Source organism: Telmatherina bonti (genome assembly GCF_933228915.1).
Source record: "Telmatherina bonti genome assembly, chromosome: 1".
Classification (NCBI taxonomy): Eukaryota; Metazoa; Chordata; class Actinopteri; order Atheriniformes; family Telmatherinidae; genus Telmatherina; species Telmatherina bonti.
This window is the reverse complement of record NC_136619.1, coordinates 13,430,058-13,563,574: the sequence shown is the minus strand read 5'-3', so window position 1 is coordinate 13,563,574 and position 133,517 is coordinate 13,430,058. Positions and strand designations below refer to the sequence as shown.

The window sequence follows — 133,517 nt, the reverse complement described above, 5'->3', positions numbered from 1 at the left end:
CACTGTTTAAGGAGGCAGGAAGGGCTCACAGAGACGAGTATCATAAAAACCATTTAGAACATAACCAGTATCTCTCAAACCATGCACATAATCTGCATGTGTGGGGAAAGGCTGACAGGAAAGTCTTATTAACTCTCCTGTCATGTTCATTTCTGAGGAACAGTGATAATGTTTCTCAGCCAGTTTGACCCAGGGCATGTATATTTTTCCAGTAAGTATCCAGTAATTATCCATTAAGTACCCATTAAAGTTCATAAACCTGAAAAATCTCAATAAGCATTATTTATGTTTCAATTAGAACTCAAATACCAACCATTTCAAATCAATATTTGGCACATTGGTCATGGCTAAAGGAGGATAATTTACTCATTTTTCATAAAAAAAAATACATTAAAACTTTTCTTATGTAAATATGAAATGTCTACGTATAAAATAAAACAGCTTTCCTTGAAGATGATTTTTGATCATTAGGGTTCGAGCTATACAAGCTCGGCTTGTTGTTGTAATGTTTATTCTTCTCATTTTAATTTATATTTGGATTTTCATTTTGACAAGATTTTATCTATGTACTGAGCTGGACATGGCGACAGGACCTGACAGTTCATCATGCTCTCTGCAGAGAGGTTTACTGATGTATTTTCAGGAATAAAGACCATATTACATCATTTGTGGTTGTGAATGTCTTGCTTGGAGGAATTTGGTTCTAAATCAAGATGATAACAAGGTAATAATGGAATACATTTATAAAGCACTTTTTTACAGTACTCTTGAATCCAATATCTATTCTCTCCACATTCACTCTGGTGGTGGAAAAGAAAACAAAACAAAACGAAACAAATGAGAAATAGCTTATTTTGACAGGAAGGTTTAAAAAACTGACTTAATTCTTACAGCTTAATTCTTTTCTCCTACTGTGTCAAACACATTATTATCCTACAATCTAAGCTTTACTGATATCTATTACTGCATGGTGGAATAGTGGTTAGCACTGTGGCCTCACAGCAAGAAGGTCACTGGTTCAATCCTTGGCTGGGGCAAAGTTTGGTCTGTGTGGAGTTTGCATGTTTTCCCCATGTATGCATGGGTTCTCTCCGGGTTCTCTGGCTTCCTCCCACCATCCAGAGACATGCATGTGAGGTTAATTGATTACTCTAAATTGCCCATAGGAGTGAGTGTGAGTCTGAGTGGTTGTTCATCTCTGTGTGGCCCTGCTGTCCAGGGTGTACCCTGCCTTTTGCCCGAGCTGGGTTAGGCTCCAGCTTCCCTGCGACCCTGAATTGTATAAAGCGGTTTAGAAAATGAATGAATGAATCAATATTCTTCTATACAGCGTTTGTTAATTTGTTTATTTTGAAAAAGGTTTTTTTCCCTGTATAATTTTGCATTTTTGCAGTTTTCTTTCTTTTGTTCTGCGAGGGGTTGAGCATCAGCCTCCCTCACTGAGGCAAACATGTTTCTCATGTTGGGACACTGTTTATTGTTTTGTTTAGTTTTGTTTTTTGTGATTTTGTTTTGGGATGAAGATCACGAGCATCTCTCTGACGTCTTGCTGGATGTGGCTTCATAGAGTTTACACTTGGAAGCAGCCTTACAGCCCAAACGGTGGGAAATTGCTGAATAATTACCTGGTTGTGCTGAACCAAGGAGGCAGAGTAGAGAGTTATGGGGGTGAATGATGTTTTTATTAGTTTGTTGTATTTGGATGGATGTTGTGTGTTTTTGTTATGTATTTAGTTTGGTAAGTCACAATGTATGCAGGTATAGATATGATATAAGGGTATATAAGGGTAGTAAATAGTGATTTATGTGCAATTTGTAATATTTTGTCGAATAGTTTAACTTGTAATTTATATAAATACTGTGTGAAAGGGGGGGAAGCGCGTGAGGTTTCAGATGCTCAAAGTCCATCTGTTGTGATGCCTGCTGTTATCCACCCTGCCATTGGTGGAGGTCTGTGAAAAGGAAAACCCAACAAGTAAACAAAAATTCAGAGCTCTAAAAACCAACTTGTGTCATTCATCATGTGTCATACCTGCCATTTACTGCTGATGTTTTCCCTGTTTTGAGTTTTTTTCTAATACCAAAACCCCAACATGGTCGCAATAGTGGTCTCTAAATCTCTTTCAGCAGACACAAAATACATTTATTAGAAAAGGCTGTAACTGAAAAGAGGAGGCCAGACTGGGATTCTTATTGCGCTAAATGTTGGCAGGGTTGAAAGTGTGAAAAAAAAAAAAAAGAAGAGCCGCCAAGAGACACATTCTGTGACAGAATTCACAGCATAAAAATGCGCAGATCAGAAGTGAGAAAGATGAAACACAAATGTTCAGAGAATTGAAACTGAAATAGGTTGTGAAGTTGAGTGTGAAAAAAAAATGGTCTGCAGCTGCCTCCAAAACTGCAATCAGATCAGGAAATGAGAAAAATCCTTACAGTTTGGTGTTGTTTGGACACTGTAATGAAGCAGTTGCTTAAAAAACAGTGTTATATCGTTTTCATGATGCTGGACGAAGACAGCTGAGCCCATCAAAAGACAGAAGAAGCCGTCGTTTAGTCGCTTCTCTGTTTAGTAACGTACGTCTTCCTTGTAAAGACAGTTGTACAGTTTTTGAAGTTTATGAATTATTAAAGAAAGCACTTTTTATTTCCCTTCTGTATCTGGCTCTGCCTCCAGATCCTTCCACTGATCACATGTCACCAAGAAATGCACGACTGTAACCTTTATGTGCCTACAGCACATGCAGCTCTCTGCAACTGAATTTCTGCAATGATGGATGAATAAAGATCTGTCTAATCTAATCTAATGGGAGAGATTAACAGAACTTTAATGGAGAAAGGCCAAGTCAATACTCTGGAATCGATACATGAGTATCAGTCAAAGTATTGGATTTAGTACTTTTATAAATATCAGAAAACACCTGTGTTCATACATAATATGAAATTTTTTTTCACTTCTGAGAGTTTTAGGTAATAAAATTAAGAGCAAAAATCAGCGCTCTTATATTTCTTTTCTGTCATCCGTGTCACATGAACATAGCAGGATGTGATAATGATGATGTGTTTTAATAGTGTCTTTAACACTTTGTTCTTTTAGTTTAACTTATTTAATGTAATTATTTCTATTATCATTAAAGAAAAACATTTTTTATCATTTTATATTTACTCATTGTTATTTCCTATAATCTTACAAGCATTTCTTTCAGTGTTTATGTTCACGGGTTTCATTCATATTTCACATTTTCCTTGCAACAAAATGTTGGGATTCTCTCAGGAAGGCATCCTATAACGATGGAAAAATCGGCATCCATCTTACATCCTGCCTGTAGTTCAGTTAAAGTCAGTCCTGCCTGTTGCTTGGTGTCTTTCCTTCCTCTCTTCCTCAGATGTCATTTTGTGTTCTTTTGGTGAATCAGCCAAAGACAGATGTGATTTCTCGACCTTGGGATGCTGCTGGGTAATGATGGCTGTAGGAAGATACATGAAACATATCACCACATGAGTCTGAAACATATTTTTTAGGTCAGAAAGTTGTACTGAGCTACTGCACAATAGTGCAATTTTACTTTAAAGGGCAGAAAATATATGTGTATATGTGTACTATAAACTACCAGCATCATATTGGGAGTAAATAATGTTTCTATCACATCCCTAATCTGAACAGGTAACAGTCATTTTGTCTGTGCAGGCGAAATCTGGTTTACCACAACACTGTCATTTAACGTCGGTAGGATTTACATATTATTGCATCACTTTGAAGCAACATGCATGAATATTTGCCTCATCAGTGTAAAATTGATCTAAATTCAGAGGATGGAGGGGTGGAAGTGGAATAAGTCCCAAGTTTAAAACTATGCTAATTGTTTCTAGCAACAAAATGGGAAACAAAAGCAACCTGGTTTGCTGTAAAGTCTTTTCTAAACTGGACATCATATGACTGTACAGGGCTCAATACTTGCTTCTGGGAGATCTTAATGTCACACATTTTGGTTTAAGATTTTAGATTTACTCAAGCTGAGGATTGTAAATTTGTAAATGACATCAGAAGCAATTAAGGAATGGATGTATTTATATCTGCTGTGAGCCGTTTGAATTGTTTTCGTGATTAATTAATCCGTGTGTGCGCGTGCAGCTTTGCTTCAGCGTTTTAAAGAAAGATTTTTCTTCCTGTTTCAACATGACACAATTTTGATTAAATGCCTACATGTAGCCATGACCTCCACTTCACCCAACACCTACACCCCATCCATCACTTGCTCTTGTGAATGTAAGCTAATCCCTGCAGCCGGTCTCCACTGACTGGAGGCTCTTACGGTGACATATTCACATGACTGATTTGCAATTAAATATTAGTCTCAAACATGCAATATGTGGGTTTATGGTTGTATTGTGCGCTTTGAAAGGCTGACACTGTGGTCTTCACACCACTTATGCTGTTGATCACATTGTAATTTATTCAGATTTACCTGCAAACTAATGTGTATGTGTGCATTTACACACACGCACTCACAGATATCTGAATCTGACTCTGGAGTTAGCTACTTTTCTGTGCTTAAACAAGAGTTGTTTAATCCACATACTGTGCATTAAGACTGCTTTATTTCCTGCTAAACCTCTGCCAACCTGTTAAAGCCACTTAAAAGAAACGGGCCTACATCAATTGGAGCTTGAATCTTCCATGTATGCACGGACTAGTATTAGCATTGGCATGCTCCACTTCTGTGTATTCAGAAGCATGAACTTGTATTAGTATAAGTAGCTCTGGTGGGTTTAAACCTTGGGAGTGGAGCAGCTTTACTGCCATGCTTGTAGCCGCTGGGCTGCAAAATCGCTACACAGTGAGACAGTCAGTGATATAATCTGTGTGTTGGACAAATAAAAATTGAGATTTTTGCATGTTACATAAGTAAAACAATCATTTAATTAGATGTTTCAGGAAAAGGGGGAGACAGAGGATCATATGTCAGATACATGTTCATATTATGAGCATGTGGCTGGCTGTTGAGCCTGCTCAGGCGCTGTTATCTCTTCTTTCGTTTTGCAGCAACCTCATACTTGATTTTCCACCTCTCCTTCACTGCGTTGCTTTTCTGTCTGCCTCTATAACCTTTCCTTTTTAACCACCCAGCTCCCCGTCCTCACTCCCCCACCACTCCTTCTTTCCCCTCCTTCAGATCCCTGCCATCCTCCCTCCCTCCTTCGCCTTCCTTGCCTGATTTAGACCTCTTGCCTGTGAGGAACATCAGAGCACAATGGGTTAGTGCAGGCAGAGCTTAAGTGGAATGAGAAAACCAGAAAATTCTCTTTCATGAATAGATGCAAACAAACAGCAGTGTGAGGGTGAACCGACTGGAAGAGGTTGTGATAATGCAGACTGGGAAGTAAGAGGAGGGAAGCAGGGAAAAAAAGGCCGTTGAAGTGACCGGAGATGTGATGAAGGTCAGTGAAAAGAGGGCAGTGAGGAGTGACCCAGAGCGATGAAGGATTTTTTTTAATACCAAAAGCCATTTAGACTAAATATTGTTTCCTGACATTTGTGACTTAATAATAATTACTGCGTATAATCCTCTGCTTATGTGTATGCGGAGGTTTTACGAGAAAGTTCTTCATTTCTCTCAAACTTCATAACATTGCTGGAAGATTTAGATGTAGCTTTAAGGGGTTTTCTTCATCCTAATTGTCCTCTGATGAAGTGCTGATAATGTATGCAGAATCTGGGGAACAATCTTACAGATTTTGTGGATATCTTTGTTTGCACTGATGCTAGGGAGTGATCTTTAGCTAGGCGCTGCCTGAAGACTTTGGTATTGATAACATGAGCAGCTGGATTCATGTGGATGTTAGCTTGACATCTGCTACTTAAATCTGTTGCAGCTCCAGTGAATCCCAAATGGCAACTGCACACCTAGACAGCAGCTAGCATCCAACAGTGAGGTATGTGCCCCAAAACATCACAAAAAGTGTTCAGAAACTGCTCGACAAGGTCAGTTATGCAGACTGTGTTGATGCAAACCACATAACAAAGCCAGCAAAAAGACGTATTGAAAGCAGTTACAAACAAGCTAATGTTAGCAAAATACCAGAGGCCATATTGATTCTGGCTCCTAAACTTGTATATAAGGAAGATATACAGCAGGGGTGGCCAACTGCGGTACTCCAGAGTCACAGTCCTGCAAGTGATGGGAGTTTCCCTGCTGCAACACACCTGACTCAAATCAATGTGTAGTTAAAAGGCTTGTGCAGAGTTTGCTGTCAAGCTCTTTACAATTCTGCTAGTTAGGTTTAATGTGTGTCAGGTGTGTTGCAGCAGTGAATTCACAGTTCCAATACTGTGGCTCTTGAGGACCGGACTTGGTCACCCCTCACATTAAGGAACTAGATCAGGAGTGGGCAACGCCGGTCCTTGAGGGCTGCAGTCCGACAAGTGTTGGGAGTTTCCTTGCTGCAACTCAGCTGCTGCAGATCAGTGGGTTATTAGCAGACTAGTGCAGTTGGATGTCAAGCTCTGCAGCAGTTTGCTAATCAAGTCTGATGTGAGTCAGCTGTGTTGCAGCAGGGAAACTCCCAACACTTGTAGGACTGCGGCACTAGAAGACCGGAGTTGGTCACCCCTGACATAAAGGAACTAGATCAAGAGGGTTCTTGTGAAAAAGAGCCAATGCAAAAGTCTGTGTGCATAGATGGACAACCTTTTAGCAGTAGCAGAAAAGAGCAGTGATGTGTGATCATTTACTGTGATTACACTTTTTAGAAATGTTTGCTCTTTGGTGTACCCACTTGTTTAACAGAAACTGAACCAGTAGAGCAGGGTTTTTCAAGCTTTTTTGAGCCAAGGCATACCTTTTTTCACTGAAAACTCACAAGGCATGATGTTTTTTTGTTTTGTTTTTTTTCCCATAATAGCCCATATTGTGCCCATATTATTAATATAAAGTAATCTTGTCAAAGTATCTTAAAAAGAAACAAGATAAACCAGGAAAAAGGAATTTTATTATTATCTTTCACCTGGGCCTCTTTGGATGAACACAGAGCTGCTTTTTAGACCAATCAAGTTAAACTGAATAATTTCTCAGGGCACACCTGATGATCTCTCACGGCACACTAGTGTGCATTGGCACAGTGGTTGAAAAACACTGATCTAGAGGAAAAGAACTGCATGATGTATACAGGACATACTGAAGCGAAGTAGAAATAATAGAAAGAAATAGTTTGAAGTTGTGAGTGACTAAGTCATAAAATCTTTATTATTAACAATAAAATCTTTATTGTATCTAGATAAAGCTATTAGCCATGTAAGTGTGGATCACTTACTACTAGATCTCCAATATTTTCAGCCTAATGATATTGTCAGATATCGACATTAAATTGTGACATTGGAAATGATCAGTATCGGTTTTTACTGTTTTAATGACACAACCTTTACACAATATGCTCAAACTCTTCAGCTATGTCTCCTCTGACTCAACCTGACACAATGTAAGAGATGTCATTCATTGTTTTCCAATTATTTTTATTTATCTGGGACGACTTGCTCCAAAAATATCATTATCAGTTGATGTAGGCATTGCAAATTAAGAGTTGGACAAAATCGGTATATCAGATATCGGTTAAAAAAAAAAATCAAACATCCTGACTTACTATCATTTTACAAAATGAGAGATATTTGGTGAGGAGCAAAGCAGATAAAGCACAGATTCACCATGATAAAAACACAACACATTTAACACAAGAAAAACACATCTGGCCTGATTATTCTCACTCTTCAGTCTGATGGAAATCTGTGTTTGCTGAATGGAGCTGGAACATTTCTTCCTTTAGTAAAGGGCAAAAATCCCAATGTCTGAACATGTTTATCTTATAGCCAGACCCAAACAAGTCATTATTTATACATACAGTTTCGGAGACCTTATGCATCAATTTGTGGTCAAAAAAAAGTCTTTGCTCAAAATCCTGTTCACCACAATCTGGAAGATTAAACGATCATAAGTTTGACATATCACATGGTAAAAAAAAGGTAAATATCCCCCCAAAAATTGTTAATTGTGATGTAACGTTGTTAAGGCACCAAAAATGGACCCTGTACTCAAAAAATAGGACTTTTCTTACCATTTTGTCATAGGTCAGGCTTTAAAGGGCTAAAAGACTTGTAGCTGTAACACCTGCAAGAAAAGGGCTGCGAAATTTCAAAGACAAACTCCCGTTTCTTATAGTTTTATGATCTTTGTTTCTTCTGTCTTTCCAAATGATACACATTGTGTACCTTTAAATTTTAGACCATGAAAATCACATGCAGTCATGCCCATGATTTAATATGGGACTAACATGCCAGCTTTTCATATGAATCAGAAAGACTGCAGAACCTTTTATAATATTATCCTAAAGGATAAAATTACATCTCCTGAAGCCATGACCCAGTCAGGGGTCAATGCTTCTTTCCAGATGCTGCTCCATTGCAACCACCTTGATTCTTAACAACAATAATGTGACTAATCTTGGTGTGGTGGTTTATTTCTAAATATATTCAGCAAAAGGTTCATTACACTGAACAAATGCACAGCAGTGTGCACAGTTCATATTTCTCATGCTGCATCATGGCGCAGCTTCTCTATACATCTTATCATCTTGTTGTGACCCTGAGCTCTGCCTGAAGCCTCAAATTCCATCTGCTTCCAGTGTGTTACACATTTCCAGCTATATTTCTCTTCATCTTGCACTCATCTACTGACAGACTCACAAGCAAATCTCAAAAACATCTTTTAGCATCTTGCAATGGTAGAAGCAGCAGCTAGAGGGACATTGGTGCTCAGAGGAAACTTAAATATTCATCTGGTGCTGAGCATAAATACACCCAGATTGTTCCGTCTCCCCTTACTGACTGCTGTGCCAGCAACATGAGTCTTTTTGTCCTTGTTACATGACCATCCCTCCCCCAACAGCACAATATAACATTATGACAGAAGTAATGACCCCCAGGCTGCAACACCCGACTCCTCTTTCTTGCTCCTGTAGCTTTGCTGTCCCTAAAAACATGACGTCTCCCGGCACGGTCACGTGAAGTTGAGTCACAGCAGAGCTGAGCTTGTTCATACATTCAAAATAAACACAGTCTGTTTACACTATGAGCACCAACTCCCACAATCTGACCTCAAAAAGCCTGCTCTCTGGCTCATAGCAATTCTATCCTGCTTTCCCAAAATGGTTGAATTCAAAGGATGTAAAAAAAAAAAAAAAAAAAAAAGCTCCGCCTGAGAATAAAGTGTCCACCTAAGGATTGAAAGCAATTAAACTAGATTTTTGGGGCATTTTTTTTAGGATGTGTATGATAAAAACAAGCAGTCGATGTCCTCTACAGCCATCTCCGTCTGCCACACTGACCCAGCTCCCACTACAATGTACTCCCTGACTGTGTATTTAGCGTGCAGACTCTCTTCCATCCATTCAGTGGAAGCATGTGAGCGTAGATGTTTAACATGGTCCCAGTGGACACAAATGATCAGAGGACAGCTGAACCACCGCAAACATGAGGCCTAATGGAGTTGTGATGCATTGTAGTGGGGGTGGAAGATGCCTCTGTGAGCAAACATGAGCGTTAAAGCAGCAGAAGCTCATGATTTCACTTATCCTTGTTTATAATGCGCTGAATTTTGACCCCCCAAATATTTTTTTTCTTCTACTGTCAGCAAAAAATGTCAGCATCCTGACATATGCTGCGACGAAGGGCATCCTCTCCCCCTGGTTGGACCTCTCTCATAAACGCACAGCTGACTTCTTGCAGAGCCACTGCACGGCACGCGCTCTGCATCCCTGATGACCTCATCTGATCTCGGCCCTCACACATCGCTGCCTCTGAATTCTAGTCATCCTTAGAGGCCTCGTATCTGTGAACACAATGCACACATGACACACACGGATTTTCAGAGGCTGTGCCGCTCGCCATGTGAGGAGGGAGTATGAGTCAGTGTGTGTCCGTGTGCATGTGGAGGTGGGGCTAATCGTCCTCATCCTGTCACTTCCTCTGTTCCTCTGTCTGCTCAGGTTCTGCGAGGAGCGTTCAGAAAAACAGCAGACTTACAGACCGACTGACAAACGGATCAGTAAGCAACCACTTACATCTATCTGTGCAGACACAGTAGTTCTGCATGTTCCTGCACTTGTTTTTTCTTCCAAATTCCCATTTCTGCCTCTTTATTTTCCTCTTTTAATGGTAAATATGGATGAATTGCTCACACTTAGAAGATGAGAAGAGAAAGTTAAAATAGTTCTGACTGTTTTTTTCCCGCAGGAAACAATCTGATGCAGCTTTACCCTGGGTAGTCGCGAGACCCGGGGCAGGCTCTAAAAGGCCCTGCAGGCCTCTGTGCACTCACAGCAATTACTTTGTGGTAGTTTGTTTAATCATGCTGTAATAAAATGATGAGCATCTTGAGCAGAGAGGACTTGCGCTGAAATCTCAGTTAATAGTTTTAATATTTCATGGGTTATTATTCTTTGTGGAGGATTTCTGTTAATAAATTAGTCTTTTATTAAGTAATGAGTTCAGAGCCAGTTAAGTAACTATAGAGTGGAAGAGGAGGCAGATATTGACACATTGACTCCATAATGTTCAATTTAATGTCACGTTTAAGCTCATTTGTGTGAAAACAAATGAGCGTTTCACCCTGGTGAACACGGCAGAGGTGCTCCTCCTAATTAGATATTACCTCACATGAAAACATGATATGATGATTTTGATGCTGTGTTGTTTTTGCCATCCATAACATCAACTATATTGTCATTAAAAAGTATGCTTCTTTTTTCAGTTCTCCAAAAAAAAAAACACAGCTGTTTTTCTGCGTGTAATCTTGTCTAAAAACATGAACTGAATTACATGCAACTAACCTGGGATGGGCAGTGGTCCAGATCCATCAGGTATATCATTAAGAGGTAAATGTGCAGTGACTATGATTAATTTTTTCTTTTAAAAAGTTTAGAAATAAACCTGCCAAAATCATAGTTATCAGTTAGTTTACAAACAAAACCCAAACTTAGTATTTGTTAGAAAACTGTTTCAAATTTCAAACATTTTCCTGTTATGTTTATTATTAACTTATATCTCAACCATTTGTTAAAAAAATGTATTCAGATTATTTTGATCCAAAACAGTTATTATTAACAATAACAATTTTTTTTTTAGTGTGACTGTTAAAGAGTCAATGTAAAAATATTTAAACTAAAATTATGCAGGTTTTTAAACCTAAATACTTACTCAAACTCCCAAAAAGTAAAATGACTGAAACATTGTGGGACAAATTTCTTGTATATCACTCTATAAATGTGCAAAATGTGCATCTTCCACCATCCTCTGTTAGTGTTTGTTACAAAGTCGTCAAATGTAGTGCAAATTTCTTGCTATTACTTCCTACCAAGCGGCAACCTCCAGCGGTTCAAAGTGAAGCCTATGCAGAAGTGCATAAAACTGCGGTTCCCCCTTCATCCACTAGGAGCTCCAAAACAGAGCAAATCCCCACAGACTCCCATGTTAAAAAGACCAACTTCACAGCAGAAATAAACATGTTTACTGCCCGGTACAAAAATCCATTTTTAGTTTATAGGTCAGGTTTACCTTCATGACAACTGTGGGGGGAGTGAATTTTTTTCTAACTCCCCCGTTTAAAAGTAATTTAATCTCAAAATTCGGCATATTTAGGGGAGTGTCCTTTTTATTTACAGGTACCCAATCTCTGACTTCAAGTTAGAAGAACTTAGAACAACCTCGGTTTTTAGCCAGTTAACAACGTGACTTAGCTTTAGCCCGCTTACCCCCGTTAGCTGGTTAGTTCCTGTTATCTCATCTCTGGGTTAGCTCGGGAAGCTCTAGCTACAGAAAGCTCGGAATTCACTTGATGTCAATCATCACAGCCCCCTCTCTCAGCTCCACCTCTTTTCCCATATTTGTATTTTCCAGGCTGCTCAGAGCAAACCACTGAGGTTTTCACAATGATACTATAAAGTCTCAATCTTGCAAAAACAAAACAAATCTGAACGAAAAGGGTGATTTTGTTTGATTTTCTGATTTTATTGCCAAAGAGCACATTGATTTCAGGAAAATAAAACAGACTGGATATCTCTATTTTAACATGTGAGCCAGGTTACTCGCCCACTACAACACAAAGAGGAGTTATATAATACCCTGCCAGCTCATATGCTCTACTGAATCAAGCCCACACCCCAAAGGCAAACTCATCATCTTCATCCCGCTGGAGCGCGAACGTCTCCTCCTTTCCTTCCTCCATGTTAGAACTTTGCTCACCCAATTCAATTAACTCTGGCTCAATCAGAGCGTCTCTGCACGTGTCACGGCTTGAAGGTGAAGGTAAAGTTAGCTCCCAAAGTGGGCTGTTGATATGAGAAGTCAGGGCTAAATGATAGAGCCGTCAAACCTTCTAGAAGGCTGGACAGAGGATGTAGGATTTATGCGACTGGCTGCATGAAGACACCATGGGTCTTAGCAAAGTGATCATGGCCTCAGTGCCATATGACTCAGACTGCAGCACAAAGGCCGCAGAGATACCCCCCCCCCCCCAGCACATCCGTCACCGCTTGTCACACCATGTGACCTGTCACAGTCTAACACTCGCATACCTGGCTGATACATCACAGCATGCACATGAATTATAAAAACATAGCGACAAAGAAGACACTTTGTCTAAATTAGCTGCAACAACGTTACGAAAGCATGCTTCAAAGAGGAATAAAAAAAAATTTAAAAAAAGCTTGCCACTGAGGAGCTTTTTGATCAAACAGGTGCTACTACAAAGTCACTTTGATCACTTTGCTTAACTTACAGTCCAACATTTCAGTGCTGACTTCAGGAGCAGCACATCTTCTAAAACCCATCGTGCATGCACTCAGTCCCAGTAGCGCCGTAGGAATCTGACGTGGCGGCATCTCCTCTGTCAGATGGTTCTGATGGACCAGAGAGATGGAGGGCAGACTGCTTGGAGGCTCAGAGCTGCTGCATAAAAATGTGATTGACAGCGTTGTTTTCACAGCCTGTCTTGTCACATGTTATTCAAGATGATGGAAGACCGGAGACCTTTCTAATCCTCATTCCTTTTATCCTACTTCTTGCCGTTGCCACATCTAATATCGCAATCTCTTTGAGAAAGAGTTAAAAAGATCATTTCTTAGTCGCCACGTGAGCCAGTCATGACACGGCTGCCCACGCATGTGTTGGGGGGCTGAGTAATTCAGCTCGGTCTGAGGCGGGACGCGAGCCGTTAAAGACAGATCTCATCACAGTGGGGAAATGTTAAAACTAAACACATTGCTAATGAAGATCTAATACCAGCTCAACTGTAGTCAGTCTGGTGAGACACCATTCAGAACTGGGCTGAAATCTTGCATTGATTCAAACCGTCTGGAGGCTTACACAGAATTGAACTCTTCAGGATGGATAATACTGGAGTAAAGCGGCCGCTGGAACATGATACTGGTGACATAAATGTGGCCTCAGGCTGTTAGAACCGCAAATCTGTTTGCTATTCTTACATAAGACTTATCAGAGGACCGATGTCATCTTTGCTTTGTTATGAACTGCAGTTATACATAAAATGTTACACTTTTCAACCAATAGTACTGGAGCAGAGCTGCTCAATAGAAACCAATTTCTGGCACGATACTGATGATAAATTAAAATTCTAATTGAGATCTTCCTATTTCAGCTTTAATGTCTTAGATTTCAAACTTTTAATTAAATAAACTGAGTTTTGCCCTCTTACATTCCCCAAAGAAGATGCATCCACATGGCACAGTTTTTAAAAAAAACAGACTGTCCAGAAGGTAAACATAGAGACATGATTTACAAGAGCACATAAAACTGAATGGTGGCAATCTAGCCCCCTTCTCCAACTGAGGGTCAGGGGAAGCTGGAGCCTATTCCAGCAATCGTTAGGCACAGGTCACCAGTCCATCACAAGGCCAGAACAGATAGATACACAACCATTCACACTCATCCCTAGGGACAATCTTGAGCAAGCAAACTGAACATGCATGTGTTTGGATGGTGGGAAGAAGCCGGAGTACCCGGAGAGAACTCACGCATACACAGGGAGAACATGCAAACTCCACATAGAAAGGCCACTGTTCAAACCTCTGATAAATAATAATAATAATAAAATTATTGTTGTTATTATTAATAATAATAATAATAATAATAATAATAATAATAATAATAATAATAATAATAATGCTGTACAGCTTTCAGTAAATTTATGTTATGACAGTGCTGTTTTTGTCTAGCTGTGTCCCTTATTAACTAGTTGTGACCACTTTTTTTTCTTCTGTGGAATCAGAGATCAACTATATAGTAACATTAAAAAATGTAGAAAGTTCAGCATATAAACAGCTACAGTACCTGTACAGTCTTGGTTTCCATTATCATATTAACAATGTCAGCCAAACAAACAATCTAAAGCTACAGCTTGTTATCCCATAAACATCACGCCCAAATACTCTGAAAATCTTCTCCCAACTTGCCGTTTTCCTAAGAGTCTGCTTTCACTGCTCAAGAACTGTGTATGTGGGCAAAAAACTGGAAATGCACAGAAAAAGGTGTGAACACGACCACAAAATCCCACAATTTTGAGACATGGAAATGAACTAAAGCTATGCAAGAAAAGAAGAGAATTCAACAACTTATAATAATTTCAGATTGCACAGTAATGAACTGGTTAAAATGAAATAACTCATATTAAACTAGTGGATTAACGAATATTAAATTTTCAATCTTGTGCTAATTCTATAGAAACAGATATTTTCTCAAATAAACAATGTTAATGGAACAATATGTTCCATCCAGTCTTAATGGATTAACATCTTATTTGGTTACATTTAATCAGGATGCAAATAAGACTTTCACAAAATGCTGCTAATTAATCACAAGTAATGTCTGCGGTCCCAAAATAGAGAAGACAACTTTATTCCTGCGATCCAACCAGACAGATGATGTGCAGAAACATAAGCAAACACAGGTAAAAGAGGAAAGAGGTGGGGCTGGCTTACTATGATGACCAACAATTATAAATAGATGTTTCCAATGATCACGTCATCATGAGTTTCCCACAAAACCTCCTTTAATAATGTACATGTCCAGTATGAGGCCCAGCAACCAGTACAGGAGCACACCATCAGTCCTAAGCCACAGAGGTAGTGATCCATTAAATTGAGAGCACAAAGACTCATTTAAAGGGTCAAATAATGCGCCGATAACTGTCCTGTTAGACCTAAACAGGACAAAAGGAGCAGCAGAGTCATCTGTATTAATGTGAACTCACTTCCCTAAGCAAAATTAGACAAAAAAAAGCTTAATATTGTCTTGTTATTAGCAGTCATGGAGAACAAGGGTGCTCGCTAACAGCTTGCTTTGCTGCGGCTATGTGATTATACATGTCTGCTCACATGTGAGTTGCCACGATGCATCAACTTAATTAATGTGAATGTGCTGGGAGCAGCCCGGAGTCATTCCTGCCCACGGTAGAGATGCTGTTACATCACTCTCACTGAAAACAGCAAAACACAGGAACACACACACAGTTCCTGACTGCGTAAATCTGGAATAATGTCTTCCGTGTAATATGTAAAGCAGTCCTGCATTCTTTTGTTGCACTTGGAGCGCCGTCTTTGTAAATGTGAAGCTGCAGCTGCTGAGCCACACACTGACTTCTGGCTGCGTTCATTAGCTGCTGTGTTTCTGGGAGGATCTGGCAAGCGGCACTGAACAAGGCTTTCAGCCCTCATCTGTGTCTCCTCTCCCCGACCTCCTTGCCTGGCTGCTGGATTGAAGCTCAGCCGGTGTGTGTATGTGGTCATCCCCATGGATGCTTGGGGGGGTGGGGTAACATGGATGGAGGTCTGGGAGCTTACAAAGCCAGCAGCTCCTTCTTAAAAACGTTTCTTGTGATTATAATCCAATGGAGAGCAATCTATAGTTGCCTACATGTTACCTTTTTCTTAAAAGCAAACATTTTCCTTTCCTTTTACCCAACTAAGAACATTTTTCTTCTTGTTGCTGCAGGAGTGTGTTGATGTCTTTGAGTAACCCAAGCTGACCTCAGTGAGGTATGTCCGCATACAGTTGTTACAAGCCTTTGACTGTACGGCTTTATCTGTCTCTGAGGCATTTGTGAACCTTAACATTAGTTGCGGTTGGCTGCAGATCCTCATGTGTCACAACAGTTTATTCTCTGTCCTCGCTCGCTATGTCGCCTAAACAAAGCCTGGGTGATTTGCTAGGAAGGAAACCCCAAAAGACAGAATATTAGTTTTCTTTTTCTGAGACAGAAAATGTTCAGACGGTCTCTCCTTTTTAGTTTATCATTATTTCCTTAAAACATCCACACTGTGTATGTCAGTAGAATCCATGTAAGTGTCTGTAGCTACAGTAAAATCCTGCATATGTATTGGATTTTTATGATTACTTATCTTTTTTTTTTATGGCTTTTACACAGAAAGATGTTGGGTTAAGTTTGCCAATGTGCTTTCAGTGTTAATAGTTAACAAATACATCCTCATCATCATCATCATCAGGCAGCTTGCCATCCAGCCCACTACTCTTCTGAAGAAGAAAAGATAAAATGAGAGCAAACTCCTACTCCTGAATTACAATAAATATCAGACAGTAACTCTGACGCACATTGCAAGGATTCATCAGACCTCACATCATCTGCCAGAGACCAGGCTGTCAGGACGGGAAGAGGAGAGTCTTTCAAGCTGAACCAACAAACTTTGCACACTAGCATCTCCAAATGGCAACGAGCCTTCTGCGAGAACTATTTGAACTTCAATTCCTGTGAGGTGGTGACTGTAAACTCAGCTCGGTGGTGTTTACTGGCTCAGACGGCATGCTGGGATGGTAATAGGTCCAATTTTAGAAGCTCTGCTGTCTCACTTTTTTGTTGCTGGAGTATAATGTCTCATGCTTAGTCAGTGTTGATGTGACAGCTGGTTTAGATGTCGTAAAAAAAAAGACTGACACCAGCATTTCCTGAAATAACGACAAGAATACACACCTAGAGAAAATACACACGATGCAGGATGCAAACTTACTGTTTTTTTGCACATTTTGTACAACTATGAGAATAACTTGAGGGAGAAACTTCATCTGTTTCGTTTTATTACAATGGATTCTCATCTTAGGGGCCACAAGGGCCTTCACACAGCCCTAATCTGGATTTGTGTTGGCATTGCCCCACCTCCGGCTAGCTAACAGCCTGGGGCAGAAGGAGGTGAAATGTCAGGAGCAAAATGCTGATTCACGCTGACAAGCAGTGCAGAAAACATGTTCTCTACGACTCATGGAACCTTGATATTTCACAAAGTCAAATGAACATGTCAGCCAACACTGCAGGGCAACTATTGGGTTATTTAAAGAGGAGGTGCTGTGAGTGGGCTGCTGTTGGAGGAACTGTTTACAAGCAGCTCAGCCAAAATGGCTGCACCTCTGCTGTGGTTGTTATCCTCCTCCTCCAGTCTGCCTCAGACTGTGAGAGTCTCACTGTGAGACACAATGAGGATGTGATTCAAAAGGCTGCGCAGCCTGGGTCACATTAAGTCTGTCATTGAATCACTGCTGCGCTTGCACCAGCTGTAACTGGTGTCGGACCAGTTCCTGTGTCTTATCGAACTAGCAGTGAACCTCCCGAAACTCCAGAGGCAAAAGCCTGAGCTTTGATTAGCAGCAGGATGTCAGACCTTCATTAAAGCTGGGGAAGGTAATCTTGCTCAGAGACACATTTTTTACTCTGGGTGAACTGGTTCCTTGTCCTGATAGTAGTCTGTACGTTTTGTAACCATGAACAATAAGAAATATAGTCAGACCCCCCAGTTTACTGTAAATCTCTAAAAACTCTGACCAATCAAAATGTTCGGACTTGTTCATTTCTTCTATTTTGTAAGCTTTTTCTCCCAGCTCCCCTCCTCCCCCTCCAGCAGCGCTTGAGATAAAAAAAACTTTTATAGCAGCAGGTTTTTAAGGTGATATTTAGTTTTTGTGCAGTTCTAGGTGTGATGGAAATGCAGGTTTTCAGCATGGGAGGGGGCACACGCCACAGGGGTCTGAAGCCAGATGCAGCTGGCAGGCTCGTCTTTCTTGCCAAAAATGTGTAAATTAAACAAAAACAGCAAGAATGTAATAATACATGTATGTTAGAAATATAGCTTTAATAACATTCAGGGATTTTTAAAAAAAATAGTATTTTGTATCAAAGAAGCCAACTTTCTCAAAACACATATTAAGTGTAAAGAAACATTCATTTTTATTACCTCATTGCCAATGTGGGAAATTGTTTTGGTTATTTAATGTCAAAATACTCTAAAAGGAATCACTATTTTTCTTCCAAGAGGAGGCATTTTTATTTATTTATTTATCAGTTTTTCATTTTAGAATAAAATTACACAAGTGAAGTGAGGCCTATTCTTAAATGTATGATCAAAAGTTAAAAACTAAGTACAAACATGTTGTTACTTATGTTTACAGTGGCAGCGCCTGCATCTCTTTTTATCATTTTTTATCATTGAAGGCTGGTCCATTCTTTAAAGAAAATTTGTTCCATTTCCTTCAGACTGGATAGGTTATGCTGGTTTTAGTTTTGACATAGTCTCAGTTAGATTGATGTAATAGCTTTGACAGGACCATTGGACCAGCCTTCAATGAGCAGAACTGGACCTCATGGGCTACAGTCCTGCAGTTTTTAGACATTTCCCTTCTCCAACAAGTCTAATAAAATAGCTTTTCTCAACAGCTTGTTGTCATGTGCTGACCCGTCAGTCTGACTCAGGTGTGCTGAGGAAGGCCACATTCAGAACCTGTAGGACATCCGCCCTCGAGGAGCATCTTTGGACGCTCATGGATCAGATACTTTCAGATACTGAAGTGTTGCTTTACGAGTCAGCACAGACTCACTGTCCTTCTGGAAGGGGAATCTCTGTCATGGTCTCAAGTCTCTTAAAGATTTAAGATTAGAATAAATAAATAATAATAATTAAGATGATAAAAAAAAAAAAAAAAAAAGTTTCCCTCAACAATTTTGGCCCCAATCTGTCACTTCTACAGTTGTGAAAAACTTTCCACAACTTCGGGACTACTAAAAGCATGCCTTCTCACCGGTTTTTTGTCCAGCTTTACTGCAACTGAAAGCAGCCATTTAGCGTGGCTATGAAAGCAACAGAAATCACGTAAACATACATTTCCACCAGGGGAGGAGAATCGATGTAACCCGACTAACGACGTGATGCAGTTTGCAGTATTTATGAAATCACCTCCTGTTTTCTCCTGAGTGCAAACTCCAGGAAGTCCTGGAGTTTGACATGTTTTCATCTGTGTTTTTGAGGCTTTTTATACACGGTGGCTCCTGTTATTGCAATAGGTTGGAGAAAAATGTGACAAATGTTCAGTGTTAGTTGGGAGTAATTCTGACACACCTTTAAGGTCCTTGACTTCATATCAACCCTAAATCATCAATGATGGCAGAAAGTTTTTTCTTTGTCTTCAGTTTGCTTTAAACAAAACTTCTGGCAACTTCTCTCAATCAGATTGTCGTTAATTTAGTTTTCTTTAGCTCAGTTTCACATCATGTTCTGTTCAGGTGTCAGTAATTGTTTACATTGGTTGCTCTGTGTGTAAATTATTTTTCCAAAAAAAAAACAAAAAACAAAAAAACACTCTCCACAGCCTGATGCTGCCACCACTGTGCTTCATTGTTTGTGTGTAAGATAGCAGTTTCCTAAAACTTCTGTTTTCTTCAGCATGTCTTTTGGTGAACTTTCAGTTGTTTGTTTTTTTCATTTTGAGAAAACAGATTTTATGATGCACTGTTACGTTCAGCTTCTTCTTTTTTTTCTTTTTTTTTTTTTGTCGTTGTTGGTTTGTACAACCCAACCTGCATTTACTTTGTATTTTATATGTTTTGTTCTTAACCTGTTTGAAGAGCTCCTTAGTCACAGTATTATTTACTTGGTGGTGCCTCTTTTTGCAGATATATTATAGAAGATATGACAAAGGAACATTGAGAACAAAGGGACTTTAGATAGAAAATGTTCATTTTCAGCAGCAGGAGGCTTGATCATTTAATCTAAGGAATACATTTTGAACTAAACTTCAGTGCTTAGTTTAACGTAGCAATCGTCATGGAAACAGGGTAAACCAGACAGATTTGACGGCCATCTCCTGCCAGGAAACTGTCAATTCAATTCAACTTTATTTATATAGCGTCAAATCACGGCAATGCCATCTCAAGACGCTTTACAGACAGAGGGGAAACATAATGAAAGCCAATTCACAACAGCCTATATAAGGAAACCAACAGATTGAGTTGAGTCCAACTCAATCTCCCATCCTGAGCAAGCACACTGGCAACAGCGGGAAGGAAAAAACTCCCTTTTAACAGGAAGGAAACCTCCGGCAGAACCCGGCTCAGGACAGGCAGCCATCTGCCTCTGCTGTGTGGGGGGAAGAGGACAGAAAGACAACAGACAACAGGAACTGCTACTCCCGGCCAGGGAGACCTGCTGAGACAGGAGACATACATGTTAATGATGCAACACTGTTATTGGGGGGGGGGATAAAAGAGAGAGAAAAAGAGAAAAAGAAAGAAGCTCAGTGTATCAGGAAATGTCCCTCAGCAGTCTAAACCTATAGCAGCATAACTAAGGGATGCTAACCATCCCTAGCTATAGGACTTATCAAAAAGATAAGTCTTCAGCCTAGTCTTAAAGGTGGGGAGGGTGTCTGCTTCCCTAACACTAACTGGGAGCTTATTCCATAAGAGAGGGGCCTGATAACCAAAGGCTCTGCCACCTGCTCGGCTCTTTGAGACTCTAGGAACCACAGGTAAGCCTGCAGTCTGCGAACGAAGTACTCTGCTTGGTATATAAGGAACAATGAGGTCTTTGATATATAGTGGTGCCTGGTTGTGGAGGGCTTTATATGTAAGGAGAAGGATTTTAAATTCTATTCTAGATTCAACAGGCAGCCAATGAAGAGAGGCTAAAACTGGAGAAATATGATCTCTCCTGCTGGTTCTGGTCAGGACTCTGGCTGCAGAATTCTGGATCAGCTGAAGGCTTTTCAGGGCATATTTAGGACAGCCCAGTAATAGAGAGTTACAGTAATCTAGTCTCGAAGTACCTAAAGCATGAACCAGTTTTTCTGCATCACTCTGAGACAGAATGTCCCTAATTTTGGCTATATTACGTAAATGAAAGAAGGATGTCAATGGATGTCTTGACTTTTTAATAGAGTTTGGCTGACAAGAACAACTGCAAACACTTGTGATGACCAAAACACTGCAGTTTGAGCCGAGCATGACCAACAGAAATCAGATTAATTTCCCTAAAATACCTTCCTTTTCCTTCGTCCACATAGATTAAAAAGAGAAAAGACCTCCACCACCTATAATAGAAACCAAATACCAAAAATATCAACAATATTAGATATCGGAGACAGTCTTTCTGACTGAGTCTGTTGAGACTTTTTCATTTTTTTTAAATCAACACAGAAAAATAAAAGTATTAGCACGCATACTGAAATTATGAAAAGTCGGGGTGAAAGTCTTATGACAACAGCCTTGTTGTGCCTGCATCTTTCCTCCTCCAGCAGACGTCCTGACGACGCTCTCAGACATCTGAGATCACACTGCCTTCTGTTCTTCACTGCATGATCTGTCGTTGGCAGTGCTCATCAGAAGCTCTGTTTCCGAGGTCATGCCTCCTGCGGTCACACATGAAAAATGCACTGAGCCGACATTCCTGAAGCCTCGACGCAGCAAAGCGACACTGCAGAGACGTATGTCAACGTGAACGCAGCAGATTCGAACCGTGATGTCACACTGACTCACTACAATCCCTCACTAAAGCACAATATCACCATGTGTGGTAGTTAATGTTTTTAATTGCTTCATCTTTGTCATCTTTGGTTTCTTTTTATTTTGTTTAATTTAGATCAAGTAGAGGGAAAAGAAATGAAATTACTCAGTCATGGAGAAAAAATGGATTCATGAAGCACAATGATAAAATCAGTGTCATTACTTTGATGCCGCTCCTCTGGGTTTCATGACAGATTGAAATCTTTGAGGTGTAAACTTCATTAATGGAAAACAATCTTCCTCATCAATCAGGTTCCAGTTTTCTCACATAGCAGAGGACAGATCAGCTTTTCAGGATGGAGCCTGGTCATGGACCATTTCTCTTCTAAATCCCACCATAAAATTTTAATTGCACTGAGGTCTGGACTGTTTGCTGACCATGTCATGACCTAATAGTTCTGTCCCAAAGAAATATTTTAACACCCTTAATCTTTGGTGAGACGTATTGCTGAAAAATTATTCCTTCATCTTTAAAAGCAATTGATTGATGGACTGAGAAAGTTTCCATGTCGAGGTAGTGATTGCTACTTTATAAAGGGACATTGCATGAGAATTTGATGGTTACCGGCCAAAATCAATGTCTGCATTTATATTTGTGTTATCTTTAGTGTGTAGTGATTGACACTAATAATAGGACACATTCTTGGAAGCAAAAGATTTTGCATGTGTTCATACATGCTAAGCTAAGCTAGTAGCAAAGCGCCATGACAGTCTGCCATCTTTAAACTACAGCTGCCGTAAAGGGACATGGTAAAAACAGCTGATAGTCAATCAATCATCAATACTTTATTTGTAGAGCACTTTCACATACCTCAAAGTAACCAAAGTGCTGTACAGGTAAAATAAAATAAATCAACATTAAAAGCATTAAAATAAAGACAACAAAAGAGTTAAAAAGAGATAAAATAAGACAGAAAAGACCCAGTGGTCCTGCTCTCCGACATAAAAAGATGAGTTTTCAAAAGAGATTTAAAACTACTTAAAGTCCCAGCAGACCTCACTGAAAGAGGGAGACTGTTCCAGAGTTTGGGGCTGCTGCAGAAAAGGACCTGTCTCCACGAGTCACATCTTCGGGACTACTAAAAGCATGCCTTCTCACCGGTTTTTTGTCCAGCTTTACTGCAACTGAAAGCAGCCATTTAGCGTGGCTATGAAAGCAACAGAAATCACGTAAACATACATTTCCACCAGGGGAGGAGAATTGATGTAACCCGACTAACGACGTGATGCAGTTTGCAGTATTTATGAAATCACCTCCTGTTTTCTCCTGAGTGCAAACTCCAGGAAGTCCTGGAGTTTGACATGTTTTCATCTGTGTTTTTGAGGCTTTTTATACATGGTGGCTCCTGTTATTGCAATAGGTTGGAGAAAAATGTGACAGAAGTTCAGTGTTAGTTGGGAGTAATTCTGACACACTTTTAAGGTCCTTGACTTCATATCAACCCTAAATCATCAATGATGGCAGAAAGTTTTTTCTTTGTCTTCAGTTTGCTTTAAACAAAACTTCTGGCAACTTCTCTCAATCAGATTGTCATTAATTTAGTTTTCTTTAGCTCAGTTTCACATCATGTTCTGTTCAGGTGTCAGTAATTGTTTACATTGGTTGCTCTGTGTGTAAATCCCATTTTATTCATCATCATTTATTTATTATAAATTACTCTTAAACAGACTTTGAAAACTCATAAACTAACTATTTATTTTGTTGAGCATTTTCTATTTTGATGCAATACTGGCTTCACTTCTTCACAATGCTTATTTCTAACTTAACTGAAACTGAAATTACATAAATAATATACGTTCATGACTATAAGTGCTGTATGTTTAATCTTGGTCCCAAAAGATAGATGAGGTTTGTGAGATACTACAAAAGTCTCATTTGGATATGCAAAACTGTGTCAGGGAAAATTCTCCCAGAACAAAGTAGAAAATGTAACATTTTTTCTTAAAAGAACCACATTAGTTTCAGTGAAAAGCAGAGGATAGCAGCCAGATTCATTGATTAATAATTAAAGTTGGATAAAGTACTGAAGAAGTTCTTTATCAATGAAGAAGCAGCTTAAAAAATGACGACGTTTAAAAGTTTCATGTAAAGAATTTCTCAGAAACCAGCTGATTTTGAGAACTGTCATCTTAGTCATGAGAAGGAGAGAGACAACCTCCAAATTCACCTTAGAAACACCACACAGATTCAGAAAAGAGTGAACCACAAGATAATATATAACAAAAGAGGGAGTTTTTCACTATAACCTCCTTCTTCCTCATGGAAACCACCAGGAGCTTCATGATTCATTTCAAAGACAGAGTCATCGGAGAAAAAGGTCGAGTTTTTTGAGGAGGAATAAAACATTTTACTAAAAAACAAACAAAAAAAGCAAGACATGGTTTATGATGTGATCATTTTCTTTGCCATCATTTGGCTGCTAACTCGAGACGAGACAGACATGTTTGTAGTCAGTCTCTGCTTTCATGGCACCATGTCAGTATTGTTTGCTTAAAGTAAAGACATTAGCAGAATAAAGTTTGTCTTACATTTCCATATAATAACTATTTGTGTTTTTGTTTGGATGCTGCTTGATTAAGCCAAGTTCCTCCAGGGGATTTTGGTGTGCTACATTAGGATTGGTGCAAATTTAGGCCCATGTTTCTTGTCAACCCGGAAGATTTTTTTTTTTAATTTAATAGACAATCTAATGAGCACATCACAGGTGCAATGACCTTCACATCTCATGATAATCTTCATGCATGCAACATCCAACGCAGAGGGAAACAACAACTCATCACTCCTGTTTGAACTCGGTCAGATGATAACTGCAGGAAAAAAATGTGTTGCATGAAGCAAACTCAGCAAAGTGGTCAACGTGGGAAGACAAAGGCGCCAGTGAAATGTCCACACAGAAACATTTCTGTCACTGAAGCCACAGGCATATTAAAAGCACCCAGTTGGCCTGATAATGTCAATATCATTTCTGTCATGTAAAACGCCCGCTTCCTGTCACTGAAGCAGGCTGAGACTGAAGAACTCCCACTGGATGTGCCTGAGCAGTGTAAATGCACCCCTCACAACCAGTAATTCCACACTTCCTCCCCTGCAGTCTGCTGCCTCACAGACAAGTGCCTTTGATATAACAGGTGCACATTTGGGGACTTACACTTGCTTAAATTTAGCAGCCAGATAGATGTTTATTCTACCCACCAACAGCCCCACTGAAAGCCCTGATTTTAAAATACTCTTAATGCCCAGTAATCCACGCACAGACGCAGCACACAGGCTGGTGGCTTCAAGAAATCTGCCATCATGTGACAGAATAACAGCATCCCAAGGAGACCTGAAGTATCACCCCACCTCTCCAGCTCACCCTCATTCTGTCACACGTGTAAATTCGTCAGGTCCCGCTTGATGTGTGAGGCAGAAGAAGAGAGGAGGAGGAGGGAGGCTCGCACACGCAAACTCCACAACAACACGCGTAGCCCGGAGCGTCGTCCTCGGACTGGTGTTGGTGTAATCAGATTAATTCAGGAGCTAATTAGTTTCTGGAAGAGTTCAGCCCGGCTGCTGTCAGTTGCAACGGATCCATAACTTATCGAAAGCTGATTAACACATCAATCCTCCTGCTTGTGCCTCTTAAGAGCGCAGAGCTGCGCGCTTGTCAGGATTACTTAAGTGTGAAAGGAACTCTGAGGCATCCAGATGTGGGAGCAGTGCGTGTCACCACAAGCTCCTGTCAAGTTGGGCTTTACATTTGAGAATATTTTGGAGAAAAGAAAAAAAAAAACCCCCAGAAAAGTCAATAAAAATGTACACAGGATGCAACCATGATGTGGAGACGCATGAGTCGTGACAGCAGCTGCTCTCTCACAACAAGTCATTTGTAAATGCAGCTGCCTCCAACCTCTGACCTTTGCATTGTAATGTGAAATGTCTCATGTCTGCTGGAGAGAGCTCTGCTTTCATCAAAGCTCAGCTTTGCAGCAGCCATGCAACATACAAAGTAACTAAACCATCAAATTACCCACTTGTCTGAAGAGCTGCAGTATTTGCCAATAAGCTAAGGAGACAAATGGATTCAGGTTTGAGGAAGAAGGGAGGAAGAGGTGGGAGGGACCTCTGCAACAGGCCCGTCTCGTGCAGCCTTTGCATCGTTGTAAATGGGAGCTGGCGTGATAGGTCCTGACAGTGGCAGAGCTTTAGCCAAGAGCATGAACTGCGTTGCTTATGTAACAAGCCCATTGTTACCGCCCTGTCACTGCCATTAAAATTCATGGGATTCACATGAAATTAGGGCTCAAACAACTGTTTGGTGCAACAGCGGCAGAGGATGCAGGCAGAGCAGATGAGATTCAAATGAGCTTAAAGTAGAAGCACAAGAGTCACATGAACCCTGGAGGATTGCTGTTCCCTTCCAGAGGATGAAACTGCTGATGCAATTCATGCTGCTTCACACCTTTAATGCTGCGCCGACAGTCCCTCACCTTTTTCAGCACTCCTTCTATGACATTTCATCACAGGAATATCTATAGATGCAGCCATGAGGGGGCTTGTATTGTAAGTTTATCTTGTGATCCTCATCACAGGATTCATGAGTGCTAAATATATCTAAGGTCCACAATCTCTTCAGGTCCTTTGAGAGGCTATGAACTCAGTAGGATTTTGTAGAAAATGATGGAAAAGCCCAGAGAACACAGGTTTGAAAGGAAATTAGGAAAAATATTCTCTTTCTAATTAAACCTGTAACATTTATTTTCTAGCTTGCTGACTTGGTTTGACAACAGAAAGCTGATTTTAAGTTGACAACCACCTCAGAGCAGGATCAAGTGGAGGTTTGAGCCTGGAGAGATTTTAGTCTGAGTGAGCAATAAAAAACTTTGATAAAAGACTGAAATGAATGTAAAAGAAGCAAAACAAAGTTGAGCAGTGGTAGGTGGAATAATTAATAGTTTAAATAGTATTATTTAGACATTTTGAGATTTGTAGCCTGCAGCAAAGACACATCATTTGTTCCTATTTCTTTAGTTGCTTATATAACAAATGCCAAAGAAAACAGTTTGGAAGACAAACTATTGATTCATGTTGATTCCCAAAGAGCTTAGAGACGTTACTCATCTTGTCTCAGAGTGGTGTGCAGTTTCCTTTAAAGTGGATGAAAAGAGAAGAAACAGTTAACATAAAAAAAAAAAAAAAAAAAATAAAAAAAAAAAACCACAGCAGAATAACTGGATCTGAAAATGATCCAGAAAAACTATCCAGAAAGACCAGATCCAGGACCTGAGAGGTTAATCTGGACCTTTAGTGGATGCATCTACCATTCCCTGAAACCACATGAGAAACGGTCTCCATGGGAAATTTGGTTGTGAAGCAGCCATAGTTAAAGAAAGGCTGTCATCCACAAATAACGCCACCTTTATGAAATTCCAGTTAATCCAGTCTGGTTTCCGCTCTGCTCACAGTACGCAAGCGGCTCAGAGGAGTCACAACTGACCTCTTACTCCTTAACTGGTCCGGAGTTGGTTCCAGTCGGATCTCACTGACAGAACAGAGCACACCTCCTTAGAAACATGAAATCAGGTTCATGTGGGGTCCCTCAGGGGTCTGTCTTTTGTCCCATCCGCTTCACCATCTACCTCCTTCCTCTTGGCCAAATCAGCTGGTGTAGTATTACAATCCATTGCTATGATCATGACAAAACCCCATCTGCAGCTTCACCTTTTCAAACTCCTAATGACTCCCATCTGTCTGGAAGAGAGGAAAGCATGGATGTTGCAACAGTTCCTCCAGCTAAAAACGGAAAACATCATGGTCGGCAGCACCTCCAGACATCATCCATAACCACCTTCCTTCTGAATCCCACATTAAACACCTGCGTAAAATCTTCCTCCTCCCTAAAGCTGAAAGGCTGGTTCACACCTTTGTCTCTTTAAGTCTGGACTTCTGCAGCACTTTTCAGCAGGATCTCTAGCGAGACATCCAAAGCTCTGCAACCAGAATCCTGATGACAGAACAGTAATATTCTCCACTCCCTTCACATCTCTATCAGGACTAAATATAAGCTTGTCCTTTAACTCACCAGTAGAAACTTTCCTCTACACTGTACAGAACCTCTCATCCCACAAATCACAATCCACTCCTCAGTCAAGCCACCTCTTCCTTCACAGGACAAAGCTGAGCACCATGGGAGACATTTCCTTCTGCAACATGGCCTCACATCAGACGACATGGCCTTCCTGACCTTGAAACAATCCAGATAAAAAATAAAAAAAAAAGACTGAAGACATTTCTTTTTAGCAAAATCATTGATTTCATACAGGTGTGGTTTTAAGCCGTTTTACTCACCATAAATATACTCGAAATTTATTTTATTCTTTTAAGCTTGTTTATTCTTATTTTATCAAATAATATTTAGTTTTTTACGCATTTCTAGCGTAACACTGATCTTTTTTTTTTTTTTAGTTTGTGTTGTATAAAATGTATTATTAATTTGCCAAATAACACGAGAACTGGTCTGATAAGCAATAATTCCCAGACAGAACCCAGATTTCTTCCTTAAAGCCTCGTGGAACCATCTGGAAATCAGAAAGTGGAACAAAACGCTGCCAACATCCGAGGAAGAACTGGAAAATCTTTCAAGAAGCCAGGAGAACTATGTCTGAAGACTACTTAAAGAAAAGATGCTTGAGAAGATTCAGACTGTGCTGCAGAAATATGGTGTTAATGTTAAATACTGACTTACAGTAAATCACTGCAAATATTCCACAAGTTTAACTCAAAACCTTTGCACTGTGCTGAACATCATTTAAAAGAAGGAAATCTTTGATGTACCACTATTCAATCTATAGTTTGTGCTGCAGTTCAATGTCAGAAGGAAAAACATCGGGATGCACCGATCCACTTTTTGGGAGCTCCAATCCAATACAGATATCTGAAATATGAATATCTGCCGATATTTGCCGATACCAGATCTGTTTATGTGAACATCATTGTGACTATGGTTATAATTGCTGTCACAACTGTGTAAGATTTAATCAGGCTGTAATAAATGACCCATCCTTTCTGAAGTTACCTCACCAATACAAATATAATAACATAACAGATCTAACTATTTGAACAAGTTTTATTCTGATTTGGCACATTTTACCTGGATACAACTATAAATGTGTGATTTTGAAACAAAGATCTAACTTCTAGTGGAACCCAAATTGTCCCTTTTTAACATTCAAGGCATTTTTTTCTTTTAAAACATGTCCGAAGCACGTCATCAAACATCTGCGCCAGCTTGAAAAGTGTGGTATCAGGTATCGGCTGTGGTATCGGTACACTTTTATTAATACCAAGTACACATGCTTGGTATTGAGCCGATATCGGTATCGGTGCATCTCTAGATAAAAAAAACTTAATATAAACACTCACAGGTGGGAGGTGCTTGTTTTATACATCATGGCTTGTCATGTCACACACACCCTCACTGTGCTTTACATTCATGCAGAGTTGGATATAATGATGCAGGTGTTCCCAGACTGTTCAGATGGAATGATTTATTCATAATCATGATAGCATAATAAAACAATTAACATTGAAAGCACTGACAGTTGAACCCAAGGCCTCTCACACACAGCATGCACCACCCTGACCCCGCAGTTCAGAGACACCCAACATCTTGAAGGCCAAGAAACTCCTGGCTTCTCAAAGTCCTCTTCTTCTGCTCCGTTCTGTCCCAGTCAGCTTTTTCCTTGTTTCGGTTTTTTTTTTTCCTTTTTTTGTAATCCTTTAAATATATTTTGATATAAAAACAAGCTCACATATGATGAATCAACCATGTTTGTGAACTGCCTCTCCCCCCCATTTTCTCCTATTATAATCCCCCACCACCACCATACCGCCCCCACCCCCACGCCGCTCTTTTGGGCTGTGAACATTAAAACCTGATCACATATACCCTCCCTTCCTGTTCATGTGCTCTTCGTGGACACTTGGAATGGGGAAAAAGAACAAAAACAAACAAAAAATCTGGTGTGGAGATGATGGAGGTGGGGGAGACAGTTGTCATAACAGTAAAAAAAAAAAAGAAAAAAAAAAAAAAAGAAAATTAACTCCCTGAAAAGAAAAAAAAAAAAAGCAATAAAAAAATACCTTTTTAAGAAAAAAGAAGTAATAAAAATGAAACCTCAGCAGTCCGATTAAACGAGGAGTTGGAGGGAAGTCTGGCGCTCTGTAGACTAGAGGCACTTTGGCACAGAGCGAAGGCCCCACACCTGACAACACGGCCGAGGAAGGGGGGGCGGTGGGGAGGAGTGAAGGAAGGATGGAATGACGGTGCTGAAAGGCATGCAGAGCCACAGTGTGATGTGGGGATCCAGGAATGATTAAAAAAAAAGAGGGGTGGGGTGAAGAAATAAGAGCACCTGACAAACGTGGAGGAAAAGGCCAGCCCCCCTCCAGTTAATGCCATGTTTCAGGAGGAGGAGGAGGAGGAGGAGGAGGAGGAGGAGGGGCAGACAGAAGAAAGAGGGATCATCAAGGTGGAGGAAGAAGAGCAGCTTGCACCAAGTGATGGTGAGAAAGGGAGGAGAGGGAGGGAGGGAGGAGCAGTGGCCCGTCCAGAGTAGAGGAAGTTCTACATCACAAACAGAAAAACAGTCCTAGTGTGGAGGACGGCTGGTGGACGTCTGGGGAGGGGGGGGGGGGGGCACATTATGGCAGTCCCACAAGTCAACAGTCTGGCCAAGGAGGAAGGTGCGCTGCTCCCTCTTCTCCTCCTTCTAGTATCCATCTGTGCTGAGGCTGCGTAATGCCCCTCTCCTCCTCCTCCCCTCACATCTGCACCTCCTCTTCACAGGTAGAGCTCCTTGGCTCTGATATGCTGCAGCTTCTCCCTCAGCATGCGGAAGGAGGGCCGCATCACGGGGTCCAGGGTCCAGCACTGCTTCATCAGGTCGTACACCACGGGCGGGCAGCCGTCTGGGGCGTCCATCTTGTACCCCTTCTCTACCCGCGGCACCACATCTTTCAGAGGCTGGGAGACACACGGAGCGACATTTAGAGCCGTTTTCCTCAACAAATCATGGGACAAGTCAAAGGTTACTCTTCACAACAATAAATAACCAAACATGGAAATAAAAATAAGGTGAAAAAATTAATAATTATTCATTTCATCACCTGCTCCAGCAGGAATAGGTACAAACCAGTAGAGCTCTGAGGGAACTAGACATTTCATCACAGACACTGAAGCCTGCCATCTGCTGGTGCGAGCCAGAAAAACTACTCACAATTCTAGGGTAAGGCACGCGGCCAAAGGAGTAAATCTCCCAAAGTAAGATGCCGTAACTCCACACGTCCGACTTGGTGGAAAACCGCTGTTGAGACAAAAAGGAAACATGTCAAACAGCGAGTTAGTATCAAGCTCATCCGACCAAACCGAGTCTGGTTCTGATCCCATTTTCAGCAGCTGAAATGAGCAGAAGCAGCTGACACAGATACCAGCCGTTCCACAGTGTGACGGTGCAGCTGCTGCCTGAAGCCGAAAAAAAAAAAAAAAAATTAACTTCAGAAAGTTGCATCTCATGTGGAAAGCCGGTGGAAATTCAAATTCAGCGTGCAGCGGGAGTGTGGGGCTGCAAATGTTAAAAGCAAATGTAGGGCAGCAAGTTTTTCTTTCAGAACCTTGTACATGTCAGGATTAGAAGCAACATGAAGATGAGACTCCAAACTGCAATTCTCAGGAAGATGAAGGGAAATAAGAAGTCGGGCTCCTCTCACCTTCTCTCTTAGTGCTTCAGGGGAGGTCCACTTGACGGGCAGCTTGGCGGTGTCCTGTATGGAGGAGGCCTCTTTGGTGAGGCCGAAGTCGCTGACCTTGGCGATGTTGTCGTCAGACACCAACACGTTACGAGCTGCCAGATCTCTGTGGACAAAGTTGTTGGCCTCCAGGTACTCCATGGCTTCACACACATCCCTGACGGGAGAAATGAGATGATGAAGGAGGAGAGGATGAGTAAGCTCACAACTGAGCTGCTTTATGTGTTAACGACATATTATCAGCTGTTAACAGAGAAAACTGACAGTGCTGGTGCCAGAAAAGGTCGCTCAGAGGGGACAAAAAAAGCAACAAATTAACAGCCTCGTCTGTTTCTTTTACTTGTTTTATGTCATGCAGGAAAAAAAAAAAATCACTATTCGCTTGCACTTCTCTAAAACTTAAAGCGTCAAGTGTTGCACAGTTCTCCCAGAAAATGAAACGCGAACTGAATATTCATGCTCATACTAGTCAAATTAATTCATCACGTGTTTGACAGCAGCAGGAGTGTAATTACTGTATCAGCAGAAACACATCCCAACATTACAACTATTTACTTGCAGATAAAGAAGCTATTTATGAAAGAAACAACCCGAACAATGTTTGTTTCCAGCCGAGCAGCTGGATTTGAACTCCTGACAGGTAAAGCAGGAGTTCCTGATTGTTCCGCTTTAACGTCAACTTGAGAAGCGAGACGTCAGGACTCACAGCGAGAACTTGAGTAAGCAGTCCCCACCGAGAACGGTACGTCCTCTGGAGCGCAGGTAGTCCACTAGGCTGCCCTGGAAACACAAACAGATGACTACGTGGGATTTTTTTCAACATTTTTAATGCTTACATGCTTCCAACTTAAAACACGATGAGTTCGCACGTCCCTCCACAACTGTTCACGCAAACCGAGCCAATCCTTGTAAAGTCTGCATGTGCTTGTAATTTTGTCTCATTGTCACAACTTTGACTATCCTCAAGTTTTGTTTCTGGTTATTAATGTATCGCATGTGCTGACTGCAAATGCAGCAGGCATGACACTTCCCCCAGTATTCAGGAAGGGATCTACTGGTTCTACTGGTTGACCTGAGGTCAACCAGCAGTCTAATAAATCCTCCGAGCCTAACGCTACTTTCAATTCAATTCAACTTTATTTATATAGCGTCAAATCATGGCAATGCCATCCCAAGACGCTTTACAGACAGGAAAAAAAAAACATAATGAAAGCCAATTCATAATAACCTATATAAGGAAACCAACAGATTGAGTTGGATAAACTTTCCCAGTGTTGATCATGAAAGTGGAGGGAAACAAAGTTGTACGGGTGCAACGCTGTGGTGGAAGAAAAGCAACAGATGTTAACTGACAAACATTTACTGAAACATCTCCAGAGAAAATCTGAAATGTGACAAAAGATGAGACAAATCACAGCAATGAGATCCAGATCGGTTCTGTGTCCTTATAGAAAGATATAATTGTTGCCATCTGTTTGAACACTAAATTCAAGAGCATCCTGCTAGACATGGAAAAACTCTTCTAGAGTGTTTATATCAGTAAGGAATGATGGAATTTAATGAATTATATCTGAAATAAAATTAAGTGGAAAAAAAATACTGAAAACCCCGGCAGCTTTCCACAGAAGTGGCTGCAAAATCACAAAATCCTGGATGCATGACAGAAAGAAATGGTGCAGCTTTAATGCGCTTTAAAGTCAAGTGTCTGTAATGCGGACAATCTTTAACTGAGGAAAAAACGTGAGCACATACTGACGTAAACTAAACCGCATGTCCGGAACATGCTAGTTATACACATTACTCTGAAGCAAGCTTTTATGTGTCCTGTGAGGGACTGGCGACCTTTCCAGGGTGTAAGGCTCCAGCTACACCGACACCCTTGATAAGATTAAGCAGTTCGGATGATGACTGATTGAATTAGGCATTTATGTTGAGATTTTCTATGTTAAACTTATAAACTGAAATAAATCGGCTAGAAGAACTGTCCACATAAAAAATACAAGGATGGAAAGATCCTGTTTAAATGGATGGATTGATAACGGAGTTTGCATCATGTGACAACGATAAAAAATGAATGATTAATGAGATCGCTGGCAGAGGGATGCGTGGGACTGACCTTTGCCATGTACTCTGTGACAATGTAGAGACTGCCCCTCTCCTCGACAATTACGCCTAGCAACTGGACCAGGTTGTTGTGCCTCAGTTGCCTGTGCGAACACACAGAGAAGTCAGTATGCAGAAAATATTCTGGACTCTCCTCGGCTCCTTCAAACTCAAAACGGCTCCAGAACACAGACAACAGGATGATCTTACGTCATGACGGACGCCTCGGCGATGAAAGCCTGCGCTGTCGCATCATTTTTGATGCACTTGACGGCCACCTTGGTCCCTCTGTAGTCTCCCACCATCACATCTGAAGCAGGCAAAGTTTTAGGTTATGAAACATCTTCCAAGGAAGTCGGATTACAGTACGAACCAGTTTCTTACCTCCAAACTCCCCTTTGCCGATAGTCTGGAGGAGTTTCAGCTCCTTTCTGTTCAAGGCCCAACCACCTTCCAAGAGGAGACGCAGGTGTGTTTAGAAAGGTGTGACAAATCCGAACCGCTGGCGACTTATTCAGAAAGCTGACTCAAATATTCACTTTAATGACATTTCACTTTGTGTCAAAGTAGGAGTTCCACTTTTAGAGCGAGGAATGTTTCATTTCTCATTTTGCAGTCAGGTCAGAGGGGAACATGAAGAGTGATAAAAACCGACCAGGAGGAAGAGGAAGAGGAAGATCCGGACTGACCTTGAGTGCTGGTGAAGCCCAGCAGTTGTTTCTACACATAAACGGATTAATCATCCGCTGCTGACTAACACTATTAGCCCGGTGATGATAGCACAACCTTAAAGGAGAAGTAGGCTTTGTTTACACACTGTGTGTGTGTGTGTGTGTGTGTCAGTGCACAAATGCCCCTGTGTTGCAGAGTCCCTGTAGAGCAGCGTAATGAGCTCAGTGTGCCCTTACTCCTGGAGAACTCGTCCTGCGCCGCCACCGTCCCCTCCATCAGCTTGGGTTTAATCAGCCTGGTACAAAGGCCATCGGCGTCTTTGGTGTAGTGCTGCAGAGAGGGTTTGGAAGAATTAAACACTTTATTACAACAACAAATATTCCTGGTTCACTTTAGCATCAAAAGTTTCAGTCTTTTAACATGTGAAAGTGGAGTTTCTACACTAACACACCATCCTGTGTTAGCTGAGTGATCAGGGGCTGATATTCACAAATGAATCCAGTCTGGCGAATCTCTGTTTGAAATGCAAAACAAAAGCACGGCTGTGGTTTCCAGCAACACTGCAGAAGAACATGAAGGTGTCGAAGAAAAGATTGTAGTAATATTTGATGTGAGGAGGCTCCTTTCAAAGAGTTTTAGCCATTATCAACATGCATCAGTGTTGGAGGCGGAGGTTTGTCTTGAGGGATAGTAAAATCCATGCCTCATTTCCATATAAAAAGATGGAATAGATGTGGGGGGGTGGGCGGGGGGGAACAACGAGGAGAAGCGCAGCTTTTTACCCTGAGGAGGATCGGCACAAGTTTTTCTACTGAAGTTTATGAGCTGCTTCACTCTTCTAAGGAGGGGAGTGTCTGGTGGACACGCTGTGTTTGTAACATTAATGTAATGCAAACATGGAAAAAACACACATCTACTGTGACTGTAGCTCTTTTCTTTTTTTTTTTTTTTTTTTATTAATATGTGAAGATACGCTAGAAGAATCAACAACTTTGAATTAACCTGAACAGATTGTACAAACTAAATATGTTCATCATCAGAAAGTGACCTAAACCATCTGCAGCACAGACAGTGTTCACATCACACAGGAGCATCTGAAAGTGGAGTGAGTCCCCTGTTGGGAGGTGTAAAGCTGTGGGAACCAGCAACAAAAGAGTGTGTGGGTGGGGAAAAAAAAAAAAAAAAGAGGTCAGTGCATCCGACTAACTAAAGAAATCAAGCATCTGCTCATTGGGAAATCAGACTACGTGTTATTATTGCAAATCCAGGTTAAGAAATAAATTTAGCTTCTCTTCCTTCAAAGAAGGAACTTTGCAGGCTTTATGACAAATCAATGTTCCTCTGGAAAAGAGGAAGCTCCCTCACTACACACCACTTTACATTGGCACACACTGCATGTTACCACTGCAACCACCAGGGGGCAGCATTGTGCAGGAAGCATGTGCTCTCGCTGAATAATTCAGCAGTCAGATGAACAGAATGTGGAGCTACACATTAAACAGCCAGCTCATACACACAAATGCATGCATCCAGATCACATTCTGATAAGTCTAAAGCATTTGTCAGTGCATATGTGGTGACGGTCTTTTTAATGAAGGACATTACGGTGATACTGCTTGTATAAGAAGTGGCAATCATTTCTTTTTAGTTAAACACATGCAAATGTATTTTGCTACACAAGTAAGTAAAGATAGTCCGATATGTAATAAACACAAAGGGCTGCAATCAACATAGAAAAAAATATAAAATGAGTGCTAAACAGACAACCTTCCATTGTGCAGTTACATCACATGTAGCCATCCTCAGTTTTATCACAGGCAGAACATCAGAGTGGGTGTGACGGCTGCCAGAAAGCAAGCCTGCAACTGTCAGTAACAGTATGAGTATGCATGATGAGTATATGCCATGTGTGCATGCATATGTGGCACACCTAAAATAGGGTGACCACATTTGTGATTTTTATTTGTAAACTGTGTGATTTATTTTGACTGAAGTATTTTTTTTATGTGAAAATGGGGGGGGGGGGGTGGAACGCTTCTTTTCTCTCGTTGCGCTGGGAGCGATAAAAGGGACGGACGCTTCCGGTGCTATTCAGACGTGATCTGAGAGAGAGAGCACAAGATGCGCCGTGGTCTTACTTCCCTCTTTCACCTGCTTAAATACAGGTCAGTAAAACATGTAGCAACCATCTGTAATTTTGATACGGAACCTGGAGTTATTCTGGTGGATTCTAATGTATTTAATGTGGTTTAACATCGTTTTGTCATACGTAAAACCAACTTTTGAGTAAGTTCTCACGAGTGGCCGCCATTTTGTGCCGCCCGCGCCATAGTTACACGAGTGAGACAGCCGTTTGGTGGATTTTAACGACTCCAGTTTACATAAAATAATTGTTACAGCCTGTGTTTAGGCATCTTGAATGGAAAATAGCCATATGTTTATGCTATTATACCAAGGTTATTCTGAAAGTTTTGAAGGAATATTGAACTTGTAATGTTTTGGGAAAAATGTTTAATTGATTGACATAAATGTGCAACATTGTTCATTTCAGTGGTCTGTATATTTACAGCGAAGAGATGTTTTATTTTGCTTGATGCTGAGCGAAATTACACATTTTATTTTGTGGTGCTAATCCAGTGAAAGACTGTTATATAAAATTGTTACTTTATGTACCAGAATTATTTTGTGAATACATGACAATGCAGATGTGTGTATCTTAAGAACTGTCCATGGAGAATAGTGTGAAACAGTGAATCTGTCTAAAGGGATTTTAGGAACAGAGCTAGTGATATCTTTGAGTTGAGTTCAAACAAGCTGAAATGAAAATGCTGATGTTTGTGAAACATGTTTAATAAAGCACAAGATGCGCCGTGGTCTTACTTCCCTCTTTCACCTGCTTAAATACAGGAAACATCTCTGTTACTGTGGTCTTCAGCCCTGAGACCCGTAACAGATTTTGGGGGCTCGTCCGGGATCAGCGCCACCTACTGGTTTGGAGCTGATCCACTGATGACAACTGGGACCGAGATTGATGCTGGTCGAGAGTGGTGAGCGGAGGTGGAACCATCTGCGAGCTGAGTGACGTCATCGTGAGGAGCAATAGAAGTTGTTGCCATGTCTGAAGATGGGAGGAAATCCCTGGTGTGGGACATCAGGAAAAGCCTGCTCACCTTGTCAGCGAAAGAACTCTTCACGATTGCCAAAGATGTGGGTCCAGCTGCAGGACAGGATCAACCTGAACTTCATGAAGGAGATCAGGAGGGTTGTTTCGACTACATCAGCTCGTTCATGTACAGTAAGCATTTAATGGAGTCAGAGGACAATGGTATGGTAAATTACTAATCTTAAAGGACAATATTGATGCGGTTGTCAAGAATAGAGATGTCACCCCTGTGTCTGATGACAGAGCTAATTTAGAACCACGTATTGTTGAAAACCCCAACCGAACAACGCACGCATCAAACGACACAGGTGATGCCGTTATTAGTCCACCTGGGACTGCCCAAGTAACCAATACGCATGACACAGCATTACTGTCTCAGAGGGTGGGCGCAGTTGACTTTTTCCCTAGTCAGCCTAGTGACATTAGTACAGCTAGCCCCATGAGTCCAGTAAAAGCCATACCTGATGTCACAAACATTGAGTTGCAGGAAATGCTCAGGAGCTACAAGGAGCTTAGCAGGAAGCTGAGGATACAATCAGACCAACCTCGCCAACATGACGGGGAACTACCTCACCACCCAACGTCCCACGAGGGAATAATCTCCCTAAGAGATCTCCCTTATCTCCAGAGGAGAGAGTTTAAAGTACAAGGGGGTCAAGTTGGAGACCATTCATCAGACATAAGCTACAATAATATCTGCAAACAGATTGAGGAAGGAATCAGAGAAGGGTTCCATGACACAGAAATAGTCCGAGGTGTGCTCAGAATCATCAAACCAGGGACTTTCAAAGATATGCTGATCAATAAAGATGATCTTGCAGTGACAGAACTGAAAGGATTCCTTCAGGCCCACCTGAGAGAGAAAAACAGCACAGAGTTATTTCAGGAGCTAATGTGTGCCAGACAGGATGACAATGAGACACCACAACAGTTTCTCTATCGGGTAATAGGTTTGAAGCAGCGTGTCTTGTTCACATCCAAGCTACCGGACACTGGTATACAATATAGTTCAGCTACTGTCCAAGATGTTTTTCAGCACACAGTCTACCAAGGACTGGGAAATAAATATAGTGACATACGACGAGAGCTAAAACCTCTTTTGTCGAGTGGTACAGTGAGTGATGAAGCGATACTGCGTCATGTGATGAGAATCACTAATGAGGAGAATGAAAGACAAAAGAGAATAGGACCCTCACGTCGCCAGGCTCCCCCAAGTGCACATAGTGCCCAGCTCCAGCCTTTGGTAGCTCAAAAACACAGTGATGAGCAAGAGAGTACAGGGGTCAAGGCGAAACCTGACCAAATCAAACAGCTCACAGAGAAAGTGGAAGAGCTCACTAAGTTAGTGGAGTCAATGAAGCAACAATGTCAGCCAAGACCTGTGGGCTCTGTGTCCCATCACACTCAGAGCAGAATAAGGTTCAAGACGGACAAACTATTTGGATGCACTAACTGTTGAGCAGAAACGCTCAGATTGCAGGCATTGTTTCTGGTGTGGAGAAGAAGGCCACCGAGCTGTAGGCTGCTCAAAGAGACAGGGGAATCAGGGAAACGCGGACTGGTCACTGCAGCGGGGCGCCCAGTGATCAGAGCAGGAAATAAGCCCCATAATCAGTACACAAATAAAGCAGGTGGTAGGGCTAGGTCAGGGAACGAGCAAACAGGCAATGCTTCTCCCACTGCCCAAGAGTCAGCCAGTATCAGTCAAGGGGAGACCTTACCTCTGTCTAGCGTCGATTCATTATGCACAAAACGTGGATCTGTTGCCAGGCTAATAGGAAAAAAGGCCCTGATCCAGTGCAACTTAAGTGGCTTGGCAGTTACCGCATTAATGGATACAGGTGCACAAGTCAGCATGATTAGTCGCGTCTGGAAAGAAAAATACTTACCAGATCTTAACATACAACCATTGTCAGAGATCGTTGAGGAAATGGATGACCTGAAAGTGCATGCAGTCACTGGGGATCCCATTCCATTTGATGGCTGGGTACCCCTAAAAATAAATCTGCCAGGTAATGAAGACCCCAGCCTCTCTATCCGTGTCCCAGTCCTGGTCAGCAGTCTGCCCATGGACAGGACACTGATTGAGTTTAATGTGTTGGAGCAACTCATAGAGGGACAACCAAAGCAGCTGATCCCGACCCTGACCACACTGCTCCATAATGCCATCTCAGTCTCTCCCGATACAGCAGAAGCACTTGTAAGCTTTGTTCAGACGGCGGAACAAAGTCCACTCATAGGACGCCTCAGAACAGGTGGGAGGGACACAGTTATACCTGCTGGAAAGATTGCCTGGTTGAGGTGTCAGGTCTCTCCGGCCATGAAACTCCCTGACCGACTGATGGTGTTTGAGGCAGATGAGTGCAGCCAGCCGTTAGAGCAGCTAGATATAGGAACGGCATTAGTTGAGGTGCAGAACCAAGCTAAGCCTTACATTAAGATTGCTGTTGGCAACAACAGCAAGCAGGACGTTACACTACCAAAGAGGACTGCCTTAGGCACATTGCAGCACATTGAACGGATTGTGGATACTGACTGCCCAGATGACTTCACATCCGTTTCAGCAGTCAGTGAAACTACTTCTCAACCTGATGAGCCTGAGGAGTTGAGCCAGTCTCTCTGGCATCCTCCAGTGAACCTGGAGCATTTGACGATAGATCAGCAGGAAGTCGTTAGGAGAATGCTGTTTGAGGAGTCCAGAGCATTTGCGAGAGGTGGAAATGATATCGGGTGTAATCCTAGTCTGCAAATGGTCATCAATTTGAGAGATGATATCCCAGTGCAGAGAGCGTACACCTCCATTCCAAAGCCGCTATTTAGGGAGGTCAAAGAATACATCCAAGATCTTCTTGTGAAGGGCTGGATTGTTAAATCAAAATCCTCCTATGCTTCCCCAATCGTATGTGTGCGGAAGAAGGACGGCACATTGCGCCTCTGCATAGATTATCGTCTGTTAAATCAAAAAACTGTGCCAGACAGACACCCACTGCCCCGAATAAGGGACTTGCTTGACACCATGGGAGGAAACACCTGGTTCAGCATTCTTGACCAGGGAAAAGCCTACCACCAGGGGTTTGTGGCTGAGGGGCCACGCCATCTGACCGCCTTCATCACCCCCTGGGGGCTTTGAGTGGACAAGAATTTCCTTTGGCCTCTCAAATGCCCCTGCAGCATTCCAGAGGAGCATGGAGGAGATGCTGAGTTCCCTGAGGGATGACTGCTGCATACCGTATCTGGACGACATCCTCTGCTACTCCCAGTCATTTGTGGCTCATGTAGAGGTGGTCCGAAAGGTCCTTCAAGCTTTGCAACGCTATGGCGTGAAACTTAGGCCTGAAAACTGTGAAATGTTTAAAGGAGAAGTTCGTTATGTAGGACGTCTAGTTAGTGCTGAGGGGGTCCGGATTGATCCCAAGGATCAAGAGGCTGTACAGGCTCTTAAAACCAAAACCCCACAGACCATTGGTGACCTAAGAAGAGTCCTCGGCTTTCTCAGCTACTATCGGTCATACATAGAGGGGTTCTCTAAAAGAGCTCAGCCACTGTATGAGCTATTGCAGGGGAAGTCCTCAGCGCTTCCGATCCATGGCCGTTATGGTAAAAGTAAGGGGCCCCAGTTACCGTCTCGGGTGCCTATCGAGTGGACCTCTCGGCATCAAAGTGTTCTTGATGATCTGGTCAACATGTTGACTCATCCTCCAGTCTTAGCTTACCCAGATTTTGACTCCCCGTTTATCTTGCATACAGACGCGTCTGAGCGTGGTCTTGGGGCCGTCTTATACCAGCAGCAGGGTGAGAAGTTGCGAGTCATTGGTTATGGGTCGCGTACTTTGACGCCTGCTGAACGAAGTTACCACCTGCATAGTGGTAAGTTAGAATTCCTGGCTCTCAAGTGGGCAGTGTGTGAGAAGTTCAGGGACTACCTCTTTTATGCTCCACACTTCACGGTATATACAGACAACAACCCGCTCACATACGTTATGAGCACAGCTAAGCTTAATGCAGTGGGGTACCGCTGGGTAGGGGAACTCTCTTGACTTCCATTTCATTATCAAATATAGGCCGGGAAAAGCTAACGTTGATGCAGACACATTGTCTCGTTTACCTGTAGACATGAACCATTACATGGCGTCATGCACAGAGGAGCTGTCTCAAGAGGTTGTGGACGCAGCCTGGGAGGGATCTCGAGCAGCCCACAAAAAGGAAGTGGCCTGGGTTGCAGTCCTAATTGCCTCCTCTCATGATGCAGCCCTACAACCCAACATCCCCTTCCCACAGATAAAACAGGATGTTTTCATCCAGGAACAAAGACAGGACCCAGTGGTTGGAGATGTCATAAGACTCAAAGAGACTAACAGTAAACTCACTAATGAGACTCGGAGGTCAGTAAGAGGACCTGCTTGCAAACTTCTCCGGGAGTGGGATCAACTCCATCTTCAGAATGGGATACTGTACCGGCAGACACCTACAAGGAAACAGTTAGTCCTGCCTAAGAAATATCATGATGCTGTCCTGAAATATCTCCATGATGAGATGAGACATGTCGGTGTTGAAAGAGTGCTCCATCTGGCGAGAGAAAGATTCTATTGGCCTCATATGAAAGACGACATTGAGGACTATGTGACCAAGAAATGCAACTGTATAAAACAGAAAAAGCCCACAACTCATGTAAGAGCACCAATGAGCAGCCTGAAGTCTAGTTCACCTCTTGAATTAGTCTGTATTGATTTTTTACACCTTGAGAAGAGCAAAGGGGGTTATGAGTATATTTTGGTGGTAGTCGATCACTTCACCAGGTTTGCTCAGGCTTACCCGACAAAAAACAAGGCAGGGCGGACAGCAGCTGAGCGAATTTATAATGACTTTGTACCTCGTTTCGGATTCCCCCACAAACTCCATCACGACCAAGGGAGGGAATTTGAAAATGAGCTCTTCCGAGTCCTTGGTCAGCTGTCTGGAGTAGGGCACTCCCGCACCACTCCGTACCACCCGCAAAGCAACCCTGCTGAACGGTTCAACCGCACACTGCTGCAGATGCTGCGCACACTGACTGACAGAGAAAAAGAGGCATGGAAAGAACATCTTCCCCAGGTTGTACATGCCTATAACTGCACTCGCCACGAGTCCACTGGGTATTCGCCTCATTTTCTGCTATATGGGCGACACCCCCGTCTTCCGGTGGATTTTCTGTTTGGGTTAGTGGAAAGTTCTGACACTGAAACACACAGAGGGTTTGTAGAGAAGTGGCAGAAAAGGATGACAGAAGCTTATCGTATTGCTAATCATAACAGCTTATCATCTAGTGCTAAGGGAAAGTCATATTATGACCAGAAAATGAGGGGAGTGGTTTTAAGACCAGGAGATAGTGTTGGTGAGGAACTTGGGAGAGCGTGGTGGGCCAGGCAAACTGCGTTCGTACTGGGAAAGTAGGATTTATGTGGTCAAGGAACAAGTATCAGATAACCCAGTGTATGTCATCTATCCAGAGCACGGGGAAGGAGGCAGAACAAGAACTTTGCACAGAAACTTGCTCCTACTGGTCAATGACCTGCCAGTGGAATTTCCACCACAGCCATGCGAATCAGCAGTTGGGCACACAGGAAAAACAAAGAAATGTTCGGACGAGGACAAATGACAGGAAGGACCAGCCTGAGGCTGCTGGGACATCAGACTCTGACAGTGAATCAGAAGGAGGATACTGTTTGAGACTACCAACTAGCTGGGTTGAACAGAGAATGGGCGCTCATACTCAGAGACTAGTCAGTAACCAGAGGGAGAAAACATCTGCACAAGAGACACTGGCTTCCTCTGAAAGAACATTCACTCAGCCAGAAAGTGGGCATGTTGTAAGGCCAGACCAGTTGTCACCTGAAACACATGTTGGAGGGACTCAACACAGAGCTAAAAGCTGTCTCGGAACACCTAAGACATGCAGAGAAAGGCAGATGTGGATGGAGACCAAAGCACTAACTGAGCCGCAGGAAGGCGGGACGGACAATGGGGGAACAGAACTGGATCCACAACTAGAGATGCAGCAGGACACTCCTCATCTGGTCAAACCAGGTTACAATGATGCACTAATAACCCAGAATACACCTGTTCAGGAGGAACCAGGGCTGCCTCAATATGGATGCCCTGAGGAGCAGAGACTAGACTTTCAACTTGATCCTCCAGCGCCATTGCGACGGTCCACTAGACAGAGACAACCAGGCCGGATGCTGACTTATTCCTCTCTTGGCCACCCAACTTATAAGCCGTTTCCCTCGGTCAGTGCTGTGGACACTTGTTTTGTTCCTGATGGCAATCTTTGGCATCCACATGCATGCTTGCCACTCTTTCAAAACTTACAACTTATCCCATACCAGCACTTACCTTTATCCTACCCCACATTAAGTTGTTAAGGCACAAGACAACACATGGAAAGACTAAGTGGTTAGGTTAGATGTTGCAAGTACTTAAAAAAGTGATAAGATATTAAGTTTAGTATATGGTGCTGATTTATTTTAAGTGCCGGGAGTCACTTTTGTGTTGGGGAGTGTGTGGCACACCTAAAATAGGGTGACCACATTTGTGATTTTTATTTGTAAACTGTGTGATTTATTTTGACTGAAGTATTTTTTTTATGTGAAAATGGGGGGGGGGGCGGCGTTTCTTTTCTCTCGTTGCGCTGGGAGCGATAAAAGGGACGGACGCTTCCGGTGCTATTCAGACGTGATCTGAGAGAGAGAGCACAAGATGCGCCGTGGTCTTACTTCCCTCTTTCACCTGCTTAAATACAGGTCAGTAAAACATGTAGCAACCATCTGTAATTTTGATACGGAACCTGGAGTTATTCTGGTGGATTCTAATGTATTTAATGTGGTTTAACATCGTTTTGTCATACGTAAAACCAACTTTTGAGTAAGTTCTCACGAGTGGCCGCCATTTTGTGCCGCCCGCGCCATAGTTACACGAGTGAGACAGCCGTTTGGTGGATTTTAACGACTCCAGTTTACATAAAATAATTGTTACAGCCAGTGTTTAGGCATCTTGAATGGAAAATAGCCATATGTTTATGCTATTATACCAAGGTTATTCTGAAAGTTATGAAGGAATGTTGAACTTGTAATGCTTTGGGAAAAATGTTTAATTGATTGACATAAATGTGCAACATTGTTCATTTCAGTGGTCTGTATATTTACAGCGAAGAGATGTTTTATTTTGCTTGATGCTGAGAGAAATTACACATTTTATTTTGTGGTGCTAATCCAGTGAAAGACTGTTATATAAAATTGTTACTTTATGTACCAGGATTATTTTGTGAATACATAACAATGCAGATGTGTGTATCTTAAGAACTGTCCATGGAGAATAGTGTGAAACAGTGAATCTGTCTAAAGGGATTTTAGGAACAGAGCTAGTGATATCTTTGAGTTGAGTTCAAACAAGCTGAAATGAAAATGCTGATGTTTGTGAAACATGTTTAATAAATTCAGACGTGATCTGAGAGAGAGAGCACAAGATGCGCCGTGGTCTTACTTCCCTCCTTCACCTGCTTAAATACAGGAAACATCTCTGTTACTGTGGTCTTCAGCCCTGAGACCCGTAACACATACATCTCTGTGAAACCTGCTGTGACCAACGTCGTCATCAGGGGAACAGTGAGCAAGACAGAAAAACACACAAGAATGTGAGGAATCCTGTCGTAAGCTATTTACAGAGGAATGCAGACAGGCTACAGGATAGAGATAGAGGGAAAAGAGCGAGAGAGCAAGAGAGAGAGAAAATGAGGCAGCAGAAGAAAGACGTAGATGGATAACAAAGAGGAGGACAGAAAGCAATATGCCAGGTATCCACGAGGGAACACAAACAGAAGGAGGGAGAGAGGTGGAGAGAGGAAGTGGAGCCACAACCAGGGCTGGAGGGTGTGAATGGGAGAGGGCTGGAGAGATAGAGATTGTGCGTGGCTGATAACAAGAATGCACCAGGGATGTAGATGGTCTCACTGCCAGCTGGCACATTCCTCATGTCCACTTCCAACGCCCCATAGGGCAGAAAGATGAGGCCCAATTAAAAGTGTGATAGCCGCCAATCCAGCTCCAGTCTTTATCAGAGAGGATAAACGGCCTCTCCTTCTCTCTCTCTCTCTCTCTCCACCATGTCCCCTGTCTTTCTCTCTCTGGCCTTCCTCTGAACCTCCTTTCAGATAACTGTCAGGGACTGGGAGGATCAGACAGCTCTTTTTAACGTCTGCTTGAGTCTGGCTTCCTTTGTCTTTTAAAGGAAAGTCCATGTGGATACTCTGAGTGTGTGTGTGTCCTTGTGTATATACAGTTACGCAACCATGGCGCTACATAATTAATCATACTAAGAATATGGTGTAACTTCATTTTATCCATTAAAGCAGCATTTAGACTATTTGCGTTAGGAAATTAGAGATGGAAAAAAATAAACTTATCTTAAAACTTCTTTGCTGCCTCAGACATCCTATTATTTCCACACAAACTCAGAAGATTATTGTACTAAATAAGTTCAGTCTGCAACAAGATGGTGAAAAAACATCTAAACCTAAATCACAAACTACTTAATGATCTTTTCTACCATGTAGAAGGCCATAATCCCAATGCAAAGACCTCTGAGAGGAAACGGCTGCTCAGATTGTCAGGAACTAAGATTATTTGACCTTTAAGCCCCATTTCCATCAACAGGTTCAGGTTGGTGTGCAAATCTTTGTGTTTTTACTGACAAATAATGGGACAGTTGTCAAAATATCTGACCCAAACCATCTACATCTTTTGAAACCCTTCTGTGGGTGTCCCAACCTTACCAATGTGATCCAACAGGGTGGAGCTTGACACACTGCGATCTGTTGACTTCGCCGCGCGACTCAGCAAAAGGATCACAGTGGAAACATCCCCGTGTGTAAATAAATGGAGGATGTTTTTTTTTATTTAAAACCACATGCCGGGAAGAGAGAGCACAACACACTGCGAAATGTTCATCATTCTCTTCCTTAGTTTCTGTGTCGCATTCATTATTATTCAAGGGAGACACAGCGTCGTTTTGATGTCACACTGTTACGTAGCCGATGTCTCCATCGCTCACCGGCAGATATGCTGTCTATCAGGTAAAGGTTTGGTTGGCTGTGGAAACGGAGCAGAAATGACTGAGCCAAACTACACCAAATCATCCCCAACCAACCTGGACTCGCTGGTGGAAACGGGGCTTTAATGTCGTAACTAAGTTGTTCAAAGGGGCTGATTTGTCTACGACTCGTGTCACACTGTTCAGAAAAAGTTACGTTTATTCAACTTCCAGGTGAAACTTACAGAAAATGTTAAACCATCACGCTATGCTGATATTATATCATGAATGCGCGGCATTTCAGTACCATCATGCTTTATTGAAACAAAAGCCAACAACAGTTGTGGGTTTCCCAAAACATAAACATCTTGGACGGCTAAATGAGAACAGTAGGAAGAGGAGGACCGTTTAAATACAAGCTATCATTGAACTAGAAAGTTTAGTGGTTGATTCACAGCTTATTTAGGGTATTTTCATTATTTAGGAGGGGGAGAGCAGAGTTGACACTCCTCTGATCTGGCAATGGAAGTTTTAATAGAGGTGCTACAGACCCTCCTCATGGTCACAGAACTCGCCGCTCTGATGCACGATGTGTGTAAGCAGACGGCGATGAAGCGCCTCTGTTTGACACGTGTGCAACACCAAAGAGGAAGAGCGGCAAGTTCGCATATGAAGGCGGCTCGTGACTTTCAGGAGGAAGCAATTACAAGAACACAAAAACTGAATCATATTCATGGACACAGTCTCAAAGGTCAAAGGTTTCGTTTAATACCACACGGCAAGTTTGCAAGACTTGTTTAACTCGACGCCCACCTCGACAGGTCTAAGAGTGACCAGCTCTTCTCAACATGCCGCCACTCTGCACGGTGCCATGTGCACTAAAAGGCATCGAGCGTGGATGTAAGATGAAAAGAAATGAGTGTGCTTTTTGTCGCCCCTCACCTCCACCAACTGCATGAGATTCTCAAAGTACTCCTCTTCATCGATGGTGAGTTTGCCGTTGTGGTAGATGATGCGATAGTGCTCCACCTTGCCGTCGCAGCTGACGCACAGGGTGTAATCACCAGGGTAGTTGGTGCTCTCCCGGACCAGGAACAGACCTGTCTCCGGGGGGTAGAGGAGCCGCTCTGCCTGCTCACGAGTTATCTTCCCATGAAACCAGCTGGAAAAGGGGGGTGGACAGGGGAGCAGAGAAAAGAAGGACAAGCAGGGGACACAGGCAGCTGTGAGTGGCCACATATTGATGCTAATGCAACAGTGATAAGATTCTTCTGGCTTTTTTTTTTTTTAAAACAAGGAAAACACTTGAAAGAGGAGCCAATAGGCTAAAATCCCTCACATCTTCAGATAGGATGACATAAATGGTCATTTTATACACTCGTTTATCATTTCAACCACAGAGAGATTCACAATTTTCCCTGAAATGAGAAGTGAAAAACAAGAGAAAGTTGATAATGGGAAGCCAGCAGCAGCACTTCCAGTACGCTCAGCTTCAGCAGTGCAGAGGTGGGGGCTTGCCTCAGGGAGAATGTACCTGGACCCAAACAACAGGAAACATGGTGCACGTATACACACACACACACACACACACACATGCAAGAAGTCTGGGGGCAGAGTCGGAAACTGACATGCAGGCACGGCAAAAACAGGAAAATGCTCAAACTGCTCAGACAAGGCAGGGAGTAGGACAAGCTGGGTAACCAATTCCCAGCTGAGGTCAGGGAGACGAAGACATGGCTTCACTTTTCACCACATGCCACAAGTTTTATAAAGAAGCAGAAACACTGGTCAGGAGGAATTAGTGCTTCTGACTTAGAGGCATAAAGAAGCTAATAAATGGATTACACCGCTTCAGTCTAAACTTTTTGATGTGTTGTAGTTGCAGCAAATAAACCCAACTATAAAGTGTGTGTGTGAATATATATATATATATGTATATATATGTGTGTGTGTGTGTGTGTGTGTGTGCAGTTGTGTTCATATGTATTCATACACTTTCATTAAAGAAAAGGCTGAATTTACAACAATCACTCAAATAACTGGAGACTTTAAAAAGGAAAAATAACTAAAAATTTGCAAAAATATAATTTTGTAATATGAGACACTAGGGGTGTGACGATATGCTTTTGTCCCAATTCGATTATGATTTTTTTGGGTACCGATTATATTTAAATTGCGATTCTTACAATTTTGCGGATTTTTGTTGATTAAAAACAAAACAAAATGTATAACCTTTTTTCTCATCATTTTTCTTAATTTCAATGAGGAAAAAACAACGCAGTCGCCAGACCATCATTCTGTTGCTATAATGCCCAAGAAAACAAGTATAAAGATCAATTAAAAACAATAAAAATGACAAAAATTAGATAGTGCATTCATTTATTCATTTGAAGAAAAAAAAAGATTTTTTTAACAAAAAAAAAAGATTTAAATTTTTTTTCATTTAATTTTTAATTTAATTTTTTTGTTAAAAAATTGATGTGAAAATTGTGAAGAAAAAAATCCAGATTTCCGATTTTTCGATTCGATTTCCCCACCCCTATAAGACACTGTTTTTTTCATTTAACTTTATTGAGTTGAAGAAAGAAAAATCAAACAAACAAATTGGTCCTGGACAAATCGGAGCACTTTTCTGTTGAACAGTGGGACAAAATACCTGTCAACAGGTGCAGAAGTCTGACTGAGAGGAACAGAAAACACCCGACTGGAGCGGAAACATTAAAGGATTGTTCAACAAAATATTAGTTTATGAGTGATGTAATATGTAATAAATTATCTTATTTGTTTGCTTTTTAAAAAAATATTTCTGTTGAACCAGAATTAGAAAATAATGTCATGATTTTCATAAAATTTTTATTTATTATTACTTTAGTCAATTTCAGCTTATTTTCCAGGCAGCGGTTTTTTTCCTTCTTTGATGAAAGGGTATGAATAAAAATGAGCACAACTGTATATAGACACTGCTTCAACTTAATAAGCTTAATTAACAGAACCCTGCCATGTAGTCTTTAGACTTGTGCCAGTCTTTGTGTGACTGGTCAAATTAGCCACCAGCAGCAGCTACACTTTGGTTCTTCCCAAAGGCGTTAGCTGGTCAATGGGTGGTAATTAACTGCGCTAATTGATTTATCATGTTTTCCCCTGGCTGCCTCTTTCAAACCCTCCTCCTCCAGCGTACTCGGCCTCCTGAGACAGCAGAGACCCTCATGGCAAAGCAGCTTAATGCAGGTTGACTTGATTAGATCAGGCCAGGCAGCTTCTCCGATGGACAGCAGGTCTTTAACTCCAACTAATCTGAGAGAAGGAGCCAAGTTGAGTCAATGGCCACGGAGACAATGAGCAACACACACACACACACACACACACACACACACACACACACACACACACACACACACACACACACACACACACGCTGCTTTGTCTGCAGAAATCGGCTGCAGTTTTCAGAAATGACTTCATATTGAAAGAGGAGAGATTGAGAAGACTGTGTTCAACAACTTTTTCAGTGCAAAACTGAAGCGTGGAAGTGAAGCAGGACTGAATGCTGTCTTTCTTCAGGATGACGGGGGGTCTGCCACAAGGGGGCAGCAGACAGCGTGGATGGCAGTGAGGACGCACAGGATGCTGCTGTTGCTGTCGAGTGTCAACCAGCTTGGGGACAGAAGACCACAGCTGAACCCTTATGTAACCCAGACTAAAGGGAGAAGTCTTCTCTGAGACATCTGTTAGTGATTCATGACTAAATCAAAATGTCCCTGTGGGTTACAGCCGCTGACTCCAGGGGAACTACTTATCATGGTTTTAGCACTGAAGAAAAACTTAATAATGCAGAAATCTCAAAGGTGGCAACAAGAAGATCAGATCAGAGGAAGGAAAAACGTTGGAAGCATTTTCCATCCTTACAAAGAAAACAAAAGGCAACAATTTACCTGCAGCTCTTGTTTCTCTTGGCAAAAAAACCAAAAAAATAATGACGTTAACACTCTAGAAAGAGGACTGAAACGGTTTGCAAGACCAAAGCAACGATTACATGATCAATAAATGTGACAATGACCATCTGGAGCTGAAGCTTTATTAAAATGAAAGGAGTAATAACTCAGCTGTAGCGCTATGTTTATAAAGCAATCATAGCTCAACAAGACGAGTGTAAAGTTACCATCAGGCCTTTGCAGAGAGCACACACACACACACACACACACACACACACACACACACACACACACACACACACACACACACACACACACACACACACACACACACACACACACACACACACACACACACACACACACACAGCATGCCAGAGCCGGGTGACACAGTGACACAGTTTAAAACGGTGTGGACAGACAGCATGAGTGGTGGCAAAAGGAGAGGTTAAAAGCTTTCAGTAGCAGCTGATGAAGAGAAAGAGGGTCAAATACCCGTTTAAATACTTCCTTCCAGCAGGATGTTGCAGTCAAACCACAACTTACACGAGCTTCAGCATCTCAGTATGTAAAGGCCTCAAACTGGTGAATGAGTTTCCTCCATGTAGCTGTGGGGCAATGTTTGAACTCGTACACTAGAGAAGAATGTGCATCTCTCACTTTTCTTTTTTAGTTTTCGTCACATCATTAGTTAGGTTTTGATGCTGCTGCTTGGCTTCCCTGTCTCATTTAATTTGCATACAGCTCTTCTGAGGTTGTCCTCTTTTTCCAGCTGCTACTGTTTCACAGAGCCTGAAATGTCACTCAGAGTCTGCAAGCCACGCAGATAAAACAAACACAATAAAGTTAGTTTAAGGCTGTAAGAGATGGAATTTCCTTTGTTTTAGGTCTACATTGTGTTTTCCCCTCACTGCATGGTTGTAAATACAAGTTCACAAGCTTAAGCACGAATGTAAAAGACATTTCTGCAGCATTGTGACATTTTCCAAAAGACACGCTCTGATACTTACGGCATTAGACTGAGTTTCCCTCCTGACTTGACTCCTTCCCTTTTCTGGACATAGTTAGCTGGAATGGTGCCTTCTCTGCCCACCGTGTTCTTTGCTCTGTACCAGTTTGGATCCTGAAAAAGTCCAAATGGGCCATGAGTTCTAGCATCGGAAATAATCAGGGCATTTTGTAGGTGAGAGCCATCCTATCCCTCGGGTCTCTCCAAATACACAGATTTAAAGTAGAGATGAAGCAGAAAAGCCACAAATGTAGAGTGTACTACAAGTAGAAGAGGAAGGAAGCCATAATCCAACCAACACCGCTGCTTCAATCGAATATTTGAGGGCTGATTTACTGGAGATATGCAGAGTTGTGTGCATATTAAACATCCGCAGACCAAAAAAGAGCCTCTGGGGACAAGGAATCCCACCAGCTGAGGCTGAAAGTTGTTTCACTTCATCATATTGTTTTAGGTAGGTCAAAAATGTATTTTTAGTTTGGCACCAAAATAAAAATATAGGAAAATCAGAGTCATGTGTCATGGATGTCATCATCCACAAACAACTGTAGCTCTTCAGTTACACCGTATGTGTATGAAAATCTTTCAATATACAAAAAAAGAAAGAAAAACAACTACATTCAACCATCTGAGGGACTAGATCTACATTACTAACTAGAGACGTCACATTTAGTTGATATCATAATTAATGGGAATATTAAACGGCATGATTAGTTGATCCTAAAGATCTCAGAAAGTTGTCGCTTTACATAGTTTATGTCCGAACCACACAGGAAGATCAACATGAAAAGTTACACGACATCCACGTGTTAAAGCTTTTCAACAAGTTGCAGAAGAGGCTGAGTGGGTAAATAAGAAAAAAATAGGTCCAATAAAAATCCAAAGGTCAAGTCGAGCTTGGATTTCTTTGGATACAGACAACAAATGACCAAAAAAGAAAAAGTTGCAGTGAAAGGAAGAAATACACGAATACCTCTACCTGTTGCATAACCACCAGCTTTGTATGACAAAGAAAAGGCAAGAAAAGCTTAAATTTCCAACATAAATGCAATCCAAAGATCTTTATGTTGTAGAAAGAAGATAAAGAGAAATGTGCAAAAATCCTGATAAAGCACATAAAATTGTATAAAATAAATCAAAGCAGACAGCGGGCTAGATAAGTTACATGATTTCATGCATGAGAAAAATGTTCTAACCTGGATAGAAAAGTTTCTGTGATTATTTGTGACACTTATTGTGGTAACTGCTGAGCAAGTTCATTTGGTCGGTAAATTTAACTTGACAGCAGACCCGGACCTGCATGCTGGCAGACATATGTTCTCTTACCCTGGTGGCTCCAATGATGGTCAGTACGTCTCCTTTACAGAAGGGCAGGTCTTGTTCGTTTGCAGTCTGGAAATTATACTTGGCTACACACTCTGTGCCAGTCGACCATGGCGCCTGCAACACAAGTCACAGAGGAACGAGCTCAGTTGGCACGAGGAGCAGAGAAGAGCCGGCCTGAACAAGCAGCAACAAAGTCAAAGCTCAGAGTAATGAGTTGCTGAAGAGGGACATGGAAATAGAAACAGAATAGATCTCAGTTAAATCATCATTTAACATCATCAACAGGACATCTGACAGCACGGCAGCTCTTGTTCTGAACACATCTCCACATGTTGTGACAAAAATAAGTTTAATCTGAAACAGTTAGATAAAATAACCTCAAATATCAGCTCATCAATGCAATTTGATCAAATCATCTGGTTTGATAGATGGCTTTACAGTCATTAAATCTGCAGGCCTCTTATTATTGTCTGATCTGACAGGAGAGCTGAGCGTATTCAGTCAGCGCCGTTATATCGGCTCGGTAATGTGATCGAAATCATGCCTGAATAACACGAATCTGATAATCTGACAAAGCCGGAGTACAAAGCAGCAGGTGTGAGTGAGTCAGCAGCTTTATTCAAGGTAGTCTCAGTCAATTGTGATCATGAGTATTAGAGCAGTGCTGATGGCACCCTGGTGATAACAGGAAAAAAAAAAACACACTTCTCCTTTGTCGTCCAGTTCTGAGTGGTCAGATGAAGCCAGTAATTGTTAAAACGAAAACTTTTTTTTTTTTTTTTTCTTTTTTTTTTCTAAGAGGGAATTTCCTTCATATTCTGCTGTAAACTTTTTATACACAGTCGGGGGAATCAGGGCTGTTTAATGTCACATAGCACTTCAGTTTTTTTTAATAACAGCATCCTCAACACTGATCAGCAGGTAGAGCATCAGGACCAGCTGACTGAAACTGTAAAGGACCTGTCAACAGATCTTATGACATTGTGGGTTTATTATACTACTGGAGGAATACATAGCATCTAATGCTGTGTCAGAAAATATGCTGTTTCATGTCAGAAACATCCAGACTATGCTTTCAGACTTTTATATCTGACTTGCTTTTTCACATCCCACATAATAGCAATGCTGAATTTCTTTAAAAAAAAAAAAAAAATGTGACTTCATCGGCCGCAGAAAAAGTCTGAAATAGCACCTGAAACGCCACAGTGTTAATTTATATCTCATTTTTTTAAAAAAAAGAAAAAAAAAGGAACAATTCAAAGCCTTAATCACTTGAATGTCAGGTTTGCCAGCACAGCGCTGTAGATAAGCTGTAATGTAAAGATTTGTCTGACTCACTTCACTTGTCTGGTTTCATAGGGGCACTTTTGCAACACAGGAAGCTTTTCTGATTAATTTGTAGGATTGAAAGCAGTTCTTCTTGTTTATGTCCAACTCTTAGGAACTACAGCTGCTCAATTCCAAGCTTCCCCCATTAGGAAATAGGAACTTTTTACCACATAAAAAAAAGACAATTTGTAAAGCTGTTCACTAATATTTACCCCTGATATATATATATATATATATATATATATATATATATATATATATATATATATATATATATATATATATATATATATATATATATATATATATATATATATATATATATATATATATATATATATGGATGTGGAAAAGGAAAAGCTAATTGACCTTTGTGTGACAAAATGCTAACATTACAAGGAGAATTCTGCACGAACAGCGAAGAATTCCTCATTAAATGAGCCGTAGACTTGAAAATGGGATACAGGTAGCAAGAAAGAGCCAAGAATATAGAGAGAAAGAGAAAAAAAAATCCAACTGAAGCTTTGGCAGTTCATCAATGGCAAAATGAAGTAAATACACACAGTATTGTCTTACAGTTAAAATATTTTTTGGTGGATCAAAAGAGACTTATTTAATTTTGTCATCAGCACTATAAAATCTAACAGCTGATGTTGGGAAAAATCCACTGCCAAGAGAGCGTAAGTCATGTTCCCAGAACTTGCAGTTTTTCACAGCATATCCTCTGTTAGGTTTATAAGAGATTCCATAAAAGGGCATAAGAGACATCATCCTATCAGCGGCACAGATGAGCAATCCAATCAGCAGTGTCATGGTGGCTGCTGAGGAACTAACTACCAGAGGAGAAAAAGCCAAGAGAAATGCTGCGGTTTTACAGCGTCACTGGGAGATGTCGTACAAAGAATGATTAAAAGAAGCTAATCATCAAATAAACTGGCAGGTTTCGACTTGTTTGCAATATTTTTCATCGGCAGGTATTGATCATTTCAAAGTGGGACTCCATCGCTTGTAAGAACCGCAGCTGCTGCACTTGGAGGCTGTCCTCAGACGAGCAACAGGTTTCCACCGGAGCAGTAACCATGGAGATGCTGGGTGCACTCTGATGGTCTCCTCTCACCTCTTTTCTGAGTCTGTTTGACTCAGATGGACGTATGGGTAATTTCTACCATCTGCAACCTGCTTCCTGACCATTTTTTTTTTTTATTTTGAGTTATTTTACTTTGAGCAGGTGTGCATTTCTCTGCGACATTAGCTGTGATGATAACGCTTGAGGATTTGCGACACATCCACACGACAGAAAAACAGTCCGATTCTTCTTTCTGGTTTCCTCTGATTGTCTTACATTGTTGACTGAACAACATGTGATGGGAGCTGTTTAGCCACATAGTCATTTTTAGTATAAACAAGGAAGGGATTACGAGCTTGTGCATGTATGCCTAGTTTCATCTTTCGTGAGGATTTTGGAGAAAGAAAAAGTGTGCAGGATCAGGTGTGTACGTACTCATAACATGCCCAATGTTTCTATTGTACATATTTTTCATGTTTTATGACTACGGACTGTTTCGGTGTGAAAGCTGCACAATCTTTCAGACATGAAAATTGCTCAACCTCTCAATTCAGCCAGCAGGTAAACAAACTTCCTCAAGGTGTCATGAACATTAGAATGATGCAGACATGATATGCTGTTACTGGCATGGATAAATTTGGCACTTACGTGGATCCCAGACATGATGAGGGGATTTGGGCAGCAGGTGTCCTCAGGCAGGCAGTGGTCACTGTTCAGCTAGTACCATCAGAGCTGAAACACATATAACAAAACCATTAGGTGCACAATCGACACACAATCAATGCAACTGATTTTCACTTTGCATAAAGCACGGGCGATAACAATCATTATTTTAAAAAGTCATTAAATCTGTAAAAGCCTTTTCTATGCTGGTTCCATCAGTGTCATGTGTCACATAGTGTGGGGGTGTGGGGGGTTGTTGAGGGTTGAAATTGATCCAATGCTGATGTGTTCATGAGTCAGCAAGGGAAGAAGTTATAAAAAATAAATTAATTAAAAAAAAAAAAAAAAAAGGTGAAACTGGACCGCATCAGTGTCTTTACTTATAACAAATTGGCATTGTGGAAGTTGCCACTCTTATAAACAATGCAATCAGTCAGATTTGCGACTCGATGTGTATGACACACACTAGTGTGGTGCTGAACCGCTTAGTTTGGGCATGTGTTAATTATCCAGAAATAACAGCGGCAGGTTATGTTTTTAAAGACCTCTTTGTTGCCAATAAGGCACAATCAACAGGTGAAAAACTGACTGAAAACAGGACCTTTCAGGAACCCCTCTACACCCTCTTTGACCTTTAAATAATATTAAATGCAAAATGTTAAATCACTGTGGTGAAATTATAATGGAGACGTTTTCTGAATGAATGAATGGAGAGTATCCACTTTCCCCCTGAAAACAAAACCCACATGTTGGTGGGCACTTTAAGGATGCATTTACATGAGGATAGTCCACTAGACTCAGTCCGATTAGGGACTTGGCTCAGTTGTAGGGGGTTGTATCCATTCAGATCGAGATCGCGTTCATGCTGTACTTTGGTCATGCGCCAAACTTTTACAATGATATGTCCCTATTCCCACCAAAGGTGGCGCTGCACTAATGTTTAGCAAAAGAGAGAACAAGACCGGCGTGAAGAAGAAAACTCTGTTGAGAGTTAAACATAGAAAACTGTCGCTGTTTTGGGGTTTTAAGTGTTTTCTTATGCAAGTATACTGCAGAAATACACTGCAACAATGACCGACGAGGCAGACGACTTAACGCGCTTGCTATGTATTTACCCACAATGCAATGCAGGAACTAACTTTTCTTTTGTAGTCCCCTTCCTGTATTTGGTCCATGTAAAACAGGCTGAAACCTGCGTTTGTAGGTGGACCGAGTCTGCCTCTTTGCTCCGAATCAGAATTCGTTTGGCGCATTCACATTTCCCCAAACGAAGTGGACTTTCCAATGTGCCCTTAGTGTTATAGGTGGACACAGGGATTTTACAATCCCTGCAACAAATGAAGAGTTTAGGTTAGAAGGACGACATTAGCTGGACAGACAGAGCAGGTTCATATAACATCAGATAATACGGATACCAAACAATGTTGCAACATTTCTGGTAAATCTTAAAAAACCAGCCAAACCATCTGCTGATATGAGTCCGTTTTCACAACTACTTTACTCTGAAGTCCTAGACATCGAATGTTTGATTCCAGCCCACTGTATTGTGCGTCAGGTTTCTAAAGCCCTTTTATAGTCTTTTAAAAAAAGGTGGCTTTGATACAGTGATAGGAGGAAGAGACAGATGAAAATAACAAGAAGGAACAGACAGAGTGAAAGTGGGCACAGATGCGTATAAAAAGAGTTCATGCATGGTTGAATCTAAGTGACCTCAAGCTTGTTTATGTTGAAGAGCGCAGTAACATGCACTCGAGTGTATTTATACATGTGACTAAGTTTTACGATGTGCTCTTTTGTCTTTGTGATCAGATGTGCTGATGCTTTGTGCAACTAGCATTAACTTCAAAGTTTCTTTCCTTTTCCATCTCACAAAGTGATATTTTCATTGTTAAAAACCAGCCTATGTTGCAATAATAACAGCATCTCAGACTCAAAGCATCTCACTTCCAACCGGTGGAGAGAACAGGAAGTTGAAGTGAGGGTGGAGAGAGACGGAGGAAGTAGCTGACGCATATTTTCCAGCGCTTCGTACGAAGGAGGGGCTGTATTTGGAAGGGAGTGTGAGCAAGGGCACTCTGGTCTCTGAATATTTACAACAGCTCCTAATGAAGCTGGATCAGAAAAGATTCATTTCAACAACACAAACAAATAAAATTTCCAACTAAATGCCCAAAACAATCTGATTTTTAAGTGCATTCTGCAACTTTCTACCTCAACTCTGATTTCCTCAGGAAGACCCTCCTTCATCACTTCTACTCTACTTTACATAAAGTAACTCTGTGCTTTGTGTAATGCATAAAAATGAGGCATGTCCTTTAGGCATCCTGGCTGGCATCCTCCCTAAGAATATCTATGGCTAAGCTTCACAGTGCTGCCATATCCTGTGTTGCAACAGGAAACAGCCTAATTGCAGACCATCGTAGATGTGTATGCAAACGGACGGCGCTAAATATATCCGAGGCCATGCTGCTCTGGTGAAGCCAAAGAGTATGCGCTCCTTTCCCTTTTGCCGTTCTTTATTTCTAAAGCAGCGCTGCAGAGACAGAGCAGGCGTGCTTCACCAACCTTCAGCCAAACTCGCAGGCGAAGTGCGAGGGCAGAGACAAGCGAGCGCTATTCTTATCTCGTTCCAGGACCGAGGAACGCCCGCCAGCTATTCAAGTGCTTCAGCATCACACTGCTCACATCATTCTCCTTAAGTTGGTCAAGTGCTTCTCACTAAGAGCCTGTGACTGTTCAATGAAAACGTCCATTGTAGCGTGCAGAGTCGACACCGAAGAGTTTCTCTCAGAAAAGAATTAAAGATGAATGAAGAAAGTGAGAAAGTGGATCCGCTGGTGGAATAACGCCAGTATGTGCTGTAACACTAAGCTGTTTAGATCGACGATGATAAAACCTCTAACACACAAGCAAAACATTTGCTGTTTAATCTTCCTTGGTCTTTTGTCACAAGTGTTGGAAGTGAAAGAAATCCGCCAAATGAGAACAGCAGTTCAGTGAAGTGACCTTCAAATAAATCACAAGATTGCCCCAAAGCATACCTTAATTTGTTGGGCTTTTTTCTTTGAATGTTATTTAAAATGTGACTTTCTTTTTGCGAGCAAATAAATGTGGACTTTACCATTATAAAGGGAGTGTTTGATTCCTTGAGGCAGTATAAATATTTTGTGTACAGTCTGTGGTTGAACCTGCAACATCTCTTCTGCCAGACTCTTTTAGAGTTTGTCTTAAAAGTAGCCTGAATAATTTGTATTTGCACCAAGATAAGGAATGCTAGCACTTAGAAACATACAACTAAATCCCATTAATAATCACCACTAAGTGGACTTTTATTCATACTAGTGAACAGAAATCCTTCCCTTCACTGATCCACCGTGCGGCTTTCTTCTATACAACGGTTTTATGATTTATATATTATGCAATTTTCTACAACTGGCGTTATGGAATAAATTTAGCTCTTCCTACGTCATTGTGTCTCATATCTGCTGCTGCTGCTGACAACATCTTGATACAGGGTAGATCAAAGCGAATAAGTAAATGTCAGGGCTCATCGACACCATCTTCACTGGAAATCCTGATGATGATGTTGCTGTTGGCACACATTCAGCCACTTCCTATGAAATCAGAACTGATGACTGTTCTACTGCGCAATCAGCATGAATCCTGAAGCTATGGCGCTCATCCTGTAGAGGTGCGTCCAGCCTTTCCAGGCTTTGTCAATGACAAGCTGTGTAAAGGTAATGGGGGGGATAGATTCATTCCAAAAAAGTAATAGAAATAGGAGTGAATGCTCATATCATTTGGTAATACAGCAACAAAATAGCCTACACTCCATTTAAATGATTTCTGCTCCTTTGTGTTGTTGAAAAAATGTTCCAAAACCTGTTTAGATTTTATTTAATGGCAAAATAACTGGGAGAATAACAGCAGTAGTGAAATGTTATTGAATATAAATCATTTACTTTCTCTTTGCTGTGATTTTATTTACCTCCGCCAGGGAGGTTATGTTTTTTGTTTGTCTGTCTGTCTGTCTGTGTGCAACATAACTCAAAAGGTTATGGATGGATTTTCATTACATTTTCAGGACTTGTTGGAAATGTGAAAAAGAAGAACTGATTTAATCTTGGTGGTGATCCGGATCACCGTTTGGACCCAGGAACTTTTTCAAGGCCTTGGCAGAGGTTTGCGCTCTCTGAGTGCTTTTCTTGTTCATATTGCTTCCATTAGTTTCACACTTCAAATAGAAAGCATCTTTGAAACTCCCAGACTGATTTGACCCACTAAGAAAAAACTGAATAATGATAATTTATAGCACATTTTCTGCGGTTGGGAATGTTGTAAAATTAAGCTCATTTAGCTGTGAAAATCTTAAATCATCAATAAATAATGAAACAAAGGATGAAATCTGCTTGTATAATCTGATAAAGCTTTAGTCCACATATTTGCCTAAGTAGGAAATTGGTTACGATTTTAGACATATGGCATGCAATCTAATCCTAATTTTATTATCTTACCCAAGACAAGAATCTAGGATGTGTTCGTACTGGGAACATAGGATAAACAAGCCGCTGTGAAAAGGCTTAGCTGATTTGTTGCTTCGTCAGCTTTCCTAAGATAGATAAATGATTAAACAGAAATGACTGGATAAGGCTTATATTTAACAGAGACGGCTGTAAGCCGTTTCTGAAACTAAAAAAGGCATGGAGTTATGTAATTCTTTGGACCCGGGCTTTCTACAGATTACAGTCTAACAGAGGTTAATTTTTTCTTCTTTTTTTTTCCTTTTTTTTTTTTTTGAGATGAACTTGTTCCTGATGCGTCTGTTTAAATGAGAATGTCATGAATTGTTGAGGTCAGGAACTCAATTTATTGAGCCAGCATTTAACAGCAGCTCCCATCGCACAAAGGGCAGCATTATATATATTAATCAGTAAACAACATTCCTTTTGAATTACAAGTCTTGTTCACAGAGTAACCACAGCTCGATGTACAACACTGGATGTTTTCAGCAACTTAAATTTGTTCAGTTTTGTCTTCATGCATTCTTCTTTCTGAGTTTAGCTTTGGCTAAATTTCTCCCTTCAACTTACAAATCAATAGCAGCATTTTGCCAAAACATTTTTAGCAGCACTGGCACTTCATTAACAAATTGATTCACCCATTTTTTGACTTTCTAACTGACCCACTTTAGCTAAACTGATGTGTTTGATATATTATTGCTTCATTCAGTAAAAAAATTAGCCTTTACGCTCCAAATCCTTTTCAACCTGATAATAATCTTAACAGCTTATTTAAGCTTAATTTGGTTGAAATAAAGAAATCAATGTACATCATATTGTGGAGAAGGAGGGTGCTCTGGGTTTAGAATGACTATGGATGAGATGGAAGCATGGATTCAGAGAAATGTGTCAAACTTTTGACATGATTTATTTAAGGACAGTTGTTCACATGCAGTGATGCAACCCCAGATGTTTAGATGTTAAACATCAGTAAAACATTCTGCAAGGTTTGGGTCAATCATCAGATCCCAATGCAATCAAACGCTCATCTTAAAATATTTCTGGCAGAAAGACGCTTAAATGTAATCTACCGAATAAGCAAAGGAGGACGTCCCACATTTGTTGATGCCATCGGTTTTTGTTTGGTTTTTTTTGGTGTGTTTTAAATGACAGATTTTCATCAACATAGTAAAACATTACAAGTTGTTTAACGTTAAATTAATAAGTGTGTTTACATTTGAGTGTCTGACAAAGAAGACACATTAAAAACCACCATGTGTTTGAGTTAAATGTCTTTTAGGTTTTGGGTTGTTTTGGGAATAAATTGTGTCTCCCTTGTTGAAACAAAAAGACAAATAAGACAACAAATATGCAAATTCATTATTTCAATACTTTATAGTTTAATTCAAGGACATCTGTGTGACATCTGCGTACGCACACTTTGTGTCCGACTGTCTACCTCAGGGTTGTTCAACTCGGTCCTACGAGGTCCGCAATCCAGCAGGGTTCCCATGAGTTTCTGCTTTAACACACCTGAATCAAATCAAATAGATCTTACAGCCTATCAGGTTCTGCGCAAAGACTCATTATTTGAGTAAGCTGTGTCGGAGCAAGTATACATAGAAAACCTGGTGGAATGTGGACCTTGTAGGGTCTGGTTGAATACCCCTGGTCTACCTGAATAACTGTAGATCCAATAAAAACTGATGGAACAAATGGAATTAATATCTTTAATTTAGTGCATGTATTTTTAACTAAACCTGATCCAAGCTGTACTGGCAGGAAAATGGGTAAGTGGGATTATGGAGGTGTGACCGGTTGGGTATGCAAATAGACTATTAGCTTATAAAAGAAATCCTTCCAGGTCTGGAGGCATAGCGTAGTGGACAGTGTGGAACTGTCAACAACAAATGACTCGTGGCTCTGTTGTATTTCCACATATGTAAAGCACTTGACAATCAGCCTGTTTGAAGTGGCAAATGGAGTATAAATACATATATATTAAGCGTATTAGGTGATTTTCAAATACTGAATCAACACAACATCCTCAGGCTTGGAAAGGAACACATACAGACATGTCTACAAAAGAGATTTTAGCAAATATAGCTACTATCTTTGCATGCAAAATTGGAAAAAATCCCTCCCATTTACAACCTTTTTAATATTCAAATTACCTAGTAATGATAAATATAATTTTACGGCAACAAAAAAAGTAAACAAAGTTTAAATGTATAGACGTGAATATGTAGGTACATCAGTTTATAAATGAATAAAGTCAGCCAGAGAAAACAAAAACAAACCAACAACACAAATCACCTCCGCAAATAAATCAATATACCTCCACTGTTACCTCTATAAACCATTATGTTCTTCACTAAACAAATAAATAAATATGTATCTCTAATCAAGAAGAATCCCTGGTGTCTGCCTGTTCACAAAACGTTTTAAATGCTGTCTAAATGTAATCTTATAAAGTCATATTATTTAGCTTTATCCATGCACCGATCCTAGGGATGGAGAGGGGGGGACAACATTTTAAAGCCCTTTTTTCTTGTATTATTGCCAAGTCTACTAGTCTACTAGTTTACCCAGGTGTAGTCTCAATTATTGGATACCATGCAACCATATGAATTTCAGATTCAGTGGAATATTAATTAACAAAGTGACTGATTTTAATAAACGCCTGTTTCCAAAAATGTAATTTTTTTTTTTTTGACATTCCCAAACAATATACAACATACCTGCTGCTCATTATTACATTTAAAACATGTGTCTGATGTGTATTATTGATGTGATGTGTATTTTTATTGCGCTTATTTAATTCAACAGATTTAGTATATCTTTGCATCAGCCAGTTAGATTATAACCACTGACAAAGTTTGCACATTTTATTAATCAGTTTCCTATTACTGAATCAAAACTACTTTCATAAAACTGACATAGTGGGGCCTTTCTTTTGTAAATATGTCAACAGTGTGCGAAGATAATGTGAGATGAGTTTCAGGTGGCTTTCTCTGGCCACGCTCATCTTCCGCTATGTTTCTGCTTAGTTGCCTTTCCTAGTCTGCTGGCAAGTCTTTGCATTTTTTATCCTCCTTTTGCCTTTTGGGTTTTGGGATACTTAACTGCAATCTTAGAAGTGCATTACTATCAACTAGTGGATTGGAGTGTACTGAGATATACACAGCTGTCTCTGAAGATGACTGAACTGACTGAAAATGTCTCACGTCTCATGTTGTCATCAGCAAAACTGATTAAAATTGAATCACAATATAATTTAGAGATCATTTCACCTAGCCTTAATTAAAGCAAAAAAAAAAAAAAAAAGCAATATGTAAGATCGTGAATTTAATGTAACGCAGCTTCAGCTGGAGATGCATCAGAGTCATCATAACAACCCCTGCTGCTGAGCTACATGAAAAATGAGCACAAGTGTGTGCCAAAAAGACCACAACAGTGATCTAGGATGTAGGAATCAATCAGTACAGATGCAGAGATGGTGCGGGCAGTGATGCAACATCCTTACATATCTAATAAGGCTTTGTTTTGTCATATCATCTTCAGTTGGATGAGTTGTCTCCCATCACATAAAGCACTTACTACTGAGACTCCCTATGCTCCAGTGATTACATGACTCTAGCAGACAGCGTTGATGCCAGGGCTGAAAAAAAATGTTTCTGCAAGAGTTTTCATGAAATGTCTGTTAAGCCATTATTTATTTACCACGAAACTTAAATAATCCATCAGACATGAAGAAAAAACCACCAGTAGCAGTTTTTCAGGGTTTTGGCACTTTACACATTGTGTCACGTCAAAGTCCAGGCCTTAATCTGAAATGCATGTTGTGGGACTTCAGGAGATCAGAGCAGAGACAAATACCAACAAAGCTCAATGAACAATACTCCTCCATGACAATGAAAGTGACTGACAACAACAGAAACTCACAGCACCAAGCAGTAATCTAATGAATCTGGGCGTGTAGTTCATTTTTCACACTGCTTATGCATTTTTAGCTTAAAAAAATAATAGTAACGCAATGTATTATATCATGTGACGTACAGAGGTGAATGTGTCCCTAATTCTTAAGACCAAATGATTTCGTATTGTGTTTTAATTACTTTCAATTATGTGTGTTTTATTTCTTTTTTAATGTGCAGAACAGAACAGAAAGTTTGTGGCACATTAAAACAAGGACATCCAGAGGACTAAACTGGATGGGTAATGCCAAGAAATGTTGCATCTTGATTTGGTCAAACTGCGCTTTAATTCAAGCAAAATCAACCGCCTGGACACACACTGCAAGCTCGTGGGCATTACTTCATAACATGACCAAAAGCAAGAAGAAGAAACCTGGGAATTTTCAGTCCTGGGTTTCTGATGTTACTTCAGAAAATCTTGATTCTATTTTCACAACAATCTGTCCAATACAAGCACCAGTAGAGGCAGCGAGCTCTGTGCACCGAACGAGTCAGGAGTGCAGAGTTTTAAGATCTGGAAATTACGTAGTGAGTCTTCAAAGGCACTGCACACACAGACATCGCCTTTCTTCAAACCATTGAACATAATTTAAACAAATTTCAGTGACTTGCTACTTTTTTTTCCTTCCTCTTTTTATTCTTTGATATTATTGTAAAACTGACCTGCAGAAACTCATTCTCCTCTTTTTTCTCATGACATCCATCAGCAACAGGCAACTGAGGTTTTCTGGGTTGAGGATGTTTTTAAACATTCATCCGACTCTAAAAATGCTGACCAACACAACTACAGAGTTAAAGTAACAACCAACAGCTGCACCACTGGGATTTCTTCATCAGATCACATCCAGAGAGCTCTCCGTAGGCATCTGTGTTTACTGTTCACAAAACTATAACACTTGCTGTGTTCCTCACCTTTACAACTCCTCATTAAATGTACAGAATACATGTATGGAGTACAGCAGGGGTGCCCAAGTCCAGTCCTCGAGATCTACCATTCTGCAACCTTTAGATGCAACCCCTGTCCAGCACAGCTGGGTCAAATAGCTGAATTCTTCTTCTGCATGTCATTCAGCTCTGCAGAGCCCTGCTGATGAGCCACTTATTTGATTCCGGTGTGTTGGAGAAGGGTTGCACCTAAAAACAGCAGGATGGTAGATCTCAAGGACCGGACTTGGGCACCCCTGGAGTACAGGATAGGTCATGAGCTTCCGGCTAAAAAGTGACACCAATTGGTTTTTTTTGTGTGTCTGAAATAAAAGGCAACACACGGTACTCGGCACACCTCTGAAATAATCAGTGACAGGGTGCAACAACAGCTTAATCTGCAGCAGCTTTGCGAAAGGCAGAAGTGCGGTTCGCACGTGACCTTTTAGAAACATCAATCTTTCAGAAAAATCCATTTTTTTCTATATTCAGTTTAAAAGACAATGATGCAGTACTGAGCTGTCAACACATTTTATTTGTGTTATGAATGTGGTCCCATTTATTACACACTCATTCACAACAGTCTGTGCACAGTGGTAAATATTCAATGGTCTTAAACCTGCTAAATACCCCCCCCCACTGCTCCTGTGTAGGGGGGTGTGGGTAAGAAGCTCTTGTAAAGTAGAGCTTAACACAAACATAATACATGCAGGAGGAAATTCAGTCCTCTAAAAATATTATTATATGATAACTAATTTAATTTCAAGTCACATTTTTTCAAGAGTATAAAAGAAGAAAGAAGCCTTGCATTGTTAAGAGAGACTAAAGTGGTTAAGTCTTTATATTTCCACAGGAAAAGGCAAACATATCATACCAAACTCAATCTTATGAATTAATACTTGAGCAATTTATTAGACACAGCCATACTGTAAACATAAACGCTTTGCAGAATCTAACTGTAGGCAACAATAACACACTTAAAAAAAAACAAATATCATAAACTGATTCTTCTTCCTTTGCAGTAGATTGAAGGAGCTCTAAATAAATCTAATCCACAGCAGTGTATTTTATCCAAACTGGATGGAAAACAGAGCGGCACACCAGTAACAAACCTCTCCCACTGCTGTGTGACTGACAGACAGGTGGGCAGACAGGAGACGGCCCGCTTCTCTGACGTAACGTGTGACAAGATTGGGCTCGCCGCTGATGAGATTACAGAAGCAGGGAGTGGAAGAAAGAAAGGAAAAGGGAGAAAGAAGAACCCGCCCACCAATCTCAAACCCCCCCCCCGTCCCCGATCTCCTCCAGCCCTCTTTGAGCTCTGGGAGGCTGCTGGCCTAGAGAAAACAGAGGGGAGGAAGGGTAGTGACGGCTGCTTATTGTTTGAGCCCTGTGTGCTGCGGTTCCAGTCCCAGCACACACTCATTCGGGCCTGGCTATTTATATCCTCTCATATCCATGCAGGCGAAGGCAGGCTGCAGTTGTTTCGTTGGCTGCATATATTATGGAGACAGCACTGAAGTGCCTGCCTGCTGTGAGTTTGTCTATTTGTGCTTCTTTTCTTGCAGGATTTCCCTTTTTATAATTAGACCACATTTGATTTCAAGAATTGTATACTGTTTTTTTTTTTTTTTTTTAAGACATGCACAAATAGAAAAAAAATCATTTAAATGGAATTATCTAGCTAAGAATTAGTAATGCCAACAGTCCAGCCACTGACGCCAAACACAGTGGTCCATTTATGTGTCATTTCAAATAAATGGAACTTAGTAAAAGACAAGTGTGGTCAAAATAAAAGCTGCTGAAACTGAGAAATGTTGTGTGTTTGTCACTGGATCCAACATGAAGCAGCTAAACAACACTACTTTTTATTATTTTCAAATTATAGATACATACAAAACATGCTTAGCTCTAAAAACACAGAAGAAGAAAGAACATACTTTCTTCTGATGGGACAACCACTCAGTTTTTCACCATTTTAGGAGTAATGTGACCTACTTAGTTTTTTGTTTGTTTTTTTTTTATCCGTATGCTTACTGTACCGAATAAAACGCTAGAGTCACTAATAGACCATTTAAATAAATAAATGTGCAGTTAAATTGAGAAGTAAAAGCGCAGTGTGGTTGCATCTGTTAGCATCGTCTTTAAAGAAGCTGTTTAATCACAACTACCTTTACTTTGGGTGTATTCACACCAGAATATTCTACTAGACTCGACTGGAGACTTGGTTCGGTTGGAGGAGCGACGTTCTTCCACACAGAATCTGCGTTCATGCTGCACTACTCAAACGGATCGGACCTTTTAAATTATGCATCAGAGTCCTCGCTAGATGCGGCGCTGCATCATGAATTACTGAAGAAAAAGAGGAGACACACAGCAAAGAAGAAAACGAGTTAATCTCTATGTTGAACAGGAAAACTTATGTTTCCACCAAGATGAAAGTAAAATATGGATCAGAACTTCTACTGAATTCTTCCACTTGTGACCGTGAAACGTTTCACCCAACAGAGCTGCCAAGTGTCCCATTCATGTGTAAGTTTTGGATGTGTTTACCCAAAACACCCTGTGCTGAACCCACAAATAAAAAAAGTGGGATGAAGAAGACAACCTAGCAGAATGATTAGCCAGGACCAAAAGCACCGTTACAGAGTGTGAGATTTACTCATTTGGTTTGAAATGAAGAATTAGGAAACATCTGTTGTTTCATGAAGATGAAAATGGACAAAGCCTGGACAAGACTTGCTCAAAATGTAAGTTATTTAAAGCTAAAATAAAATAAAATGGTGATACATAGGGTTATTATGATATTTTTCTTATTATCATTTTGTGTGTGTGTGTGTGTGTGTGTGTGTGTGTGTGTGTGTGTGTGTGTGTGTGTGTGTGTGTGTGTGTGTGTGTGTGTGTGTGTGTGTGTCTGTCCATTAACTCATTGGCTGCCAGGCATTTTATTAGAGAAGCCCGTACGTTTTGGAGAATTCTGGCTCCTCTTTCAGGACTGTGGAATCAACAACTTCCAAAAAGTTGTTGATTAAAAAAACATCAAACATCTGGAATTTGAGAAAGAATCCACCTCTGTAAAGTGGTGCAAAATATTTGACAGTGGATGTGAGACTGAAAGCTCTGCTACAAAAGACCAGCAAAGCTTCATTCAGTCATGAGCGCTAGCGGCTCTCCTGCTGGTAATGTAACAGCTGTACCCAAAAAGCAAAACAAAAAAAAACATCAAAACAATGGAAAACAAAAACACGGGGAGAAGCGCTTGTTGACAAGGCTGTCTAAGACACAAGGAGATAAGGCACCAAGCTAATCTCATGCTTGTGCTTTTTAGAACCAACTGAGAAAGTAAGAGGTTCAGAAGTGTTTGTGGGTGTTTTGGGAGGCGACTAAACATGCTCGCCTCTGTCCATTAATTATTTGATAAGCGTGAGATGCAGAGGAGAGCTCACACTGCTCTCGTACGGCGGTGCACAGGAATGGGATGACTGAAGGCGACTCATTTCTGAGTGTGAAAGGATTTGTTTGTGCAGATAAAAGTAGGATGCTTCCAATATGGTGATGAAAAGTTTGGGATGCAGCCTGAAGGGGATTTTGAGAAGGGAACAGCTCTCACTGACAACATGCACACAACCCAAAAACAAACAAGCAAGCACCAAAAAAAAAAAAAAAGCACAAACAATATTAATACATGCTGCCACTTGAGTATGTTTACATGATCTTCAGCCATGACTTTAGTCTACGCCGTCTGTTGGATGTGCACAGGCATAAAAAAGTGGCCTTAACGTCCCAGGAGATGAACTAACGACTAGGGAAGAAGGCAGAACACCGCCTGCTGGTGCTGCTGCTTTCATTGCTTCTCCTCCTCTATTGATGGCAAAGCATGACAACTCCTCCATTCAGAACAGAGGAGGAGATGAGGAGGCAAAGCACGAGGATGGTGACACAAAGAATCTCATTAGAGGCAGCCACAGCGGGGTGCTGGTACAATATGGCAGCAGCTTTAGCAGCAACTGCAGCTCCAAATCTCTTTAATAAAAGACACATTCAGTGGCAGCAGCACTGACAGCATGGAGAAAAATCAAACTCAGTGGACTAAAAAGAAGGGAGTTAGAAGGAGAGAGCTGCATGGGGGGGAGCGAGGAAGGAAAAAGCTACAGAAAAAACAAAAAAAGAAAAATTGAATTGCAAATGACATTGGACTACTATGACCGACTCAGAACAGAGATTACAGATTACCTGCACTGTAAATAATCCCGAAATGAGGAAAAAAAAAAAAAGACTCAGCCATTGCAGCCAGCACAAAGAAGGCACATGCACACAAACACACACATAAGAGGGATTGGGATGAATAAATGTAAACAAATGTAAACAAATAAGATGAAGCCATTGTACGGTGATTCAATCTGCAGCAACTAAACTACCATATAAGCAGGGCTTGGCTTTAAACACCAAAAATAAATCACAATCATTTCCCAGATTTTTCTGAGCCTCTGAGATGATGAAACAACACACCTAGAGACATTTGGAAGTGCATGAGAGGGGAAAAAAAAAGGTGCTCACAGATGGAGAGGAGGACACAGATCAGGCAAGCAAGGGCATGGCAAGGACGACGAGTCAGGAGCACGCGTGGCTGCTGGGTGGAAAAGACAGGAGACAGGCATCAAAGTGCTGAAGACTGCCTGGTAACTTGGCAGAAGTGTGTATCTGTGCTCCTTAATCTAACCAGCAGTCATCTGTTGGTTCTAATGCCAACAATGAATAATACAGGCTCCACCCATCTATGCCAGAACGTTGAATTATTAATTCACGACCACAGACTTGCATTAGCACGCGCTGTGGGGAATAGGCACATTTGCCTTCTCAGACTGTACAAAATGTCTGTGTTCACACACAGAAAGTGTCGGTGTGCACAGAGTGTGACACATATCCATGCAGCTGCAGAGAGTGAAGCTGCTCTTCGTCTCTCAAGTGTCTGGCACGCTACTCAGAATCATCCCCAAAGATGAGATGCTGATATATTTTCACACTTCAAAACAGCAATGACGGTGGCTTAGGTGGAATAAACATTGTTACTCACATTTAACTGTCATGTTAGATCATCCATAAAGGCTCAATGAGTAATATTTTTAAAAAAAAACATTCATGCAACACCGGGCACGGCTGGTTTGTTTGAATTCACCAACAGGCTGATCCAAAGTGACGCTGAAACATTAGAAAACAAGACGCTACAGACAAACATCTTTAAAATCTTGGCTAAACAAACACACTAGTGTTATCCGACTCCATATTTTCAGTGGAAGGTGTAAACAATCAGCTTCAAAATATTAATTAAAATAACCATGTAACAATCGTTGTTAATGCAGCTACAATAGAACAACCCAGGAGACCATATTAACTAGGTCAATGGTTTTTTTTCATAGGCTTGATTAGGAACTGTAGCCTAATTTCCTCAAAGAAGAACTGGCACATGTAAATCAGCACAATGCTTCTTTGACTGTGTGCGATACATTTAGCATACTGGACATAGCAGCCGTCCTGAGGCACAAAACACAACACTTTGGTTACAGCACACAGTACAAACGCAGCTCCCACCTCCTTAAACATCTACTGCAGCAGCCAACTAACCAGAAAATCCGATTCCTTTAGGCTCCACACACCTCTTGATCAAAGCTGAAAAAAACAACAACTTATACATCCACAGAGAAAAGCCAGCCAACACAGCTTACCAAACACTATTATTATTATTATCATCAGGCAGGAAAACAAAGTTAAAAGATAAAGGCCGGATGAGAAGAAACCGCTTAACAAATCTGTGGTCTAAATGTACAAGCAGATGTGTTTAAGTTTGTGTGACTTCTACAGGATAATGTGTAGGCCGAGTCTGCATATCCAGCATCCCCTTCTCACCTATGCATAACACATCAGGTGATATGGAGAGGATCACGGTGTGGGTGAGAAAACCCACAAGGCCGGAGACACACAAGAGGTAGCACAGAGGAGTTCCTGCTAATGCGGAGCCAATGTTTGCAGAGGCAGCAACTGGAGAGAGCAGGGCTCAGGGATTTCTTCAGTAAACTCATGAAAGCTTGACACACTGCATGTGATGATAACCCCGTTCACTCACAGCCCAGGGACAAACACAAAGCCTTCAACAGTAGCCTGTGTAAACAAAGCTGGGCAGCTTGGACTTGCGTTGAGTGGATCTTAAAATACGAGGCAGCTACAGCATTTAGTGTTTCACACAGCACTCTGGCCCCGTTATTTAAAGCACCAAAGCAGAGATTCTCTGTGTGACGTAGAGTACATAAATCCAACATTAAATATGAAAATGGAAAGTGGAAAACATATCAGGAAAAGAACACAAGAACACTCTTTCTCCAGAGAATTACTTGTTTAAATATGCACTGGCTCATCCTGTGATTTTCTGGACTACGCATGATGCGGACATTTGCATTCGCACACGCAGCCTTTCTGGAACATGTGAAAACAGTTTAACACGTGTAGGATCTCGTAGTTTGCATGAATTTGCTTGTTCAAATTGAAGCGACCAAAGAACTCGGGCTGTGAAGATATGCTTTAATCCAGATTTGATTCGATTCCGATTTTTTTGGGTGCCGATTCAATTTAAATTGAGATTCTCACAATTCTTTGATATTGCTGATTTTTGTAGATTAAAAACAAAAAATAAATGTATAAAACGTTTTTTATTTCAAATAGGAAAAAACAAAGTAGCCAGACAATCATTCTGCTGCTATAATGGCCAAGAAAAAAAGTAAAAAGATCAATAAAAACAATAAAAATGACAAAAATCGATTTTTTTTAACCAAAAAAAAAAAAAAATCTATTTTAAAATAGTGAAGCAAAAAAAAAAAAAAAAATCCCTATTTTCGATTTTTCCATTCAATTTTCCCACCCCTACAGAGAACGTGCCTTTTATTTATTCTAAAGACAAAATGTTTTGTCCAATTGGTTTTCAGGTCTGTTCAGACCTGGACTTTTTACATGAACAAGTTGTTCGGATCATGACGTGTGTTTATATGCAACACATGTTTAAACAGAATCAGACATTTTTCCATGCCAAAATTGTATTTCTCTCTGATTTTTGGAAGAAATAGATGAACAGCCAATTATTTTTTATTTAAAACAACCCCAGTGTGTGTGTGTGTGTGTGTGTGTGTGTGTGTGTGTGTGTGTGTGTGTAAACCATCATTGTCTAGGCATTTAAAAACATCACTGAAATACAGTCTAAAGTCCAACAGCATGCTATTAAATCTATAAATGCTTACAAGGGTAAATATATTTCAGGTAAAAGGCATCTGTCTGTTAATTATATGCTGGTTTAGATGATTACCTAATTAAATAACAATCAAAATGATTGCTTATTGACTTTCTCAAGTGAAATTTTCAGCACTTAATTTTAATTTCCATTAAAAAAGATGGATGCATTTAGCAGGAAGGAGCAACACAGAATGCACTGAGCAAACATCTTTGACTTCACATCGCAGCTTGACAAAGAACCTGAGAAATATACCGGCACTGGTGCATAATGACATGACCAGACACATAAGAAGCCAGGGGTAGCCCAGGAACATTGCAGCTCTGATTACACCGATAACAATACACAGTTCTACATCGGCCTTGCTGAGCTAAATGCATGAAACATAACTGGAATTACTAATGAAAATAATCTACCACCAAATATTTGTTCATTTTCTTCGAGTTATGAATGAAACAAGAAGCGGAGTGTTATTTATGCTGGATGATTGGGACATTCTTGCTTTCCCATGAGACTCCACAAGAAGCTATGCAGAAACTTGAGACGAGTAGCTTTATTTTCCTTCGACGCCGACCCCGCCGCATCAGCAAAAATAGCTGATGATCTGCGTGTACGAGTTACTGGACATGTGTGTGCTGAACAGTCGTTAAGAAACCTGCAAATGTAAAAGATGACGTAACAAAGACATTCTTGTCTGAGGATGTCTGAAGATGAGCAAGGCGATACTTGACAAAGCTGTGGTGATTAGGAGTTTCTGGCAGTTTAATGACCCGAGTCACACGATGGCATGAGGTGTTTACCAAATTACTGCATTCATTTCAAAACCTGCCAAGGGGGACGACACGGGGAAGAAAAGCAAAAAACAATATTAATGTTACTGATGAAGAGCAATTGCCATGATGATATAGAGCTCAATTATTCCGTCGGCGTATACAAGCTAAGCATTTCCTTTTAGGTTTTTCTTGAACATGTTGGGTGTTATACTGGCTCTCCTGCTGCTCATACTGGATGGATTCTGGTGAAATCGGCATTAGATTTGAGCACCAAAATAAAAACAGAAATCCTAAAACTGCATTAATTTAACTGTTGCTCCAATGTTTACTGGTGCTATTGGGCCCTGGCCAGTTGATGAGCTTGATTTTCTTCTCTTTGCTTTGACAGTGGTCCCATTGAGGAGTGCTGCCAACCAGCAGTAGCTGTAACTGTGCAACATTTTCTGGGTAGTTTGGTCTGCTTAGGTGAAGTGTGACATCAAACCAAATCAAAATGCGTCATTTTTCCTGAACTCATCACTCAGTCGAACCAAGTTCCCTGACTATGATGGTTCAAGCGTGCTTTTACTGACACATATTTGTAGCAGGACTTCCAAAAAAGAAATGTCTGAAAGACAAACTGATTTACAGCATTTTTTAGCACCCTCAGGGACCAAAAGCCAGCTTTAGCTGCCACCTTCATTCAAATTATTGAAAAGCAATAAAAGAATAAAGTATTTTACCATCTCTGGGGCGTGTGAGTTATGATGTTGTGACCACTATAATTTTATGCTCCTCCGATTGCTGTGTATAAAAAAAATGGTTAAAAGGTCATCTATAAGTCAAACCCTTGGGAAATCATTTCAGTAAGTCATCTGATTTGTATCAGAAACGTAGCCAAATGCAAACCGCGCAGATCCTCTGCCTTGATCTATTGCTCAACAATGTCAGGACAAAAACATAGCCTGAAGTAAATTCTACACACTGACACGATGAAGTAAAATCTTCCCTCAATTGACAAACAAGTGTCAAAGTAACCACGATTCAGTTCTCCTAGGTTTCCTGTACTCTGTGAGAACATGAAAGCAGAGGCATTTCCTGTACCTTTGAAGAGCAACTCATGACTCAACCGTGTAAAAACGGCTCTGAAGTGTATTGCAAAGCAAATAAGGAGAGGAAGTACATGAGAGGCTCCCTGCTGAGGGAGGATATATTGTCAGGATCATCAATGATTCATCCAGTCACAATAACATCAGCCTTGATATCTCTATAAATGGAGAAAATAAGCTCAGCTTCACACCAACTGCGCTGCTTCCTCTGTACTTCCCCATATTGACCAGAGCATGAAACGCAACGCTGATCAGAACACAGGTGTGAGATGGCAGACTGATCAGACACAGAGTAACCACAAAAAGACCCAAATATAGAGCAGAACTTCCCAAAGGTTTACTTCTTTACTTCTTCAGATATAAGTTTATTTCCAAAACAGAAAAAAAAACAAAAAAAAACTTAATGTTTCACTAAATTTTCTGGTCATGTCAGAATAACGAGGTTTAGAAAATCTGGAGAAAAAAAAAAAAAAAAAGAACAAACAAACTACAAAGTCCAATTTTGGCCCAATAATGTGTCATTTCATCAAAACAGAAATGTTAAATGTGGAAGTGATAAAATATTTATACAGCTATCTACATAGGACACATACAGCAAGCATTAGGCCTGCACGATTATGACCAAAAAAATAATCACGATTATTTTGAGCAATATTGTAATCACGATTATTGATCACGATCATTCATTGTGTCTGGAAAAACATGTATTTTTATTGCACCACTTGTAAACAACCGACCAGGCAACTCTACACACACACACACACACACACACACACACGTATATACTTATCTATGTGCGTGTGTGCGTGTCCATGTGTATATATAGCACTTCCTCTCTATTTACTTGACATTTTTCATACAGCGCAGGCAACGCCCCTTTGGAGAAATAATTACACAAAGGTATTTCATATTTCTTATCCAGTGTTTTGATGCCGCTGTATTTTCCATTGTCGACATGACTTGATCTCATCAGTCTAAAACTTGTTACATCCTCCACGAGAAGCTTCGTCTGAAGCCGGGAGGGATCAATGCAGGCGGCAATGTCTGCTTTTTGTGCAATTAAGCTGGTTGTTTCATTTTTAACGAGCAACGTCGTCCGAGGCAGGGCAGGTTTGTGTATTTTAACGCCACTTGCTGTAAAAATGTTTGTATTTTTACCACCTCAATCAGCTGTTTAATCAAAACAGTCCATTTTACCTGCAACAAGAAAAATGTGGAAGCGGGTGTTAACCACGCCCACCTCAAATGTTCAACCAATCCAACGATATTCAACTGGCTGCTGGTAAAAGGTGCACGCGCTTGGTATTTAGGCAGCTTAATGAAGCCTTAATCACACGTTCGCCCCCTGGTGGTTGGCAGACTACTGGTTGAGAATCTGAGTGATCACAGACACATGCAGCAGAGCTCGCATTTTGAATGTAAATATCGTTGACGATTAGGTTTATTTAATTGTGGCCACCAAAATCGTGATCAATATCAAAATCTGATAAATTGTGCAGCCCTAACTGGCACCAGCAGCTCCAGTGCTCTGTCTACACAGGAGGGAAATTCAGGTGTGGCACTACTAACACAAGTGCTAGATACACTTTAAAGGTGGGGAATCAATAATAAAAAGTTAATAAAACATTTAACTAACAACCGACTGAGAAATTAGATTTCAAATTCAGCACGACTTACTTGGAAAGTTTTGGCAGCATTAAAGCCTCCGTTTCTGAGCTGCTCTTCATGATTCTGCTAAAAGAGGAAGCGTCCAACTGTTTCCCTCAGCAAACACTTCTCCTTTTCCTCATCAATTCAAATCAGCTCTTCCAAAACACACACTGATGTCATACCGCTCACCTGTCATTTAAAGTAAGCAGATTAGTGGCTGCAGCGCCTTGAGAGCCGACAACAAAGCCTGCAGGGGTGCCAAAAGCCCACAACGGTGCAGTTTTTATAGACTCATTTACCAAACACAAATAATAATAGTCTTTAACATTTCCAATACAAGACTAGCTTTGTTACACATTTGTCATAATTGTTCCCAACGTGCAACTGCACAATGGTCAAAGGAAGGGGAAAATGAATGACTGGATGTAGTCAATAGGATGCCACTACCTTTCCAGCAGCAACACTTAAATTGTGAAGCTGCCTGAGATTGCAGTTTCTAGAGGGGTTTTAAAAGTTGGATCACCACTTTCCTATTGTCAAGTGGTTTCCTGAAGGAATTCTCTGTGGGTGCAATGAAACACTGAGGCATGAGTCAGGCCCGCAGCGCTCCTCACTGCCTACATTGTGCAGCCAGACAGAGGGTGTGGCGGCAAGAGCCTCCCGCTTGTCAAGGAGCTGTCCGGCCGCTGCCCAGATGGAGGAGCCGAGCTGAGTTTGTGCTCAAGATTTCAGCCACAATACCGCCATTCTGCAGAGCGGCACGATCGCTTGGGAGGGAGGAAATGTGAGAGGGATGCCTCTGTCACGTCACAGCAGGTGGGGTACACAGAAGATGAGACAGGAATGAAGGAGCGGCAGAAATATCCTTCATGACCTTCCTTAGTTTTCCTCTTAGAACAGATTTTTTTTTTTTTTAAACACACAGTCTTGTGAAAATGAACCGAACATTGGGTATAAATAAAAAAACTGAAACAACTAGTTTATTGACAGAATAGTCTAATTAAATGCCAGATATAATAAAAGCAATTATTTTGACACAGGACTGATCGATTTAATTGTTAATAAAGGAAATATCATGATAACATTTTTTGCCAAACCTCTCGGTAGCACAGCTGTAATGTCAGAAAAAAAAAAGAAAATACACAATTCTGACATTTTATGCATCAGAAAATAACATATGAATGTCAGGTGCTTTCCAGGTTTTAAAATTATGCTAAAAAATTCAGATAAGCAACAGTGCATTACACTGTTTCCTTATTTACTGTATACAATAATAAGCTAACGTGAATATGCAACGCTCATTCATTTCCTTAGTCCAATTAAGGTTTGTGGGGACCTGGAGCCTATCTCTGCATTGGGTACACCCTGGACTGGTTGCCAGTCCATCACAGGGCCATGGGAAAAATTTTTACTTAATATACTAGTTGAGTAGGGCTGGGCAATATACCTCATTTTATATCCACATAACGATATAAAATTGTTTGTGTAATTTTGTGTCAGTCATCAGTTACGTGTCAGATGCGCTTGGCAACGGCAGCAGTGATCTCCTTCTCCTTCTGATGGAACTATGGCCATATGGCGTTTCACGGGGAAAAGCCTGTTGCAGCGTTTACGTCTCTAGTTTATTTATTATAAGCGCTTTCGCCACCATTTGACGCTGCTTTTGCTCGTTGACTTTGTTCTTTATTCTGTACTCTTTATCCTGATTCTTGCGCAGGAGATAAAATGAGTTAGTTGTGTCAGAGTCCGTTGTTGGGACTGTGAGCTAGTCTGTTGTCGGTTCCACGTCGGTCTTTTTACATCCAAACCACATCCATGCGACAGAAATTTCCCCTCTTTTATGAACAACCTCATCGGTTTGGGTCGGCTGGTCATCTTTTAGTGAATTATCCTGCTCTGAAACGCATCTGCTACCATCTTTCTCTGTTTGTTTATTTCTTGCAGCATGCATGTCGTAAAGCACATCTTGACATAAAATACTGCAGTAAAGCACCTTATTGTGGCGTAAACGATGGAGCCTCATATGAAACGATACACATTTTCTATCGTCCAAACGATATATATCGGCATGTCGCACAGCCCTAAAGATAAGCATACAAATCATCAAACCATTTTAGCAACAAAACAATAAGTTACTTGTTTTCTGGATGACATCCTCAGTCTCACATCCATGGAGGAATTTTGGTCTTCTCTTCTTTACATCGTTGCTTTTCAGTTCATTGATGTTTGCAGCATTTAGTTTATGCTCAACTCTCTGAAATTCCCGCCACAGTATTTCAGTCAGCTCGAAGTGACTTCTCGGTCACTGCAACACCTTGACTCTTATCTTTATCAACCATTCTGGTGATGATTTGCTGCTGTACTTTGGATCATTGTCCTGCTGCATGACCCAGTTTTGGCCGAGCTTAAGCTGGAGGACAGATGGCTTTACATTGATGCTATATCATTACATATAGAGGAGTTTCACATTGTCACTCCAAAGCGTCCGGATCCTTTTGCTGCAAGGCTATCCAAAATCATCACCCCCTGAGATCTTGTCGTTTGTTCAGAACTCCTCCCCCCAAAAAAATGAGGCCTTCTCCAAACAACCCCGAACAAGCGATACTGGTTCATCTTTTATCCACATACACTTTGATGGACTTTTACATTTAATGTTCTGAATGAGGCCTGCAGAGTGTGAGATGTAGCTCTTTAGCTTATTTTAATCTCTGAGAACTGAACTGTCTGAGCTTGGAGGGGATGTACTGGGATTTCCACTTCTGGGTAGACTCTTGGTTGTCTCGAATGTTTTCTCCCAGCAGAATGATTTAGTCAAAGCTGACATGGCTTCACAACTTTTCCAAGAATGACTGGCAGAAATTATTGATTCTGTAAGATCATTAACGTGGGCTTAACTCTTTCTTCTATTTGAAAAACCTGAATCCTCCAGAGCAACACTCTGCGAAATATTTCTGCTTTTATGAAGTGGTCACGACTTCGGACGCTCAGTTTATGAAGGGAGTTTGATTAGCAGCACCTGGCTGCAACTTACGCTTTTAATTACAATAGAAGCAGTGAGGGGGGTTTCACACACAGTGCAATATGCAAGGAGGTGGTGTTCATCACAGGTTTTTATTTTCTCATATTAAAACCTGATCAGAATGAGATTAGCAGCATCATGTCATAAAAGCCTTAGAATTAGAAGAAGTTTTCTTTGTCATATAATGTGGATTTTCGACTGTTAAGTGCCTAGGAAAACATAAATTTGGCCTTTTAGAAAACTGACATTTTTATTGTGTCCTTGTGCTCTTTTCTGACTAAACGTACAAAAAGTATTTAAGATTTACTGCAGTCCTAACTTATTTGTAAGTATCAGTATTTGCTTTACGGTTGCAGAAATAATCTCATTTAGGAATGTGACAATCAATCGTACCCCTAACAAATATCATCCACAAACAACAGCTGTGTCTGATATTCAGACTGTCCCCATCACCTTTCAACTGAGACAATGAAACCATTGTACATGTCACACACAAGTGTGTACAGTACTACTGTATGATGCACCCAACTGGTCTCAAAAGAGGAAGCAGTGCAGGTGCAGTGCAGCTCTACTGTCAGTTTCAATGTCCGTCACCTTTCCTATACTACTGGACCGTGGCAAGATTTTGCCACTTTGCATCTTGCAAGGTCCACAACAAAAATACACTACTATGATAGTGCATGCATCTAATCAGACACCATACTGTGTGCATAAACTCATGCTGCTTGCAGTCTTATCCGTTTTACAGCTAGTAACACTGGCTGCAGAAATGTAGACAGCCATGAAGTAAATGAAACTGGATGTAGAGTGACGATGCCTGCGGCCCGTCATGCAGGGTATATCTTATACCATCTGTGATGCCCTGTTGCTCATGAGTATCAGTATAGTGTTAATCTGCGCACCGGGGTCACCAATAAATCCCTCTTCTGTTATTGCGCTCGCTGATTAAAAAAAGACCCAAGATATAAGTGAGGGGGGGGACAAGCTAAACGTGCCCATTGTGCCGAGGTCAGCGGGCCCTTGGACAGGCTTCAAATGTGCAATGAGATGGTCAGTGTACAGACAGAGGAGCCATTACTTCCCTGCTGAGCACATAAGCCAGCCTCAAAGCTTAACATGAGACGGTTACAGAGCTCAGCTTCTTGCAGCAGATCGACCAGACAGCCCCCTCCCCAAGCAATCCTCTAACCCCCCCGATAAACTCATCACTAATTAGAGGAGAGCCAACACACAGCTTCTCCTGTGGACTTGTTCTGTCATCTCCAGCCCCTGTCAAGCGGCACCTTAACTGGACTATTTCAGTCCAACCATCAATCTGGGGGATGGATACTGGCAAAGGGAACAAAGTAGTCACTGGTTTCATTTGTGAACCTTTAGCCATCTTATTGAGTTCAGTTGAGTGGACTTGCACATTACACAAAAATGTGCCCTTAATGCAGTTAGTGCATTTTTTTGCACACATAATTTATAAAATACATAACAAACAACAAAAGCTGCGAATAAACCAGGTGCCAAGTGGAAGATTTTAGCTTAGAAGCAGCAGTTTTTCTCCAGTAGACACGGTAAACTCATTCTTAACATGTTCACCAAATTCCTCTGGGGATAATGACTGCCGAGGCCTCACACCACCAGATTTATCAGAATAAACCCAAGCTGCCATCATCAACGCTGTGCACTCACTTGACTAGCATGTGTGTTTTTGTTGTTGACTCTGCATCATCATTTAATTCTGTCAGCGCAATTCTGATGTAATTTCCCTGATTGACAATAAGTATCATCTCCAAACCATCACATGCCATTCTGAGAGCTTTTACTGAGTGGGAGCAACCAAGAAACAGTCAAAATGCCTCTCTTGCCACTCAGATGCTAAATCTGCAGTGATTCTTGTTCAGATTTCAATGCAAAATCAATTCACTGGTCAAACCTGCCGAGGTAGTCGGCTATTAAAATAGGCTACAAGATCTGGACAGATGATATAGATTTTGAGCTACTACAACACGCTAACATATCTGATAACAAGCACAATCACCAAGATAATAAACTAATCATAAGATTTGTTCGCTGAGAGCAACCCAGGGCTACGATTGAAACTGATTAGGTGTGCTACAAAGGAGAGCAGACGGACGCTCTTCACCTTCACTGCATGGGAATACTACGCAGAGTAACATTACACCACAGAGACACATTGCCTTTCTCAGTCTTGCCATAGCTTGTAAAGGTATGCATATTTCAACATTTCAGACAGTTACCTTGAAGCACTGAGAAGCTAAACAATGCAAATGCTGCAAGAAGAACAGACTTTTGGTATATCTCGTGATGGTACGTGTTTATATACAACACAACCTTTTATAATTCATGGCGCATTTAGTCATTTGAAAAGATTTGTGTTAAAAGCATCTTCCCCCACTTATCTTTCAGCAAAACATTGGACTTATAACACCGCCCCGTTCGCCTTTGCATTAGAAAAACTGGAAACAAGGGTATAATTTCAACATAACAAAATTGGATTCAGATTATAGGATCTTCTCAACAGGATAAATCCAGTGAAGCACTCTGCTCTTTGTGCACAATTTTCACTATTTCTAAACCTTCCAGTGGAGTTAGATATTTTATAATAGAGCACGATCAGTGGAGAGACACGGATCAATGTTTCTCCCAGGCAGGGGGGGGTTGAACCTCAGCTAGATCCTCGTCCTGTTGAACCTCAGCTAGATCCTTGTCCTGGTGCAGCTCAGAGAAGGCTAAAAGAACCAGGTCCGTTATCGGACAGGATGATTCAGTCGTCCTTTGTCGTTCTCAATTCCCGGAACAATGCAAAACAATATATATAAAATAAGAGCTAACCATGTAATTTGCAGGTGTCGGGCACACATAGATTTTTTTTTTTCTTTTTCAATGTCACACGAGCTAAACCTCCACAACAAGTTACACCCCCTTTTTACTCTGAACTAACATTTTTTACGCCATGCTCGACTGCTTCTCGGCTTACTGACCCCCAATTTTATCTGTAGTTTTCAGTGAAATGCTGATTCCCACCGTGTGAACAGAGACGACAGTCCAAGGAAAATGTCATCATCATTATCATAAGACAACCCCAATGTGTCCGATTATTGAACCAGACCAAAGAAAACGGGGTGACTCGGTTGTTTGGGGCTCATTCGCCCATGACTAAACTAAACATTTAAAAGAAGAAAACATTGCCGGCATCATTCTAATATCTTATCTAATCTATATGCTTTCTATTCAACAATTAAGCCCAGATTCTGTAATTAGGACAGCAGGGTAGAATATTATAAGACCTAGCATAACGCTACACTGTGTCCGATAATGGATCTATTACACGGTAACTAGCAGCTAATGCTAACACTTAGCCAGGTTTAATGTTAGCTTTGCATGGCAGAACCAGGTTATAACAAAGCACTTTAATGCTGAATTTAAACTTCAAACCATAAAAAAGTAGCAATGACATTTACCCCTGGTGCGCTGTCCTGGACCTCCCCCTCGCTAAAACATTGCAGCCGAGACAAAACACTCACTGCGCTGCGGCCAACTCACCCAAAACATCCAGATGTTGCTGCAAGTTAGCGATGAAGGCCCATCAGGGTAACTCCTGCGGCTGGGGGAATCCAGATTTAGCGGTGGTAATGTCGGACAATCCCAAACGTGGCTCTCCTTTGACGGTTGTCTGATCTCTGACTGCATATGTGTGTGTGTGTTTGCGTGTGAGTGGAGGAGCACCAGTCAGCATTAGGCCTTCTGCTGGGAGGAAATGGTCTCCGCTCAGCCAAAGACCAGCGCATGCGCAGAGGAACAGCGCAGCCAGAGGGGCCGACAGTCTGTGAGCACAGCCGTGTGGCCAACAGGTGAGACTGCCAACCGATGGAGGACTTGTTACACCAACAGATGAGACTGTCAACCGAAGGAGGACTTGTTACACCAACAGGTGAGACTGCCAACCGATGGGGGACTTGTTACACCAACAGATGAGACTGTCAACCAATGGAGGACTTGTTACACTAACAGGTGAAACTGCCAACCGATGGAGGACTTGTTACACCAGCAGGTGAGATTGTCGACCGATGGAGGACTTGTTACACCAACAGGTGAGATTGTTGACCGATGGAGGACTTGTTACACCAACAGGTGAGATTGTCGACCAATGGAGGACTTGTAACACCAACAGGGGAGACTGTCAACCAATGGAGGACTTGTCACACCAACAGGTGAGATTGTCAACCGATGGAGAGGACTTGTTACACTAACAGGTGAGACTGTCAACCAATGGAGGACTTGTTACACCAACAGGTGAGACTGTCAACCAATGGAGGACTTGTTACACCAACAGGTGAGAGTACCTGTACACTAAACACTGTGGTGTAACTATCTGGCTTTTATGTACATTTTGTTTCATGTCCAAAATGCTGGTGTTTTCCCTACATGGGCCCCAAGTGGGTGTGGGCCCCTGGGCCTGTGCCCATAATGCCCATTGGATAATCCGGCTTTGCTCGGGGGTACGCTTAAAATTAGCAAGTACAGTTGTGCTCATATGTATTCATACCCTTTCATTAAAGAAAAGGCTGAATTTACAACAGTCACTCAAATAACCGGAGACTTAAAAAAGGAACAATAACTAAAAATTTGCAAAAATATAATTTAGTAATATAAGACGCTTTTTTTTTTCTTCATTTAACTGAGTCGAAGAAATAAAAAACAAACAAACAAATTGGTCCTGGACAAATCAGAGCACTTTTCTGTTTAGCAGTGGGACAAAATACCTGTCATCAGGTGCAGAAGTCTGACTGAGAGGAACAGAAAACACCTGACTGTAGCAGAGACATTAAAGGATTGTTTAACAAAATTTTAGTTTATGAGTGATGTCATATGTAAAAATTTAGCTTATTTGTTTGCTTTTTAAAAATAAAAAATTCTATTGAACCAAAAATTAGGAAATAATGTAATGATTTTCATAAAATTTTTATTTGTTATTACTTTAGTCTATTTCATCTTATTTTACAGGCAGCTGGGTTTTTTTCTTCTTTGATGAAAGGGTATGAATAAATATGAACACAACTGTATATCTTGTGTAAGGGCCATTGCCAGTTTTGTTTTTGGAAGGAAGGAAGGAACGAACAAACAAACGAATTAAATTTCTTTAGCTATTATAAAGGAATGCCTAAAATATGACATGTCCAATAGAAAAAAAAATGTTTTTGAGTTAGTACATTCCCTTAATAGCCTCTTACAGCAAATTATTTCCATAGCCATTATCATGTCATCTGCAATATATTCATGTTCATGGGGAAGAGGGTTCAGACTGATTCAAGCTTGGACAGAGCCAGCGAGGTGGATTATGTTTACATCAAGGCAACAATCAGAATTTTCCTCTTCACATTGGGACACTCTTTGTGGAGTGGGGACATTGGGACACTCAGACTATCTGCCTGTCCACCTTGTTTGTCTATCTGCTGCATTAAGGTAAAGATGAGTTTTTATCAGTTTTTATTTTTTCCAAATGATAAAAACAGCTGGGTTTTTTTGTTGTTGTTTTTCTCATGTTTGATAATATGAGGAGTATTTGTTCTTTTAAAATGGTTTCACTCCAGTCTCCAGATTGACAGTTTTTTCCAAGCATGAATGCATACTCCTCAAGGTCCCATAAAATTCAGTGTGGCATTCCCAGCGATCCAGTAATTTCTTTATTTGCACATGTTGCCACTAAGGGACGTCATCAGGAAACATGGCATTCATTTTCACAGTTATGCTAATGATACACAGCTCTACATCGCCGTGTCTCTTTATGACTTAAAAACAGTTCATGTAATCCCCCCTCCCTTTTTTTTTTTTCTTCTTTATCACAGTTAACATCCTTTAAAACTCTATTTTACATATAAAGTCATGGATGTCAAAGAACTACTTACAGCTCAACCAGGACAAAACTGAAGTTTTAATTATTAGTCACAAAGGAATGAGAGACCATTTTACCAAAATTACACAGTTTAAAACCATCTCAGTGTGTGGGAAATCTGGGTGTTCATTTTTACTCTGAGCTGGATTTTATTCCACACATCAGAAATATTCCAAATACAGGATTTTATCATATTAGGAATACAGCCAGAGTCGGCCTATTCCTCTCTTGCCAGCACAGACGTGTGAACACATGTTTTATTTCTAGTAAAGAAGCTTACTGAAATGTCCTGCTCTCTGGTCTTCCCCCAAAAAGTTTTCTCCATCTACAATTGCTCAACGGCAGTTCTGATGGGGACTACAGGGCAGATTTGACACCAGTTTTAAAACTGCTGCATTGGCTCCCAGTAAGTTTCAGCATTTATTTTTGATGTTTTTTTTTTTTTTTTTTAAATTATTCATAAATATCTTAATTGTCTTGGGCCTTCTTATTAATCTGACTTGATTGCAAATTATGAGTCCATGCAGACCCCGAGGTCCTCTACCAGCCTCTTAATTGTTCCTAAAGTCAGGACTAAAACCGATGAGGCTTCTTTCTACTATGGTCTTTATCTTTGGAACATTGTGATTTAATCATTGATTATATTTGTGTTGTCATTTTTCTTTGGGTTTATTTGATTTTTGTTTCAACTTTTTTCTATTTGAAACCCTAGTGATTTACTCATGGAGAGCCACAACAGCGGGGACTCTGCCTGCCCAGTCTACTGGGATGCCGTAGCAGCGATCACCCTCTCTGGAGGGCTGGAGGTGGGTCATGCACTGCAGCCCTGTTGCTGCTTTGGAGACCCAGGCCTATCATGCCTGGGTGGTTCCTATAGTGGCAACTGCGTGATCATGGATGGACGTGTTCCTGGTCTGGATGAATCCCCAAAATATTGTCTCCTCACAGCAGCATCATTTCAGATGTTTATCTTAATTAGGTTTAATTTTATTAGTTTTTTTTTATACTTGTGTTCAGTTAAAAGAGAAACTAGAGGTTTAAGTTTTTGTCTGGGTAGAAAAGAGGGAGGAATGGGGTAAATTTGGGGGGTTTACTTGCATTCTGTTTGTGTCTTTGTGAAAAATATTTCAGAATAACTTAAATGACATGTTTTATGTGAATATGGATAAAGTGTTTTTGTTTTTATTGTAAAGCAATTTGTGTTGCTTTGTTGCACGAAAACTGCTTAGATTTAAAATTGAATTTTGAATCACAAGCAAACAGATGCTTATTTGTCTAAATATGTCAAAGTAATGTGCAATATCCTAGAACAACATATAAACAGTCACAGCTGCATAGCTGGAAATGAACAATAAGACTCAAATAGTACCAACTCAGATTTATTGCTTTTTTTTCCTTGCCCCCATTTTCACTCTGAAAAGAAATGATCTTAAGATCCAAATCCTCCCAAAACAGCTGTGCAAAGCCTTCTCTACAGTAGCATCTGATCACAGCCATGAGCGTATTTTAGTGTCATTTAATCTTTGCTAAAGTTTACAAAGCAAAGCAGTTTCACCCAGGAAACAATCTCAAGTGAAGTCATTTTTGAGCAGATTTCTGGTCTCAAAAGTAAGAATTTGCAGATTTAGTAGTCGCTGTAAACTAAATAACTCTTATTCAACACAAACTGCTCAATTACTTAGTATTGTCTGTGGCAAAATAGCCGCTATCATACCCAAAATTATCTTTTCTTTGTAACAAAATAGCAAAATGTGTAAAATTGAAATGGATTCAGACACTCTGAAGAAGTACAAAAAAAACTAACCATATGTAGTGAGTCTGTACAATGAAGTAACAGCCTGCCAGATTCACATTCCTACTGAAAATACTGCATTCTGGATGACCTGAACAGACATTTATGAAAAAGGTTTCTGCTCTTCTTGCATCATTTTACCATGTAAACACACAGCTATGTTCTGTGTTTTGGTAAAGTTTCAACAAAACATCACAAACTGATCAAGAGTCAAGAGAGTTTCGCTGAAAGTGTCAAAATGAAAAATCTTTCATACTTAGTTTTCTTTACTCCAAAACAGCCATAGACCATGAAAATGACACAGCCTGCTCTTTTTATATTCAGGTAGTGGTTGGAAAATACCATCAATGCAATGTTAACCCAAAAATTAGTTGTTTTTTTTCATACATTATTCCTGAGATTTATTCAAAAATAAATAAGAATATATATATATTCTGTATAATAATCACACTTTTACTAATGCTACAACTAATACAGTACTTGACCAACAAAAAGCACCTATTTGAGGGGAATAAATTGTATTAAATTTAACATAACAGTGAGCAACAAACCAACATTAACTGTGAAAGATAAATGGTAGTTTGGCAGGCTAATTCAGGCCGAGCTGCTCTCCGGGTCTCCGGTTCAGGACCAGTCTCCACTTGCAATCTAAAAGGAGGAAACAGGAACTGTGTTCCTGCTGCTTTGACTGACCACAGGAGTCAAAAGTCAAAGACTGACTCAGTGGTCAGCATTTTGTAAACATATTCCCATCGGCACAGAGCCCTTATCAAAACATGACAAAGAACAGGAAGCCGTTCCTTCTAAAAAATAAGAGGGCTTGCACGCAACGAGTGGCAACCACTGAAGACAAAGCTCAGCTCACACACAGTCTTTGATAAGATGCTCCCAAATGTGTGGAAAACTTTGCTGAAAACTGTAACAAAGGTTTGTTTTTGGTTATGTAGATAGTCCTCCACACGCACAGTGCTTCCTTCGCCTTCCTCTGATCCCTACGTTGGGTGCAGAGGGATGACAAACTTACATCCGAAAGGGGAGTGGTAGCTGATGCCAACTTCTTGGAAAACCAGCTTGGGAATGCCAATGTCACACAGATAGGGTCTGCTCTGGTTCTCTGCTAAGGGCAGCGGAAGTCCTAAAGACAGCGTCCACTTTGCCTCCACAGTCTGAGGCTGCCCGTTGGTTGGAGGATCAATACTTAGGACTGGTGCCAGGTTTCTGTTAGCCCAGTCAGCAGTGGACTGGTACCAGGACTGTTCCCTCAGCAGTGGATTCTCATGGCTGTCCAGGCAGTTGATGACCAGATCAACCGGACTCACAGGAAGCTCTGAGACACAAGTAAAAGAGGAAAAAGAAGGGTTACTTTGCTTAATAAAAAAAACTGGTTTCTTTCAGCTTAACTGAGACTTGAATGTTAATGTTACTTTATTTAGCAAAACCTTTTTCTGGAATGAAACTAAAATATATTGTTGTTCTTAATGGTGTTACTCCACTAGAGGGCAACATTTATCTAAACTGGCCTGTTCCCAACAGGAGACGATGAACCAATGTTAATAGAGAGCTCAGACGGAGCTCATCAGACATTTTACCAGCTTAATCCTCTACATCAGAATAATTTAATCCTGTGCAGAAGAGGATTTATACCTCATTATAATCAAGTGGCAACTTTTACCTTTGACACTGGACACCTGCACCCCACTGGTCCTGCTGTACAGGTTGACCTCACTGGTGACAGACTCTTGCATCTTGACAAAGTTGGGCAGAAATAAGATAACCTCCACTTCATGGTTGGCTAGGTGTCTACCACAGCTGATGCCCTGGGCCCCCTGAATGTGAGGACCACACAGAAGGACGACCGTAGGCCTCTGGTGGATGTTTTTCGGGTTCAGCCTTTGGAAAATTGATAAGAGGATCAAGAAATATAAAACATCGACAAGAAGTTGCACCGTTGCAGGAGCACGTGGTGCTGAAAAGCTCATTTCCAAATCTAACCCTGACTCTGGGTGGAGTCTGGTCGATTCACATATACCAGTGTTATCTGAAGCCATTTGCACCACTAATTCTTAGTGCGTTCCAGTCACTTTATAAACACTAAGAACTAAATTTAGTTTAGTATTTTATCGCTGAGTTTCATCAGAGAGGTCTGATTTGTACAAATTAATTCAGCAGCAAGACAAAAAAAAAACACATTATGAGCACTAAAACCTAAACGGCAGTGACATACAAGTCCTGAAATGCGTGGTGTGCTGCCAACAGAGATCAGACAGCTTTTAAAGACAAAGGACAGTCACTTCATGAACTTACATGTTCTGGTTAGTTGCTATTTTTTTAATCCGTTTATAATGTGACATTAACCAATTCATAAAAAGCATCCTTCATTTTTTTAGTGTCCAAAACCGCTTAGTCCTGTACATGCAAGAACAACAGTGCTGACAGAGTTAAAATGTAACTGTTTTACTCAGTAAAAACCTTTTGAGAAAACATTAACAACTAGCAAACATTAACAACATCTCTGTGTAAAGTAAAACATCTCCCTTTTTTTTTTTTTTTTTAACTTGTTGATTTGATAAAAGATCTTATAACTTAGTTCTCATCAGCAAAAGTTCAGGTTAGTGGCAACCAAAGAAAGACGAAGAGAAAGCCAAAGAAACGTTAGAAAGTTAAAATAGTTTCTCCAAAATTACAGAGCTACAACAAAAACTGAAAGAAAACTGTTTTATTTTAAAGTTCTCTGTATCTTGAAAATGGAAAATAATAACATGTTTAGAGTCATGTGAAGTTTGACAGGTTTAGTCCAGCTGTGCTGTTTTTTTTTTTTATTAGATGCAATTCAAGAAGAAAACGGAGAAGCGTATAATCTTATTGACCCTCTGCTGTTATAATTTATTCTGACATTATAAGTTTGCTTTTTCCATGTGAACTCAGAATTATCACCAGAAATGTCTTTATTATGATTATAGGAACGCTTTTGAGTGTGGTATGTGGATAAAATTTAATCAATGCAATAAAAATAAAGACAAATTGAACAAGACCAGTCTGGTTGTAATTTTGGCAGCAGATAGGATCATTACACCTTTTCCGTTTTTAAATGTCCTCTAATTACTGTTAATGCAATCAAGGGATTATCTGGAAGCAGTATAAAAGGAAAGAAGAACAGTCTGACTGTCTGATGGTAGTCAGAGAAATAGTGGTACATCACTTCACATCAGCTATTCTGACACGAATGGACAAAACCACCTCTAAAACTTGATTTAAGCTCCATTTTGCACGGAGCTGAACTGATGAAAGGCTCTGAGACCATTAACCTCTCTGTTATGTGAGCCACTCTCTAGTTGTTCTGTGATCACCATTGAGACCTCATCACTTATAAAGTAGAAGGTAAGCACTAACAAGTGCTGCTTCAGTCTGACAGGATGTTCTTGAAATGCAGGACTACTCAGTATGCATGCAAAACAAACCCCAAAGGGGTGTCAAAGTTAACAATTAGACATATGTAAAAACAGGAGTTAAAATGAAAATGTTTGTTGTTCCCATTAAGATCGTAATCTGAGGAGAGAACTCCTGGCTGAGATGAATTGTTCTCATAACTACAAAAGGTGAAGATACTTCACACTTCTACACACTCGCCAGCCACGAGGTTGGTAACCAATTCAGGCCTCTACATCACGCTGAAGCCAAGGTTTTTATTTCTTACCTGTTTGGTCCACCAAGCAGTGAGAGAGCCATCTGACTGGAGCAAACACCAATCGTCTCCAGCCTGCGCTCAGGAGACAGGCCCCAGCGCTCTGCAGCTCCCAGGAGACGCTTATGAAGCTCATAGGGAATGCTGGGAACCACCAGGCCGGAATCTACAGAGGCAAAACAAAATGACACCTAATATGTCAATACATTATAACAGATGTGGTGGAAAAAAGAAGTTGAGTGGCACATCAACACATTAACCTGTAGCAGAGAGAAAATGCGACACAAAAAACTTCTGTCATTAATATTCTTCCACAATTGTTGAAGTCACGTGTCATCATAAATGTTTAGGATACTCATTAGGAAGTCACCATTCCACATGTAAAATCTATCTGAGCAAAAATTCTTGATTTTGACGTCATGTTGCCAAATCCATACAAAGATCCTCATGCGAGTAAACCAATTCCTTGGGGAAAAGCCCTTCCTCCTCATCCTGACCTCATCTTGTTCCCGTCACAGAAGATTCTCCATTTCCTCTCCCGTTTGTCCCTGCTGTCTAAGGCAACAAAGGGAAGACAAGCAGGCTTTACAAAACATGACAAACATGAGTACTCTAGGCAAAACCGCCTCTCCCCCATGGACCCCGAGTTCACACGCACCCCACATAAGCTGGTCTCTCAGTCAAAACACACAGCAGGTTAACGTGACAAGAAAAAAAAAAAGACACAAAGAAGAGAATAAACGTCATACACACAGCAGCACCTGCACATGTATCCCAACAACTTGGGAAAGACTACAGATTAAAGCAGCCTGCTGGGACATAGAGGAAAATGACTGGTTCCATTAAGTTTTTCTTTACCTGCTTAAAGCTGGGGTAGGTAATATTGCTCAGAGACTTTTTTTTTTTTACTCTGGGTGAAGTGGTTCCTCATCCTGATAGTAGTCTATACATTTAGTAATCATGAACAATAAGAAATATAGTCAGACCCCTCAGTTTACTGTAAATCTGTAAAAACTCTGACCAATTAAAACGTTCGGATCGAAGTTGAAGTTGTTCATTTCTTATATTTTGGTTGTATTTCCCCTCCTCCCCCTCCTGCAGCGAATACCTGACAGCCAAACCCTGCATATAAATAGTGTGTTAGGATGAAAATACAAAGTAGTGGAGAAGAAACTTGGAAGGCAAACATGGCTGAGAAAATGCAGGAAGGATTTTTCCAACCTGGCTCGGTTTATTTGCCTCCTCCCGCTAAACAGCAGAGAAAGAGAAAATCGTTGGTGGAAAAAGCTGCTAGAAAAGCACTCTGTGAGCTCAAACCTCCACCAAGGCCTTTAAAAAGTTCCTGGATTCAAACGGTGATCCAGATCACCACCAAAATTAAATCAGTTCTTCTTTTTCACATTTCCAACAACTCCTGAAAATTTCATTAAAATCCATCCATAACTTTCTGAGTTATCTTGAACACAAACAGACAAATGCAGGTAAAAACATAACCTCCTTGGCGTAGGTAGGAAAAAAGCCATGAATCACGCAAGGAGCAAAACCAGAGGGGGAGGAGCCAAGACAGGGCGCCACTTTCACATCTTGCTAGCTCTCCAACATTACCTACCCCAGCTTTAACTTTAACACCTGTTGCAATCACATTCTCTGCATAGCTATTAATGCAGACGGAATATTTCTAAGAAAACCTTTCACTTTCAAAATAAGGCTTGCTTGAAAGATATATTTTGCAAGTCATTGTCCACTCAGTAATTTCTCAGTATTTTTGTGTTTCCTGGCACAAATACAAAGACACGTTCTGTTAGCAATGATGTAACAAAGCAGATAAAAGTTACAGCGCTGAGGAAAAAGTTTTCACCAGTATGCTGATATCCAGTTACTGGTGTGTGTGATGCGGTGCAGTAAAGGTGCAGTCCTGTGATGCTCCATTAGGGGAAATAAGTGCAGTTTTTCAGCTTTAGGAAACTGCAGAGGAAAGACATTTGCAGGAATATACATAACTAATGTCAGTGTACCACCTGAAAAAGTCAGAACCACAGAGTTTTCAGGTCGGAAACCTTTGTAGTAGGACTGGGTGATTAATCGGATTTTAATCTCAATTACAATCTGAGTTTTCAACCATCATGAAAATAAAAGGATGGGATTATTTTTCTTTTTGCAGTTTCCTCTCCTGCTGCCTTCAGTTGCTAATCGAGCGTGACTGGCATTGCAGCGCTGTGCTGTAAACTCCTCCCACAGCCACTTTGGTTGCATTTAGCCACTGTTGCCAACTTGGCGAGTTTCTCGCTAAATCTGGCGACATTTATCGTTAATAGCGACTAGCGACAAATCTAGCAACTTTTATTGGAGTTATTAGACTTTTCTGGTGTTCTGGCGACTGACTTGAAGACACATATTGTTCTGCAGGTACTGTAAGGAACGAGCAGCGGGAGCCTCTCCCGTCCTAAAGCACTCCCAGGCGGCCAGTCTCAGTCGGCTCCGGCTGCAGGTCAACATAGAATAACTGCAGTATATTGTGGAAGTTCACCACAACATAGTTTATACCATTGTCAGTGACAACTGGCTGCATTATTTTTGTATACATAGTTAAACACTGTAATATCAATAACATTACGAGTCGTTACCATAGCAACGCGTTAATCAGCTGGTTCAAATCAGCAGTCTTTTAACAGGTGAATGAGAGAAACGCGCGGTAGCCTGACAGCGGTTGTTTGGCATAAAACGTACATCAAAGCCAACATAAAATAGTTCCTATATGAGCGGTAAAAGTGGATTACACAACTCGGAACAGTGCATTAGACGGTTATAATGCGCAACACGGAGTCGAGAACACCACGACACGCTGCATTGTTTAAAAACACTGGATAATTGTGTTAAATAATCGAGATCTCAATTTCAGTCAAAATAATGGTGATTATAATTTTTGTCATTATTGAGCAGCCCTACTTTGTAGTAGGACTGTGTGTGCTGAGATATGAAGCTTCTAACTAACAGCTCTTTGGGAATCATCATCTTGGTGCAAAACTTTTTTTTTTTTTTTTATTTGTCAAACTCTGTTATCTTCAACATTAAAAATGAAACTAAAAAAAAGTAACAAATAATGTATCTTTCCAAAAGGCTGCTTGTAGCAGAGCCTGAAGATACTGTTTAATGTTGGCTCTTTACTAAGCTACAGTACCTGACATGTGTAGACCCAACAATGGTTCATGCTGTGATTTCACTCGTTTTTAAGGCTTCAGTGGTCAGCGTTAATTGGCTTAAAAATAAAATAAGGTTCTGTGAATGGTGTCGGTGTCACAGAGCTAACGTTAAACCTATGTAGGCCCTCAAAACCAAGCAGATATTGAGATTCAAGCACATTAGACTCTTGCAAGCTGGACAAGTTCAGAAGAACTTGTTTTACTTTGTAGTCACATTTCTCAAGTAAAATGTTTAAATCTTCTTGTTATGTGTCTGTGATGAATGCCACCCCACACTGTCAGCAGGGGTCTCTTTTGTGTACTCTTAGAAATACTATGTTGCATAACAAGAGCATGGTCTTTCATGATTGTACAAACCAAAGTGTTTGGAAACCCTAAGGGATTTTGCTAATCTTTGTCGATTGCCTGTGGGCAAATTAGAGGTTAATGAAAGTCAAGTTGGGGGATGTGCACTGCCCATTGATAAGCAAAGCTGCTGGAAGGCGGTTAAGTCTCTAACGACCAGGACATTCATGCTTATAGTGCCAAAATTCAACCATGATATACAGCATGATCAGAATCACACATTCTACATCCCATCATACACACTCCTACATGAGATGGTGACAAATAAACGAGAGACTCATTTCAGACCAAACTAGAAATCTTGCTTATGTCTGTTTCCCTCCCACTATTCTTATGATGCCACACAAAGACTCACTAATGTGTTTCAGTGGGCAACAGAGCTGTGGAACATGTCGATCCTCATGTGAGCGATAAGCACAGGAAAGTCAACGGCTTGTTGTCATGCAAAGCACTGCCTTGAGTGCCAAGCACAGAGGGAGTGGGAGTTGCCCTTCAAACACCCCACCTGGTGTGCTTCAGAGGCTGCCGCTGCCAGAACTACCCCCATTTCACACACACGCCATCTCCTCCTCCTCCTTCACACACATTCAATGATTCTGGCACACACACCCACTTTCGAGTCAACTAGCTCAACCGGGTGGCCATGAGTGCACAACGGTGCTAAATAAACTGAGCAGGATGCAGTCCTTCAAGCATGACAGCTGACGGCGCTGAAACGTACAGATACTGGATGGATTTGGGCCACATGCGAACCTTGAGGTTTGCTTCATTCAAAAGCAACAACAAGCAGCGCATGAACACTAAAAGGAAGAAAAGAAACTGCAGAAATCTCAGACTGCTTGTAAGCACTGCGGTTACAAGTAACCACTGTTTTGCACGAAGCACTTAAAAACTCACATGCACACTGAATGTTGCTGCAAGTTTGATCACATTCTGTGTTTTCATGATTCTGCACATTTTCAAATACTTAACTTTCTGGGGTTTTGAGGACCAAAACAAATTAGGTCTTAAAGAAGTCACATACTTCCACAGATCAATTTCTTAACCTATTTAATTATTGAATATATATTTCCCCATTGGCTCAGGTGACGCAAATCGTAGTTGTGATGACACACAGACACACAAACACTTAGAAAAACATTTTTAAAAAAGGACACAATAGCACAGTTTCTGCTCTGTCCACATACATCCAACATAAAATAATAAAGCAAAATCCTAGAAATTGGGACGACAATGTATGTGGCAGTCCGGTTTATATGCGCTGTAGTTTTACCAAATAAAACAAGATCATTGCAGAACTAAACTTACACAGACTTCTACAATAAACAATGGCTCACATAAAAAAAAAAAGCCTGTCAAATCCCCATGTCAGTGAGTTATGTCAACCGAATCTCCAGCTGGGCACTGCTTTTCTTTCTGTATTCTCCCTTTGTTGATTTATCTGTTTACTGGCAAAGATTCCAGGTCAAGAGCACTGCGGTTTGTTCCTGCTTCAGAGGTGCTGTTTATGTAAGGTCGTACGGCGGCATGCTAATTACAGAGTGCAGAGGATGGGGATTATGATGACAGCCCTGGGAAGCAGATCTGTCTGCACAGTAAGAGAAGGAAGCAGTGCTAGGCTGCTATCTGCTGACTGGCACACAGCTCTGCTGTGTCACCATGGCTGGAAGAAATGCTCCACAGAGCTAAAGGAGATAGAGATTAGCTTAGTTAAAAAAAAAGGCAATATGGTAAATTTAATCTTATTTAGATTTCTTACAGTAAAAATAGAGTTAAAAAAAAAAAAAAACACAGGGAACTTTTTAGGTCAACAAGACTCACTTTGCCAACTATGACAGCTTGTTGTTGCCAGATGAGTTTTGGAGATCTTGTTTAAAGGCTTTTTGCTTATTTATTCCATAAAATGTTCCTATTCTTGAGAAATTACAGGCTACTGAGGTCTAAAACTACAGATTTTCAACAATGACTAGACAAAGAAAGTGCAACAAAATGTAGATATTTCACCTCTCATATATCCTCTCATGTATTCTCCAGCTTGATCTATGTTTTTGGGTGTTTTTTTTTAATCCTCAACTTCTTGTGTGCTTTATCCATTCTTTCCATCACTAGTAAAGCATTCACGTGTGTCTGGCTGCAACACACCCGCAAAGCATTAATCAACCTGCATGTTTCACAACTGGAGAATTGACCTTTAGATCATAGTCAATTATTATTGAATTATTGAAGTAAAACTAATTTTAACTTCACCTGTCCACAAGACTTGCTTAAATATTTTTAAGCCTTGTTTGGATGTTTCATTTACTAACTTCAGATGATAAACTCTGTAGGCAAGAGTGCAGGAAAGATATGTGAGAATAGTGCAAGGACCATGCAGAACTCTATGAAAGCTCATTTACAGCCCAGTAAAGGTTTTAAGTGACCTTTCTAGCACTGTCATTAGATTTTCATGTTCTTACAGACCTCAACTTGACCCCTAAAGTTCATACAAACTGTCATTTGTCTCCAAGTATTACAAGCTGAAGAAAATGCCACCTGAAAATGCTTTATTGTCTTTTTATAGCATTTGTAGGTGACTGTTTTCATTTATCCAAAACTGGGCAGCTGCGCTGAAGAGCCCGCGGTTAAACTACCTGTTATCTGTCAGATCAAACTAAAATGAATCACTAGCCACTCTTAAATTTTACGGATCATGTTTTAGTAAACAAATATATGTTTTGACCACAAAAAGGAGTTCAATCCTGCTAGTTCTGATGCAACATCTGCATGTACTGATACACCAAAGGTTTCAGCCTGTCCTCAATTACCACTCACTGTTCTCTGTTCTGGTTGTCATGGAGTGAACTAATACTCACCATGCCACCTCTTTCTTACCTTGGACCCCAGGCCCTGTGTTTACTTATCTGGTGTCTGTATCCACCAGTTATGTAACCATCATGAAGTGGATCTACTTTGAGCGAGGACATGGGGCAAGATACGTTAAAAGTCACACTGATGATAAACAGTAACCAGGGGTGAGCGTTGCCAATCATTCTGGCCCAGGCTGAACTCTCTCTTACCAAAAGGGAGAAACAAGGAGTACGTCCACGGTTAGCCTCCCTTTATGGTGTATGCTGGTTTTTTGTTGTCTTGAATAGAAACAGACACTGCAGCACATTCCTTCGAGCAGTCAGAGCTTATATAGTACTCAGTATCAAGTGTAAAAATAAGGGGGGAAAAAAAGTTGAGCATATTTTGCTATTTAGCCAGAGCTGGAGCTGAGGCTTCCCAACTGTGCTTATCCAAACAGCATTATTACATAACCAGACTGTACTCCTGGCCAAAGTTGTTTCAGCGTTGGCCAGTGGAAAAAAGTTGTCTGTCCAAAGCAAACTTTGTGCTTGCAAACCTGCTATATGTGGACTTCATACTGTCACGTTTCCATTTGTTTTTTTTCCATGTGACAGTAATTCAGTGAAATTATAGGGAGGTATATAAGATGTGAGAGAGAAGATGCTCTTATCGTGACCCTACCTGGATTGTGTTAATATTCTGCAGTACAAGAAACAAAAATCTGGTTTGTTTTTTTAGGTTGGCACCACATAACTTCTCATCCTCTGTTTGCCGACCACTCGTTTAGTTTACCCATTTATTCTAACACTAAGTTAAAATAATCAATGTAAACAGTGTATATTGTTGATGTGAATGCATGCAGATTTTCTTACCAGTACAAAACTCTTTCCCCCCATGCTGAGGCACCGTTATCTGTCTGTAAATGACAGGCTTCCCCTCCAGTATGTTCTCATCGTGGCGATAGGTCTGCGGCTTCTGCTCGGTCTGTGTGCTGTGATGCTGAGCCTTGTTTGTGTGCCCACTGGTCCCATCTATCTGGGAGAAAACGGCGGCCTTGTCGAACAGTGCCAAGTTTCCCTCAAAGTCAAAATCTGTGTCCAAGTCTTCGTCGGTCCCTTCGCCAAAACACTCGTCATCCTTAGACCGCAATGGTCCTCCAACGCCACCATTCCTCGCGCCGTTCCTCCTTTGCATGGCATGCACTGCCCCTCTGCTGTTGGATGAACCTGCAGAAACTGGAGAACAAAGAGTCTGATGACTGCTCACATTAATCAGGGATTTGTGTAAGAGGCTAAATCCTAACAGCCAACGTATAACACCTACAGAAAAAAAAGTGCAAAATAATATTATTATTTCTTTATCCATTTTAGAGGCATTAATGAATCATCTAAATGACAAGAAACTATCAAACTCTAATAAAAATGTTTTCATAATACCCATGTCACATAGAAATCTTCCTGTAGGTTACAATTCTTAATTAGTTCGGCAATTAATTAAAATGCAGTAATTAGTCATTGAACAGAACTTTAACAGTCAGTATTATCCTGACAAATGATGTTTTTTGTGGTTTCTTTTGATGAAAATTTGTTTTTTGGTGAAGTGTAGCAATATATTTTATTGTAAAGAAACGTTTAAGCTTTTAGCTTTAGACTCAAATAGCATAGGATTGTGTTAGTTTTAAGTTTTTATGTGTATATTGGTCTCAGAAGCAGGAGACAGAAAGGATGCTAAAAGAAAGAGGAAGATAGTCGGTACAAAGGGCCATGGGCTGGTACTGTATCTTGACTTGTGAGAACGTTCAATTAAAATTTAATAAATGAATGCTTAAATATAAATCTCAGATAAAATGTCCATGACACAAATTCTGAAATCAATAAAAAGATTAAATCCTATTAGTCTTTCTTTTTTAATTTCATAGTTCTAAAGCTTATTATTTCCAGGAAAATAAAATAAAATAAAATAAAATAAAATAAGATAAAATAAAATAGGTGGCTCTGTGGAATGAGATTATATTTTAGATACTCCATATATTAGTTATTTTTAATAATCATTGTCTAAACTGACAAAGTTCAAGATAATAAAAAGGGAAAGACTATTGTGGTTGACTGCTGGTTTAAGGGTTATAACAACAGCCTTACTCGTAAAAACTTTAAAATGATTTACTAACACTATGGAAATGTTTGATTAAACCAGAGTGAATTTATATTGCTGTCATTCTAAATCAGCCCTGAATGAACATTTTATCTGTAAGTAGCTTTTATTTTCTCTTCTCTGGGAAAAAAAACCCCGTAATGAGCTCCTAAATAATTCAGCAAGCATTTTGGTTGTAGACTATAATAATCAAAGCACCATATATGATTACCATGAACTGTATGAATAAGTTAAAACACTCAGCCTTTTTAGATTCTCTCTGGAGGGTTCTTCTGCAACTCTTTTTCAGAAGTGCTAAAATTAATTAATCTCACAGTAAATGATGACTGCCTGCTGAAAAAGAACAGCGGCCACACAAAACATGCAATGACTGACTGCAAGGTGCTCAGTAAAGTTTACATACATGTAAGCACAAACAAAACAAAAAAAGGACCAAGAATTTAAAAAAAAAAAAAAAAAAGAAAGACTGGAAAAACCAGGTCTTCAACTCCAACCATCCACAGCTCTCACGCTAAGCAGGAGACAGACAAGCACAGTCGCACGCTACTGTCAGTGTGACAGTTAAGGTGCTTTGGCCTCTCTCACGCAAGAAACTGGGAGATTCAGTCACATCAACAATGTAAGTACACGTTTGTTAACAAACACTGAACTCATTTCAGACCAGCCTGAAAATTATATGTATAAGAAAAAACAACCAACACAACAGAAGCCATGCAAGATGCAGCTGCACTCAGCAAGGTATTGAGTCAACATGAAGCAAATTAAGTGTTTGGGTGTGATTTACTAATCAAAACTGATTACAAGTGTTGAGTGATGCATAAGACAGAATTCTCTCCATATGTCAGCAAACAGGTGGTGTGTTAACGTGTTCAACTGTGTGAACAGGGATAGAGGTAAGTGTCCTGACTACAGCAAGTCAGCAATGGCTTTATTTATGAGGAAGTATTCTGTCATGCAATGAATCAAAAATCTGAATGAACTGGGCACAGCTCCAAGTCAAACAGGCTAACGAATAACAAAGTGCAGCAGACAGACTGAGCTTCACTGATTTCCCTCCAAACAATCTCACCACTGCAAATTAGCACGACTGCACAGGCTAAAACTCTACCATTGAATATATACATTAAAATAAGATGGGTAAACTCTGAAAAGAGGATCCATACCTCTTTTTCTTGGCCACAACCGACTGTCATCACATTTTCTTTTACAGCATTTCAATGCTAAATTCAATTTTCAGTCAGATGACTGGTAATGACCACTGCTAGGATGACTCAGTTATTGACATGAATGCTCTGCAGTCATTTAGCAGATGCTTTTATCCAAAGCAACTTACATGGTAGAACTGATCCATCAACCATAGAAATTTACCCAACATGACTTTGGCTTGGATATGTTTTCAACCACACACACACCCCTTGCATGCTTGTTATGGAAAAGCTTTTCACAAAAGACAAAGTCTGCAGTTACTCGTCCAAATACCAATTTATGCCCGTCTGATGGCATTCGCCTGTGCTTCAGTGGGCCTTTGAATCATCCACAAAAGCAGCCAGTTGCTAAAACTCCCATTCTACTCTCCCAGAAAGATCAATGGCTGATATTCTGAAACCATTCCTGGAATCCGTGATCTTGTATAAGCAACAGCCCACCCTGTTTTCCCTTCTTTGTGACCAGGGGCTTCTTGGGAGCATGGCATTGCGTGTGAAAGGACCAGCCCTGCCCAAGCCACTCAGCACTTTGGCCCCATGCAATTTGGGCATTAGGTCCCTGGCCACCAGCCTGAGAGCTAGAGATTAAAATACAAACTCAAAAGGTAAACATTGCTTCCACAATTGATATCACTTTGGCCTTCCGAGCACACTGGGACAACATGGCTTCCTGTCGGGGAGGGGGTGTTAGTTTCCTGTGCTGGCCAGAACTGAGCGAGAGCAGGGAGACGATGAGTGGGAGGACAGGAGGGCACAGAGACATGAAAACCTGGTTTTACATAAACTCCTCTTTAGGAGCAGACATAGGGAGGGAGGGGGAATGTTTATTGATTTTAGCCACACATATTGTAAAAAGGAACTTTGATAGAAGGGTTTAGCACGCTACAGGAATCGTATGGGGGAGGGGGTTCATTGTTTGGTCTCAAGCTCCAGTTTCTCTATAGATACTCCTAAATGACACACAGGGAGTTACAGAACCTGTGTTAAAAAGTCATGGCACATTCACATCAGCCTTTTTGATTCAAATCTGAGTCCGCTCAGAAAGTCTGCTTCGTTTGGGGAAATGTGAATGCGCCAAACGAATTTTTAATCGGATCAAAGTGGACTCGGTCATCCTACAAACGTCCTGCCTTTGACATAGTATTGCATTGTGGGTAAATACCATAGACTGTATATAAAAAGATGGACAGAGTCTCCGTGACGTCACCCATAGGTTTCTGAAGAGCTGAATTGAAGCTCTGTGGGCGGTTCCTACCATCGACATCTTGGCAGGGGCATGCGTGTCGTCTCGCCCGGAAAATACAATTATGGGCAAAGAGGTGGAGCTGAGCGGGGAGCCGTGAGCGTCATGGTGGATGATTGACATCGAGCGAACTCCGAGCTTTCTGTAGTTATGAGCTAACCCCGAGATAATGTGAGCTAACCCGCTAACAGAGGTAAGCGGGCTAAAGCTAAGTCACATTGTTAACATTGTTAAAAACGCCGTTGTTCTAAGTTCTTCTGACTTGAAGCCGGAGATTTGTACCTGTCATTCAAAAGGACACGCCCCTAAATATGCCGAACTTCAAGATTAAATTACTTTTAAATGGGTAAGTTAGAAAAAAATTCACTTCCCCCACAGTGGTCATGAAGGTAAACCTGACCTATTAAACCAAAAATGGATTTTTGAATCAGGCTGTAAACATTTTTATTTCTGCTGTGAAGTTGGCCTTTTTAACATGGGCGTCTATGGGGATTTGCTCTGTTTTGGAGCCCCTAGTGGATGAAGGGGGAACTGCAGTTTTATGCACTTCCGCATAGACTTTACTTTTAACCACTGGAGGTTGCCGCTTGGTAAATACGTAGCGATCGCGTAGAGTCTCCAGCCTCATTAGTTGTTCATACTGCATCCATCACTGCAGTGTATGTCTGCAGTATACTTGCATAAGACACAATAAAAAAACAAAAAACAAAACAGTGATAGTTTCACTCGATTAACAGAGTTTTCTTCTTCACGTGGGTCTTGTCCTCTCTTTTGCTAAATACTAGTTCAGCGCCACCTTTGGCACTGAACTAGTATTTAGTTGGATATATAAAAGGTAAAGGTTTGGCTTATTTGACCAAAGTGCATTGTGAACACGATCTCGGCCAGCACAGATACGCCTTCCTACAAGTGAATCGAATCCCCAATCAGATCGAGTCTAGCGGACTATCCTGATTTGAATGCACCCTAAGTCTCACTGATTAATTCATCAAATGAAAGAGGAAAAACTATTAACTAGTTTTTCGAGTTGATTTCCTCTTCCATGCACAGAAGTACATTTTTACCACAATGGTGTAGAATATAAAACAGAATGCATTTGCCAGTTTTCTGACCTCTGACTTCTCCATTGTTCAGTGACCCTGAATGTGAAAGTGAAGTGACTTTAACTTAGTCCAGCAGAGCCAGAGTTGTGTGTGCAGACTTCCTGCTGACTGGATGCTGACAGCAGGAAATGCTGCTTTTAACTTATCTAATCGGGAAAGCTGAGATACAAATTTGGATGTTTATAGCCATGTGCACAGGAGAAGGCAGATATGCTTCATTACCAGTGCAAATTTAAGCAGCAGAACTGTGTAATACCACATAAATAACACCACATTTGGGTATATATCTCAAAAGACAGTGTTACTGATCTATAAACAGTACAGTAAACATTGGGTTTTACTATCAGTCATTTCTAACACTTAAAAGTTGTCTTGTATAAACTACAAAATGTGAAAAGGACCAAATGGCAAGGCACTAAAATAAGTATTAGTTCAACAGACACCAACGGTAGGAGAGTTGCTACTCCTCAAATGAAGATTACCATCTTCCACAGAGGAACATTGGTCACAAACTAACCTTTATCTAATGTTTGTAAGAAGCTGGACAAGGCATGTGCAAGCTAACACTGCAAATGATGGAACAAAGTCCCCTCTACTGCAAAGTCACAGCTGCAACATAAACAATAACATAAGCTTCACAATGCCAAAATGTTTTGGCTAGAGCCACTTTGCTGGACTGCATTCCTGTTACTTTGACGTTCATTTATTTAGACTAGTGGAAGAGTTGGTAACATAAAAATAATACATTTTTAAACTTTAAAAAACATTTTCTCTGCTACAACCCCTGGACAAGATAGGGTTAATAAAGAAATAAAATGTACAGGTGAAAACAATGCTGGCTCCTTTCAAATGTAAGATCCACACCTATTGGACATGTTTTCCAGAAGCAGCAGAAAGAAACTGTATATTTTTGTACCTAGTTTGAAAGCTAAACTTCTCCAGAGACGGACTTCTTGTTGAGTTTTGTACTTCTTCAGGTGTTTGATGGCTACAGGTAACAACAACTATTATTTTCACAAAAAGATCAGTAAAGAAATATTTTAGGACGTAAAAAAATGTAGCTTTAAAAAAGAAACCATACGGAAATTTCCTTACTGAGGAGTGAGTAAGCAAATGGATAATTCAGCACCTATCTGGCATCCTTCGTCTACTCTGAGCTCTTTCCAGCGATTCAATCGGCCCAATGTTGACTTTTGTCTCATCTCTTGCTCTGTCCGTTTTGCGCCATTACTTTTCCCTCACTTCCTCAGATAATATCCTTCTTTTATGGCCACAGTGCACGTTCAAAACAAAACGCGTGTTGATATTTAGTTGCTGGCTTGTGACGCTGTGCATAAAAGAAAATCCTGCAGTAACATGATGCTCTGGGCTGAAGAAAAAAAAAAAGTAGTAAAGTGTGGTTTCTCGGCCTTAGGATGCCGCAGGCAACAACGGCTCCAGGAATGTACATAATAAATGTCACTGTGGCATCAAAATGAGTCACATGTTTATTTCTAAGGTTAGAAAGTTATATAGTGCTACTAAAAAAAAAACAATACTTATAAGACACCAGTTTCTTAAAGTAGAACTTATTACTGAGTTGAATTTATACAGATGGCATTTATACCTCCCCCTTTCAACAAAAAACATCTATCCTCCACCTCAGAAAGTCTGTTTGGAGTGTAAGGTCAAAGTAGCTACAAATTTACCATCAAACCAGCAAACTCTCCGCAGACACCACCAGAAATTCAAACATCTAAGAAAAGTCACATCTGCTAAGGGATGTTTCTTTTCAGGGGGCCTTTCGGGAAAAGCCCTCCAAATGAAGTGATGGATTGTGATATTGATCCCCAATCTTAGCTACAGTCTTCTGGTATTATAAACCTGGTTGGGCTATTGTGACACTCTTGTTTGTAGCATTTATCACCAACCTGTCTTATTAAATAAGAATTATTTGCAATCCCTTTATAGTATGCTTCATAGTCACGCTCTTTTTAAACAGCAATCAAACATAACTTGATCCCCGTGTGCTTTGCTGGGTTTAAAGGTCAAAAGCATTTAAATTCTTTTACTTGCTACTGATGCCTTTAAAGCAATGGACTTCTATTCAGAGTCAGTGGTGATTAGTTAAGTAACCATAAGCAGTTTTCCTCAGATCCTGCCACTTCACGTTGTGCATTCGAGGTCTCTGCAGTTTTCACAAGAATGAGTTTAATCATGTTAAAGACTGTTTAGAAACAAAGAAGCACTTTTATAAAGGGCTTTTGTTACACTACGTTCCAGTAGAAAATTTAAGGAATGAAGTGAATATTACTTGTGGTGTAATTTTGTCATCTACTTCAATAAAAGTTGCTTGTTATTTACTTAATCAGTAAACATAAACAGGATCACAAAAATTGAAAAATTAATAGGAAATGAGATCTCAACATTTCTGTATTGTATAAACCTAAAGAACAAGAATTTTGTCTACACTGACTAATCCAAATGAAAATTCAACTATGCTGAATTCAACTATGTTGAATTTTAGACATAATTCAGGGTTATTTTATAAAATTACTTACATTCAGTCATTTTAAACTTAAAACAATGCTTCTTCCCCATCATTATAAATGAACTGTGTTGCTGCCAAACAAAAGCCATTTGCATGCTCACCTCTTCGCAGGATGGTGATCGGAGCAGAGCTGGAATGTATGCTGTCATTTGTTGCGTGTGAGTGAGTCGGTCTGTTATCCTGGCCATGGCGCCCTGCTGATATGAAGCTGGGTTCTGTTGCAGACCCCTGCCTAGAGGTTTGCTTATTGACTGTGTCCTGAATATCTAGGAATTTCAACTCCTTGATATCCATGGCACTATAAGAGATACAAAACACATAGTTACCTGGAGGTCAAACTAATTTGCAAAAGAACTGGAACATATTTGTCTTCTTAAATGGCTTTCTAACATCTTTAGCATGGTTTCAAGCCCTTTATTTCCTTGAAAATAGCTTACAAATAGAGATTACTGACTTTAAAAAAAGACATTCTTTGAGAGGCATCTGTAATTTCACGTAATATACTCCTTTTCACCTCAGAAACTCTAATTGCCCCACTTAGCAGGTTTAATCTCTTGCAAACATTTCACGTCATTTCTCATTGGCTTGAGGACCACTTTGTGTAAAATTCCACCAGTTGCACAATCTGCAAAGATTTCCTCGCATCTACTACGCATTTTAAATCCTCCTAAAATAGTTCAATGGGATTTAAATCCAAGCTCCAACTTGGCCATTCCACGACCCTTCCTTTATTTGTGTACATTGAAAGTTATTATCCTATTGATAAAGTCTGCGCACACTTTTATTTTAATTTTGCACTGAACACTTTACATTCAATACATTCATACCATGAAGATATTAAGCCAAGCTAGAGCTACAGCTGGGACGGGGCATTTAATGAAATATCCTTGTCCCGGTAAAGAAGCACAGCACACAAATTAAGTGACTGATCAGAATATCCACTTTCATTAAGATCAGTTTGATAAGGTTTGTTTTCATTAGGATATGCCTTTTTCACCCTGTTAGTACTGGGCTTTTTCCAGTTGACTTATTTTACACACAGATACACACTCTCACTTACATAAAGCACTCTGATAGAATGGAGGATTCATGAATGAATCAGCTGTCTGAAGCTGGATTTTGTTCTGAGATTACTCCACCAAAACAGAATCCCTGCACTGTAATGGATGTGGATGCTCCTTGCTGCGGCTCAAAGATACGTCTGTCTATCCTGATCTGTTTTTTTTTTTAAATGCATGTCGCCAACACACGTCTCTTTTTGTGATGTTTATAAAGCTTTCAAAATACCTCATAAAGATATTTTTGGACAAATTTAAGGTATTACAGAGACTATACGTGAAGATAACAATTTTACTTATGATAAACGCAGGCGTTTAAAATAAGTCAGAAGAAGCTATTAGTCATCTTTCTTTCTATACTTTAGTTTTTCTTTTTGTTTACCTGAAGGTGACCTCAGGAACAGGGCACCTGACTCCATTGTGATAGGGTTGTTTCAGAGAGATGGTCTGACTGGTGTGGTCAACAGATGAAACTTCTCCCTGATAAACCCCCAACGTGGCCCCACAGTTTATAGACACAATGCTGCCCAACCAGTCGGTGGCCATTCTGCTCACTGGGAACCTGCTGTTTGAAAACAATACACAACAGAGAACATGAAAGGGTCATATATTACCTGGAAGGTGCCTAAAGCAGCATTTATCAGGCAAATGCATTTTATGGACATCTAACAGCATTTTTAGTAGCAATTTTGTTGTTTTCAACTAAAATTAAAATTAAATGTTGGCTTTTCATTTTTTAACCATGCCCAAGAGAGGAATCACGTCGACAACATATAGGAATATAACAAATGTTACTTCGAAAGGTCCCATTTTGCAGTGGTGCAGTGTTTTTCAATCACTGTGCCCTGAGAAATTATCCAATTTAACCTGATTGGTCTACAAAGCTGTTCATCCAAAGAGGCCCAGGTGAAAGAAAATAAAATTCCTTTTTTCCTTTTTACTTGTGTTTATCTTATTTCTATTCAAGACACTTTAACAAGATGACTTTATATTAATAATATGGGCTTTTCAGAAAAAAGAAAAAAAATTAATTTGTGGTGTGCCTTGTGAGTTTTTAGTGATAAAAGTTGTGCCTTGGCTGAAAAAAGCTTGAAAAACACAGCAGTAGTGTCATAATAAAGGATGAAGGTGCGTCTTCTGTTTCTTCGACGGATTCCAGAAATATCTGTAAAACTACGACCAAACACAGTTAGGTGTTCAGCCTAGTAAAATATCAGACACATAATGATAAATAACTGATATATTCCTCTAAATTCGTCCGGTATTAAAAAAAAAGATGGGTGAAACAAAGCATTTAGGTCAAAACAAGAACAAAAACGAACAAGCTGCATTAGCTAGCTTCAAATTTAGCATTAGCTTAGCTTCTGTCTGGTGTTTGACTTTTTCCTCATCTAAGCGGACAGTTAACTATTTATAATAAACGCTAACCGTATTTAACACCCAACCTGAGCACATTCAATTGAAAACGATTGAATCTGTTGAGCGGAGACGCTTGTAGAAAGCGCTGAAAAAAGCAGCGCCGAAGCAGCTAAATCTTCCTTACGGCGTTTCCGTGTTTATGTTTTGCGTCACTTCCTGTAGCGACCACGTGGTTTTATTGCGACTGTTTTTTTTCTGTGTTTGATGTGAAAACATTGAGACCACATTATTAGCGGTGATAAACAAATGATACAATGATGAGTACAGCAATGTTTTTTTGTTTTTTTTTATTCATTCTCTGGCAACACATTATTGCAACCCTTTACAAAACTCATACATAAAAGACAGAATTGTATAGCCTTTATATTTCAAAACAATTTAAAATGCCCATAAAAGTCATTTCAATGCCTATCAAAAGTATTTCACCTCATACAAAAATGCATAAATCATAGAAATGATATATAAAAAATACAGACATCTTAGTATGCACACAAATCACATTTTTGGATACAAATATAGTTTCAGTGTAGACATCTACAGCATAATAAAAACAAATATAATTAGCTTACAAGTATGAATGGTATACTGTGATATCTATTCCATTCAGAGAGACATGTCACAGACAACATGCAAGTTAAATGCCCTTCATAGAAATATCCATTCTGTAAAACAAACAAATTGTCCCAAAATTGAACAAGTTTCTTAGTATGTTTTCTCATTTCTGAATGGTCAGCTTTTTGGACTGCAGCAAAATTGAACAGGAGAAACCAAAACCTCTTGATACTTCACTGAGAAGCACCACCCTTGTACTTACATTTTACATTATAATATATATATATATATATATATATATATATATATATATATATATATATATATATATATATGTATGTAAAGGTGATTAGCTACTTGACAAAAGCATCAATCAACATACATCAACCTTGGACTCATACACTCTATATTTTGCTTCACTGATTGTCCTTCACTCGCCTTGTGACTGTCATTTGGCAGCGTTTGTGCTTCATCGTGAGACCATATTCAGGGGTCATGTCCAGTGGTTGACCTGGCAACTTTTGGAATTGCAGGTTCTGGATCAATATTGCCAAGAAGAGGAAGACTTCATTTCGTGCAATAACTTCTCCGATGCAGCGCCGTCTTCCCAATCCAAAGGTCATCACCTTCTCTCCATCAAGCTTCTTAACCTCGGTGCCATCAGCATTTAGGAAACGGTCTGGGTTGAAGGAAGAAGGGTCCTTCCAAAGCTCACTGAAGGATGCAGAGAATCGAGCATTTAATTATGCTTGAGGAACAACAAATAAATATACTTTTGTGATTAATCAGAACACATCCAGTTTGGGCAACTATTATCTCCATTTTCAGCTGCCGTGAGGGTGCTGTTGCTGTGTTTTAACTAAAATGTGACGGGTAAAAATGTCAACAAACAACAAAAAACAAGCTTACGGGTCATGGTTTATCTGCCACTGGTTGATGAAGACACAGGTGTCTTTTGGAATAAAGTAGCCATTCAGAGATGTGTCTTTGGTGGTGCTAAAAAAAAACAACAACAAAAGCACAAGTGTCAACCCTTTGAATACTTACAAGTGTCTTTCTTTCAGTTGGCTGTTATGACAATTTTTCTGTGTCCAATGTTGATTTGCGATTAAGGTATGTCATGAACTGGTATTTTTGTTTACAAGCGAATGTGGTATTTCCTTCATGTAAAAGACATAAACCTTACCAGTGAGGGATCGTGAAAGGGAGGAATGAAGAGTGGCGAAAGAGCTCCAGCATGAAGGCTTCCAAGAGGGGTAAGTTGTTTCTATCGGAGAGAACAGGAAAACGATCCAGGCCTACATTGTCCCCTGAAAATGAACAAAAACATTAATCAATAAAAGACTTTAACTTTATTTATAGTCTATTTGCAATTTGCTCCATGAGCAGCTTTTCAGATTTAAGTCTCAACGTCAAGTTTTTTAACATTTTTCCCCATGAAAGGTCATTTAAAACACAGGAAACTATACAAAAAACCTGTACTCACTAATTTCTTCAAAAAGCCTCTTCTCCAGCTCTGGGTAAGCCACCAGGTACATCACCGACCATGACAGAGCCGTTGAAACGGTGTCAAAACCTAGAAGACACAAAATCTGTCAGGATTCATGTCTCCTGTAAATCATTCTCACTGATTAACAAAGCATCAACATGTAGCCAGCCTACCTGCCCCAAACAGGTCATTGACTATTCCAACAATCTTCTCGTCTGACATCTGGATATTGGAGTTCTCATCCAGCTTCCTGTCCTCACAGTGATCGATGAGAGAGTCTGTAATGTCCCGAATGTTGTCCTGAAATGGAAAAATCATGAAGTCTCAAATAGTTCAATAGTAAGTGATGACAAAAAAAAGGAAGTTACATTAGTCATGATAACTGAAGTGAAAACTTTATTACTGGAAGGGAGTTCTGTACCTTGTTATAGGTGGCATAGTGCTCAATGACAATCTTTTGAACAAAGCTGTTGAAGCGGTTGTTGATTGAAACAAATCTCTTCATTGATTTCATGGGCAGGTACTGCAGAGCAGGGATGAAGTCTGCCGGGTTGCCGCTGCCCGTCACCTGGACAAAATCTTCAGAGAGGTTCACCAAGCCAAGCAGTTCCTGGTCGTTATGGTTGTAACGTCGACCGAAGCACATGCCACAGATCACATTGGCAACAGACACAACAATGTAGCGGAAGGGGTCGAAGTGGCCTTGGGTCTTCATGACGGTTTCAAGCTCTTTGATCAGACACTCGGCCTCTTTGCAGATGTGCTCCTCAAGCACACAGGAGTACTCTGAGGTCGTGCCCTCCAGGTTGGAGAAGGAGCGCAGGGCGCTGTAGGCCAGCTTTCTACGGGCCCTCCAGATGCCGGCTTGGTCTGTGCTGAAGGCCAGGCTCTTGCCATCATTGATGAAACGGAAGCTGTACAGGTCTGGCCTGCCAGCAAAGTCATCCCCTTGCTTGACGAGAGCCTGTCTAACAGTTTCATTGCCGCTCAGAATGACAACAGGGCGCATGCCGATCTGTATCTGGAAGACGTTACCGTAGCGTTTGCTCATTTCAGTTAGGCTCAGGTAGGGTTTGCTGCCAAGATCCATCAAATTCCCAATGATAGGCAGCGATTTGGGTCCAGGGAGTTGACGAAAGCCCTCAGGGATCTCAGTACGGAAGCGCTTGAGGGTCAGGTAGACCACACAGAGTGTTGTGATGGCTATTAAACCCTCAAACACTGACAGGGCTCCAATGAATGGCAGTATCATTAATGCCATGATGATAACTGTTTTTCTCTTGTTTTCTGCTCAACCTGCAAATTAAATAGGAAGGGCATGAGAACCGCAAAGGGAGCCATTGAAAAAGTTATATGCAACATGCACGTTAAAAGTTTAAGTAACTGAGACCTGGAGCGTATGCTCAAACCTCTTGGACCACATGCTATGCAAAGATTATTGCAAATTTGAAGGTAACATGCTATTAAGTAACACCCTCCCCTGATAGTAAAACCTGCATGTGCAAACTTGTATAAATGACTAATTCCAAATAGGGTTTTATTTTAGAAAAAAAGTCTGTGCCATAGACACATATTAAGCTTACCTTTCTTTTAGGAAAAAGGAAGAAGGATCCAAGAAGTGCTTCTAAAAAATTATGCAAGCAGAAAATGATCTTAGTGATCGTTGGAGTTACCTCTCTTCATGTCCTTAAACTCAAGAGAAGACTCATTTTATAGAGCGCTCCGCGACTTGATTGGTCGCTGTTTGTTACATCAACTCCCCCTTTCTGTCTCTCTCTCTCTCTTTCTCTCTCTCTCTCTCTCTCACTCTCATATGAATGAAGTTTACCTCCGAAAAAAGGTGTTCGCGTGCGTGTGTGGTATCTATGATATGATGAACGTTACACAACTCACAGACTTCACAAAGCGCAGCAAAGCTTTATTACTTTTTTATGTTTCCTACTTTATGGACATAAGAGGCAGAGAACCATCCAAGGCAAACATAATTTCCACGGCTGTAAAATCATTTATTATCTGTTATAATGACGTTGAGCGTCTTACGTCACCGGTTGTGCAGCCAGGTGTTCAGATGAAATCTTGCAGTTTTATATATTTATTCATTATATACACAACCTTCCTTACAATATGTAGCAAGTAAGCAAGTAAGGAAACGTATTATGATTAATATTTTGTCGCACAAGCTGCAGCTGTGCTGAATATTTCAAGGACTTGTCCGAATAAAGATAAGAAAATGTTTGCTTTATGTAAGACTGAATCTTCAGCAAACTTTCCTCTACCATGCCCACAAGTGCGTGTGCGTGCACGCGCGCGCGCGCGCGCGCGGGGGGGGGGGGGGGGTGGGTGGGTAGAGCAGGACTTTGTGACAAACTCCACACCAACCTCGAAGGCATGGTTGAAGCCCTGATAAAATCATGCAATTGCGTGCGTGTGCCTTCGTGGGAGTTAAAGATTGACCAGTTGCGTGAGAGCGCAGTGATCAAACCCTCCCCTCCCTCCACAGAAGATGCTGGGGAGAGAGGGGGGGCAGTTATCACCCAGCACCGCTGGAGGTATGAGTTCAATACAACTCCTCATCTGTCCTCTGGTCAACCTTTATGATCAGATTTTCTGAGCAGGCATTCACAGCAGGGCTTTGAGCCTCCCGTAAAGCAACTTTCTGTTTATTTTCTCTAATATGAGAATTGGTGTGAACTGGTCAAAACAATGAAAACGTTTCTTTTCGCGTGCAGCCTTTATTTGGTTGATAAAGCTGATTGCTTTGAGGATTATACGAGGCATTTAAGTCCTGATTGCGCTTTGTCACGGTGGCTGGAGGGAGGTGGACCCAAATGCAGGAGTCGGGAAGCCAGTATGCAGAAGTCAGATATCCTTTTAATCCAAGAAGGAGAAGGCCAAAAACCAACGAAATGAAACCAGGTGAATTCAATAACAGGAAATCAATAAAGCTAAACAAGAACCGAGGGAACTAAACAGGAAAACTACAAAATAAAACAGGAACCCTGAAAACAAAGCAAAGGGAGAAACCCAAATCATGACACGCTTCTTGTTTCTGTGAAACTCCAACGTGTGGCTTGATTCTGTCGGAAAAGCGCAGCGCTGCAGACGGATTAATCTGCGATGGCATCTGCATCACAGAGCCTTACGGGAAGTTTTAATCCCAAAATGTAATTGTTTCTTCTTAAAGTAAAATTTCATTATTCAACCAACTTTTATAAACAGTCGTAACCTGCGTGTGAAAATACAATATATTATATATATATATGTATATATATAGCTGCTAAGAGTCCTGAGAATTTGAGCTTGTCTGCTGAGTAATGGACCTATCAGCTGTGTCAGACACATGCTACCAAGCTCATTGAGTGCGTATTATTGGGAGCCATGTTGGTGCATGTTTAAAAAGTCACTGCATTAGGTTGTTGCAGAAATACTGATTGTTTACATGGCTGCACAGATATTTTATAATATTATAAACCGTCTGGATGTGTTTAAGAACTCATTATAAGATTGTAGTCATTGAAACCCAATGTATGTATGGGCTGCAATATATATATATATATATATATATATATATATATATATATATATATATATATATATATATATATATATATATATGCTTATCTTATTTTTATTAATTAATTAATTTAGTATAGTAAAACAGCTATTTTAACCGCTGAGGCCACCTAAAAGAATATTTCCTGTCTGGAGGCTTAAACAAAAATACTCTTGACCGGAGCGCATTCAAAAGTTGATATAAAAGAGTTTAACTTATGCTTTTACATTGAACATACTGCGTTTTCTATGTTTTGATTATGCCTCAACTTAATCTGATGTTGTTTGCTTAATTTTGAAAATAAAGTTAAATATGTGCTCTGACTAGGAATTTAAACTTAAGCTAAAAAAAAAAAAATCAGATCAGAAAAAAATTACTGACAATTTTCGGTTTCTTTTGGATAATGTGACCACAATGTGGTTTTAGTAATTAACTTATCCAATCATCTACATTGCATTTTTCCCTGCAAATACTGATTTGATTTTTATTGTTTGTCTTTATTTCAGTAGATTTTCATTTTTCTTTTTATTGACCTGTCTCCAAACCAGTAAAATCTATTGTTTCCATTTCATACCAAACGTAAACACCGTGATCCAAACGAGGCCACAACCTCCTAAACACACTGTGGCGTAAAAAAATCAAACTAAAAGCAAAGTGAGTTAAACTTTTATTTATTCTCAAGTCTGATGAAACCAGCACTCTCTGGCTCCTCTGGGACGGTGTGTAGACTCCACAGGGACTCGTTCTCCGTGCGCCTCGGCGCTGCGCTTCTGGTGCAGCAGGTTGCGTGAGAAGCGGAGCTGCCGTCCAGAGGGGAGGGTCTCGGTCTTCTGGACAATCCTAAATCTGCTTGGTCAAGTCACGCAAAGGCAGCAGCCCCTGGAAAAGACACAAGGGTTTTAAACTCCTAGAACAAAGAGCGCAAGACGCGAGACAATCTGTTTTTTTTTCTTTCTTCCTCTCTCTCATGCCTGCACGAAGGTGCACATATTTGCGCGCTATAGCGTCTGTAAATGCAAGGATATTGCGGCTTTGGAGTCATGCAATCTGCCAATCAGGCTTCACTCATGGCAGTCATGCAACATAGTGAGACCATATACAGCCACACAGACTAGAACCCCACATGGGGTGCGAGCAAGGTTGAAGTTAGTCGCCCTTTCTGTCAGTCAAGAGATGAAAGAGGCCACAGAAAAATGTATTTATTTAATAAATCACCAGTTTCCCTTATAAGATGTTTTTTTTCTTCCACCAAAGAAAAATGATAATGATCAAGAACAGCTAGGTGTGACAGTAAACACACTGTAGATTAAAGCGTTTGGTTGGAAGAGTAAAAACAAGGTCACAGATAAGTTCATTCCATTCCATGCTGATAATGTGGATTGGGAAATATCTACCATAAATCTATGAGGCAATAAATCAAATAAAATGTTATTTTAGGCCATCATGTTGTACCTAAAGACATATGGGCCTTTTGGTCGATAGAACAAGGTCTAAATACAGATATATCACAGCTAAGGTCAAGAAAACAAAACAACATCAACAAAACTATTTTGGTTAAAAAAAAAACAAAAAAAAAACTTGCAAGTTTTATTAGAGCTCCAACAACATCTCAAGCTGGAAACTTTTATTAATGTTAATGATGTGACTGTGAGTTTTCAGCTTTCATTCTCAGCTGCAGAACAGGCGAGCAGCATTAAAGCAGCTGTAGGTGTCACACTCTACTCTGTACTTCATCATAACATACTTGTAGAGCAGAAAAATGTACATTTGAGGTACGTGTCCTAACATCATATCATAATGCTGTGATATCAACCTTGTTTTATGTTGTTTGTTTGTGGTTGTTTGCCCCACAAGCAGTCTGACACGATTGTGGTCAACATGGGGAGCAGCGGAGGAGGAATGTGGTAGCCCGGTTGTGAGTCGAGGGTGGGGTGGGGGGGATTCCGTGTTGAAGTAGTTTACGAATTCTTAAAAAGATTAAAGAGATTACAGGCTATTACAGAAAGTGATCAGTATGTGCTACTGTACAAATCCAAAGCTGACCACTGGGAAAACACTGGGTCATACTGGAAAGCAGAACTTGGACACTGGTCTCAGAGTATTTTGATGTTAGTTAGCTTCTGTCCATTTTCACTGACCTGGATGGAAGAAACTAAAGAAAAAAAAAGAGAAAAGAAGAGGAGAAAACACATGGAAAAAATGTTTTGCCTACAGCCATATACCTCTTAAAGAATTTTTGGACATAAAAGCATGTGTAATGACTGTGAAGATGGTTAGTCTCTACTCACGCAAAGGCTGTCACGCACACACCTTAAGAGCAGGTGTGTTCCTCTGTCTAACCATGTGAGTGTCTTTCTATGCATACCAGTGCTGTCAGGAGGTTGTTTTTCTTTATGTGGTGCTTTTTATGGTTTAGCATCAGAATAAGTTGCACATCTCCTGCAATTATGAAGTTTTACAACTTGCCTCAAAGTGGCCAGAAGTTCCTCCCTGATGTTTTCATCCTACCCACCTTTTGAAATAAATAAGTCAAATTTTTTTTTTTTTTTTTTTAAAAAAGGTTCAAATAAACTCAGAAAAAAGTTTCCAAAGAGTTACTTTTGAAGTATCTGTATCACTAAAATGTTTTAATCTTTCATTTCTGTGTGGCTTGAGGAGCGTGACTTGCTTTTAGCAAAGTAGGAATACCATAGAATAAGAAATAGATACTTCCCAGAGACAGAAAAAAACCTTTAGTTAAAATCATAGTCTTAAATTATGGGACCATCACATCCTTCTGCACTAGATTTACTGTATTAGCATCTGTGGAAATGAATGGAGAACACAGTCATTCTCACACAAGCACTCCTCGTGATGATTAAACTGAGCCTCATTTAAAGCCATGCTGAGTGCCACGCTATTCCTGCAAATTCAAAAGCTCAGCTTCACTGTGACATGAGCAGAATGACACAGTTGGTCTGCGCAGAAGGGGAACAATAGTTTTTACCCTTTAGGACGTTGCTGAACAGCCTCCTGGCTTTGCGTGTGTGCCCCATTGAGCAGTTCTTAATAGGATTATTTTAGGCGGCAGGTCATAGTTGCTGCTCTGCACATAAGAATTAATGGGGTGTTAAAAGTGGTAAAATTGTGTCCTACACCCTTTTATATATGCTAGTTAAGTTTGGTTGTGATATGCTAGTTAGGTTCGGTTGTGTACCTCACAATCCACAGTGCTGCATGCGATCAAATGTCATAATTTATTATCATTTATTGCCTGATGCATGCGATATTAGCAAAGTTCATTGTCTAACTTAGCATTGTTTTTTTTTAGCTGTTTCCAGGATGTAAAAGTTCTCATTTCGTCTCACCAGATGACTGCTGCCAACTCACTGCAGGTTACATGTCCATTCAACAAAATACAAATGTGCATGGAAGTTTGATCAATGTTTAATTTCTCATGGTAAAAACTGAATCCTTTGTCATTGCAACTCATTTTTCCACAAGTCCACCTGAAGTATGAAGTTTAATTGAGGGATCTAAAAACCTACATGTGTAAGTTATCTTTATCTTTGTTAATTTAGGTGTTGTGGAGAATATGTGGCCACTTAGTGCAATCTTAACATGAGAAGATGGTGAGCCGAGTCTCATAAGAAAAGATGTGATGTTTTTCCACATGTCCAAACATAATAAAGCCACAACAAAGTTCAAGAAACGTTGGTAATGAAAATGTATTTCACAACCCGTTGCCTTGGAAGTGTGTAAGGATAAGAAAAAAAAGTGGAAAAATAAAAATGAGACATGGCTTTTTTGTGTAAATTGTGCAAGTGTTTTTTAGAACATTTTTGCACAATACACTGATGAAAATTATGTGTGATGTGATGTTGTGCAACATCACTTTTGTAACAGTTTCAAGTGATGCAAAACACATACTTGCTGCAATTTGTAAAAGAAAAGATGCTTTTTGGAGCCTTGAAAATGGCAGTTTTGCATTTCTTTGGCTATGAGTGTGAGTTTCAGGTGTTGTTAAATATAGTGTTAACAATTCAAAAGAGAGACAGTTGTAAAATACTTTTGTCACCCATTTTTACTATTTTTTTTTATTATCGCTGAATCCATAATTTAGATGATGCACATGAGGCAGGAAGACTGCCTTGAAATGCCAGTAATGATGGTTATTAATGTGGTGAACCAGCAAACAGCATGAATAAAAAAAAAAAAAAGAATGAAAATATCAAAGTGAAACTAAGTGTGTTTAGTTTGAAACTATGTAAGATTTATGGATTTAAAGCTGTCCTCACACACACACACACACACACACACACACACACACACACACACACACACACACACACACACACACACACACACACACATTCAGTATTACAAAATGCTTTTTATTGTATTCTTATATCTTGGGATAATTAAGAGGTGATAAGACTGCTTAGGAGACTGTTGCAGAGGACAGGGTCAAGCTGTATTTCAGGTCAAAACCTGAGGACACAATCAGCATAGCAGGTTAGAGTAGGTCACCACAATCACAGAAAAATCAGCTGAACAGCCCACACTGATACACCCTTTGCACGCAACGGAGTCAACACAAACACTGCAGCTTCCCACAGGGGGAAAAGGGACTTTTTACATGTTGTGTAAACCGTGTGTTCATGGGATTGACATAAAGATTTCATGTGTGTGCATGTGGATGAGTGTGTAAGGGTGGGGGTAAAGGGGGGTTACTGGGTCACCTTCCGTTCCTAGCCAAGTGTGAATACGAGATTAGTAACTGAGCTAATGGTCTCCCCTCCCTACCATCTCTACCGCCTTCCTCTGTCCTTATGCAAGCCAGTATATTTGTGCTCAGCAGCAGTAACAATAGTTGCGTGCGGAAATATCTCGGTCATCTGTCTTTCTGTCACCTCTCCCTCTCTAGTGGAGCACAAAGGTGGCATAACTGAGGCAAGGCCAAGGAGGAAGAGATCAGAGAGGACAAAAACTTTAAGACAGCACGTCAAAGTAGAGTTATGACCCACACTGAACAAAAAAGGAAAAAAAGAAAGCATTCGTGTGTATGTTCAGCTGATAGAAATGAAATTTTAACAGATTATACTAAAAAAAAATGAGGGAAGGTAGAAACAAAAGATGTATTTAATTAGTCTCATGGCAGTTCTCTTTTAGTGAACAGTTTTTAGGTGAAGACTGGCAGGCTGATAATCTCTATTAACACTAAACAGCAACAATATAACCCATTTAAGACACCAAAGCGATTTTTAGACCTGGTTTTTAAGAATAAAGTAGCATTATCCATTCACTTTTTGACAAATAATGGAAGATTTTGCAATAAATTATCTAAACATTTAGACCCTATGGTACGTATTTTTATTTTTACATATTTTTCAGTTTTTGACTTTTATCCTTCATTTAAACAGTGATTGGCTAATATAAATATGATGTAGCAGGTCAATCACAGCAAGTTAATGTTGTGGTTGTAAATATTATTATATTTTCTATACAGCCCGAAAAAAGGAGTTTATAAGTGGTTGATTTGTGTTATGCCAGCAATCATGCTTAAAGTGAATGGCTGCTGCTTATGGGTGCCCTGAAAATGAGTGCCACATGTTTAGAGAACTAACATTGTTTCAGTGGAAAACGGTCCAGCAAATCCTCCAGTAATCCTCTACTAAATACCCATAATTTTATTTTTAAAAAAAACAACAGCCAGAAAAATTCCCAAAACATTTTTTTTTACTTAGCTGGTGGAGGGAAACCAAGGGAAACAATAAAACTGAATTAAAATGTGTAGTCTAGGTGACCTGACCAAATGCTAAAGTTGGTTGGTGCTAGCAAACAAACAGCTTGCTGAAGCTAACATTAGTAACTTGGAGCAAACTTTTCTTTGTTCTCTTGTTGAAAATTTGTGATTTGTCTATGTTAATCATAAATATAACTGAAACAAACACACATCTCTGCAAAAATATATTTATAGAATAATGGAATAATGTACCAAAAAGCGGAGACATATCAATTTTAGATAATGGGCTAACTAACATGAGCATCCAAATATAACCAGACTGTCACCATGCCAACTCTCTATGTGTTTTCATATTGTAACCATATCATGTAAATATACTCTGAAGCTATTTCTGACATTCCTCTGGGACAGATAGGCTTTTTAAAGAAGGTATCACCTCAAGGTGCTGACTCTTGAGTTAAAAATTCTCCAAAACAATGGGATGGGAAAACAACCTGGGATCCCTGGAACCCCAAGGGAGTTCACTAAAAGGCACAAGGGTCCCCAAAACTTTGACTGTCCAGCGTGCCAGTGTGATTTAAATACAAACTACAGAACTTTGGCATTTTCTCAGTAGTGTGCCACTTATTGACGCCTAATTTGGCCTCCATTGTGCATCCTACCTGTACTCTGAACTCTTTCCAACCAGTGTAAGACAGTCATATCTTGTCTAATCTCTTGTTCTATCTCCGTTTTTCTTTCTCCTATAAAGTCTTCTTGTATTCCTTTGCTTAATCAGCAACGATGTAAGTTCAAATCATCATGTGATATAGTGTGTAAAGGAAAACACTCCATCAGCAATGGCTCCAGAAATTACCATAATAGATGTCCCTCTCCCTGCAAAAGATTCCTGGGGTTTTAAGGAAAAGTTATGTTGTGTGTCTTTAAATGAAGGCAGTTCATTTAAAGACAGTGTTTCATTCACATGGAACAGATGTTTGGGGAATCTAAAAATATGAACTAAGAACCATTTCATTTTTTAGACCAGTCAAAAAATGCCACAGTGTACATGATTTTCCCTTATTACTTTAATTTTAATGAAAGCTTTGGTTTTATCAAAGGAAAGGAGTCAGCCACAATGAAGCATAACTGGTGTGAAGCTAGCGACAGAAAGCCTAAAACCAAGTAATGTATCCTCTTTACATGTTAGTAGAATATCATGTGAATACATAACATTTTCTAAATTTGCTTCATTGCACATCAGTGCACAGACTGCATATTTGTTCCTCTTGTCTATGGTTTTAGTTGGTTGTCAACAGTGACAGGACACTATGGATAGAATGGATTCACATGACGAAGATTATGAGAAAAAACTTAAAAAGTCTTGACAAACTATGAAAGTTTTGCTCTCCAATAATGTAATTCTATGCATGCATGCATGCATCAGTTCAAAGCTAATATTCATCCACCCTCCGTTGTCTGCTTATCTGGGGTCAGAACATCAGATTTCAGACATATAATACAGGGAATGCCAGACTAATGGACTGGTGTACCCTGCCTTTTGCCTGAAGACTGCTGGGATAGGCTCCAGCTTCCCTGCAACCCTTCCTCGGACTAAGCGGTTAGGATAATTGATGGATGGATGGATGGAATCCCAGACTTTCCCTTTCCCTTCTTCCAGTATTTTCTAGGAGGATCCAAGGTGAATGAGAAAGTAATCCTCCCATCATGTTCTGGATCATCCTTGGAGTGACCTTCCAGTGGAATATACCTGAAACACCTCACAATGGAGGTGTCCAGGAGGCATTCTAACCAGATGCCAGATAAGTTTGACATCCTCTTGCTTCAGGCTTTTCTGGGAGTTTTTTTTCCCTCACCTTCCTGTTGGCTATTGTTCATGTCAGTCGTGGGTGTCATGCCAAAGCTGTCTTTTACAAAACATTTTGGCTGGAATTTCTTAATTAAACCAATATATTTACTTTTTCTCACTACAGATCATTTATTTACTGAGTTATGGAGAACCTGAAAGTTAAGCTGTAGTAACAGTATGTTTGAAATATGAAGCAGGCATTTGTTTTTTACCCTGTTCACAACTGCAAAACTAGAAGAACTTCACCCATTTTAATAAAAAAATTAAATACCTCAAATAAACCATCAATTTAAATTTGATCAACATATCTGAAAGTAGCCCAATAATTATTTTGGCTTTATTGGGTATTTGATTTTAAATACAAATACACATTTTTGTAAGCCCATTTTTCAAACTTCAGAAAATGGGAAGTACTACAATTATGGTGCTGATTTGTTTTAAACTGCATGCATTTTTATGAGGAATTATAGTTTTTATATAATGGGAGGAATTTGCATTGCACCTGTCGATTCAGATCTTAAAGAAGCTTCACGTAACTTTCTGACCTTGAAGTCCAGACTTGTTCAATGACACAATGACATCTCTCATGTGCATTTCTGGAGTTGCTGCTGCCAAGCAGCATCCCGAGGCTGAGAAACCACAGTAAACAACTTTTTCTTCCGGGATGCTGCGTGACGTTAAAGCAGAGTTTCACTTCATGCTAGAAAATTACCTGGCTGTTGTGGACATGCACTGTTGCTGATTCAGCTTGGAAATGCAAGAAGATTAAAAGAGAGAAGTGGAACAACTGTAAGATCATCTTTTGCTGGTTGGACAGAGCTAACAGGTCAGGTAGGATGCCAGATGGATGCCGAATTAGCTGTCGATTGGGGTCATGTGACGGGGGAAATGGCAGAAGTTCCGTGGTGTCTTTATCAATCTAATTGTTGAATGGATGTATATGTATTTAATCCATGTATGACAGCACCTTCAGTTGGTAGGCATTACACTCTAGTGCTCTCTATAAAAGCTGGTCCCATGGCATCAGTCTTTTTTGTTGTTAAACGATAAGCCTTCAAATGTGCTTTAAGGTCAAGGTTCAAAGGTCAGTTTTTCAAAGAAGGAGCTATGTAATGTATTCAGACAGACGTATGTAATTGTCCACTTGAATACATTTCCAATTATGTTTTTTTTTTTAAGTGAAAGTCAAGGTTTTTACTTTTATTCCGGGCGGACACTGTGCGATTTTGAGGGGATTTCATCATGATTTAGCTGTCGCAGACCACGCTGCGTCATCGTGGAAACATCGTAGCGTCGGGATGTACAGTCGGGAGGTCGTGAGCCGTACAGTGTGAGAACACTCACGCAGAAGGATTAATTGCTGCTACGTTCTAACGATGATGCTGAGACCTCCCGATCAAACTTCTGGCATGTCAGAAATTTTCGCCGTCGCTCGTACAGTGTGAGTGGTGTTACGTCACGATTCTACGTTCGTAGAAGACACCGGTGGAGCTTTAAACAGTGCCGGGCAACCCCAACTTCAGACGTGTGCGGTGGACACAGCTGCTTGAAGAGAGATTAGTAGAGCAATGGAGAGAACACGAGGTTTTCTTTTTTTATTTTGTTTCAGCGCACAAGACAGCGCACACAACTGCAACAACTTGCTGCCTGCTCGCCATCTTTTCAGGCACGCTGTGGTTGTCATAGGAACTAGGAACCTTTGTTTTTCGTTGTTCACACTCGAGCTTGTCGTGCCGTCACACGCCGACTGACGCCGACAAGTAGTCGTGGTTGTCAATCGTGGCTGACAGCAGTCATACAGTATGAGTACACATGTCGTAGGGTCAAATAGAGTACGAGGGACAAACCTGGTCGTGCAGTGGGAGCATTTCCCTGACAGTCAGATTTCTAAAATCGCACAGTGTCCGCCCAGCATTAGAAAGTACCGGAGAATCAAGATTTACTTAAGTTTTTTGGGAAGTTTGTTCCAAAGCAAGTCACCTAAAGAGTTAAAATAGAGTCTAGAGTTATAACATTATTAGGAAAATTCGCCATAATTCTGAGGCTTTGATGTCTGCTGGCCGGATTTCTGCTGGATTGGATCCTTAGCTGTGTTGTCGATTCAATCGAGTAATAATTGGGTTGCAGGGAGCCCATTCAATGTGAGGCCTCATTGGTTACTCAGCATCCTACTAGGCCCGGAGTACTCAATTCAGTCCGACAAGGTCTGCAGTGCAGCAGATTTTCAAAAATTAATGAGTAATTGTGCATATCCCGATAGGCTGTTCGATCCATTTATTTTGATTCAGCTGTGTTGAAGCAGGAGTGCATCTAAAACCTGCTGAAATGTGGACCTCATAGGACCAAATAGGGTAATCTTTCCCTGTACTGAGGTATAGTTCCTGTTATTCCAAATATTAAGATGAATTTGATAATTAAATGATAAAATTATTAAGTTAGTGGCCGGGTTTAATCCAAAAATTATCTGAAGACGTTAAAAAAACAAAAACAAAAACACACACACACACACACACACACACACACACACACACACACACACACACACACACACAAATATTATGTTTTTACAGAAAAAAAAACTTTCAGAGTTCTTTAGTAGCCTATTAATCTTGTGGCATTACTATAAAGAAACTAAAAATATTCAATTATGCTTTTTTTAAAATGCTGATTGGATCAAAATTTTGTTTTGGATACGTGCAAATATCGTGCATTCTTTTGCGTAAGAAATCCTACGAACATGAGAGCAGCCTGAACTAAGCTTGGTTTCAACACGAGCCGGGATGTCCACTAATCTTTGGTAGGTGCATGAAGGGGGTCCACAATGAAAATAGATTGGGGACCACTGCTATATAGTAACAGTGCACGGGGCAACACATTTCTTTAGAAATTGTATATGGACATGCTTGGCATGGAAAACAAGTCATGCAGAACACAAATTAACCTTTTTCTGCCCTCTGAACACACTCCCACAAGCACACACATTACCCCATGGCAATCTTCATTCTGTGCAGGGCCCACAGGGCCCATCAAGCAGCCAATCAACGGGTTAATTCAGAGAGTCTGGCTCGACTGAAGAGGGCTCACTCGGCTCCTTTTCCTCTCAAATTTGAGAAATGGACAAGCGAGTGGTTGCTCTGTAAGCATCAGTAAGAAGTTGCTTATTCTTAGCAACTTTCGTCATAATATTACTTCTTCTTCATCCTCCTCTTCTCTTTCTTCTTCTTCTTATTACTGTGGCTTGTAACCTGTGATAAAATATGCATAAATTGAGCTTAGAATATAATAAATTTAACTGCAGATTCACATTAAGCATCATCATGCTGTACCAGTCAAAAGTTTGGATACATTTTCCCATTTGATCCAATGAAAAGGTGTGTCTGAACTTTTAGACTTAATAAAAACAAATTTAACCATTTAAACCATCTAAAGTTCTTCAACAATACCATACAATCAAAGCACTATAAAATATATTTGTTCACAGTAACGATAAATAAACTATTTCCTGAAGAGGAATAATCTTATATGTATTCATTTGAGCAGAAAGTTTGGGGAAAAATGTGCACATCAGTCCCTTTTTTTTTGTGTTAGAAAATTATGGCCGATTTCCAAATTTCTACAGATGATGGCAACACGTAGAGTAGAACTATGAAAATGTGCAGGGCAAAGGGGAAAGGAAAAGACAGGAGCAAAAGTGTACACTTTGATTTTATGGACAGGAAACTGGCCGATGGTTTTTTCTGCCTACTGAGGGATTCCTCCTTCAATAGACGATCTCCGGGTTAATCATTGTGCATTGCGTGCAGACTGTGTTTGCTCAGACAGAGCCAAGGGTCGGGAGGTTGTGTACAGAAAGAGGTGAGGGAGGTATCGGTCACCCTTTGCTATCAAAACAATCATCGGTCGTTTATTTAGACAGCACGCGAAGTTGTAAGAAAGAGGAGAGGAAAAAAAAAAAAAACCCGGTGTGGATTTATGGGTTAGTTGTGTGCAAGTAGCTACAGTTCAGCGTCGATGTTTCACAATTCATAATTTTTCCTCACAAACAGATCTTTGGAAGTGAAAGTAAAGACTTTTAGGTCTGTATTGGGGAAAAAAGCAGACAGAAAACTAACTTGTATGAAGCATTTTGTAACCCTGGTCTCACTTTGCTATGTATGAACTCACCAAAGCGTTTTGTGTTTTTCTATCCTGATTTTCATGTTTATATCCACTTTGGCCAGTCTGATTGAAATATGCTGAGCCACCACCAAGCTTTTTAGAACCAATTATAGTGATTTCATTTAATTTTCTATTCTCTATTACTGCTTAGTCCAGTTAAGGGTTGGGAGGAAGCTGGAGACTGTCAATTATTGGGTCATATAGTCTCACCTTGTACTTCTTCTTTCCTTACAAAGAGTCCAACTTTTATCCAGGGATCCTCGATTCTGGTCCTTGAGGGTCGTTCCTCCAGGTTAAAGATGTTTTCCTGCTGTGACACACCTGAATGAAATGAGTGATGAACAGACTTGTGCAGAGCTTGATGTCAATGCATAAGTCTTAGTCTGAATCAGGTGTGTTGCAGCAGGGAAACCTCTAATAACTGCAAGACACTCAAAGATCAGGATTTAGGATCTCTGTTGTAATTGTTTAAAGTGGTCCGGATCACTAGTTCAGGCTTTCTGAAAGGTCCTTCAGAGATTTATTTTGTTGGTCATTAGCTGCTCTGTCTTGCATTTACAGCCTTGCCTTGCTGCCTGATCATTATGTCCATCACAACACGGTGTGAAGTGTCCTTCAAAATGTAGACAAGTGGAGGACAAATGGCAAACTGTGAGATCTTGAAAACATCTTCAGCAGGTAAACAACATCCAGCATACTCCAGAAGTAAGTCCAGCCAGGCTCTGATGGGATCCTAAATGGACTTTGAGTGAATGTGTGTGTGGAAATGAAATGGAGGCTATTTATCCCAGTGGGAAATCACAGTTTCACGGTTGCAAGAATAGCAAAGAACGCCCCCTCTCCAAATGAATAAATAAATAAATAAAACCTACTTAAGCTTCCAGTTAATAGTTCTCCGTGAATCATCTTGTTGGTGCAAAAGTACTTTTTATGCATATTAGATTCCCCCCCTGTGTTTTTCACAAATAAAGCAAAAGAAAGTGCCTAAACTATCAGATCCTACAAGTTCTGTCATAAGCTGCAACTTAAAAAAGCCTGTTTTATGTCAGTGATCAGGGGCTTGATACAGGCCATTTCTTTTTCTGTCAATGTTTCTCCAACTTATCTCTAGCTGCATATGGATGGATGGATGGATAGATGGATAGATAGATAGATAGACAGACAGACAGACAGACAGACAGACAGACAGACAGACAGACAGACAGAAGTACTTTATTACTCCCAACTTGGAAAATTTAGTATCAAACCAATCATCGATCGTTTATTTAGACAGCACACGAAGTGGTAAGAAAAAAGAGAGAAAAAAAACTCTGTGTGGATTTATGGGTTAGTTGTGTGCAAGTAGCAACGGTTCAGCGTAGATGTTTCACAATTCATCATTTTCCCTCACAAACAGATCTTTGGAAGTGAAAGTAAAGACTTGTCGGTCTGTATTGGAGAAAAAAGCAGACAGAAAATTGCTGTTTCAGGCTCTAAAATAACCTCTAAAATATGATAAAATTGCAGTTATTTCTGCAACAAGAACAGGACAAAATCTTGCATAATGATCCGAAGAGCTGACTGATTCCCTCGCATGAGGAAGCTCTGGTTGTACAGGTACACGCGCAGTCCTGGAGCCATTGTGTGCCAAACTTTATCTCCTTTATCAGTTCTCTTTGCCACCAGTTAATCATTTGTGCGTACCAGGCACTCAGACACATCGGCTTCATTACATGCAGGGAGAACGGAGGCGGGAAGATGACTCGGCGGCTGATAGTGCTGACTGAGCCGCTGGACAGTGGTGTAAAGAACACCACCACTGCCCCCGCTTTTCTCTCTCCCCTTTGCACCGCTGAGGTTACATTTGGCTGCTTGCATTGTGGAGCACTCCAACATATGATCCCTCTGTGTCACAGCACGCTCTCATGCGCTGCAGTGAGTGACAAGAAGGCAGATAAAGAAAAAGAGGCGACGCACGAGGCTTGACACATCTGCTCGCAACCTTGCGTGTGATCGCGTTGTTGTACGTGCCATGTCGGATGCTTGTGCTATTTTCTGAGATTCTGTGGTGGTGGTACGTGAGGTTTAGTGGCACATCGATGAAGCATGAGGATTAAGTGAGCAGAAAATGTGTTTTTTGTTATGCAATCCAGGAAAAGGCAGTTTTTTTTTTTCTTTTTTAAAAAAAAAAAAAGCGTGCTAACAGCACCGGCTGCTGCTGTGCGCCGTTGTGGTATGTGTGATAAATGTGTGCAGTAATCCAACAGCCTGTTAGCTTGCAGGTCTCACACAGCAGGAGATTACAGATGGTGATCATGATACGGGGCTATTACTGAGGCACGACAGAAACTACAGAAGGAATTGCCACACCTGGTTTATGCATGAAACACAAAGCGTGTGTGTGTGTGTGTGTGTGTGTGTGTGTGTGTGCAGGTTTTGGCCGCTGCAGGTATGTGCAAACTTGGACGGATGCTTTTCAGCGGCAGACACGAGTGTGTGTGTGAGAATGACAGAGAGAAGAGCAGAGGTGTTTGTTGCTAGTGGGTGTAACCTGGTTTAAATAAATTTTGATCCCTTCGGGGCAGCTCAAGTAGTCATCCACCCATCTCTGAGATGTGCACATCTCGTAAAAACCTTTTTAAAAATGTCTTCTCCTTCGCCCGTCCTGCTTGTTTATAGGAAAAAGAAAGAAAATAGTCCTTTTACAATTCTAGTTTGGATGAGAAAAGTATTTCTCACAAGGAAATGCCGCTGTTGTCACGTCATGTGTGACGAGTGCTTATCCAGTCTGCCCTCCAGTGCCGCATCAAATGATCTGCCAACAGCTCGTCACCCTGACGGTGGAGTGAGAAATGATTTGGATTTGATCTAATGCCATTTATGAGCTTCCACAAGCGATTTATGAGCAGCCAGAATTATGACTCCAAAGAAAAAGTCATGTGATTGTGAAAAGTCATACTGACTGACTTTGATGCTTATCTGCAATTCCTGGATTCCTACAGACTTCCCTGCTGCGTGGAAGAAGAACAAATCATGATCTTAACCGGTGCAACGGTAGCAATGTGGTTTTAGAGCATCAGCAGGCTGTCAGTCAGACCTAATGTTGGCCAGCACACACAAAACTAAATGGCACATATTACTTTATAAAATGCAAATGCAAAAGACTAATAGCAACGGCTGATCAAATATTAAAAGCAACAAAACACCTCGTGCCACCTCAGTTATAATGCACTGGAACGGAATTTATTCTAAAGAGTAACCAGAAGGTATAACGATGAAAAGCTGAGAAAACTAGTTTTTATTTAACACATTTTTAATGATAACAATAGAAAATTAAAAGAAAAAAAGAAGTTTGTGAGAAAAACTTTTTATGAGATATAAGATTAGATGGTCAAGTCAAGACTCAGGAATCTGTATGAATATTCATCCATTGCTAATTTCCCATTCACATCAGCTCAAAACAAGGCACAACTTCCTGATTTGGTGCTGATAATCAGTAAACACAGGTAAATATTTTCTTATACTGTATTTAATTACTAAGAAGTCACTATTTTAAAGGTATGTTGTGTTGTTTTTCCTAAATGAATATATCAGACAATTCTCAGTTTTGACATTCCTTTGCTGAATGAAAATTAAATGTAGCAAAACTGTAATCATTACAGCGACATCTATGATCACGGTGATTACAGAGAAGAACTTGCATAGTTAACATTCACACACGATTCAGCCTCTAAATGTGAGGGCGGTGTCGGGACACAGTGACGTGATAAATTATGTGAAAGGCCAACAAGATGATAGTAAATATTTAGCTGTAATTGTACCAGCACATAGAAAGCAGGGGATATTTATAAGTTTACTGGACAGGAGCTGAATGAGAGGTTAAGACAACGTCGTGTAGTAAATATTAAGCTACTGGTTAGTTTATATTACACAATGAAACTTTATAGAGAAAAGTTAAAATCAACACACTGCCCAAAGTGTATCCATGTAAATTCATGCAGTGTATCTGAAAAGAGCATCAAGGAATGGAATAAAGGGAAATGGGTATTAATACATGGGTGTGGTGCGAACACCTTTCAGCATACGCCTCAAATGTAACTGTGCAAATGTACAGGTATGCCACTTTGCATTCCAGTTCCCACAGCATGACTCATAAGTTTGCTTTTGAGTAATTATGGTCCAAGACTTGCTCATGCTGCTCTCCAGTTAGCTGGATGTTTTGTGTTGAGATCTGCCGTTGTCAGAAACAAAGCCTGTGCCAGAAGCTGAGCTAAACACAGACATTGTTGATAATGACAATAATGCAGGGTTTCATATCTGTCTCATGTCTTATTGTAATTACTTTATAAAGTTTAAATCAGGAATTTTGCAGATACTCCTGTTTTGACTCTTATTGAAATAAAACAGATGTCTGATGCATGCAGGAGCTTTGTTTCTGCAACTGTTCCTTATTTAAGGGGTTGCCACAGCGAATTATTGCTTGGGTGAATTAGCACATGTTTTACGCTAGATGCCCTTCCTGATGCAACCCTCTGGATCTATCCGGGCTGGACTGGGGACCAGTCCGCAGAGAACAAGCCACCTCAGGGCTGCAGTAGCGCAGGACTTGAACCACTGACCCTCTACCACCCGAGCCACTGCCCCCTTCACTGTTCCTTATGGCAACAATGTAGTATAATCAGTTTTTGCTATTTTTTCACCAAATCTCAACATTAACATATTCATTTTCCTGGCTTCCAAATGGAAAACCAACACACTACTGTATGATTGAGGTGTTTGTTTAGAAGGTGAAACATTTACTAATCCAAAATAGACACAAGATATCTGCCACTTGCTGCTTCAGCCAAAAAAAATCCACAGTAACAAAAGCAGTATCAGTTATTATTCAACAAGCAATGTGAGTCAGCGAGCGAATGATTCACTTTTGTGGAACACAAAAAATGTCCGATAAATGTAGCCTTACTCAGCATAAATGAGGGTTGAGCCCAAAACCTTTATGTTTCTAAGAGCAGGTTTAATTACATGCTCTGTTTCATTAACAAACTGTTCTGGTGCAGCAGGTGGTGGACAGGACAGATCTGGAGTCTGTGCACCAAAGAGAGGAAAAAAAGAAAAAGGAAGAAGGAAAAATATATCCGTGTCGTTGTGGCAAAACCATTAACGTGTAATTTAGTGTCAGTCTGGGTTTTTCTCTTTCATTTGTTTGATATAGTTTATTGAGTGAAGGCTTTGTGAGTCACACGGAGAGGAAGTGCCACTGTGCCCTCAGGATGAATCCATCAAAGAGGAATGATGAAACGCCAGCACAGCCTGTTGATGTTGCCTGACTTCCACATTAAGCTATAAATCAAAACCTCTTTTTAACCACCCTTCATTTACTAGATGAAAAGTTTTTTGCCTTATTCCTGGCAAGTTGTGCTCCACCTTCAGTCTGCAGCTGTTGATGAAGGGACATTGACATCTGCACATTGATATATTATGTATGCACCTACAGAGAACACGCTCTACTTTCACCCACAATAATCTGTTCACAGCTTCAACACCAAAACAGAGTTAATATTGTGTTTAAGCGAACATAACGATGCTAGCTGTGCCCAATATAAGACAACAGTTTATTATTGCTCCTGTTCTGTACGACAATCATATGCCGAAGTCACATTTACACTGTTATGAAATTAGTTATTTATGGGATTTTCTTGCAAATGACATATTCCTCAAGTAGACCAGAGGAAGAATAAGTTGAAAATGAGACTAACGAAAAAAAATTGTACTTCTTGCTTTTGACGTGTATGAATGAGCCTATTGACAATCTTTTGCAAAAGGTTTTAAAAATGTCTCATTTATTGATATACTGGTAGGGAAATGAGAAATATACAAAACAATGTGTTTTAACTTGTTTAAACAGGTGATAAAAGGTAACACAGCTTTAACCCTCTGAAGACAAGATCTCATGTCATTTCTTTAAGCAGCGTTCAGGAACAGTTCTCCAAGCTTTTAAAAGCACTTTCTAAAACTCTTATTTTGGAATTTTGGACGTTGTTACCTTATGTTTTCTGTCCAGATGATCCCGCATTACAACATTGTTTGGATCCAGGCTCAGCAAATGATTCATCACTACATCAGGCCTCTGATTTTCAGTTCAGTGCCATTTGGCAGGTGCGTCTCTAGAATTTATAGAAAGGGGGGGCCTAGCCCTCAATCCTTTCAGCCAGCACAAGTCATTCATAAACAGGGAGAACACGAAGTTCATATACAAAGGCCACATTAAGACTGATCCAGGAACATTCCTGCTGTGAGGAAACCAACCACTGAAATGTAGTAAAGGATCCAACTCCTTATCTACTTCTTAGAAATCACAAATTTATCTGGTCTGTCTTCACCTTCATTATTGCTACAGAGAGGGATAAAGTGCTCTATTCCATGAATCAAAACTATCCTCCGGTTTCCTGTGTGGTCCTGTTGCTCTGATTTCTGGTAGCACTTTACATTACCACTAAGTAATTAAAGGGTAATTGTGGGCTACTTTGATGGTAATACTGATTGAATAACTGGGTAATACTCCATAACTACTAGTAGTAATAAACAGATAAAATCCTAGTAGTAACACTGGATACATCATAGTAACAGGCTAAAACTGAAGTAAAGGGTAATAAGTTGCTTGTAATCTACAGTAATAGGAGGGTAATAAATTTAACGAGAAAGTGAAACTATTTCTTAGTCTCTAATGTCGTGGTAATTACCTGATAGCTGCCTGGAAATGTCTGCAAACATGTAGACATACTTAAATAAAAAAGTAATTATGGTGACATAATGCCATTATTACTTAATCACAATTGGACAGTTTCTATGTAATAACCACGAATCAAGACTGTAAATATATCCATTTACTATTTCCTCTCTTTCTCTTCCATTTCATCCTCTCTTTCCCTGTCCTGTCTCTGTCTGTATCCAGGTAAAAGAAGTGATGATAATCATAATAGTGTTTTTCTTTAACCAACAGTAACCAAGTCACAAACTCACTGGAGTTTGTGAGTTGGTTACTTTTTTCTTTTTTTCATCCTTAAAAAAAAAAAAAAGAAACTCTGTATATCCCTGTATATTCAACCACAAACTTACGTTGTTGTCTGCAGTCGGAGTGAAAGTCGAGAATAAAAACCTGAAGTAGGGATAAATGGACTGATTCCGCCGTCGGGATTTGAAATGAGAAACTTTACTGCACTGCCTTCCAAACAATCACTTACACCTCAATCATTAAAGGAAATAATGACAGAAATGTTTTAGAAGGTGTTAATGACAATAATGGTGGCTGAAAGCTCTGGTAGGTAATCTTGCTCAGAGACATTTCTGGTTCCTCGTCCTGATAGTAGTCTACACATTTTGTAATCATAAACAATAAGGAATATAGTCAGACCCCTCAGTTTACTGTGAATCTGTAAAAACTGACCAATCCAAACGCTCCGAAATGGAGTCGTTCATTTCTTATATTTCTTAAGCTTCTTCTCCCGGCTCCCACTTCCCTGACCCGGCTTGGTTTATTCGCCTCCTCTTGCTAAACAGCCGAGAAAGAGAAAATCATTGGTGGAAAAAAGCTGCGAATAAAAAAGCCTTGGATCACACAAGGAGCAAAACCAGAGGGGGAGGAGCCAAGACAGGGCGCCACTTTCAGATCTTGCTAGCTCCCCAACATTACCTACCCCAGCTTTAAAGACACACTACAAAACTTTTGTCATTTTCTCCGTCACATGACCCTTGTCGACAGCTAATTTGGCATCCATCTTGCATTCTGCCTGACCTGTTAGCTCTCTCTATGCAGCAGAAGACGATCTTATGATTAGTCTTGTTTTTTCTCTTTCTCTTTTTTAAACTTCTTTCATTTCTTTGCAGTATCCGTGATGTTGCGTGTCCAAAACAGCCAGTGTGTTTTCTAGTATGAAACAAAACTCTGCTGCAACGTCAAGCAGCGTCCCTGATGAAAAACTTGTATAGGGCAGTTTCTCAGCCTCAGGAAGCTGCTGCGTAGCAGACATGCACATGATAGATGTCACTGTGTCACCCAGAAAGTCTGGAACGCAGAGTTTTAAGGTCAGAAAGTTATATATGTCTTTAAGAGCCCTTAAATTAGGCCTAACAACACCCAGATCATTTGGCATACCTTATGTTTTCCCCCCATTCTCCCTGAAGAAAAGCTTGGATTAACTGGAGACCTCAGTCAGGTCCTAAACCAGGTCTTTACTGGATTTATTCATTTTTCTGTCAATATTTTTTAAAGTTGCACAATCTAGTATTCTGACTTAAAACTCTGTAACACAGTGACATCTATTAAGTGCATTTTCCGAGGCTGACAAACCGCACTTTACAACTTTTGCTTCTGGGACAGCATGTGATGTTTCAGCTTAGCTTCTCTTTACTCAGCATGTCACATACTGGCAAGCGGATATCGACACACTGGCCATTTTAAACGCAGAGAGTGACTGATTCAGAAAAGAAACATGAGAAGACGTTACTGGAGGAAACGAAAGACAATATGAGACAGAAAGA

The 133,517-nt window shown here is 40.4% G+C and overlaps 3 protein-coding genes across 3 annotated transcripts; all 3 read right to left on the bottom strand.

Annotated features, from left to right (window-relative positions):
• Positions 1 to 29,845: 29,845 nt before the first annotated feature.
• Positions 29,846 to 82,953, bottom strand: cskl (c-src tyrosine kinase-like). The gene is made up of 13 exons (XM_079242623.1): positions 82,768 to 82,953; positions 55,995 to 56,078; positions 52,952 to 53,065; positions 51,627 to 51,739; positions 47,627 to 47,846; positions 34,695 to 34,788; positions 34,171 to 34,236; positions 33,997 to 34,096; positions 33,800 to 33,890; positions 32,390 to 32,463; positions 31,645 to 31,840; positions 31,155 to 31,241; positions 29,846 to 30,901 (listed from the first exon to the last, which is right to left on the bottom strand). The coding sequence occupies exons 2-13, from the start codon at positions 56,007 to 56,009 to the stop codon at positions 30,719 to 30,721; spliced, it is 1,353 nt and encodes a 450-aa protein (XP_079098749.1). The 5' UTR covers positions 56,010 to 56,078; positions 82,768 to 82,953; the 3' UTR covers positions 29,846 to 30,718.
• Positions 82,954 to 86,599: 3,646 nt separating this feature from the next.
• LOC306756400 (enhancer of mRNA-decapping protein 3-like) lies at positions 86,600 to 107,802 on the bottom strand. The gene is made up of 7 exons (XM_079241128.1): positions 107,799 to 107,802; positions 106,638 to 106,820; positions 105,299 to 105,495; positions 97,838 to 98,200; positions 90,604 to 90,757; positions 88,582 to 88,799; positions 86,600 to 88,236 (listed from the first exon to the last, which is right to left on the bottom strand). Exons 2-7 carry the CDS (start codon positions 106,799 to 106,801, stop codon positions 87,902 to 87,904), a joined length of 1,431 nt encoding a protein of 476 aa, XP_079097254.1. The 5' UTR covers positions 106,802 to 106,820; positions 107,799 to 107,802; the 3' UTR covers positions 86,600 to 87,901.
• Positions 107,803 to 108,642: 840 nt separating this feature from the next.
• cyp1a (cytochrome P450, family 1, subfamily A) lies at positions 108,643 to 110,976 on the bottom strand (the record flags this gene model as incomplete). The annotated part of the gene is made up of 6 exons (XM_079258059.1): positions 108,643 to 108,940; positions 109,136 to 109,222; positions 109,413 to 109,536; positions 109,713 to 109,802; positions 109,889 to 110,015; positions 110,137 to 110,976. 6 exons carry the CDS (start codon positions 110,974 to 110,976, stop codon positions 108,643 to 108,645), a joined length of 1,566 nt encoding a protein of 521 aa, XP_079114185.1.
• Between the last annotated feature and the right edge of the window lie 22,541 nt (positions 110,977 to 133,517).

Excerpts from the sequence above, each read along its gene's own strand:
- cskl (XM_079242623.1), bottom strand. Across the intron at positions 51,740-52,951 it reads CCATCATTGGAGCCACCAGG|GATCCAAACTGGTACAGAGC; the intron begins GTAAGAGAACAT and ends GGACTTTTTCAG. Across the intron at positions 34,237-34,694 it reads GCAGGACGAGTTCTCCAGGA|GTGGTTGGGCCTTGAACAGA; the intron begins GTAAGGGCACAC and ends TCCTCTTGGAAG.
- LOC306756400 (XM_079241128.1), bottom strand. The coding sequence starts at position 106,801 with ATGGCCACCGACTGGTTGGGCAGCATTGTGTCTATAAACTGTGGGGCC. Across the intron at positions 105,496-106,637 it reads GTTCCTGAGGTCACCTTCAG|TGCCATGGATATCAAGGAGT; the intron begins GTAAACAAAAAG and ends TATCTCTTATAG. Across the intron at positions 98,201-105,298 it reads GATCACCATCCTGCGAAGAG|TTTCTGCAGGTTCATCCAAC; the intron begins GTGAGCATGCAA and ends TTTGTTCTCCAG.